General features: G+C 46.2%; 2 protein-coding genes and 1 pseudogene across 2 annotated transcripts; 2 read left to right on the forward strand and 1 right to left on the reverse strand.

Annotated features, from left to right (window-relative positions):
* Positions 1–4,665: 4,665 nt before the first annotated feature.
* Positions 4,666–11,329, reverse strand: LOC102523956 (60S ribosomal protein L13). The gene is given in 5 exon segments (XM_014563732.2): positions 4,666–5,172; positions 5,174–5,392; positions 5,773–5,777; positions 6,827–6,850; positions 11,311–11,329. Coding segments are annotated over 5 exon segments (753 nt in total). The 3' UTR covers positions 4,666–4,686.
* Positions 11,330–14,391: 3,062 nt separating this feature from the next.
* On the forward strand, positions 14,392–63,065 carry LOC102524209 (annotated as a pseudogene).
* Positions 63,066–79,156: 16,091 nt separating this feature from the next.
* LOC106730849 (phosphatidylinositol 3,4,5-trisphosphate-dependent Rac exchanger 1 protein) lies at positions 79,157–96,998 on the forward strand. The gene is made up of 11 exons (XM_032469915.1): positions 79,157–79,331; positions 86,020–86,156; positions 86,833–86,944; positions 89,439–89,638; positions 89,909–90,069; positions 90,813–90,853; positions 91,354–91,455; positions 91,503–91,620; positions 93,793–93,999; positions 95,333–95,416; positions 96,442–96,998. Exons 1-11 carry the CDS (start codon positions 79,157–79,159, stop codon positions 96,500–96,502), a joined length of 1,398 nt encoding a protein of 465 aa, XP_032325806.1. The 3' UTR covers positions 96,503–96,998.
* Positions 96,999–112,176: the final 15,178 nt, after the last annotated feature.

Genomic DNA, 112,176 nt, shown 5'->3' on the forward strand with positions numbered 1-112,176 from the left:
AGAAGAAAAATTCCAATCACATTTAAAAGGAATCAGTTTTACTAATCCATATTGTTTCATTTACTGTAAAGGCATCCCCACTCCCAGCCCATGGTGTTGAGTCCTAGGAAGGAGAATAAGTTAAAAAAGTAATTGTGTTTAAATGATCAAATGTCTTCCTGATGCTTCCTTTCTTTTTCTCTTGGGACTGTCTCAGGAATGAAGCATTCTTTGACAAGTGATCAGGGAAGAAGCAAAGTCAAATAGAAATGGCCCTAATCCCACCATTTACTCTGCCATAGATTTAAAATCAAAATACAAATAATAATAATAATAAAATCAAATCAAAATACCCAATGCCAGCCAAAATACTACATTTCTAAGGCTCTGCTTCTCTTTAATAGAGGTATGATTAGATAGAAGATAAGGAAATGCAGGGGACTAAAAAGAGGTGTCCTTTTTGGGGCCCTGGGAGGGCTTTACATCCTGGAGCAATCACTAAAGTTATTTTGGATTGGGTGAGAGGGACATTTTTCCTTTGTCAAGCTGTTGGGAAGCTGGGTAACAATGGAAGTAAAGGATCTGGAAAATAATTCCTTTGGGACCATCCAAGGTCATATAATCTCTGGAAAGGCTTTTTGTACCCCAGGGGTACCGCAGTCTCCAGTTTGAAGACTTGGCCATGAGAAGGGCCCATTGGAGGCAGAAATTTCCATGCCCCTGGGAATCTCCATCTCCATTTGCTTGGGGCCACAGAGAGATTGACCCTTATTTAAAAAATGTAACAAACCAGTGCTGAGAGGAGTTTGGACTTGCCTAAGGTCACAAGTTGCTAATAACAGAGCCAGCATTTGGGATTCCCTTGATAAAGGCAGGAAAGTATAAGCAGTTTCAACAATGAAGGGTAAAGTGGGAGGCTGGGAGTGGGAAAAACTTAAAAATCAAGAATTAGGCAGGGGATTTATAAACTGAAGTCCAGAGTAGGAGGTCATTGAAGAATTTTAAACAATGACTCTGGATTGGTGTGTTAGATTGTTCCGATGGTCCCTGGACAGTGGCGCTGAGGTGGGTGTAAGGCTGGAAGTGGGGGGAACATTTGGAAGGAGGGTGGGGGTGGTGGGCAGGTCATATTTGTGTTATTCTGACAAGGGCCATCTTTGCCTGAAGCAGTCATGCACTGAGCTTTGTACCTGGAAGAGTAACTCGTAGCTGTTGATTTAAAACCTAATTACCTGTCTCAGCATCACCAGTCTATGAAGAGCTTTTCTATTTCTTCTTCAAAGTTGAAAGATCTTTGTGCAGTCTGCAGAATATGGAGGAAGGACCTAGGCTTTAGAAATCCACTTTTGAGTCGCAGAGGGTGGCAAAGCTTCCTTGGGTATCTACAGAAGTCATAGGCTTAATAGGAGTCACAGTTTCTTAAGAAAGAAACATGGAGCATGCTTCTGTGTCTGGTTTTTTGCTGGCAATTCAAATACATCTTTACCATTAATCTTATATTCCTTTTTAAAAAACTACTACTCTCTCATTCTTAAAATCATACAGTATACCTTATGCTTAAACAATGTTATCTGTCAATTGTATTTCAATAAAGCTGGATGGGAGGAAGAAAGGACAGTGCCACTGGTAATTTTATATTGCTTACAGTTTGCAATGATAATATTTTTGATATTAGATTATAAAAAACATACTATCAAAATTAATTTGGCTAGCTAATATAATTAATTTTTAATTTTTTTCAATGTGGCTACTAGAAAACTGAAAATGTTTCTTTTGAATAGTGCTGGTCTAGGATATTGGGATCTTTTCCTTAATGTTGGAGAACTCCATTCTGAGTCTGGGTTTGGGGAAGAGGAGTTTCTTGTTCCATTTTTTGTGATTTTCCTTCGGAGAAGGACTGACTGAATCATTGTTATCACCATCATATTCTTTTTTCTGGCCATGAGCAACACTTACCCAGTATCCTGAATAATGGAGGCCCTGTGTTCTTAATGCGAAGTCCCCAAATAGTGCCAACAAATAGTGCTGTTGCAGCAAGTGAAGTTATGACTGGAGAGCGTGTATAGTCTTCATAGGACTATTATTGTATTACCGTCTTCCAACCTGGTTGGTATTAAAAAGTGAGATTAGGTTTAAAAAAAAAAAAGGATGGTTAAAAAAAAAAAAACAAAACAGCAGTAAAATTGCCTCCTTAGTTTGCCCTTGCACAGTTTAGCATCAGTGCCTTATTGATCAGAATTAGGAAGTTAATAAGGTTGGGGCTAATTAATCAGAAGGGTAGGGACTGGAACTGCACTGCAAGGCTTAATCAAGTCATCAAAGCTCTCAAGCCATGAAGAAGGTAATTAAAGGAAAAGGATGCCTGTTAGACAGTAACAGGAGGCCAGGAGAGAGCAGGAGCAAGATAGAGAACCTCCATTTTCTTTTGTACACTTTTCTGATATAAATCAGACCCAACGGCCAGAGCACCACTGCTCGGCTTCCTATCAGAGAGTTAAGGTGAATGAATTTATAAATCACCTCACTGGGTAATTTACTTGCCCTAGCACAAATGTCAATGAAACTGTTCTTATTTATAACAAACTTCGTCTTTGCTGCTGAATTCTGCAGAAATGAATTCCTTGGGATAACCTGCTGTGGTCATTCATGGCTATGGCAATTTTGGTTGATAATATAATAATTCAGTAGTTGGTTATTCAACAGATAACTGAGTACCTCTGCTTCTGAACATTGCACCAAACACTGTAGTGTGGACCTTGCAGACTGCAGAGAGCGGTGTGTTCAGGTAGATTATGTTGTATGGCAAACGTTGAGATTCTAACTCATGATCCTCCCTTGTTCTGCCCCTGCACACCTCCCCCCACCCCAACACTTCACTGTACCATCTGAAACTCAAGTGGGAAAGGAACAGGGGCCGTGTAGGGAGGAGACTGAGAGGAGGAAGATGCAAAGGAGAGGAGGGTGCACGAAAGTAAAGGCAGAGGTCCTTGTGTGTGATCTACACATCACTGCGTGTGGATTGGACTCTCTCAGCCTGGGGAGGTGGACGCAACTCAAAAGGAGCTGAGGTTTGCAGCCATTTAAACTGGGTCTGATCTTACAGCTTAAGGAGGGTGTCAGCAAAGCACTGCTGCATTTTGGGGGCTTTCTCAGGACCCTAAGGGAAGAGTCCTTTGTATTTAGGAACCAGAAACCTAGTGTCCTTGTCACGAGCATCACGGGGGAGTGGGGCGAGCAGAAGCTGGATCACAGTGGGGGGGAGTGTAAATCGTCTTTTTCTCATCCCCCCATTTCTTCTCTAGAAACTCCCTCTTCCCTCTCCTCTCTTTCAGGACCTCTAGCATCTGGGTGGGCTCATTGAGCTAATTAACATCTGAATGTTCTTTTTTTTTCCTGCCCCCTCGAATCTCTGATTCCTTGAGTTCCTCTAGTACTTACTGTCTCATTGAAGTGTGAATGTGAAGTGTCTCTAAATTAATTCATCTACACAGTGTAATGGAATTTCCCCAGGTTAGCTGGGAAACTTTGAAAATAAATAAATAAAAGGAATGAAGGAGTCCTATCCTTTTTCTTTTTTTTACATTACTTTTTTTGTGGGGGTAAGTAATTAGGTTTATTTAATTTATTTCTTAGTGGAGGCACTGGGGATTGAACCCAGGACCTCGTGCATGCTAAGCATGCGCTCTGCCACTGAGCTGTACCCATCCCCCAGGAGTCTTATCCTAAACAGATATCAAAATGTTTTATAAAACTACAGTAAGGGTGACAGTTTCTTTAGTATTGACACATGAATATGTAGATCAGCAGAGCAGAACAGAGAGTACAGAAAAAGAGCAAAACTCTCTTGAGAACTTAGTACAGTATAGGAGAAATGGTGACTTTTTTGGTTTAATTGAACATTGAGGTAAAATACAATTTAGTCATTAAATAATGTCAAGGTCACTAGGATTCTCAACCCCATTTCAATCCCAGATGGAGACAAGGATACATACGAGGGTAATCATTACTACTTTATTTGTAATTGAAAAAGATTGGGGGGGTATAGCTCAAGTGGGAGAGTGCGTGTTTGCATGCAAGAGGTCCTGGGTTCAATCCCCAGGTACCTCCTCTAAAAATAAATAAATAAACCTAATTATCCCTCCCCCCCACAAAAAAAAACCTAAAAAAAAAAAAAAAAAAAAAGAAAGAAAAAGAAAAAGATGGGAAACAACCTAAAATCTGTTGTAGGGTTAAATCATTTGTAGCACCTGAGGAATACTAGGCTGTCTGAAAGGAAAAAGTTGTGCTCTATCGAATATTTCCAAGAGATATTGCTGCATTTGAAAAGGAGGGTGCAGAGGTGTCCAGCACATCTTTTGTCACTATGTATACACACACACAGACATATGTCTAGTGTGCAAGGAAATATGCTAGCAGGATATTTTAAAAACTTAACAGTGCTGGAGTGAGATATACTTCTTACATGCACCCACTTTTACAGTTTGAACTTTTTAAATAAAAACTAGTTTAAAATATATGAAAGTGGTTTAATTATTTCTAATGACTTCTGGAGCAATTTTTGAATAATTTGATGAGATTTGAGGATGAGAGTAGGACCAGAGTTTGAATCCAGGCTAAATCTTTGACAAGCTAGGTGGCTTATGGGCAAATATCTTTTCTCAGTACAATTATTATTATTTTTTTTAATCACAATCTACCAACAGCACTTTATTTTTTCTTTTCAACATCCTGTTCTGCAGCTTCCTTGGCCCTTTTTGCCCGGATGCCAAAGAGCTGGGCGTTGGCACGGGCCATGCGGAGGCTGGCAAACGCCTTGAAATTCTCCTCCTCTGTGATGACTCTGGCCTTCTCCTTCTTGTAGACACTCCGTATGGGCATGACTGGTCCTGTCAGCTGGGCGGCCAGCTTGAGCTCCTCAGCAGAGCTGTCTCCCTTCTTGGGGGCTGAGGGCTTCCTGGGGAAGAGGATGAGCTTGGAGCGGTACTCCTTCAGCCGCTGCACGTTGGTCTGCAGGGACTCCGTGCACTTGTTCCGCCGCCTCGGGTCCACCGAGATCCCGATGGTCCGGGCCACCTTCTTGTGGATGCCGGCCACCCTCAGCTCCTCCAGGCTGAAGCCCTGGCCGGCGCGCACCTTCGTGTGGTACCTCACCGTGGGGCATCTCACCACCGGCCGGAGCGGGCCGGGCGCGGGGCACGGGGCGCGGGGCGATGCGGCGGGCGGCGATTCGGCGCGGCTTGGCCTCCCGGGCCTTGCGTCTGCGGATCTTGCGAGCCGGCTGGTTTAACCACGTGGCCACGCGCCGCTGCCGGTCCTTGTGGAAGTGGGGCTTCAAGATCATGCCATTCCGGCTGGGCGCCGTGGCTGCGGCTGACCGGCCTCCTTCGAGGGCGTACAGCCGGGGAAAGCAGTACAATTATTTATTTGTTTGTTTGTTTATTAATGGAGGTACTGGGGATTGAACCCAGGATCTCGTGCATGCTAAATGTGTGCTCTACCACTGAGCTATACCCCCACAATTTTTCTTTAATAGGAATAATAACCGCTAACTTTCAAATTTTTTTTGAAGGTCAAATACCTTCCTGTGTATGCGTGTACAAATCATAGCATAATGCCTGGCATTTAATATGTGCTGATTAAGTGCAAATTCCCTCCATTTTAAATAACTCAGGGATCTATCTTCTTGTTGACCTCATTTCAAAGATTTCGTCCTGATAGGCTTTGAACTTTATCCTCTGAAATCAGAAAATAAATCTAGACCCTCCCCCAGTTGCTCTTTCTCAATCTCTCATCTCTTGCTTGTCTTTGCTTCTTTCCTGGCCTGGCTTGGATTTCATGGGAACTCTCTAACCATGCTCCTGCCAAGTCCCTTTACCCTGTGTCCTTTTGTCACATTGTCCCCAGGCAAAACCCAAACACTGGATCCTTCTGGTTCTGCCTTCTACAGTCCTCTCCCGGGCTGCTGGAGAGAAGGTACCCGAAGGCTACTTAGTGTTTGCTGTCGCCAGCCACAGGTGAATCCTCAGCGTTGCCTGGCAACTCCTTCTTTGCCCTGGTGGGATTTCCCACTCATCACCGTGATTATTTCAAGCCTCCACTTTCCTAAAACTTCTGAGGCTTCTCATGGTGTCAGCAAATTTGCCTGATCTCCAATTTCACAGAGAAAGTGGAAGCCATCAGAAGAGAATGCCTTCAAGTTCTGGCCCACTCCATGCTCAAGTGACATTCTGCACTCATTCTGTCTGTCCTCCTGACCTTAAGGAAAAAGGGAAGATGTGCCCTTTATTCTGTCAAAAATGCTTCGCTTAGACTTCTGTGTGGGTTCCTCCCTCCTTAGAATCAATGGCTTCTCCCTCCCTCCTTCACTTAAGAAATTCTCTAATTCCCCTATCTCAAATGACAAAGAGGACAATAAAATTATCAGCATTATTATCAATAGCCTCCTCACCATCAACAAATCCAAACCCTCCCTCCAAACCACAACAAAACAACAGACTCAAAGCTCTCCCAAGACTCTCTTCCTTCTCCATCTGTCACCACTCCCTTCCCTTTCAGGACCACATGTTTCAAAGAAGTTTGCACACTTATCATCCACTTCCACACCTCCCACCTCTCCCCCTGCCGCCTGGTTTCTGCTCCCTCCACTCCACTCGAAAGGCTTGACAAAAAGACTTGAGGTTTTTCTGGTTGTTAAAGCCAATGGACTCTTCCCTCATCCATCCAAATGGTTGTTTCAGCAGCGGTGGCTTCTCTGGATGCAACATTTTCGTCATCTTCCCTTGATTGCAGAAACCATCCTATGGTTTTCTTTCCATCACCCCGACAGGGCTTCTTCAGTCTCCTTTACAAGCCTCACTTCCTCGGTCCTTCCCTTGAAGGTGGCATCCTGCAGAACTGTGTCCTGCCTGCTACCCCCCTTCCTCTACTGCACAACCCTCTCAAGGACAGTGTCTCCAGCTCAATGGCTTCTAACACTATTTGCTAAGTGAGTCTCTCATTTATACCTGAAGCCTAAGTCTCTCTCTGGAACTTCAGAACCATGTGCATCTGACCGCTCATTGATGAAACAACATTGATGGGTTAAGTGCTTGGGAGCATAAGAGGCAAATGAGGTTTAACTCCACTGTTCCTTCTTTAAAGTAAACGTTCAAAATCTTAACCCTATTTCCCTTTAGATATCATCTTTTTGGGGGAGCTCTATTGTGCCCACCATTGGGCACAAACTATTTAGTCAAATATATCCAAGCCAAAGTCTAAATCTATGTGTGAATCTTCCATCCATCTCCTTCCTAAGCTAGTCAGTCACCAAGATCTTTTTAACCACTTGAATTTTCTCTTTCTCTTTAAAATAGCTCTTGAATTGTGCAACTTTCCACTTCTTTATATTTCAGCGTCACTTCCATAATATGGGCCACGTCACCTCTAACTATTCACCCACCTCTAGGTTTGTGCCTTTCCAATGCATTCATGCCTCTCTCTGAACAATCTTTATAAAATGTAAGTATGTTCATGCCCCCTTTTGTGCTTTAATCATCAGTGGCTCCCTGTTGCTCAGCATAAAGTCTGCACTCTCAATCAGGACGTGACTTAGAAGCTCTCGCAAGGTCTGGGAGCTACTTCTCTCTCCAGCCTCATGCTTTCCCACTCCCGCAGTTCCTGGATGGATGCACCACACTTTCTCTTGGCTCCACCTCACACACGTATTCCTTCTACATGTAACACTTCTGTATGCCCCTCTCTGCTCCATTCCTGGTCTGGTAACTACTACTCAGCCTTTATGTCTCAGCATGGACACTGTTTCCTCTGGAAAATCTTCCCTAATCCTTTGTGTCTGAGTTTGGGTACTTAAAGGTGGCAGAATGGCATGGTTAGGAACATGAACTCCAGTTCTGACTTCCTGGGCTAGAGTCTTGGCTTGGTTGCCTCCTTTGTGACCTTAATCAAGTGACTTAACCTCTTTGTGGCTCAGTTCCTCATGGGCAAAGTGGTACCTTCCTCACAGGGTTATTAATGAGGATTAAGTGAATTAAGAATCTGTAAAGCCCATCACAGAGTAAATACAACATGAATATTAGCTGCCATTTTCCTATATGTCCCCACTGTGGCAATTAAAACATGTTGTTGTCACTCCTGCTTTGTAAGTTTGTATTCCATGCTGTGATATCATAGGACAACCTGGGACCATGTCTATCGTGTTCACTGTTGCCATCTCCAGTACTGAGCTCAGTGCGTAGCATTAGCTGAGCAGGTTTCTAAGCACTGCACACATAATGCATCTATCTTGTAAGGTAGCCACTCTTACTGTCCCATTTTACAGATGAGGAAACCATACCACAGGAAGTGAAGTAATTTGCTCATGTTGACTACAGAGTTAGTAAGGCAGGGCCAGGATCTTACCCCATTCTGTGTGTTTCCCAAGCCCATGTTCTCAACTATAACACTCTGCCACATAGAAGGTAACACAAATCAATATTATTGAGTAAGTGGCTGGCTGAATTTCTGAGGGAGTTTTCTTAGCAAGCTTCTTGTATCTCACTGGCCGCAACTTAGGCTACTCTTCTAGGAGAAGAACAAAAAGTAATCAAGGGGAGGGTATAGCTCAAGTGGTAGAGTGAGAGGTCCTGGGTTCAATCCCCAGTAACTTCTCTAAGAATAAATAAGCCTAATTACTACTCCCCACCCTGCCAAAATAAAATTAAATAATACAATAATAAATAACAAAATAATAATAATCAGCACTGTAGCCTCCATTTCATGGCTGTCTTCTCCTCAGTTCTCTGCCCAACTGAGCTGGTCAGGCTGGTGCAGCCAAGCATTCAATGAGGAGTCTATGATTGGGAAAACTCTTATGTAGGAGAAAATGGCTTTGTTGGAAGTTGGGTCATAAATATTAAATACAAGTCTTTCTTTTATATCTCATATCTGCCTCATGGAGAGCTTTCATAATTTCTAATTCTCAGTGATACAGTAAAGTTTCCATTTAGATTCAGTCCAATTTGCTTTGAATTAAGAATCAAAAACCCAAAATTATATGCCAGTTATTTTAAACTTTTTTGCAATCATTTCAAACTTGGTGAAAAATTTTGAGAAAAGTGCAGAGAACTCCCCTGTACCCTTGACCAAGGAGAGTCACCAATTTGTAAAAAAAAAAAAAAGTTTATTAATCACCTAAATTTTTTTCCATGCATTTTTATTAGAAGTGCCTGCAAGCTAGTATATGACATGCAGTAATATCTAATTTAGCACAAAGTATATATATTTTTACATTACCTTTTTTATGTCAGTTTTTCGTGGTTGTTCATAATAAGAACCTCTATTTCCAGGTGTTATAGCATATGAAAAATTTTGAGAAGTACTGCCCCTAATTTAAGGTGTCCCCTGTTGAAAATGCCCCAGGAATTATTAAAATGAGGAGTATATTTTCCTGAACCTTCATCTCAGTGGGACTTGAAAGTGTTGTTCTAGCTCTAGTCTATGAAAATTTAAGTGCTGTTTCAAAAATTCCCCTTTGCTGTAGTTAACTGGCCACTCTCTTACTATTCTTCCTCTATTGATATACTGTTGGCCCTCCATATCTGTGGATTCCTCATCTGCAGATTCAACCAACCACAGATCCAAAAAAAAAAAAAAAAAAAAAAAGAAAAATTCCAGAAAGTTCCAAAAAGCAAAACTTGAATTTGTCACTTACTGTCAACTGTTTCCATATCACTTACAAGGTATTAGGTATTGTCAGTCATCTAGATGATTTAAAGTATATGGGAGCATCTGTGTATATGCAAATATTATATTATTTTACATAAGGTACTTGAGCATCTGTGGATTTTGTTATGGGAGCCGGGGTGGTTCCTGGAACCAATGTCCCCCCACCCCCGCAGATATGAGGGAAGACTGTAATGGTAAGTGCATGAGTTTGGAAGTCAGACAAACTTGGAACTGAATTATGACTGTTGCTTACTAGAGGTAGAACTTGTTCTTCAAGGCTTGCTTGGAGTCCTTACTTGTAAAGTAGCTGACCACACTGGGTTACTACAAGAATGAAAGGAGATCATCTAAGCAAAGTGCCTGGAACATCATAGGTTTTTGATAAAACTCAGTGCTTAAATGATCTGTAGATTGTTATGAAACTAACATTGGAGGGATCATAAGGAGCTGAGCCTTGAAGAATGTCTTTGATTCCATCACCTTGGTTGTTTTTCCATTCCCCTACCTCCTCCCTTCTTCTCCCATGTGCTATGCTAATCATGGTGTAGCAATCATTAGCATCGTATTAGCTACTATTAAACTGAGTTTTTGTTAACTTTTTTCTAAGTGCTTTACATATTCTAATTCTAACAATCCTACATGGTATATACTTTTATTATCTTCATTTTACAGATGAGGAGACTGAGGGCTTTGGAGATTTTGTAACTTGCAGGGGATTACACAGTTTATCAACTAATCACACCACTGTACTGATCACACATGTATTTATGCTGAAGACCCTGAAGAAAAGGGCTCAACAATGCTCAATATATTTTCTTAAAAGAATAGGCAAGTGGCTAGTACATTTTTAGAATGAGGTATAATTTACATACTATAAAATTTACTACAGTAAGTGCACAGTTAAATGATTTGTAATAAATTTATATTGTGCTACCAATCCCACAATCCAGTTTTAGACTATTCCTATCACCCCAAAAAGTTCCCACCTGCTCTTTTGCATCCAGCCCCTACTCTTACCGTCAGACACAGCTGACCACTGATCCACTTTCTTTCTCTATAGGTAATTTTCCGCTTTTCAAAATTTCATAAAAGTAGGTAGTATATACATCATACAATATGTCTCTGGCTTCTTTTCCTTACTGTCATGTATTTGAGGTGCATCTATGTCATTTCAAGTATCAACAGTTTGTTCCTTTTCATGCTGAAGAATACTCCACTGTATGGATATACAGCCAGTTAAGTTTTTGGCTATTATGAACAATGCTGATAGGAAGGTTCACATTCAAGCCTTTGTGCAAAGGAAGTACTTTAAAAACCCTGAAATTTTAGGAAATTCAATGATCACTAGGTTTTTAGATCCAAACTAATAAGATTTAAGCTGGCTGCTTCTGGGAGTTGAGGGGCTGTGAGAAAAAGAGTACAAGTGAACAAGAGTGAGGCAGGGAAGGCTCAGAGGAGGGGGAATCTCTCATCTAACACCCTCCTGCTGGCCCTTACAATCCTCTCAGATCTGTTTTCTCCTGGCTTCACTTAAAAAAAAAAATCCCATCTGTATCCCTTATCCTGCCAGACTTATCAGCTTTCTTACATCTTCAGACTGCACTGAGGCCTAAGTGAGTGTATCCACACTGCTGCTGTAGGCCTGCATGCTCGCTACAGAGTATGGCTGTGGTGCTCCTGGAAGACCTGCCCTGCCTCACCTGGCCGTTGGAGTGTCCCAGCTCCTCCAGCTTCCCTGACCACCTTTCTCCCACAGGAGAGTCAGAGGCCCTTCTGGTCTCTCAAATGCATCTCCACACAGCACTTGTCCTCAGCTGTCAATCATCTATCCACCTATCAGATGCAGTGTCTCTATCCCTAACCCTGTCCCTACTCTCACCTCCATTTCTTCTGTTGACATACCTAACTTCCCTCATTAGATGTGAGCTCATTGGCAGCAGAGGACTTTTGGTCTCCATCATCATGTTTTCTCAGCATGTGACACCGTAAATAACTCATTAAATGTTTGTGGAGAGAATAAAAGAACAGCAAATGAGTAAACAAACAGTGAATGAATATTCTGGGGAGAAAGGGGAAGGTGGCCTCCCTGCAGAACCATCAAGGCAAGGGGAGTCAGAGTACGCACACTCATGTGTCAAAGGAAGTTGGAAGGTAATTCACAAATGTTGTTTTCAATAACGTATCAAGTTTACAAATACACCCAAGTTGGTTTGCTTAAAAAAGAAAATCAGAGCAGATGTGCGATTACTCATACGATAATCTCTCTCTTACTCACGTGCTTTCCAGTATACTTTCCTGAGTGATGGTCGGGGGTGGGTTGGGGGAAAGGGTAGCATTATAAATGACCAACCCAGATCGGTGCCTTACCCTGGGGATGCTTGGACATGGTCTGTGAAGGTGGACGGCATCTGTTTGGAGTCAAGGAGGGAAAAAAGACAAAACTTCCAGGCTAGAAAATCATAATGAAGGATTCTGTGAGATGTTGATTCTGGGGGCTCCTTCCCTGACTGTAAATGAACAGAGGCACCCATGTCAGCAGAGTGAATATAGCATTCATTTTTTTTAAACACTTTTTATTGATTTATAATCATTTTACAATGTTGTGTCAAATTCCAGTGTTCAGCACAATTTTTCAGTCATTCATGGACATATACACACTCATTGTCACATTTTTTTCTGAGTTATCATAACATTTTGTGTATATTTCCCTGTGCTATATACAGTATAATCTTGTTTAACTATTCTACAATTTTGAAATCCCAGTCTATCCCTTCCCACCCTCCACCGCCCTGGCAACCACAAGTCTGTATTCTCTGTCTATGAGTCTATTTCTGTCCTGAATTTATGCTTTGTTTATGTTTGTTTGTTTGTTTTTGTTTTTGCTTTTTAGATTCCACATATGAGCGATCTCATATGGTATTTTTCTTTCTCTTTCTGGCTTACTTCACTTAGAATGACATTCTCCAGGAGCATCCATGTTGCTGCAAATGGCGTCATGCTGTCGGTTTTTATGGCTGAGTAGTATTCCATTGTATAAATATACCACCTCTTCTTTATCCAGTCACCTGTTGATGGACATTTAGGCTGTCTCCATGTTTTGGCTGTTGTGAATAGTGCTGCGGTGAACACTAGGGTGCAGGTGTCATCCTGCATTCATGTTCTTTTTTCCCTGTAAGTTTAAAGTGCTGAGCTGACCCGTAGCCTGTATTTTTTCAGGATATGAAATGAGATTTCCTAAAAGAAAGACCTGGAAACCATTGTTATGAGGTTCACACACTTAGGAAGATTCCTACCTATAATGATTGGAAGTGTTGATGGAAGCTTCTATGACCTAGAAAATTCATTTGTGTACTTCCTTATAGCTTGAGTACAAAGACCGATGGTCCACCCATTCCTCTTAACATTCAATTATTAGAAAATTGATCACATGTCAAAAAGTGACAGATTCATTGCCCCAGAAATCCAAATGTGTTAAGAAAGAGGCTGGCATCTGCAGACCAAATGGTGCTTGCACGTTTGGCTCAAGGTGAACTGACCAGGCTCATACACTGTATATCCTTTGGCTGTTTAATAACTAATATGTGTTGTTGCTGATGTGGATTTGGTGGGCAATACAGTGTGATATGGAAGTGGCAGCCAGTAGGGAGGGTATAGCTCAGTGGTAGAGCACATGCCTAACATGTATGAGGTCCTGGGTTGGATCCCCAGTATGTCTATTAAATGAAAAATAACAATACAATAAAATAAATAAATAAGTAAATAAATAAATACATAAATAAATAAATACATAAATAAATAAATAAAACTAATTACCCCCCCAAAGCAAACAAAAAAACCAAAACCAAACAAAAGTGGCAGCCAAAGATCATTTGTTTTATTTACTTATATGAACTTTAATGGAAAATCTTGCAAAGTCTATGTGCAATTTCTTTCCAAGATTTAATTATAAATTAATATTGTTAAGAAGGGCCATTTGTGTTATCATTTTAATTATGAAAAATAGATAGGTGCTATAAAATAATGATAACAGCTAATACAGTTGCATACCCCTTCTCTCTCGCAAGTGTCCTGGTTTCTGTATGATCTGATCATCCTAATCACCGAACACTTGCTTTGTGCTCAGTGCTCTTCTTAGTGCTTTACACGGACTCATTTATTTATATGTAGCCTCAGTCCCATGTATCATAAGACCATGCCTTCAGACTTTGAAGACAATTAACCGTTCGGCGTTAGCTAGAATGATCTTGTGCCTGCTCTTAATAGACTCTTCTTAGCATTTTCATTAGTCAGGAGTGTAATGGTGCTGCAAAAATCTAATAATAAAGGTGAGCCATGGTAATTGGCTGTTATGGATTAATCAAAGGGTATATAAAGCAGAGCATATAAATTTTGGATCTAATCATCACTGTTTGAAAGTGTTCTGTGTCCTTTCAGGGAAGATGAATGAACATTGAGAGAAAACTGACTTTTTTTTTCCTCCTTAATGGCCCTTCTTTTCATTAAAGATGAGTTTATCACTGGTGATTACCTCCTTTCCTTTAAGTGGGCTTGTATAGAATAACCCGCCGACAGAAAAAAAATACTAAAAATCTTAACCATGATCAAGTGGAAATGATGAGGTCTTTCACAGTTGCTCTTCTGTATAACAGGTTAAATTTTAGGTCCTGACAACTCTGTGAATATACTAAAAACCACTGAATTGTACGCGTTATGGGTGAATTGCATGGTATGTGAATTATATCACAAAAAAGCTGTAATAAAAACTTTAGGCTCCTTTCCCACTGTAGTTTATAATCTCAAGTGTATTTATGTAGATATCACATGAAAAAATATATGTAAGGATGTCAATATCCACTTGGTGCAGTCTGTACATTATTGCGTGGTACAAGGTACAGGAGGCTAAGAAGATGCTACAAAAGATGAGTCATGGAAAGAGATTTTGCCAAAGATTCTTTAATTAACTTTTGGTTATCATGGCTTGCTCCAGTTTTCGTTAACCTACAGGATTTGGCCTTCTAACAAGTAACCATGAAAGAAATACCCAGAAAATCCAAGTCACTGTGTGAGCAAGGCATTTGCCCTAGTGTCTCCTCAATGCCTCCTGTAATAGGGTAGCTGCTGTTTTTGTGCTCTGACTTGTCATCACTTTATTGAGAGGATGAGATAATTAATATTCAAAGGAGTAAATATTCAGACTCAGTAGTTGTAGTGGGGTGAATGGTGGCCCCCCCAAAAGATATGCCCTGTCCTAACTTCCAGAATCTGTGATTGTGACCTTATTTGGAAAAAGGGTCTTTGCAGGTGTAAATCAGTTAAGGACCTCATGATGAGACCATCCTGGATTATCCAGGTGGGGCCTAACTCCAATGACAAATGTCTTCTAAGAGACAGGAGAGGACATAGAAGAAGGTGTGAAGAAGATGCAGAGATGGAGTGATGCCTGTAGCCACCAGATGCTGGAAGAGGCTAGGATTCTCCCCCAGAGCTTTAGGAAGGAGTGCAGCCCCTGCTGACACCTTGATTTGGGACTTCTAGCCCCCAGCTTTGTGAAGGAATGTATTTCTGTTGTTTTAGGCTTCCCTGTTTGTGGGACTTTGTTACAGCATCTCTGAGAAGCTAACACAGTCGCCTCCCAGAGCGTGCCAAAGCTGAGTTTCAATGTTCAGAAGTTCTTGTTAAGAAGATTTATTTACCTTGTTATTTATGAAAATGACTTCAATTGCTTCTTCCCAAACTGTCCAGTGGCTCCTTGATCTTGCCACCAACATTATCTAACCCCCACAAGCTTCTGCCCCCACTTTCCATTTTCCTTCTGAATCACTGGTCTGAGTGGGGCATGCACAGGTAATACCCAAGGTGGCTTGTTAGTGAGACAGCTACCCAATTTAGTATTTCAGAATCTGAAAACATAAATCTAATGAAAGGAGAATTTTTGCCCAAATGAACATCAGGAAGGTAATTATCATGGTGATTTGGGGGTGAAGTACCGCACATTGTTTCCTCAAGGTATTGCTTCTCTCTATTAACCGAGCACCACGCAGGCTTGGAACACCTTGTTAGGAAAGAAAATACATTTTCTCCTAAAGCTGCAAGCCATAGTTTTCTTTGATTTAAAAAAAAAAGTTTACTACTTAAGTGATTAAATTCTCTATTTTTTAAAAAAGAATCTTTGAGAACCACAAATCTTTAAGGCAAAGCACTAATTTCCCTTAATGGTATTTTTCCTTCAGACAGTGCTCTGCTTTGAGTAAGGTGGCGTCTCTGTTGTTGGAATCCTGGAGGCAGCTCCTCAGGTCTCTTACAGGACATTTCTCTTTCTGACTGCATCTCATTCTCCTCATGTTACCTTTATCTAACAAGACAATTTCTCCTTGGATTGAAAAGAAACTGTTTTTGAGCAATTCCAAGGAACAGCCCAGATCATCTATTCTAATTGGTTTATTAAGACAATTTACTCTCTAGTAAGTTACAGATACAACTTTATCTTTAGTTTGCAGTCCTCATTTACTTCTCAAGGAGAAGGGAAGGCAATTTGAAATCAAAAGCAATTTACCCTATTGATACTTTTTAGAAGAATTTTAAAATCCTCTCATTGCAGTTTTTTCCCCATTCAATTTATAAATTAATGTGGATTATTGGGAAATGCTACATAATCCCACTAAAAATGGATTTGAAGCTTAGAGCCTGGAATCACCTCACCATGGTGGGTGTTTTCAGCTAAATGACATTTCATGACAGTACCAGAAAATAAAGAACCTTTTATGGATTTAAAAAAAAAAAAACTGTAACTTTCAGTTACATTCTAAACAATGCAGCTAGAAGCATGAATAGTAGCTTTTAAAATACCTTACATTTCATATGACAGTAATTCTGAAATCTACCTTTATGTTAAAGAATTCATCCTCTAAATTGTTAACAAGTAAGATTACCTAAATTTATTTTCTTTTAAAGAAATGGTCCTGTCTTTTCTATTTAATTCTTAATTCTTTAATTTGCCAATATTTTCTACTTTAATTTTCAGTTGCACATGTGTAAATGTCAACCTTTGTTACAAGCATTAGTGGGAAAGACGTTATTTTTGACCCCAGTATTTTAAAATAAGTGATCAACACTCAAACTTTGCAGCCAGCCCACCTAGGTTAGAAATCTGCTCTGCCATTCCATTAGTCACGTGATCCTGAGCAAGGCATTTAACCTCTCTGTGCCTCAGTGTCCTCCTCTATAAAAAGGGGGTGGTAATAACAGTACCTATGTGATAGGATTGTTACGAGAATTAAATAAGATAATGTATATATAAAGTGCTTAGCACCTGGTGAGCTGTATCCCCAGGGATCAGGATTTTCTTGCCCTGTGGGGAAAAGTTGTAATAGGTTAAATGTATAGAAATAGGGATGTGGTTAAACAAATCATGTTGCATTTGTGACAATTTTTTTAAATGATGTATTTGTGTATGAGTATTCTAAGGACGCTACAAAAGAGTGCTGCAAACTGAGTGGCTTAAAACAACAAAAATGTATTCCTTCACAGCTCCGGAGGCTAGAAGTCCACAATCAAGGTGCTGGCAGAACCAGGCTTTCTCTAAGGATCTCTGGGAAAAATCTGTTCCATCACTTCCATACCTTCTGGTGTTGCCAGCAGTCCTTGGTGTTCTTTGCTTTGCAGCTGTATAATTCCAGTTTTCTGTTGTCAAACAGCGTCTTACCTCTGTGCTGGTTTTTCTTTTCTTCTTATAAGGACACCAATCATATTAGGTCAAAAGCCCACCCTACTCCGATATTGCCTGATCTTAACTAATTACAGCTGCAGTGACCCTATTTCCAAGTAAATTCACTCTGAGGCACCAGGGGTTAGGACTTCAAGAAAGCTATTTTGAGGGGACACAGTTCAACCCATAGCAGTTTGTATGTTACTAAGCCATTTAAAAATCAAACTTCCAAAGAATATTTTAATTCTTCTAGGTGTCGCCCTTAAACACTCATGACTGTGTACAAAGAGGGTATTTATGGTAAGGCATTGGAAAAAGCCATATCCAACAGAAAGGTGTTGGACAAATAAGCTGATTGGTCCATCCCAAGGCATAATGCGGCAGCTAGAAAGAACGAGGTAGATCTGTGTTTACTGATGAAAAAACAACAATGAGTATTCAGTTTTTGGACTTACTCTCTTCTGGTCTGTAGTTCTGAGAAATATCTTTATGTGGACAGATCTTATATTTCTATCTTCAGCTTGGACCTCTTCCCCAAGCCTAGACCCTACCCAGCAGCTCCACTGGAAGGTCAGACAGCTCAAACTGAAGTTATGCTGAAACAAACTGGCTGTCTTCCTCCCAGACTCGTTCCTGCCTCAGTTAACACCACCCCAACCTTCAGTTACTCAGACAAAAACCATCAACCAAGCAAGCAGACAAAAAGCTTGGTATCATCCTTCACCCTGTCTCTTACCCTGCATTGAATCTGTCAGCAAGTCCTGTTTTCTCTACCTCACACAAAAGTCTGCCATCTGAGTGTTCCTCACCAGCGCTACTTCATAGGCCCACACCTCTGACATTTCTCAAGGACAGAGCATCACCTGCTAAGGGGACTTCTCTGCCCTTGCTCTCTGCTCCCCCAAGTACTGTCTGTTCTCAACACAATGATCCTTTTAAAACCTAAAGCAGATCATGTATGTCATCCTTGTGTTCAGAACCTTCTGTGGAATAAACAAAGGCCAACCAAATCAGAAAAGCAAAGGCCGTTGATTCAGAGCTTGCTTCACCAGGGAGTCAGCCACCATCCCTTGCACGTGGGCAGTGACTCAAAAGCAGCAGAGCATTGGAAAAGCTCTAGTGAAATAAGGGGTGGGTGCAGGTCTGCCCTGGTTGGATGGGGAAGTGGGGAGAAGGGTTAACCAGAAGAGAGCATCCTGTCTGGTTGGTTGGGGGAGCATATTTGGCTTTCTTTGGTTGATCCTAAGTTGAAAGTGCAGACAAAATCAAGAAAGCTTGTAGTTATCAATCAAGTCATGACCATTTGGGGCCAATTGTTAGGGAAGTTATTGTTTAGCTTCCTGGGTTGTTACTCGAGATAGCAGCCCAGCTTCTCACAAGTCCGGCTTAGATCAGGCTGGCTTCCTGGCCTGGTTGTTACAGGAGAGGAGTGGGTTTCCTGGGTGTGTTGCTGCAGGTTGTAGGTCAGAGTTCTATTTGTACATACGATCTGGCCATTGTCCATCAGTGTGGTCAGTCTTTACTAAAAAACCAATAGGTGAACAATGAAATCAAAGAGGAAGTTAAAAAATACTTTGAGACAAATGACAATGAAAACACAAAATCTATGGGGTGTGGCAAAAGCAGTCCTAAGAGGGAAGTTCATAGTAATACAGGCCATCCTCAAAAAAAACCCAAGAAAAATCTCAAATAAATAACCCAATCTACTGCCTAAAAGAATTTAAAAAAAGAACAAACAAAACCTAAAGTCCTCCCAGTAGCTTGCTTATGTGATTTGCCCCCAGGTGCCCCTCTGTCCCCTGTTCTCACTGTTTTCCACCTGGTCACTCAGCTCCAGCTACACGCCAGGAAGGCTCTGCTGCCAGCCTTTGCACCAACTGCTCCCTGAGATCTCTGCCCAGCTCACTCCTCACTTCCTCCTAGTAATTGCCTGATTGTTGTGTCTTCTGTGTGGCTCATTCTGATCCTCCTTATTTGGCCAGCTTTTCCCCCATAGCACATATCATCCTCTACGCAGCTGTAACATTATAGTCATTGTCATTTCTTCCCATCATGATGTCAGCTCCATGAGGGCAGTGTGTTTTTTTTTTGTCCACTAAGTGTCCCCAGTACCTAGAGTAGAGCCTAGCACCTACCCACTGTGTATTTGTGGACTAGAGGAACATGTGACACATTATACCCTCTTGTTTTTCATTATCATTTTAGATGGATTATGTCATAAATGACTCTTTTTCCCTCCATTTTAACACCTTTTAATGGAAGCTGTGTAGGATGACTCTATTCCTGCATCATCTCAATCTTTCTTCCTACGAGTTGCTCTCTCCTTCCTACTGGGTGAGATTTGGCTTTTTGTTCAAGGATCTTTTTGCCGCCTTTACCCAGATTTAGTGGAGTGATAACCACCTTGCTGGGTGACAGCCCACGTGGACAGCTGTGCCTGTTCGCTTCTGCTGCCCACGTTCAGTGTAGATGACATAGTTCTTCCTGTAAACCTGCCCTCCTCTGCCAGTTCACCCTTTGTAGCATCTGCACACGACCAGAACTTCATCCTTTCCGACGGGCATGGCTTGAACGCTGTATTTCTTTCTGTCTCAGCTCTTTGAAAAGAGGGGAAGACAGTGTTCTGTCAAATGTGGGAAGGTGCATTGAAGTGCTTTTGGTGGTTCTTGCTTCGGTCAGAGTCACCAAGGTATTCAACTTCCTTTTGGCCAGGGGTAGCTTCAGCGATGGCTACAAAAGGAAAGAGTCAAGAAGGCTTTTTAGTGACTTTCCAGTATTGTAATAATTATTACAGCTTTTCCCATTGTCTGTATATAAATTGTTCTTTGTTTTGCTATTTTTAGAAAACCTGCCCCTCCCCCTCTGACCTCACCCCTGCACCCTCTGACCTCACCCCTACGCCCTCTGACCTTTCTCCTGCCGCTTTCTCCCTTGCTCACTGTGAATCACATTGGTTCTCTGCTATCAAGCCATCAGGCAGCTCCTCCCCAAGCCTGCACACACTGCTCTGACCTCCACCTGAATGCCCTCCCTCCAGGCATCCCCAAGAATATTTGCATAAAAGTGAAATAATCAGATTCTTAGAGCTCCTTCTTAGAACATCCCTCAACATGGGCAGGTGGCAGAACACTGGCTAATAGACCCAAGAGGGTGTGGTCTCCATTCACCAGTCTCTGAAACTCTGACAGATGGATGAAATGGGGACTCTCACAGCAGGATTGGAGGTCTCCACATACTTCAGAAAATTCTCTAATAGGTCCCATTTTTCTGAATCAGTCTTTGACTAAGTGTCAACTGCATTGAGTCAGAGGTTGGGTCCCTAACAAGTGCCAGCAGAGTTGGCCACATGGTATATCGCATTAGCAGCAGACCCATTGGGTTTAGAGCCACTGGAGCAGTTAAGGGGACTCCCATCCTGTCACTGGTTGCAGATACAGACCCAACCTGGAGGGAGGATCCCTCCCTCCCCCAAGAGGATGCAGAAAAAGCCTGCAGGCAAGGCTGCATTTTCCTCATGAAAAAAATTCTGTATCTGCCATGGCAAGCGGAAGAATAAAGCACCGATTCTATGACATAAAGAAAGGCCAAATAATTTTAGCCTGGCAAATTCTAAGCTGGATGTTTAAATACCTCCTGTGCCTATTCCAGAAAATGCAGAAAAATAATCATCGAACATCTGGCTCAGGCATTGCACCTACTGGGCAGAGCCCTCCCAGGTTAACTAATGCCAAAGTGTAACCCTAGGTTAGTGATTTCCAGTTTTTGGAATTATATACCCTTATCAGTAAAACTTTTCAACAAGCACCATCAAAATGTTTATATTTTTACTTTAGAAATTATATTTAGTTAGTCCATAATAATTTCTTGTGTACAGCAGGGTGGGAGGAGAGGGCATTGGATGAAGGCAATCCAAAGGTACAAACTTCCAGCTGTAAGATAAATAAGTAGTAGAGATGTAATGTACACCATGATAAATATAATGAACACTGCTGTATATTATATGTGGAAGTTGTTAAGAGAGTAAATCCTAAGAGTTCTCATCACAAGGGAAAATTATTTTTCTCCTTTTATTTTGTATCTACATGACATGATGGATGTTCACTAAACTCACTGTGGTAATCATTTCATGGTGCCTGTGAGTCAAATCATTCTGCACACCTCAGACTTACATGGTACCTTATGTCAATTTTATCTCAATAAACCTGGGAGAAAAAAATGTTCAGTTTTTTTGGAGAAAACTATTTTGACCTATAGTAAAGGAACTACCAATCCAACACTGGTAATCTTTCATAGAAGGGACTCACCTTCCTGCTTCCCTATGACTCAATCAGCATGAAGCAAATAAGCTCTTGAATCTCATCAAGATTATACACTTTTGGTTTTATTTTGATTTAGAAATTTTAAAATTATTTTATTTTGTTTACTTTCTATTGAAGTATAGTTGATTTACAAGATTGTGTTAATTTCAGGTATACAGCGTAGTGATTCAGTGATTTTTGCAGATTATACTCTGTTATAGGTTATTGCAAGATAATGGGTCTAATTTCCTGTGCTGTACATTATATCCTTGTTGCTTATCTATTTTACATACCGTGGTCTTTATATGTTAATCCAATACTCCTAATTTGTTCCTTCCCCCTTCCCTCTCCCCTAGAAGAAATTTTTTTCAATGAAAGAAATACCAGTAGGAACATCAGTGAGATACATTTATGTAGTGCCTCCTGTCAAGAGAGATTCTTTACCCACTGGGATTGAGGCTTATTAACCTTGGCCTAATTGTGGTCTTGAGCTGTCATTCATTTATTATTTATCTTCATACCCTCTAATCTGGTTCCCTATCCAATTTAAACAAACAAGACAGCCTTAGGGCTCTCTTAAAGCACCTAAAATACAGACATTCTTCGACTTGGACATTGGTCCTAGGTCCTATCCATGCCCAAAGTGGCTGTTCTATGCAGGACCAGGAGCAGAATTCTTGAAATAAGTAAGACTTAATTCTTGTATATCGAAGAGATCCAAGACTAAAAAGCTACTGACAGAAATTTGAGGGGTGTGTTGGTCAGCAGAGGCCTGGGGGCCTCCAGGGCTGGCTTTCTTCCCCTGCTTTCTTTGGCACCATTCCCAGAGTCCACGTGGAAAGCAGTCTAGTGGGGACCCACAGAGTGAATGTACAACTGAAATTACAACACTGTGTGCCCCCAGCCCTAAATTACAGACCCTGATTCAAGAATCTCCTTCTGAGGCAACTGGTCAGCTACACACTGCTTTCCTTACCTCCTTCTTGCCTGGAGGACGTCTCATGCAGTAGCCAGAGTCTAACTTAAGTCTGTCTCCCCTGTTCCCTTGTCCTCCACACACAGGGGCATTCGCCCAGGTGGACTCTCTCTCCCTGGCAAGTGTCTCCTCACTGATGTGAGCACCATCTCTTTCCCTCCCTGAGCCTTCCTCACCCTCCAGTTCAGACTCTAATCCTCACCCTCTTCTCCTCAACCTCACTTTTTTTTCCTCCACCCTCTATTACTGTGATGATAACACTTAATGGGGGCGGGGCAGGAGGAGGGTACAGCTCAAGGGATAGAGCACATGCTTAGCATGCTTGGGGCCCTGGGTTCAATCCCTGGCACCTCCTCTAAAAATAAATAAGAAAACTTAATTACCTCCCCCCACCAAAAAACAATAAACAAAACCAAAAACAAAAGAAGAACACTTAACAGATCTACCCTCTCAGCAAAGATTTAAGTAAACAATATGGCCCTAGTTATTAGCTGCAGGCCCTGTGCCTTGCAGATGTCTAGAACTCACCCATCTTGTGTAATGAAAACTTTGTACCTTTGACCATTCAACCTCACTTCTGTTCTCCGTCCCTATTTCAAAATACTGCACTACTCAAGCAACAAAGAAATAGCCAGACCTAGAAAGCAGCCGTAAAGACAGAGCTCAGCCCACCACTTCCCAAACTTGGCCAGGGGAGGTCCCCTGGCTGCTGTTGAAAATACACTCTTGGGCCCCAGAGGAGAACGGATCTTCAAGGGATGGTTCAGGAAATCTTCAGTTTAAATCAGGGCACCTGGATTAATAGTAGTAGCAGTATTTTTATCACCAGGATAGTTTGGGAAACAGCCAGCCAAGCCAGTGCTTCTCAAACAGGAGCCTGCCTGGAGCTCCCTGGGAGGGTTTGTTAAAGCACAGATGGGCCGCCCCCCCCCCCCCCTGCCCCGGAGTTCCGATTTTAGAAAGGCTGGGGTGGGGCCCGATCTTTGCATTTCTGGCCACAGAAGCTGCTGCGGCTGGTCCGGCACCCCCACCCTGACAACCCCTGATTCTAGTGGCTTCTCTTGAAACTGCGTGAACTGCAGGTGAAGAGATTATTTGTCATGATTGATATGCTAAGGGTACGGCCAGGTCTGCGTCACGTATGGAGGAGAACCAGGCTTCTCAACTGAACGTCCTAACTAGAGGTCACGTCCTACAGAGCAAACAGCACCTGCCCTCACACCTCCTGGCCGAGTCCACAGAAGTCTCTATTTCTGCATTTCTCAAGCAGTGGAATTACCAAAAAATAAACCAATTTCTTAGTCTTTGTTTTCAAAGCTCTGTTTAATTTCATTCTTGCTTTCAGTTCTTTTTTATCATCAAGTATCAGAATGACTTAGGAAGTTTTTGTGCCCAAGCCAGAGAACCTCACAACTCTTGCAGCTTAGTGTCTATGGGGAAACAAAACAAAACAAAAGAAAAACTATCCGAAGTCCAGACAAATGAGCTTTGCACACACTTGGGGAACAGGTCTCGCTGATTCCTGTGCAGCGCGGCGTGTACTTCCGTCGGTTCGTGACGGGCGGTGGAGATGGTATAAGAACTGAGCTAGTGACTGGAAGCAGATGCAGCAGCGGCGTTTTGCTGATCAATGAGGCATCGATGCGCTCGCTCCTGTAAGTAGGTCTTCGGGGAGTGACTAAAAAGGGATCCGATACTTTGATGCTGCGCTACTTTGCAGACATTATGAGAGTTAATAAAACTCATTACCTCTTAGCTTCCTTCTGGCAAGGGACAAAATGCTGATTTATTCCAGCATTGTTCAGTGTGTGTGTATGCATTTAAAATAACTTTCATGGAGAGAATTGCAGAGTGAAAAAAAAAAACCGAAGTGTTTACTCACGATTATCCATAATTTATTTCTGGAATCCTACAGTTTCAGTGTATTGTTATGATGATGTTACTTTGTATGTCTGGCTTCTTGGAATATAAACATCGGCAAGAGAGGGGGTGGGAACCTAGTATGCATTTATAGATAAACATTTCTGTTGGTTGCTGCAGACTCGGGGAAAGGTTGGAAGGTACAACTCAGGTTGTTGGGCAGGAGAAGGGAAGGCACATTTGTGAGAATATTCATTATCCTTTCACAGTATAAAATGTGTAGATGTAATGTGAAGAAAACAGTTGAACAAAAAGGAAAGGACAGATGTTCTTTTCAGGATCTTATCTTTAGACAGAAAAGTTCAGATTCATTACAGAGGGGGGAAATATGTATTGGAGATTCCTCGTAATTGATGCCACACGTTGAGTGATGTTTTCAGTACTTTCTAGAGCCTTTGTGTAAATATTGTGTAAATCTAATGAATGTTAAGGAAATTAGATGTACATGAAACTTACAAGAAACTAGGCAAAGGCAATCAGAATTGAAGAAAAAAGAATGTAACCAATCAAAGTTGGGTTTTCAAAACTACTTCTTTATGTCTTCTTTCATGATTTATAGACTTCGTTTTTATCCATTGAGGAGAGATGAGAATCTGAGATTCAGCTTCATACCTTGTGCAGGAAAATAACTCAAACAGGATGTTTCTGTCCAGCACAACATTTTGGAGGAGCATGGGGTTGAGATCTGGGACAACTGAAAAATCAGATACCAGAAGGTGTACTTCAGAGAAATTTTGTAGGGGGCAAATAGTAACTACAAATTTCATAGAATAGATGCATTGAAAGGTAGCCTGTGTCCTGCATACATTCATTTTTTTCTTGAAAAAAAAAATGGTGAAGGTCAATGGTTTGTCCAAAAAATTTTTAATTAAAAAAATTCGTTTTGTGTAATTACAAAAGTACTGTGCGCACATCATACAAAACTCAAATATTACAGAGATACGTGTGAAATATTTTACTTCCCTGCCCCAATATTGTTTTAATCAGCTAAGCACTAGCATTCCCATTTTAATCAGAAAACTAGGGTAGATTATGAATAAAATTTCCGTGAGTTTCCTAGAGAATTAATGGGAAATCATAACCACTGACTCTTGAGTTTGTGGCCCGCTTTCTCAGACTTTCTGTCTGTGGATTTATACAAATGTTTATTTTATAACTACCTTCCTAAGCTGCATCAGTTTTAAGAATAAAATTTGATTTTGGCCTTCAATAGACTCTGTCAGTTAATCATTCTTTTAGAGGATAAATTATTGCGCACAAGTGCTTCACTTTTCCTTTGTGGTCCTATTAATCCATTCATTGATGAATGTCTCATGAAAAAATAAAAAGGTCGGAGTGGATGTTATGGAATATAGACCCTCTCTGTTAATAATCTACAGATTGGACTGTGTGCTTCTTTAGCAAAGACCTGGCTGAAACCCAGGAGCTAAGAAACCTAATTAGTATGTGTTAAAATAATTGTAGTGGCTGCAATGCAGTGAGCAAAGAGTGACACTGATTTTTTTTTTGGGGGGGGAGGCAAGTTTTAAATGCCCTTTGGAGTTTTCAGAGTTTTTCATTTAATTGTGTAAAGGTGTTGCAGGGACCCATGGCTGACTTTGGTTCTTTGTCCTAGTGGGGTCTCTATTTAGGTTGAAAAGAAGCACTTAACCCATCTTTTAAACAATCAAAGGCAGTCATGCTCTAATACCTTAACCCTGCGGAGCTGTTGTCTGCTTGCAAGTATATTCTATAGGCTTTGCATTCAGGATTGATCTATGCAAATAAGAAAGTCTTTTGTTAAGTAAATTTAGGAATGCAAATAAATATGCAAGAAAAAGAAGCAATTAAAAAATCTTTAAGCTATATTACTAGTCATTCAAGCAGTAAAGCAGTTGAGGAAAAAAAATAGAAATTATGTGGGGTTGTAAATGTTTATTTATTAAGAATTACAATAGTCATCTGTTACTTACCAATGTATGTTTTATAAATCAAGTATTGAAAAAAAAATTAAGAATTGCAATATATTCTTTAGTGGAAGTAGCACCATGAAACAAACTAGTGAATATGACAAAAGAGAAGCAGATTCACAGACAGAACAAACTAGTGGTTGGTTACCACTGGGGAGAGGGAAGAAGGGAGGGGCAAAATAGGGGTAGGGGAATAAGAGATATAAACCACTTTGTAGAAAATAAATAAGCTGCAAGGATATATTGTACAGTAGAGGGAATATAACCAATATTTTAAAATGACTATAAGTGGAGTATAATCTTTAAAAATTGTGGATCACTATGTTGTACACTCGAAGCTTATGTGATATTGTACATCAACTAAAAAACCCCATCAATTTGAAAGAAAAATGAAGATAAATCTAAGCTTAAAAAAATAGCACCCTGAAACACAGAATTGTACCATTTGTAAATCTGACTGGGAGCCAATAAACTGAGTTAAGTGAAACATTTGGATATTTTTTTCTTCTTATAATGTTAATACATAGTAGTCATTTTTTGTCTCTTGAATGTAATTATGGTGTACCAGGTATAGTCTAATCATTTACAATTTTATCTTTCTTGTTACTTTATATAAAGAGGCAAGATAAATATCAAATAATGTCAAATTTACAAGAGAAAATTTCAAGAAGTCTTTCTACTTATGTCACTTTTGACAATCATTTGTCCTCATGGCCAGGACTGTGGGATGGGGGGTTTTAGCTACTACTTCTAGATTGGGCAAATCTCAATGACATTTTACTTGTATAGAAATTTTCTAGTGGGCATGGGTGGTGTGGAGATGGGGAACACGGAAAGCAGGCTTTGTCCTTCTTTTCATAGCTTTTTGCTGGGCCACCACCTTCTTCCTTCATCCCCTCCCCCTTCACACCTACAATGAATGTATGACCTTTAACAGGGCAGCTAACCTCTCAATGCCTCCGTTTTTTCATCTGTAAAATGGGAGTCGTAAACATCATATTGTATGAGAGAAATGCTCCGCAAATTGAAGAGACTAATGTAAAATGCCCGGCACTGTCTTTGAAATCTAGCAAGTGCTTAATAGAAGTGAGCTGCTTATGATGGTGATGTCATTAGTTTTTAGTCATACTCTGGAGGTCTTGAACCTACTCAATAAATATTTCTCAAATAAGGTTCTTTTAATTAGTTTATTGCTTTTAAAAATACTGAGGATTGAATACAGGACTGTGTACATGCTAAGCATGTGCTCTACCACTGAGCTATACCCTCATTCCTTAAAATAAGGTCTTGAATTAATCAAAGTTGTAAGTCATAGGAAGGGAAGAAGTAAAAGAGAGAGCCATCTATATGGCTTTTGGCTCTTGTAGCTCAAGTTATGTCTTTACACAAGAGTATTGGCTAAGATTCTTTTGATGACAAATGCAGAAACTGGCTCAAGGTAGAATTTATTATAAGGACCCAGGTAAGCGTCAGGGAAGCCAAGGTCCCCAAACTAGAGCCAGAGACCTGAGTACACTCAAGCTGTTTTCTCTTTCTGTGGTACCTGTCTTTCTTTTCAGATCTCTGCTTGATTCATTTTCCTCTCTCTGCAGCCTCTGTCCACACAGCAGGGATCAGCATGTCTCTCTTGGCTTCTGAATTTCATTAGTACAAATCCAGCTCCCTGGTGAGGTTAAGTCTCCTGGGTCCCAAGCATGGATTGAGGAGGAAAGGATTAAAAAAAAAACAAAAAACAAACCCAAGTTAATCTTTTATTTTAAATCTTAATTTAATTAAAATTTCTTCTTTTAGTTTTATTGAGGTATGATTGACATTTAGCACTGTAGCATAAGTTTAATGACCTGACTTACATATATTGTGAAATGGTTACCATAATAAGTTTAGTTATCCATCATCTCATATAGATACAAAAAAAAGAAAAAGTTTTTTTCCTTGTGGTGAGAATTTTTAGGGTCTTTTCTTTTAGCGACTTTCAAACATACCTACGTCCGTGTTAACTCTAGTCATCATGTTGTACATTGTATCCCCAGTACTTATTTATTTATCTTCTAACTGGAAGTTTGTACCTTTTGAGCACCTTCATTGGATTCCTCCCCTCCCCATCCCCTGCCTCTGGTAACCACAAATCAGGTCCCTTTTTCTATGAGATTTTTTTGTTTTGTTTTTTATTTTTAGATTCTGCATGTAAGGGAGATCATACAGCATTTGTCTTCTCTGTCTGACTTATCTCACTTAGTATAATGTTGTCAAGGTCCAACCATGTTGTCACAAATGTTAGGACTTTTTTTTATGGCTGAATAGTATTCCATTATATGTATGACATTTTCTTTATCCATTCATCTGTTGGTGGCCCTTTAGGTTGTTGTCCTGTCTTGGCTATTGTAAATAATGCTGCAGTGAACATGGGGGTTCAGACATCTCTTTGATATAGTGATTTTGTTTCCTTTGGATATATGCCCAGTAGTGGAATTGCTGAATCAGTCAGTGTTTTGTTTTTAATTTTTGAGGAAACTCCATTCTATTTTTTATAGTGGCTGTACCAATTTACAGTCCCACCAACAGTGCACAAGGGTTCCCAAGGAGAAAAGGACTGACTGCCACAATTTGAGCCAGGTTCCCAGTGGGACTAATCAGCCATGACCAGCTCAAGTTTAGGTCACTTCATAAAGTTGGAGGGAGCCATTCCTAAAACCAAGAGTTTAGACAGAGGGTACTCACCTCACCCTCATTAAAAAAAAAAAATGAGTCACTTGGCAGATGATTTGAGAAGGGTCCACTGTGCAACATTATAGCGTGTTTATCAAGAATGCTTAAAAGTTATTGGCCAACATCTAAACTGTCTGCCTTGGCTCACTTCTCAAATTTTTCCCCAATATTCATCCAAAAGGAAATTAATATTACTCAGACAGCACTTAACAGTTAAGAACTTTCTTGCAGTTCTGTGCTGTGCACCCTCCTTTTCATGAGCTCCTCGATTATTCACTTGGACTATTGACTAACCCTCTCTTCCTGTACGCCTAAGAGTTTTCTTTGAAATATGGTAGGATCATGACCAGTCAAAACTCTTGTTAACATTTTTTTCTTACTAATATCTTAATTTTAAGATTATTAGAATAAAAATTTAAATAACAGGAAATAACATCCAACAACCCTTAGGTCTATAAATGGAATAAGGAAGCAGAAATTTCCCCATGTCATGCAAATCCCAATTTCCGGATGCTTTTTTACTGATTAAGGATGCCCGGGCACGGGGAAGCACCTGCACCTGGCTCTTGCCCTAACTCTTGATGCACCTGATTGTTGTCCCTTCTCTGCCACTTCATTTGTGAACACAGCTTCTCGTTCCACCAGAACCCTCAGACAGCCGTGTCCTCTCCCATTGTGCATGTGTTTGCTTGACCCTTTGGAACAATATGAAACCTCCTATTCACACCACGCGGTATGAATGAGAGGAAAGCAAGACCTTCAGTTCCTGTTTTGGCAAATGCCAGTACGTTTTCTTTTTTAGGACCTTGCCCCCTTCAGTGCCACTTTGATTGTCATAGCATGTCACCATTTCTCCTTCTCTCTGGGATTCCCCCCACCCCACCCCCTAGGACAGATGTTCCTTTGATCTCTTACCTAGAAATCTGCCAACCTTTCTCTTAAAATACTTTCTGGGTCATACCAGAACTTCAGTTGGTGACAAACCAAGGCTAGACTGACACCATGTGAGCACTCGTGACAGCCACTAAATGGAGGAAATATTTTTTTCCATGGTAGTCCTTTTTAAAGAGTTTTACTTTTTTAGACACAACATTGTAAAATGACTATAACACAATAAAAAATGTTAAAAAATAAAGTTTTATTTTTTTAAAGAAAAAAATTACTTTTAAAATACATAAATATGTATGAACTTAATTTCAAAATAGAAGAGTATGTATAAAAGAAGCATTTTGAGAAGTCTCGCTCTCTTCTCTAGTCTCATGAATCTTGTTCTCCATTCCATATGCCTTTTGTACAGGTAACCACTTTTCTTCAGGCTTGGGTTCCCTTCCATTGTTTCTTTATGGAAAAAAATCAGAAAATGTAATTATATATTATTTTCCCCTTTATTACACACAAAATAGCCTGTTTTAAACACCTTAGTTAACTACTGCTTCATAACAAATTAACCGCCTCCCCTCTCCATCCCCTGCTGCCCCCCAAACACAGCATTTTGAAAAAAAGCAAACATCTCATCTCACACAGTTTCTGAGTCCTCAGTCTAGGATTGACTTGGCTAGGTGGTTCTGGCTCAAGGTCTCACGTGGGATTTCTGTCAAACTGTTGGCCTGGGCTATAGTCATCTGAAAGCGTGACTGTGGAGAGAGGGTCTACTTCCAAGCAGATGGCTCGCTCACATGGCTGTTGGCAGAAGGTTTCATGGAATCAAGCAGATTGCCCTCATGACATAGCAGCTGGGCTCCCCTGAGTGCATGATTAAGGAGAAAGAGCCAGGAGGAAGCCAGAGTGCCTTGTATCACCCAGTCTTTGCGGCCACACACCATCACTTCTGCTCTTATTTGTGTCATGAGAAATACCTGACTTAGCTCAGCCCACACTCAAGGGAAGGGGCTTTGGCTCCACCTCTTGAAGGAAAAGTATCAACGATGTATGCATTTAATACCACCATATTTTCATTGTTTTGGACCTTTTTTAAAAAAGTAATGATAACGACATGGAGATTTTTCTACACCTGTATGTACAACGATTTCCCATTCTTTTCTTCATCATATGAATTTTAAAATTTCCAGTGGATGAACGCTTGGGTGGTTCTCACCTTTTGCTATGGCAAATAATGCCAATATAAATAATCTTGTCTATTTAGAATGTATGTAGGCATATTTTAGGGTAAATGCCCCAAAGTGGGTTTGCCAGGTCCAGGGGTAAGTGCATTTGTTATTTGAATAAATATTGCCAAGTTGACCTCCAAAGGGGGTGTACTCGCTCTGCATTCTCACCGCAGAGCATGGTGTCATCACTGTGAACTCTTGCCTGTCTGATAGATAAGAAGTGGTATCTCCACGGAGGTTTAACATCATACCACTTTCTCATGTCACGACTGTAGTTGACCTTCCTTTCCTGCGTTTTAGCCCTCTTATGCTTCCTTTTCTGTGAACCATTTCTTCACGGCCATTCTTTGTTAATGTCACAGTTACACATGGCGCCTTTTCTCTCTTCGTGTTGTGTGTGTGGCACATGTGTGTAAAGACTTGTGAAGTTCTCTGGTGCTGTACTTCTCTGCCTTCTCCACTCTGACTTGTATGACTTTACACGCCCATCCTAGGTTTCTTCTCAGCCACCACATGGAATCCAGAGATTCTTAGTCAATTAATTTTAGTGACCTCCCCCCGCCAGCAGTGAACTCATCAGATCTGTCAACTTCGGTATGTGCTTCCTGCTTTTCGCACTCGCTCTTTGTAGTTTCTTCATGCAGTCAAAGGGGCAGATGACACTTGAGAGCTACTTTCCACGTGGGAGCTGCAGATCCCCACCCCATTTCCTTTCAAGGAGCTGATAAGGCAATGGGCGGGTTCTCAAACCCTCCCTGAGGACTGGAGGGGATGGCTGCAGAACCTTAATGACATTTCAGGACGCACAGGGGAACTCGGGAAGCCCAATGAGCTTCGAAAACCACCTGTGTGACATCCTCCAGCAAAGTTCTCTCTTCAAAGAAAAGAAAAGTAAGCGTGAAATCCAGTCTCTTTCCTCTGATCATGCTAAATCCCTCCTGACTTTGTACGAGTCTGACTCTGCACAAAATAGGGCTTATAATTTTCCTATGAAACTGTAGGGATTAGAAATGTCTGTGTACCCAAAAGGCAGTCTTCCAGCCAGAGACAATTTCATTAATTAAGATTATGATTTTAAAATCCGCAAACACTTTGGGAAATCTGAAATTATGACAGGAGGTCATTTCCTCAAAAAAACCCTCTGAATTCAGCAACTCTCATAGTCAATATGGAAACAGCAGTGATGCGAACATGTTCTGCAGGGGGTGGTTTCTAGGCGTTGGGTTCTGTGTTAGTTTTCTAGGGCTGCTAGAACCAAAGCCGACAATCTGGGTGGCTTAAAACAACAGAAACATCCTCTCACAGTTCTGGAGGCTACAGGTCTGAAGTTGAGATATTAGGCGGGACATGCTCTCTCTGAAACCTCTAGGGGAGGGCACTTCCTTGTCTCTTCCTACTTCTGGTGGTCCCAGGCATCCTGTGGTGTGACTTCCATCTCTGCGTCTGTCTTCACATGACGGTCTCCCCTCCTGCTGAATTAGAGCCCATTCTAATGACCTCATCTTCATTTAATTACATCTGCAAGGACTATTTCCAAATAGGGTTCATAGGGAAGGGAAGGTTAGTACTTTGCAGTGTCTTTTTGGAGGACACAAACCCTTCTCAGGCCCCAAGCCTCTCCCTTTTCTAATGGGTTTTATCCTCAGTCTCTACCCCTGGGTTTAAAATTCCTAAGAGAAAACATAGATCAGTTGAAGCAAGTGTAAATTCTTAAAATCTGGCTGGGGCTTTTGCCCTGGGTATCGAATCTTAAAGAACCACCTTTAATCCTCATTCTTTGCTCAGAGATAGGAACTTTCCCCAGGATCCCGCCCGGGCTCGGGTGAGAAGAGCTCCCCTCCTTGGTGGGAAGGGAAGAGTCTTGGCTAGTTCAGGTCCTGCATTGTCTCATCCCCTCTTCCAGGAAGGCTCCCCACTCCCCCGGCTTTGTTCTGGGGAGCTCCAGTCAGGGCTTTGTATCAGCGCCCTTGCCAACATCTCGAAGGAGATGAAGTCGGGTGGAGGAAATACATGTCCCGCAGGCTTTCTGTGGCAACCTAAAGGGCTCCTCTTCCTTCTTCTGAGCTTCTGTAACAGGAGATCTAAGTGTCTCTTCACCCAAGCCAGCAATGTGCTGATGGCTGATCACCCTCTCGGGGGGAAAATTTCACAGAGGTCTATCTACAGGGTTGTTGCTTATCTCTGTGTCCCTGAAATCTAACATGACAGGAAACAAGGTGGAACTGCAAAATGGTGATATTTTGAGCCAAAGATGTTGGTGATAACATGGACGCAAAGGCGTCAAGAGGATGTTATTGCTGGTGGGAATGTAAAATGGTACGGCCGCTGTGGAAAACAGTGTGGTGGCTCCTCAAAAAATTAAACATAGATTTACTGTATGATCCAGTAATTCCACTTCTGGGTGTACATCCAAAAGAAGTGAAAATAGGGACTCAGATTTTTGTAAACCCATGTTCATCGCACCTTATTCACAATAGCCAAAGGCAGAAACAACCCAAGTGTCCATGGACGAATGAGTGAGTAAACAAAATGCAGTCTATACATACAATGGAATATATTCACCTTAAAAAGGAAGGCAGTCCTGACAGGAGCTACAACATAGATGAACCCTGGAGATAACCTTTCTAAGCAGTGTAAGCCAGTCAGTCATGCAAGGAAAAGTACTGTGCTTCCTCTCTTCCTAGAGTAGACAGATTCTTAGAGACACAAGTAGAATGTTGGCCATCAGCGGCTGGGGGAAGGGAGAAAGGGGAGCTAGTGTTTAACAGGTACAGAGTTTGAGTTTGGGAAGATGGCAGAGTTCTGGAGATGCACGGTGGTGATGGTTGTACAACCTGAATGCACTTAGAGCCACTGAAATGAACACTTAAAGATGGTTAACTTGGAAAATTTTATGTTGTGTGTATTTTACCATGATTGAAAAAAAAGGCTATGCTGATTCCCCTGTGATGGAAGAAACTGACCATGTCAGTGGTGGTGGAATCCCTCTGCCCTCAGTGACTCCTTTGAGGCAGTGAAGCAGGGTCTTGTCAGACTATTAGAGGTAAATGTGGGGGGAGATGGGGGGACGGTAAGGGAAGGGGTACTGGAAGGTGATTCGATGTGGAGCTGTATTTATTGTAAGGACTCAGCATTTTGATTGAAACTCCTTTTTCTTTCTTTCTTTCTTTTTTTTTTTTTCTGTTTGACATCTTTACAAAGGAGAGTCACTACCACTCCTCTGATTCTGGTGATCTAATCACTGCAGAGCTGTTTTCTCATAGACCCGAGTTCTTCTCTGATCCTGGCTGTCCAAGCAGTCCAGTGCTTCTGGTACCTCTGATTAAAACAATGGTGACAGTCTATGGTACAAAGGGTGGGTATCTGGGATGAGATCTTTGGCTTTTCATCTGGTGACTTCTTGAATCTCAAAGAGCAAAACATACCATCTGGTTTTCTAAAACCAAAGCCAGAAGACTTTTGATATTCAAAATTTCCAATTAAAACAAAGATTCAGATAGTGAAGAAATTGAAAGTCATCTTACTCACCTCATGTGTAAGTATAAAATAAGAGATAAAATGTGCAGCTTTCTGATTCCAGCCAGATCTGTGCTCTGCATAAAAGCTCGGTGTCACCTCTCTCTGTATGGCTCTCTTGTGATCACAGGTATTTGTCAAGTTGAAAATGGTAAATGACCCTTCAGCCTCTGCTGAGAAACATTATCTATTCAATTAATGGCCCATAAAATGATTTAGGTAAAAGACAAGACTGCAATTACTTCTTCCAAAGGAGAAAGACGATATTGTCTAATTTACAAAACTTCAAGCTTTTAAAAGGTTTTAGGAAATGTAAAATATCACTTGCATAGGATTATAGGAGCCACTAGAGGAAACCAGAGGCAGAGAGGTAAAGAAAGACTGCAGGTGCATTTTGAAGAGGAAAAACCTCACCAGTTCTTTTCTGTATATGGGAACATTTATGCCTTGTCTCTCTGCAGACTGATTCCTCATCTGATTAGAGCAAATGTTGTTCTGGAAGGAGGTGAAACAGTCATTCTGTGCACTTAAAAATTAAATGTGGAAAAAAGTGAATCTGGCCTCATGGAATATACACAGAGTTCTTGCTTTATCACAAACACTGTAAGTCAGTAAATTGCTTAATAAAAGTAATCTGACCTAGGAAGGAAAGTGTGTGGAGCACATTATAACCCCAGATGGTATTAGGACACCATTCTGTAGAAGGTGCTATACTCTGGACATTAGATTTGATAGAAATTTTCACCCCATTAGAACCGTTAATTTTATCAATACCCGAAGAGGTTCTTTAATTCAGGACCTCAGAATAACATCAAAAAGTTTAACTGAGAATGGCTGGACCACATGATTGAGTGAGACCTCTGATTTCTGAAACCATGAGCTTAAACAGGAGTCTCTCTACCACAAAGACCTTGCAGCAGGGAGCTGGCATTAACCTCCAATTCCACAGAGGAAGCTGGTGGGACCCTCACTGCCATGTCTCTGCTGGTTGAGCCTCCTTCCCCTTGGCTGCTGGGGTCCTTTTCTGGCTCCCTCTCTGTCTTCTCATGATCTGCTCTGACCCCAGCTATGGAAACAGTCTCTCTTGCTCTGTGTTCTGAAGAGTTGAGGTTTGCCAGCTTTTGGAAGCCCCCTGCCCAGTTCCTGGTAGGGTCTCCCCACTGCACTGTCCCACAGCTCTCTTGTCTCTGAGGGTCCCTCTGAGCCACAGGGTAGGAGTGCAGGTAGTGAGGAAAATGTTCAACTCTAAAATGAGCAGAGCAGCTTCCTACTTGAATTGCACCTGAAAAATCTTCCCCTGCAAAAGCAGGAGTTATAGACTCTGGGCTTCATCCAATTATCCATCCATCCATCTTTTTTTCTCACAGTAGCTAAAGCAATCAAAAACATAAGTTTGATCATGTAATTTTCCTATTTAAAATCGCCCCAAAGTCCCATTGCCCTTAGAACAAACCCCATCTTTTTCTTGGCCAACATGTCATTCCTTCATCCACCCAGTACTTACCATGGGTTCCATGCACCATGCAAAGGGCCAGTTGTAGATAGATGCTTGGGATGGATCCATGAAGCAAATAGATGAGATCCCTGTGCTGTGGGGGCTTGCGTTCTGGCCAGGGGACATAGTGAAAAATAAATATGCTATGTAAGTAATATATAGCTTGTTAGAAGCTGATGAGCACTATGAAAAAAGAAGAAGGAGCACACAGTGGAGGTGTGTGGTGGTGAGTTGCCTCTTTACTCAACCCCCTAACTGCCTGCCTCCTGCCCACAAGCCTCCCCATGCACTGAATACCAAGGCTGCGCCTCAGGACCTTTGCACGTGCTGCTCTTCCATTTGTCCAGTTGTCTCCTCCCTTCAGTCAGTTCTCTGCTCAGGTGCCATCTCCTCTGAGAAGACCTTCTAGCCCATGACATCCAAAGTCCCACCCCAGCACCCTCTATCCCCTTACCTTGCTTTGTGTTTCTTCATGATGCTTACTCCAGTGTATCCGATTTGTGCTGGTTTATTGATTTGTCAGCTCTCCCCCTGCACTAGAACAAAAACATCAGGAGCTCAGGGATTTCGTACAAATTTGCCACTTTTTCTCGCCACCACCTAGTATTTACTCCTTTCAGGTTCTGAGCTGTTGCTGCTGCAGTTGGAGATGGAGGTAGAAACTGATGTGAATAATAATAATCTGACTTTCCCCAGAAGCTCCCTCCTTTATGAGACAGTCTCTCTGGGGGCTGCCCTGGGGAGTTTTTATCTACTGTTGACCTATCTGAGGCTCCATGTGGGTATTTATAATATGAATTAAGGGCCCTGATTCTGCCAGATCAGTGTGTTCTAACTCGGCTTGAAAAGCCTGGTTATAATCACAACGGCTGTTGTTTATGGAGCTCTTATTCTGCACTCACTCCCTGTAATCTCGTTCTTGGCTTCAACACTTTCCATTCTTAGCCCTCCGAGGTGGGTGCCATCCTTATCCTCATCTTACAGGGGAGGAACTGAGGCTCCAAGGTCACACAGTTGGTCCGAGGCTGAGCCAAGATGGAAACCCAGCTCACCTGACTCCGGGATTCTGCTTCCAGAATGCCCTGCATTTGGGGAGATGGGTTTCCCCAGGCTGACAGTACAAGTCCCTTCCCAGCTCCTACTCAGATGCTTGGTTCCAGGGGAAGAGGCCCATGCAGGCAAATATATGTATATTCCTCCTACAAGTTTGTCCCAAATCCCTATCAGGTCTCTCCTGTTGATAAGCTGAGGAGGATAGTAGGGGAACCTCCGAATTTCTTTCTTCCTCCCGTCCTAAGGCTGAAGGAAAGAGGCAGCTGGAGTCTCCCTGCTCTGGGCTTGCTTCTTGTAACCCGGGGCCTGCTGGACCCCACAAGCTGGACAGGGCCCTGCGTCCCTTTTACCTGTGCTTGGTGGTGGATGCCAGGCCTTTTGAGCTCCGTTTTTCCTCCCACAAAAAGTTCCAGTAATGTTTCTAGATCACACACCCTGGGGACGCTGTTTCATCCTTTATCAGAGCTCCTTTGGCGAGGTGGGAGTGCAGGGTGGGAGGGAGGCCTTGACCTCTCCCCCTAAACGTTAGAGAGTCTGACCCAACACGGAGCAACATGCATGTGGACTTAGTTTTCATTTCCAGAAAGAGGAGATGATTTTCCAAAGTGACATATAATCATTAACTTGCTAGTTGGATTGAAAAATGAATCTCTCTCTGCAGCTTCTGTGCTTAAACCATTTCATCACACTGTAGTCTTTGGGTAAGTTCAATCAGAATATAGACTGCCTAGCAGAGGAGCACGTCCGTGATAATACAGTGGCTGGCTAAAGGACAGGGAGAGGGGAAGGAGTTCTGTGAATCATATTCATTTTCCTAGAATATCTGGTTTACAGGCCTGTGGGTGAGCAAGGCTGGTCAATGATTCAACACCTGCTTAAAGTATTCTGACAAGTGGATAGAGAGTTCTGTAATTGGGGTGAAGATAGGTGTGTAAAAATCTGCACCCTTAGCCACAAGGACATCATTTGACTGCAGTACTGCTTCAGGGACCCGAGGCTTGTTCCTTGCCAGGGATCTGAGATACAGCTGCCCTGGAGATCTGGTTTGTTCCTAAGAACCTTCGATTACTGGACATTGAGCCTCAATTGCCAGTTTTGTGGGAACCAGAAGATTCTGGTTATGATTCCTCATCTGCCTCTGCTGAGTGTGTGTGTTGCACGTAGTACAAAAGTTCAAAACCAGAACATTCCATCCGCATACTCTTCCAGCTGCAGGGTCCCTGGGGAAAACTAAAGCTTGGTACCAGTTTATGCTCCTAAAGGATTCAGGTCTTCTGCCCTGGCCCTAAGGGCTTCTATGACAATGGCAATAACTCAGGAAAGTGTTAGTTGAGGATCACGGAGCCTGCTGCTCCTGGGAAGAAATTATTGTGATGAATTAAGGCTCAGGCTAGTTTAAGAGTGAAGCCTGCCTGTTTTCTGGAACATATTGATGACTACTGCTTGTAGCCCATAGATTCTCAATAAAAACTTATAATTGAAATGGACATAAAAAGCAGTGCCACATGAATTTTAAAAAGCAGCTGATTTTATATGAAATGGAAATACTTTTTTAAAGGTGACAACATAAAAGTCCATTCAATAAATACATTGGATAATAAAGTAGATAATTTCCAGTAACCATTAGGGAGCAATACTAAATGAAAAATAGGACAAAGGGAAATATTTGGATGGAGTCATCAATGTTCTGCTAAGCTCTATGTTATGCAGATGATGAAACTGGACTTGATGAGCCAAATCTAATATCAATAAATTCGTTGAAGGATAAATGTAAAGGCCTTTGACTTGCCAGATAAAAATCAGCTGCAGAGGTACAGGGTGGGGGAGATTTAACTTGGCCCTTGGGTGTCAAATAGGCCACACCGGTGTGTCAACTCTCAGTGGCTGACCAGAGATTGTGTTGGGCAGGAACCTGAGGACACTCCTCAATTCCATGGAACCATGTCCCACATGATTACCATTAGATGCATGAGGGCACACGTGCAGTGGATAGCATCGCAGAAAATCATCTGTGCATTTGAGTGCATTGCAAGTTCCGAATGTGTCAGTCATAGAATGTGAGTATCTCAAATCATTAGTCTGTGTTAGAGGAAATGGCCTCAGGAGGAAGGGAGGGAGGTGATACCCCATAGAGCTGCTGTGCTCAGTGCTGGGTACTGTGCTTAGTGCTGGGTGCTGTGCTCAGTGCGGGGTACTGTGCTCTTTATGAGGGATGTTGATGAGTGCACTAGAGTGTGTTGGAGGAGGGTACCTGGGATGGTAAAGTGATTCGAAAGCATGTCAAAGAAGAATGACTGAAGTACTAGGGATACGGTCGTCTGGAAATGAAAAGAACTGAGGGTCACTTAACTGCCTTCATACAGATATAACTATACCCGCCATGTTGGAGAAGCACTGGGTTTATTCAGAAGGCAGAAGTAAGACCTGTGGGTTGAAGTTGTAAAGAGTCAGACTGTCACTTAATTTAAGGAAGGATTCCTTGACAATTCAAGTGTTTTGCAAATGGAATGTTTCCTAATGAAAGAGCACCGAGGCCCCTGCTGGTGGAGATGTTTTAGCAGTGACTGGACGGTTTAAATTGCCAATTTTGTAGGGATGTAGAACAGACCAGAAGTTTGAATGAAAGGATGTCTAAGAGTCCTCTAAAAGTCCCTGACCCCAAGTAAGGGAGACAATGGGGCATGAGAGCGAGAGGGAAAGGCTGGCTCGTCCTGAACCTCCACCTGGAAAGCAAGCTCATTGAACGGTCTTAACTCCATCGCTCAGGCCCCAGAGAGCCGGCGCCTCTTGCCTGGATTGGTACTGCCTGCGCTCTGGAGCTGCTGCCTCATTTATCTCAGCTGCTGTGCTGTGGGGGTTAGTCTCCTTAGATGCCTCCCCACCAGCCCCAGGCCTACACTGACCCTGACCTCGCTGATTGCCCCAAGCTTTCTGTCCAGCAGCTCTTTGGCAGGAGATAGGCAGATGAGGTATCTGATGGAAGATTGAAAAGTACTGTCTTTATCCTATTACATTAAGTGAGTTATTATTTAGCTAAAAAAAAAAAGCACATCCAAGGTAATGCTTAATTAATGTGTTGTTTTTAACATGAGAAGTGATTTCTTATAATGCCTTCAGCCTTGACTTTGTCAATATTTTAACTGAAGACTTGGATGACTATAAACTAAGTTTACTTATCAAATTGGTGGGAAGCATGAAGTTGAAGGGGACTACAAATATATGGGATCAAAACTCCTAAAGACCATATTGCCTGGCTAGAATAATAAATCAGATCTTAGAAATAGAAATGTAAAAAGGATTAATAGAAGGTTTGATATTGGAATCTGAAACCCAACTGGACAAATTTGCACGGGCAGATATTTGCAGCTACTTGCAGCTACTCTGAATAATTTGGAGGAGTATGGTCTAATAGAACAATTATAAGCCACATATGTAACTTTACATTTTCTAGTAGGTCCATTAATAAAAGTAAAAGGAAACAGATACAATTCATTTTTATAATATATTTTATTGAACCCAATTTATCCAAAAATCATCATTTTGATAAGTAACATAAAATTGTGAAGATATTTACATTTGTATATAAAGTCTTTGAAATCCTGTGTGCATTTTACATTTAGAGCACATTGCAATCCAGAAGCTAAATTTTCACTGGAAATACTTTTTTTAAAAAATGGAAATATAGTCAATTTACACTGTTGTGTTAATTTCTGGTGTACAGTATAGTGATTCATTTATAATACACACACACACACACACACACACACACACACACACACTCCTTTTCATATCTTTTTCATTGTAGGCTATGATAAGGTATTGAATATAGGACCTTGTTGTTTATCTATTTTATATATAGTAGTTAGTATCTGCAAATCCTGAACTCCCAATTTGTGTCTCCCTACCCTCTTCCCCTCCTGGTAACCATAAGTTTGTTCTCTATGTCTGTGAGTCAGTCTCTGTTTTGTAAATAAGTTCATTTGTGTCCCCCCCCCCCTTTTTTTGTTTAAGATTTCACATAGAAGTGATACCACATGATATTTTTCTTTCTCTTTCTGGCTTACTTTACTTAGTATGACAATCTCTAGGTCCATCCATGTTCCGGCAAATGGCATTATTTTTTATGGCTGAGTAGTATTCCATTTTATGCACACGCGCGCACACACACACAGAGCAGCTTCTTTATCCTTCACTGGAAGTACTTAATCATATTTAGATTTCATAAGATTTACAGTTGAAGAAGTAGATTCACACATCCAATTTGTTTCAAACATTTAAAAGCTTTCTACTGACAAAACTGAGTATCTGTTTTTCAGTTTAAATTAATTTAAAATTACATAAATTAAAATAATCTGGCTCCTCAGTCGCATGGGCCATATGTCAAGGGCTCAGTGACCACAGGTGGCTGGGTGGCCACTGTATTGGGCCGTGTTGACCGGAGTTGTTTAGGCGTCTCTAGTGCAATGTGGCTACTAATACTGTGAAATAATAAAGGTGCAGTGTTTGGAAGAAGGAACTTGACAGTTTTGTTCGACTCCACTTTGGTTAGACTTAGAGCGTTTCATTGACTTCTAGATACCAGGATTAAAAGGGATACAGACAGGCTGGGGGTGTGTGCATGCGTGTGTGTGTGCGTGCATGTGTGGGAAGTAGGGGCCATGGTCACTGTTTCTTGACAGAGGGAGGGCTGCCCACGGGGTTAGACTGACCCGAGAACGTAGGATTAGGGCCAGCGTGGGAACTCAGTGATAGGAACTTCCCAGTGGTCATGCCGGCTGTCCTGTGAGTTAGTGAACTGATGAGTCCTGGATGGTGGTAACCTTTTGGGGGAATTGTGGCAGAGGGTTTCCAATGAATGACTTTTTGAGCTAGATCACCCTCATTGTCCTTTTAAAGTTTGATTTTATAAATTCCCTTTTTTTCCCCTTAGGGACTATTCAGGATTCTTTGGGTGGGGTTGGGGGAGTAACAAAATAAAATGTATGAGTTAGAAGGGATGTTAGAGGCTGTCTAGAACACCCTTCTTGTTTTCTTATAGGTTGGGTGTCTGCTCCAGGTCACATGGCCGGTCAGGCTTAGAGGTATCTGGAGGCTGGCACTTCTCTGTTATATCCTCTTCAGGTGGGAGAATTTTTAGGTGAGGTTACAGAGAGCAAGGCTATACTTACTTCTTTCTTTTTCACTTTGAGTGAAAGGAGTCTGGTGAATGCTCTATGCCTGTTAGGATTCCTGAAAGGTCAGCGCTGTGGTCCTTCTGCTGAAGCCAGTGCATGGGTGCCACCTACAGGACTTGTGGAAAAGAGTCGCACAGCATTTTCCACTTGGCTTTCAGGCACAAAAGCCCTAGTAGGCACTTCAGGTCATCTGAAAATTACTGTTGTTAGCATTCAAAGATGGCTGCTAACTAGCGGTTTTGCCGAGGGAAATGGTGGACCTAGGAATAATGGAGATGGCTGTATGCCTCTGGGATATGTTGTCAGAACCACCTGAACAAAAGTCTTTCCCTCCTTCCTCAAAGGCCCACTGTTTGCCAAACCTTTTCTTCTTTGGCTCTTATGTACTTATCCCTTCAAAACATTGTCTTTTAGTAAAATGCAGTTACTAAGAGTGTTACTCTTGAGAGAGGCAGAATGGAGTAATGAGAACCACAACACAGTTTTCTGACTTCAACAGACTCAGGTTCAGATCCTGGCCGTGAGGACATTTAACGGGTGACCCCTGCACTCAGTGTCTTCATCTGGGGATAATAAAATAGATAGGCTGGACCTACTGTATAGCCTAGGGGATTATATTCAATTTTTTGTAATGAGCCAAAATGGAAAAGAAACTGAAAATATTTATAGGTATATGTATAACCGAATCACTTTGCTGGACACCTGAAACTAAACTTGTAAATCGATTACACTTCAATAAAAAACAAGAATAAAAAAAGTATAGTGAGAATAATAATAATACCTTGTCTGAATATCATGAGGATAAAAGATACACAAAGTCTAGTATCAAGTCTGGAAGTTCTCCAAGGCAAACAGCAATGATTTTTATCAGTTCTTGCCTCAGAGGGCATTTTGATGTCCACAGTAGCAGGACCTTTGTAAAGACCTGGAGACTGCCCAGAATAATGCTCAGTAAGCAAGGAGTGGTCTGGTGAGCCCCCATCTGCAAATGGTCTCCTCATTATTCTTCTCAGCCCCCCATGAGCTTTTCTACTGTCACCCACCCACTGTGCCTCCCTGATGGAGTTAGCCATATTCTGACTGGTAGAATGTGGTAACCTGTCTATTTGTCTCATCTTCCCTTTTAAAATAGATTCTTTACAGACAGAGACTGGATTCACACATTTCAAGTCTCCACAGCATGTGGCATCTTGCTTGCCCATAAAAGGCACTGAAAATGGGCTTATAAAGTGAATGTCCAAAGTACAGATAGGACATACTGGGGGAAGTTATTAATAAAAGTTAAAGTTATTAATTGCTAGAGATATTTTACTTATTTTTGGCGACCATTCTAAGGGTGGCTGAAGCCCCAAGGATTTCTAGGGGCAGATCCCCCCTACATCTCCCCCTTCTGTGTAAACACTTTGTAACCCCTCCCGGCTTACACCCAGAATGTTACCCCAAGTGCCTTCTCTAGAGAAACTTCTCAGCTGGGTGGGCAACCAGTATGGGCTTCTCCGGATTTTCCCTAAGAGGCAGAGCACATTGCTGTCCTTTGTATTGATATCTGAGCACCCTCTGCTGGAAATACCCAGAAGCCAGTCTCAAAACTGCTGGAATTGGCACTTCTCCCTCATTTGCTGGGAAAGATGACCCCTTTTTTCCTTTCATTTGGGAGAAAGATGTGTATTTCCATTTCTTCTTGTGTGTGTGTGTGTGTGTGTGTGTGTGTGTGTGTGTGTGTGTGTAATGGGGGAGGAGGCAATTAGGTTTATTTACTTATTTATTTTAATGGAGGTACTGGGGATTGAACCCAGGACCTCATACATGCTAAGCATGCGCTATACCCTCCCCTACCTTCCATTTCTTTTTAAATTTGTTCTCATCCCTTTCCTCAGCCAGGATGGAGCTTTTTCCTGGAAGTGAGCACTTCTGTTTGTGGAGTGGCCCTGAGCTCTGTTCTGCTCTGTTCTGTCCTGTTGCAGAGTCCAACTTAGGGTTCCCCCACAGCTGAGCTCTCTGACCGCCATTCATGGTGAAATGTCACCTTGCAGTCCACTGAGTCCTTCAGAAGGGCACCTGGAAAGTCCGAGCTTACTGAGCCCAGCACTGATGCAGTGAATTCTAATTCACTTTAGAAGGCTCTGAGTTCTCTAGCAGTCCCCAGGAGGAGGAAAGTGTGGTGGGACAGGACAGTGTGTGAAGAAAGATGCAGGTCAGCCGACAACCCAGCTGTGCTGGCATGTGCATGCTGGGGTGTCAGACCCAGTTCTCAGCATGTCATGCCACATGCGGCACTGCTGTGGCTGTGAGTTAAACTTGAGGTCCCTAGGACTTGTCTCTTCTGAGCTGTTGAAAACACAACAATCAAATCTGCAAATGTCCACTGGTCTACTGTTTATGGTTTGTATCTAAAACTAAACTGGCAGCTGAGGGAAAAGTACAGGCATTCCTGGAGCTAAAACAAAGATAAATTTCTACTGGTAGGCAGAGGACTTCATATTATGTACTGAACAGTATGCTCACCCACATTCTTACATTAAGTGTGAGTGTCATATGGTTATTTCTGTTAACATTGCCTCATTGTAAGCTGAGGGTTGGCTACCAAAGCACAATTCATTAGAAATAATTTAAGGATGGGTTCGGTCCTGGGTTTGGTGTGTGAGAAGTCAGTCCCAAACACACATCAGGAAGAAGAATATTCTGGCAAAGTGGCAAGTCACTGGCATTTGCCTGAGTACATTTCCTTCCATAGAACACTTTCCAAGCTGGTTGTGGACACTATTTTCAGCAGTGGATTATCCTCTGTCCTAGTTGTTAAATGATCATTATTATTTCCTAATACTCAGCAAAAATCTCACCTCACCACAATTAATGAACATGGGAACTTTCTGACCTTGGGCAGAACATTAGATGATTTAAAATGAAATATAGAAGGTGGGGAGAATTCGTGATCTTGCAGTGTAATGCAGAAGACTCATTGGGCGGTGATTTGATAACTCCCAGCTCTTGTGTGGGCATCACTTCCTGTCAGTTTTCATCACTTGATCAATTACACATCATACAATGGTGGGTAAAACACATGGAAGGTCATATTGATTTAGTCCAGACAAGATCATTTGTCCAGGCTCATCTTTTCAAAAATTATCAATGATAGTTCTTTCTTCTCTAAAAGTGGTAGAAAAAAATAGGTGATCAATACCTTTGATTTAATTTATGTATTTGTTTGTATGGAGCTTCTGAATGTCAGAACTGGGGCTGGGTTTTAAGTGGACCATTCTGCATCTGCTGCAGCTGCACAGCGGTGGTATTCAGATGAACCATGTCAAGATGTGGGTATCAAAGGTTACTCAAGACATGCCCATCAGAGGCTTTTCTGGTTAACACAGACCAAGCATTCTCAAGGAGGGAGGCTTGGCAGGATGGTGGGGGCAATTTCACTCTAAGGGGATGATAACTGATTCTTGGGGATGGGGGAAGTGGAGACAAAAATATCTGTGCTATATCAATAGATAGTACCTTGATTTGTGAAATCAAGGGGAGAAAGTCCATAAATAGCACATTTATAGTATTAAAATGTCATGGTGGGGCATGATTAGGAAAAAATGTCTACTGGTGTAGAAAGGTGTATTTATATCTGGTGCAGCTCTTCTGGTGTGACAGATCATCATGTGATGATGAAAGAGGGTTACAAATGCTTTTTTAAAAAAAAACTCTAAAGGTTGGTCTTTCTTTCTTTCTTCTTCCTTTCTTCCTTCCTTCCTTTCATTTCTAAAGGAGGCACTGAGGATTGAACCCAGGACCTCATGCATGCTATGTACACACTCTGCCACTGAGCTGTACCCACCCCCTAGATTACTCTTAACTTATTTAATATTATTTTATTATGATAAGAACACAATGTGAGATCTCCCCTCTTAAGAAATCTTGAAATGTAGAGTACACTGTTGTTGACTGTGGGTACAGTAATTATAGGTAAGTGTTCTTCAAATCAAGACTTTCAGTGGCAGTTTCAAAGATAATAGCTTTTATGGCAAGTAAGTTATATAGCATTCTAGAAATCATTTCTATAGGCCTAGAGCTTGCTCATATTTACTTAACTTTTATGTGTACTCAATTTCCTGTATTAAATAGCTTTGACTGTTTAATTCTAAATTTGGAAGTCACTGCTGCAACTTCCTCTCCATACTAACAAACTGGCTGGGTCTAGAGATGTGATATAGGAAAATTTCATGTTTCCACAACCTTACTTGCTAGTTAAAACCAACCTAAAACTGTCAGGATGATGGGTTGAATTGCCAAAAAAGATAGATTGAAGTCCTAACCCCGGGGACATAATGTGAGCTTGTTTGGAAGTACAGGCTTTACAGATGTAGTGAAATTTAGGTGAGGTCATTATTAGGGTGGGTCCTAGTCCAACAAAACTGTTGTCTTTATCAAAAGAGAATATTTAGACACACACAGGGACATACACAGAAGGAAGACAATGGTAAATCCACAGGGAAGTTCCCATGCAAAGATGGAGGCAGAGTTTGGAGTAATGCTGCCATAAATCAAAGGACACTTAGAATGACAGTCACCACCAGAAAGCAGGAAGAGTCAAGAGAGAGTTCTTCTCTGTAGACTTTGGAAGGTGCCTGGTCCTGCTGATACCTTGATTTTGGGCTGAGAGATGACACATTTTTGTTATTTCAAGGTATTCAGCTTTTGGTACTGTTACAGCAGTCCTAGGAAACTAGTACTATGGCCTATACCTGTCTTCTGCTTTAATATCTCAAAATGGCATTTAATCTATGGAACCTTATTTGCATCCAGAATCCTAGCTGCAGTGATGGCTGTGAAATGGAACGTTCAGCAGCCCACCCTTGGCAGTAGAGTAAGACATTCTAGAACGAGGCTAGAAAGGAAGCTGATGTAGTTTATACTGTACACCTTGGCCCATTTTTTGTGTGTGTGCAAAATTATCAGCAAATGAAAATGTGGAACAGTAAAATGTTTCAATAGTCCTAATTTCATCATGCAATTTCCCCATTATTTAGTTTTGTTTATTTTTTGTAACAGAATTAGAATATCCTTGATAGAATCAGTATAAGGAAGAATCAGGGGCAGGAGTGTGATAAAAATAGATTTTGATGGTATCTTCCCCAAATTTTATTTTTCAAATATAAGCAATGAATGTACAGTAATAATTCAGACATGTTTGCAGCCTGAGTAGAACTCACAGATGACTTATCAGTGAATTCAGTCTAGGAAATGTGTTTCAGTTGAATTTGTGGCCAAGAGAAATCTCTTAATGAACCAAAAAAAGGGAGAAAGGTTAAGTTAGCTCATTTCAGAAAAATTAAATTTAGAAGATACATGTTATGCATTTGCACTTATGGAAAAGGGGTTAAGGAAGATAGCCTGGCCAGATCTGTAGGAGCAAATTGAGAGCAGCAGACTCAAGAGGGCACTGACTGAACCGTGACGGTGATGAGCAGCACCATGCAGTGAAAAGCAGGAAAAGCGGAGAGGTAAATGGTAATAGCCACACTGTTATTAAGAATTGAGCAAAGAATACACAGAAAAAACAAAGACCCATGCAGAACAAGAACCCAAGATGATTTATTTGAATTGGCACTGTGTGCATGTGTGTGCATGTGCGTGTGTGTATATGTGTGTGTATTGGGGGTGGGCAGATGAAGGCTTTGTCCTGGGGAATGAGACAACCAGAGATATTGTGGGTGAAGCTAGAAAGAAAGTAGATGTTAGAGGTCTTCTATTTATTCCCCACTTCCAGTACCCCGATATAAGCTGTGCCTACCTCCCAAACCTATGATGACCCAGAGCTCTGGAACAGAAGATCTCAGGAGTAAGATTCAATAGTTCCAGAAGCCCTGATTTTATGAAGTGCTCAGAACTGGTGAGGACAAAGTAGCTAAAAGCAGCCACTTTCTTCATCCTTCCTGCTCCAACATCCACAGCCTATTAAATTACAATGCGGAAAGTGAAGTGTCTCTTCTGCTATTGCTTCTCCTTAGGGAGAAAAGATAAAGACTTTATTTGTGAAGTTGTTTGGTAGGTGAGGTGGGGCTGTGATGTTCTGCTGATTTGGTTATCTACTATCGAGCTTATCCATTTCCCACTCCACAGTCCCTGGGGTATTGGAGATAAATAATATGCATTGTCAGAACTATCGCTATTTCCAGTGAAGTGGAGCATACAGATGAAAATAACAAGACATTTAAGAATTTTTAAAGACAATACATTGGAATAAGCAATTTGACAGAATTAGAAATATTAGAACAGATGCACCAAAATTTTAAAATTACCTAATAGAATTCAACAGTCAGAAAGGGAAGATATTAAATATGTATAATAAAAAAAAAAGAAAAGAAAATGGTGAAAATATTAACTATTAAAAATAATGCTTAAAATAAAGAACTATTCTAAATAAGACTTTATTCAATGGGAAGGGTATATAGGTCAAGTGGTAGAGCACATGCTTAGCATGTACAAGGTCCTGGGTTCAATCCCCAGTGCCTCCACTAAAAAACCGAATAAATAAGTAAACATAACTACCTACCACCCTGCAAAAAAAAAAGTCTATAAAAAAAGATTTTACATGGTTTCTTGTACAACTTTCAAAGATTATTCTAAAAGTTATATTGAAAAGAATTCCCTGGGTACATCTGTGATGTTTGGACAAGAGACACTTGTCAGATCTGATACTATCAAGCTGTTGTAATTAGCACAGTGTGGTCAGTGTTCGTGCAGGGATATGTCAGCTGACCAATGGAACAAAGTGCAAAGAAACAAAATCACAAATGTGTGGTGTTTGGCATATGACAGAGGTTGCATGTGAGATAAGTGCAAAAAGGAATATACTTCAATGGGAAGTAGGATAAGGTTTATACATGAAAAGAGAAAATTGTATATTCTCTTCAATAATCAACTCCAGTTGCATTAGAGACTTAAATATGAAACATAATGTTAAAAATAGAAAATATTTCTATTTTCTAAAAGAAAACAAGCATTGGCTATAAAATAAAAGATGAATGAATTTGAATATACAAAATTTAAAAAAAAAAAGAAAATGAGAACAAAAAGTGGCTTATTTTGTTGCCACCTACCTTTGCTATTGCATCCTTCAGACTCTTGCAGCCGACTTCCAGCTCCTGCATTATGCAGTTATTAATTTAGGAATTCCATATGCAGATGGTTGAATGACACCAGATAACAAAATCCACACCCCTCCTGTGCCTAGTAACAGGCAAAATTGAAAATATTCTAAGCCAAACACTCACCAGTATCAAACAAACAAGAAAAGAATTTTAACTTCATGTTCCTAAAGGCCTCACCTCAGCCTCAGAATCTACTCTCTGAGTAAACACAATCCCGTGATTTCTACTTCGATCATCACATTTGTAAGTAATGAAGCATAAAGCCATTTTCCCCTTCTTTGTTTCAAGAGAATTAGTGAAGGTGGAGGGACATGAGATGGTGGAGTAAAAATACAAATAGCTGCCACAGGGGGTCTGGCCAAGGGTGGGCAAGGGTGCCTGATGCCCATGGACAGAAAGAGAGCCTCTAGGCTCTGTTGGAAAATTAGGGGATCCATGGGAATACATGCTTCTCCTTATGATATGTGGCCACATCCTCTACCTGGTCACACACAGCCTCGCACAGGACAGTTAGAACGATTCAGGAAAGGCCACAGATATACTTGTAATTTCTACTGGACTCTGTTTATCTGGACAAAACTGTTTAAGTTCAACACAAATAAGATGTAAAGAAGAAAGATGGTGGCTGCTGCATAAAACTACTAAAGTAAGAAGGAATTAAATTAAAATAAAGAATATAACTTGTAAACAAAAGCTGAAGTGCTGATTTAAGGGAAGAAACTCAAAGATGACAATTTCTCCTGAACATTTTATTTTTTAGAAAACTTAATAAAACAAGGGCTTAAATACCAATGATAAAATAGCATAACAAGGTAATTCCATGGTTTGATTCTGTCCCCAAATTTCAGATTAATAAAGTCAATAGTCAAACTTGCCTCTCTAGGGGGATGCACAGTAAACATTTCAAAGTAAACACAATCAGAGCTGAATTCTTCAGTCCTGAGTGTGCTCCTTCTTTAGTCTTCCTTACTATAATAAAGACAGCACAAGTACATGTTTGCTTCTTTATTCTTCCTTTCCATCATCCCTCATGGCCAATTCATTATCAAATCTTACTCAGACTTATTAACCCCCCAAAAAATCAAAGAATGAGATTCAACAAACATCAACTATGAAAAGATTTCCTGAAACACAACTACAAAGCAGAGGAAACTGTATGACCACACTCCACACTGAATAGATTTGTACAAGCTTTAGTCAGCAAGAGAACCATGCTGAATGAGCAACTCAAAAGCAAGAAGCAGAAGTAAATAAGAAAAAACTGAAAGAAAGAGTTGCTAGAGGTCAGAAAAGAAATATATGTAAAAGAAAAAAATGTCAGAAAAAAATGAAGTGCAAAGTGCACAGGAAGAGACTAAATTTAAATGATAATTTAATAAGGAAATCAATGATACCTCAATAAAAATGAATAACGAATCATTGAAACAAGAAATTTTAAAAAATGAGACTACTCATGTTGACTTGTAGATAAATACATCTGAAAAATTACTTGAAGTGTATAATTTTCTATGGAAACACAGGTTGATACCATCATCTAGAGAAAGCTTAAACAGATCAATTTGTTAGAAGAAACATAGAAAATAATTAAGTAATTGCACTCCTTTCCTTTTAAAGAGTAACTGGTCCAGATATTTCTAAAGGAAAATTCTACTAAACCTTTGAAGATTAGGTAGATTTAATGCTTCATGAATGGTTCCAAAATGTGTTGATAAAGTCTACTCCTCAACTCTTTTATGAATCAAGTATAACTAAACCTAATAAATACAAAACATATTTGTCAATATTAACACAAAAATACTAGGTGAAATATTAGAAATCTGAATGCAACTGCATGCTAAGAAAATAATGTAATTGACCAGGTAGAATTTATTCCAGGGATAAAAATTTGGTTGAATGTTAGGAAATCATTTAATATCATAAACCATGATAATAGATCAAACAAAAAATTATATATTTCCATAAATGTGAAAACTCTGACAAAATTCAATACTTCTTCCTGATTAAAAAAAATGAAAATCTCAAGAAAATAGGCAATGTCTTAGTTCTAAGGCCAGTATCTAATGAAATGTGTAGTCAGTGAAGGGCATTTTACTGATAGGGAAGAAAGCCATGATGCCCACTACTTCCAGTGTATGTTTGCTGAGGAGATTACACAGGATAAATGGTTAGAGGCAAAATACTCTGTAAACAGTGAGGCTCTTTATTTATAGGTGATATGATAGTGAACTTTGGAAACCTGAGAGAATCATTGATAAAACTAATAATTAAGTACTAATAATGCATAATAAAAACAATGACAATGCTGGGATTTTAAAATGCAGAACAGATAAAATTATACGGTACAGCACAGGGAAAAATACACAAGATCTTATGGTAGCTCATAGCAAAAAAAAAAATGTAACAATGAATATATATATGTTCATGTATGACTGAAAAATTGTGCTCTACACTAGAATTTGACACAACATTGTAAAATAACTATTACTTAATTAAAAAAAGACAATAAAATAATTCAGTAAGGTAGCAAACTACAAACACACATACATAAATCAATAGCCTTCATCTATGTAAAGAATAAACAGATACTATAATATTAGAGAAAACTCATTTATAATAGTAACAAAGATTAAACACTTTTAAAAAATTGAAGAATTATGCAAAACCTATATCAGGAAAACTTTAAAGCACCCCTCAAAAGTACTAAAGTAGACTTTGAAAAAGTAAGACGTCACATGTTCTTGTAAGGATGACTCAACATCAGAGTCATGTCATTTCTCCCTAAGGCAATGTAAAAAGTCAATGCAATTTCAATAAACATACTAGCAAGCTTTTAAATAAACTTAGACAAGTTGGTACTAATGTTCATATGGTAAAACTAAGCATGCAAGAATGGCCAGGAAACACTAAAAAGAGAAAAAAAAGTATGTGGGTACTAGTCCTACTAGATTTTTGAGGCATATTTTAAAGCACTGAATTACAACAGTGTTGTACTGGCACATGATAAACAGGACAGTGGAACAGAATAGAAAGTCCAGAGGTGTACCCAAATGTACATGGAAATTTTGTGTATGATAAAGGTGGCATCTCAAATCATTAGAACAAAAGTGAAGAGGAATAAAGAATGCTGTGACAATGACAGCCACTGGGGATTAGATGACATTAGAGGTGTACTTTGCACCTTACACAAGAATACACTCCAAATGGATAATGATGTAAATGTTGAACAATACAAATATTAGAAGAAAACATTTTAACCTTTGTGTAGGAAAAGCATGTATACACTGAAATGGATAAACATGAGTAAAGTGAATTGCAAAAGGCCACCTGTACTATGGTCTTTTTCATGTAGGAAAGAAGGAGGGAGGAGAAAAAATACGTATCTATGGAAAAATAAACACTAGAATGATAAACCAGAAACAGATGAGTTTATTTACTGTCTAGGTTAGAGATTGGCTGGGAATAAGGTGAAAAGAATACAGGAATAAGGCCAGGACAAAAGGAATAAGATGAAATAGCACCTCTATGAGTACAATATACACACATCTGTGTACATATTATATATATCTAATATATATACGCACATTTATAGACATGTCTGTATACACACGTGTATGCACATATATCCAAATAGAGATGTGTGTGTATTCATATATACATACAAGTAGTTTTTAGGTTTGCATGCTTACTGGGAAATGTCACTTCAGTAGCAATGAGTTCACACCTGAATTTTGGTGTCTAAATAAGATTTTTCACTAAAAGTTATCCCAGGTTCTTTGAAGAAACTGTTGATGCTGGAGTTGTGGTAGGGAAAATACGAGATGACTCCAGAGCGTCTTGTGGTGCTAGAGAGAAGGAAAAGATAAAGGAAGTATGTCAAAAAGAATCAGTTTTGTATTTATGTTTTTTTTTATGTTTATGTAAAACAAAAATTGTGCTCTACACTGGAATTTGACAACATTGTAAAATGACTATAACTCACTAAAAAAGTGTTTAAAAAAAAAAAGAATGAGGAGCTTCCTTAAAGGAGTGCCCAGTGTCAACTCTGGGAGAATTTGAGCTGTTAAATAAATAATGATAGTAACATACTGTAACCCATGTAATTAAATAATTTATCCATGCATTCATATTCATATAAGTAAATAAACAAATTAATAAATAAATAGGAGAGACTGACAGCTCTTCCTCACACACAAAAATTTAATAATAAATGTATAAAAGATTGTGGGAATAATAAATAAACATTTGGGAAATGGCACAGTAAATTATTCAAACAAGAATCACTACTAGATGCTGAAATTCATAGACGTGTATTTGTATAATCTCAACATATTGTGATTATACAAATAAATGCCACCAGGTACTTATTAATAACAGAGAAAAAATAGTTACTTTATAGTGAAGAAACTGGCAGACAAAACCTCTTCCTATTACGTCTGTGCTCCAGACCTGCCATCCATCAGCTGCCCCGGGATGCTAAGCTGGGTGCCCTGTGCATCCTTCCTCGGCCACCTGGCAGCATGTTGAGCCTGCTCTTCCTGATTCTGCTTCCTTTGTTGAGTCCCTGAATCAGCGCATGGCTCCTGCAGCCTGCAGAGGCCAGCGTTGTCTCTGCTTCCTCACTTGGTCTCTCCATAAGTGCCACTGGCCTAGCATCCCCCTGCACAGGGTCCCAAACCCTCTCAGTGGCTCTGCTCTTCAGCAGGCTCTACCATGTGGCACCTCCATGGGCAGCTTCCCCTGAAACCCCGAAAGGTATGTCTCCAGAGAGTTCCATCAGAGCAGACCTCAGTAAAGCCACAAACACATCTTCTCCAAATAGGTCTCTGTCTCAGCCCTGGAGAGGGTCCTTTCCAGACCTGCACCTCCCTTGAGGGCTTTGAATCAGCACTAGCCCTGAGCACTTCATAAGTACCAAGAGTGTGGCTGCCCCTGTGTCTGTTATTTCTGTATTCTTTAGCATTCTCTGTCTTACTAGCAATCTCCCAATTACTCCAATTGGCCTTTGGGTAATAATTTTATATCATTAATTTTCCCTGGTCAGATTATTATCTGTTTTGTCTCTTGGTGGGATTAGGTTGAGGCACCAGGTAAAAAGGTAATCAAAGCTGACATCACCAGCATTAAGATACAACAACCTCATGTACTTTCCATTTGTTGCCTTTCTCTTCTTGGAATCATACCCCTTTGTACTGTTCTTGCCAAAAATGAATAACTTGAATTTAATCATGAGGAAACATCAAATAAGCCCAAATCAACAGACTTCTTCAAAATAACTGATCAATATACTTAAATGTCCACCAACAGAGGACTGGATAAAGAAGTTGTGGTATGTGTATACAAGGGAATACTACTCAGCCATAAAAAAGAATAAAATAATGCCATTTGCAGCAACATGAGTGGACCTGGAGATTGTCATTCTAAGTGAAGTAAGCCAGAAAGACAAAGAAAAATACCATATGATATCACTTGTATGTGGAATCTAAAAAAAGAAAAAAGAGGACACTAATGAACTCATCTACAAAACAGAAACAGACTCTCAGACATAGTAAACAATCTGATGGTTTTTGGGAGGAAGGGAGTGGGAAAAGATAAATTTGGGATTTTGAGATTTGCAAATATTAACAACTGTATATAAAAATAGATAAAAAGCAAATTTCTTCTGTATAGCACAGGGAACTTCATTCAATATCATAATAATCTTTAATGAAAAAGAATATAGAAACAAATATATGTGTATATATATGCATAATTTGGACATTGTGCTGTACACCAGCAATTAACACACTGTGACTATACTTCAATTTAAAAATTTCCTCAAAAGTGTGAAAGTAAGAAAGACAAATATTTAAAGAAGAAAAGAATAATAAGCCTTCCAATGGTTTCATAACGCACTGGTCCAAGCCCCCAACACTAATCCTAATTTACAGAGTTCTGGGTGACCTGGCCTCTCTCTAAATCTCTGACCTGATCTCAGATCACTCTTCCTCCTTCAGTGTGAACCAAAACTACCTGACCATATATCACTTATGCGCACTGTCTACCCCATCACCCTTTATCCCTTTATCCCTGTGGTCACACCCTCTGTGCTCAATAAATCCACAATCAAATGCAATCTGCCTCAACTAAGCTCTTGTAAGTAGCCACCCCTCTAGACTGAAATTCTAGGAAGTTGAGCCCATGTCTTCCTGGCTCTTTGTCCATCTCTGGCTAGTACACTACCTGGTACACTCTAAATGCTAAATATTTTATGACATTGATTGTTTAGCTCTCATATCCTCAACTGGGAAAATCAATTTTTTTACCCTCTGTTATACTGTGGCCTTTGACTCTGTCAGTCACTCTTTCCTTCCCCAAGTTCTGCTCTGCCACACTCTTCCTTACTCTTCTTGCCTCTCATCTTCCTTTCTGTTATCCATAGTTTGACCTCCCCTGCTGTCCATTTAAATGTTTTCTGTTTTCTGCAGAGATCAGTTGGGCTAGAATGGCAGATCATAAGGGCAGGTGCCAAAATTTGGGAGTATAATACGTGGCTAAAACCCACACACCTTCCAATGTGACAGGTTCAATCTTATTTAAGAACCCTACCTGCTTTTGTGTCTGTGATGTAGGAATTTTCACCATCTTTTCTATTATTAAGGTAACAGTTGTTGTAACAAACATCCCCTGACAACATTAACTGCATAAGAGTGTATTTCTTGTTTATAGTTCAGGAGACTTGTTTACACAACTCTTTTCCTGCTGGGGCTCTGACATCCTCTAGGAACTTGGAATCAGTTAGGTACAGCTAGTGGATGGAGGAAGAGCATGAATGGAGATCACACACACAAGGAAGCTATTTGGGCCAGGCCTGGAAGCATGTTGCATCATGTCTGAGCATGCGGCACTCAGCCACAAAGCCAAACTCAACTGCAAGGAGTCTGGGAAACACAGCCTCGTGGTGGGCTCAGGAAGGCGAGGACACAGGCTTTGTTAACAGACAATAGTCTCTGTCATACTCTACATGGAAAGATAGTGGAAGTTTACAAGGCAAATGTGATACCATTTGCTTGTGAGCCTGATATAAGAGGATGCAGTAGACATACATTTCATGAGCATGTTTAGGGTTCTCTTTACTAGGACAGGAATGACCTTGATGGACATAGTTGGGTTCTTTGTTTACAGTGTTGCCTAGTCAGTCATGAACTGACACCTGACTTGGGGATTTCAGAGCTACATTTGTGGAGATTGTTAGTCCCTCCCCTCCCATGGCCCCTTGGTTCAGAAATGATAGCATTGGTTTTCCCAAGTTTAGACTGCTTGCCTGACTCTTATTCTCAGCTTTCAAAGGAGCTGTGGTCCAGGGCCCAGGACTAAGAGATTAATCTTAGCAGAGTTTCTTTGGTTCCCTTATTTATCTGTGCTCTGTTCATTGGCCAGGTCACAAACAGGCCTGCTTTCAAATGTTCTCTGTGCTCTCATGACATGCAAAATAATATCTCGATTTTCTTGAGTTTTATAATACTATTTACAACTGCTTTCTGAATATTCTAACTTAGATGTTGTGTTTGTAGTTAAAGATGGGAGCTCTGGATCCCTGACCTCTCACTTAACAGCATTTAATAATCTTAGAGCATTTACCTTACCCCTCAAAGCTTGAGGTATGTGACTCAAAAAAAGATGCAGATGTGAGAGAACCTGTTGTTGTTGTTAACATCATCCAATCATAATACAATTTGTAGGTGATACTTCCTTCCTGTATTTCTTGTTCTAATTAAAAAATGTAAGTACCCACCAAATTGTCCAAGTAAGAATCTGTGAACTTGAATACTTTTCCTGTCTCACTTCTCCACATCTAATTAGTTGCCAAGATCTATTAATTTTACCCTTGTGACAGAGACTGCTGTCTGACAAAGAAAATGGGTTCCTCTTCTTTCTGGGGTTGAGCTAGACTACATTTTCCAGACCCTCTTGTGGTTAGGGTGGTCCTATGACTGATCCCCAAATAGGGAAATGTGGGTGGTGATGGTACAGATTCAATTCACCATACTCTTTCTTTTCTGCCTGCTAGGTTTGGACCCGCCAGAGTGAACTTTATGTCATGTGTTTGAGACTTGACCTTACATCACTATGGGTTTGTGAAGGACTGTGGAGCAAAGCACTGTCCCATTTCAATTTTCCCAACCCCAGTTAATTTAGATCTTCCTTGGAGGAATTGCACTTTTCAACTGGGTGAGAAATATACTTGTGTTTGAACTGTCCAATATTGGGGGATCTATTTGTTATAGTGGTTAAAATACTTCTGAAATCCTTTGAAATCTCTCAGTCTATTGACGGTCCACAAGGCCTTTCAAGTTATCACATTTTCTGTTCCTTTGCACTCTGCTCCCACCACCCCCACCGTGCACATCATGCTGTATTTCCTGTACTAAACCATCTCACTGATATCACAATGAAGCACATGTTATTTTCCCTTTGTAGGCTATTCCCTGTCCCTAAAATGTCCCTGACTCCTTTATCTACATAGAGGGTTCCTAGTAATACACAAGTGCTCAGAAGCCACCAAAACCCTACTCATCAATGAATTTGGTAAAGCCGCAAGACACAAAATTAATATGCACAAATCTATTGCATTTCTATACACTAAAAACAAACTATCAGAAAGAGAAATTAAGAAAACAATCCCATTTACAATGTCATCAAAAATAATAAAATACCTAGGAATAAACCTACCTAAGGAGGTAAAAGATCTGTACTCAGAAAGCTATGACACTGATGAAAAAATTTGAAGATGATACAGATGGAAAGGTATACTGTGTTCATGGACTGGAAGAATCAATCTTGTTAAAATGATTATATTATTTAAGGCAATCTACAGACTCAGTTCAATCCCTTATCAAAATGCCAATGGCATTTTTCAGAGAACTGAAAAAAAAAAAAAGAATTCTAAAATTTGTATTGAAACACAGAAGTTTCTGACTAGCCAAAACAATCTTAAGAAAGAAGAACACATCAGGAGGTATCATGCACCCTGATTTTGAACTATATTACAAAGCTACAGTAATCAAAACAGTATGGTACTGGCACAAAATAGACACACAGGTCAATGGAACAGAATAGAGAGCTCAGAAATGGATCTATGCACAAATTGTCCATTAATCTACAATGAAGGAGGCAAGAATATACAGTGGAAGAAATACAGCCTCTTTAATAAATGGTGTTAGGAAAGCTGGACATCTACATGAAAAAGAATCAAACTGGACCACTTTCTCACACCATGTACATAAAAGTACATACTTATAAAATATAAGACCTGAAACCATAAAACTCCTAGAAGAAAACATAGACAGTAGCCCTTTGACATTGGCCTTAGCAAACTTTTTTGGATCTGTCTCCTCAGGCAAGGGAGACAAAAGCAAAAATAAACAAATGGGACTTAAACCAAACTAAAAAGGTTTTTTTGCACAAGGAAAGAAACTATCAACGAAATGAAAAAGTAACCCACTGAATGGGAGAAGATATTTGCAAACAATGTATCTGATAAAGAGTAATATTCAAAATATACAAAGAATTCATACAACTCAATATCAAAACAAAAACAAAAACAACCTGATTAAAAAATGGGCAGAGGATCTGAACAGACATTTTTCCAAAGAAGACACACAGATGGCACGTGGTACCAAAGAGGTGTGAGTGCGTTAAGAGTCAAAGAAGAGAAAAAAGGAAGGAAAGGAGTAAAGGAATGACAGAGGGAAGCAGTAAGAAATGTACTTACAGTCATTTTGTTTTTCCTCCAAGGGAAATGGTGACTAAATGAGTTGCACGTTCACACAGCATCTTGGTTGCTTGGCCATTTCATGAGGAAAGGGTTGCACATTTCAGGCCTTGTGCTGAGTGGGTCAGGTTGAGGGGATGGGAAACAGCAGCAGCAAAGAGCTAGTTTCACGGTCTTGCCTGCAGTTTTATGTCTTTCAGAATGCAATTCTTTGTATGATTGTATCATGCCAATGAATTCTCTTAGTTTGTAGATTAAACAGACTCAGATATGAATGTGTCCTTCTCCTGGGGTGTTCTCCAGAATTTTAGTGAGAAATCAGAGCTACATTTCAAGAAGGTCTTATTTCATACTTAGATAACGTTACCACCTCCAATCCTGCTTTTAGCTACAGGAGTTGAATGAGTCAGTCTAGTCTTTTGGAGATACTGTTGAGAAACTCTTTACTTTGTGAAGGTCCATGGTTTCATGGGTCATTAGCGAGGCATGCAGCTACTATGCCAAAGCTGCCTGGGTAGGAACTTTTCTAAACAGGTTTCTGGAACAGCCCCATTGGCTTTGGTCCTTTATGGCAGTGCTGTTTCATTAGCTCCTGAACATATGGCCTGGAAGCCTACATTCTGACTATGAAAGACATCAAGCTTCTGTGCACAGGGACACTCCTGTCAGTTATTTTTCTTCACCTACATGGTCTTAACATATTAGGTAAAGTTTTTGTGTTATTCATGTTTTTATTCTCTAGGACATAAAGCCTAAACATGATAGGTCTTCCTTAAATGTGGAAATGAGTGTACCTGTAATTGTGTGGAAACCGAAGCCCACAGACCGTTTTTTGCTCAGCAATCTCATAGTAGATTTAACAAGCATGGATTTTCTAGTTAACCCAAGCTCTGACAAATATACACACACACCTTTTCTAGTTTTAATCATTTTGTATTATACATTTTGCTTCATACAAATATTTATATGTAAATTATGAAGCAAAGCTCTGTTTTCCTCCCTAATAATAAAATCACTTTCCCAGCACCACTTAATGATGTCAATATCAATAACCTGATTAAAGTAAAGAGAAAAGAACTTAGAAAAAAATGTCTAGTAAGTAAAATGAAAACATAACCAACAGGAAAATACGTATCTCAAAGGAGAACTGATTAGATAAATGCAAAAAGGAAAAAATGCAAATGTCTAAGGCATATAAAATATTTAATCTCACTGATGATATATAGTTGATAGACATGTAAGTTTATATACTTCTAAGAGTAAAAAATTTGGCAATGTATACAAAAAGTTTTCAAAATTATACTGTCCTGTGAGTGAGTCATTAATTTCTAAGGATGGGTTTAAAAGAAACAGATGGCTAGAAATTTACTTTCAGTAAGAGCCCACTTCTGGCCAGAATGAGAAAGAAAAATGCCATATGACATCATTTATATGAGGAACCTAAAAATAATAACAATAATAATAAGGACACAAATGAACTAATCATTTGTAAGTGATGATTGATTTCTTGAATGTGTATAAGAACATGTGACTGTCCTTTATGATTGGATTGCCACATTCTGTTGATTCTTGTCTGTAGTTGGCTTTTTTTTTTGATAATTATGTAAGTTTAAAAAGCTAAAGGTCTAATCTGTTCTTAGAAACAATGATCAGTACATATATGTAAACTAAAAATATATGCAGTATACTGTATTTATGTGTTTATATGCAATGTAGCGTGTATGTGCAGACAAACTGTAATATTTCTACCTAATAAAACTGAAAAGGGGGGGAAAATTTTCAGAAAAAAAAAAAAAAACTCTCCAGAGATTCCTTGTGAAAAGTAGTCTTGCCTTCAGGAGGGAGACAGAAAAATGTGGTCACCTCCTTTCTCTGGTCATTAGCCTACATGGATAGGAGACCCAGAGTGCAACCATCTAGCTACTAGTCCAGGGATGAAGTCAACATGCAGAGGACAGAACCAAGAGCATCACGGTCAGTGAAGAGGATTACAAGCCACCTTGAAGCCCACTCCGCCTGGAGACTTCAAGTAGTAGGTATCAGTAAATTTCCTTATTATTTTAAGGTTTAAAAAAAGCCCACTTTCATGTTAAAAGAAACTAGGAAAAAGATCTTACAACCCCAAAGGCCAGAATGTTTGCAAACCCTCTAAAATTTTATACAACAGCTAAAATCATTTTTTACAGGATATTGACTAATACTAGAAAAGACTCATGACAAAATAATTGAGAAATGCAGGATATAAAATGGCTTGCATGATAAGGTTTTCAATGTTATTCTAAAATTGTGTACATTCTGTGTAGATACATAGATATACTATACATGTATACACATATATGTATTTACATACATATGTATATACACGTATGTATTAAGTTTACAGCTTACAAAAATACACACTTGTACAAATGTTTGTTGTTATGGAGTGAATTCCCCCCCTCATTGATGTGTTGAAGCCCTAACCCTCGAACTCCCAATGTGACTGTATTTGGAGGCAGGGCTTTTAAGGAAGTAATTAGGCTAAATGACGTCATACGGTTGGGGCCTTAATCCAATGGGGCTGACATCTTCCTAAGAAGAGGAAGGGAACCCAGAGCTCTCTCTCAAAGTGTTCTCAGAAGAAAGGCCACTGAGGGCACAAGGAGAAGGCATCTGTCTGCAAGCCAGGAAGAGAGCTCTCACGAGAAACCAACCCTGCCAGCACCTTGATCTTGGATTTCAAGGCTTCAGGATTGTGAAAAAGTAAAATTCTGTTGTTTAAGTTACCAGTCCTGTGGAATTCTGTTATGGCAGCCTGCATAGATTAATTCATCTGTCTACAAGGGTTTTTCTGAATTGTTTTTAATAGTGAAAAACTGGCCTGTAAATGGGACTCCGAGTCTGAGTCCAGGCATTTCTGGCCCTGGTGCGGCTCCAAGAAGGTATCCGCATTTGCTATCACCAGCGGTGGTGGCAAAGCCAGGCGGGTCCTCACCACCCAGCACCCTGGCCCCCTGCAGCCCAGTGAATGCACCACAGGCCGGGTGGCCAAGCTGGCGCATCCCAGCTGTGGCTTCTCCACTTGCTCCGCAGATAAGGGAGGAGGAGCGAGTGGAGCTAGAAGTCCAGCCAGCCCTTGGCTTCCAAGCAGGAAAAGGATGGCCCTGAGGAGCAAGCCAAGGGCCTCAAGTGAGTCCTGGCAGTGCTGGTAGGGAGTCAAAAGGAGCCCAGCGAAATGCCAACACCCAAGAGATCTTGGGGCCACCAAAGGGCAGCAAAAACAAGGCTGCTGCCAAGATCCAGAAAACCACCACAGCTCCAGGGAGGGAACCAAGGGGCTGACCCCAAACACTGGAGAAGGAGGAAGAAGCGAGCATCAGGCAGGAATCCTCAGAGGAGCAGTAGTGACCGTGCCACTCTGCCACCGGCTCCCTCGCCAAGGACCAGTTTTCTTGGTGGACTGCACAGCTTTGCTCCCTCCCACTGCCGCCCACCCCTTCCCCCAGGCCCACGCATCACTGCCAGCCACCTGAGTCCTCACCACCACACTACATGCACACCAGCTGCTGCAGGGCCCCTGGGCCAGTGGGAAGCAGTTTTCCTTTGATTTCAGTTCCCAGCGACCCCTCTCACCCACGTGCCACACCTGTCCCCTGGACAGAGCTGACTTCCCACTTCGCTCCTCCATGAGCTGCTGTGTCCCCACTCCTTCAGTGGTAGGGACACTGCTGGCTGGGCTCTTGGTCTGGGGGTCCCTTTTGATTCCTGACTCTTCCCTCTGGCTTCCCATTAAGGGGCCTGGGAGGGCTCCCCCGGCCTTAAAAGGAGCCCAAGACCCATCGCCTCTGACACGGCCCTCTCCCACTGTACCAGCAGCAGCATGTGTCGCTCACATCCATTTTTCTCCCCAGCTTGCCTCATCCCTGCACTAGGTTGGGCAGCCCCCTTGAGGGCACAGGAAGGAAGGCAGGAGGGTCTAACCTCCTACCCCCCTCTAAGCAGGCTCTAGCCCACATTGCCATCACCCTGGAATCTACTGCAGTGATGGAGATGCAGTCACCTTTATCCAAGGGAGGCCCAGGGACCTGGGTTCCCTGTGGCAGCCACTCAAGGTGGACTTGAGCCACTCCCCATCCCCATCTGTTTCCACTCTCAGCCTCAGTTTCCCCTTCCCTCACATGGGGCACTAATAACAAGGAGCTAACCCCCCCCCACACTTCTGCTCCTCCCTACCCCCCAAGGTTCTGGTTCCATCTTTCCTCTGGTCACAAACTACCTCTGGACAGTTATGCTGTCTTTTGTTCAGTGTGTCATTCTTAGACATCCATCATTGCTGCTGCTGCCAGCAACAAATATTCATCCTCATGGCTTCCTGTTCTGCCCACATTCCCCTCCTCCAAGATGCTCTTAGGTGAAGGGGCCTGGAGCAAAGCAGGCTGGATTATGGACTACCCCAGTCTCAGGGAAGGTGGGGCCCTGCCCCTGGGTTGCTGCAGCAGAGTAAAGAGGGGAGGCCTGTTTTGACTGGCAGGTGTAGGGGCCACCTCCCCATGTTCTGTCAGGGAGAAGGTATTTGTCCCAGCCTAAGATCTCCTTCTGGTTTCCCATGTGACAGGCCAATGAATCAGGAGACAAGGTGTTGGGGCAAGGAATAGCGACTTTATCTGGAAAGCTGGTAGACCAAGATGGCAGACTGATGTACTGGAAACCCATCTTCCCCAAGTCAGAATTCAGGCTCTTTTTCAACTAAAAAGGGGAGGGAATGTGCTTGCTTGTTGCAAACTTCTTGGTGTAGGAATTCTTTGTTATTGGAATCCTTTGCTTTTTGCAGCTGTCCACATGGGTCAGATTATGGTTTCCCTGTAAACCTCCAACAAAACAAATGTTAGTTTCTATTCTGCAACTTGTTATCTTTCTACGAACAGAAAAGTGTAAATATCCTTAAAGGTCAGAGCCTGAGAATAGGCTCTCCTGTACATTTCAGGCTCTAGGCAACATTGTTTTACAAAAGGTGCAAAACCAGGAAGACTAAACCTAGGAAACAGCACAGGGTTAAAGTCAAAGGAACAGATTTAGTATGAAGTCAGATTTGTCCTTTTCTTTTACACTCCTATCATTAGGACAACCCACAGTGTCCCTGTGAGTAAAGGATGGAGTGAGGTGTGGAACCCATGGAGATTTTCACCTCAGGATTGTTACATGGCTTTATGAATGCACAGAGAGGGGCACTGCAATAAAAGCCCTTAGTGTTATTAACACTCTTCTTTGTTCCTTTCAAAGTAAACTGGTCGAGGAGAACTCATTCTGTCCACTCCAAGCTTGAGTCCAGACAGATCTTGAAAACTTTTTTTCATTAAAAGTCAGTGACATTAAGATCGATCCGACGGTCTTATTACTTTTCTTGCTGTGTCTCTAGGATGAGAAATGTGCTAGAGGTATTTTTCTCACGCATAAAAGTCTCCTGCAAATATCACCTAGGCACTGACTTGTTTTCTATGAATGATTTTACTTTGTTTCCCTTTTGCTTTTATTTTTTTCTGCTTTTGCTTTGGCTTTCTCTAGTAAACTGGGAATGGAAACCCAGGGCAAAGTGCAATTACTTGCCAAAGAATGGAGTGAAGTGAAAATCCTGGCTTAACCTACATCGTTGGGAGGAAAACATTAGAAATTAAATAAGAAAAAAAGGGAAAGCAATGAGTAGTGTGAACAGGGCTTCTCTGCTGCATTAAGCAGTTTACAGCTTTCACATGTCCCTTTCTGCTTCTCTTTTTATACTGACTTTAGGCTGTTTTGACAACGTAATTTATGGAATATGTTTTGGATGCACTCTTCCTCTGTATTAGATCTCTCTTCTTGGCTCAGAACAGGTTGTTACCAACATTTAAAGTATTTATTTGTTCTTCACATTATTTCAGAAGCAATCTAAGATACCAGAGTTACTGTATGATTATGTGGGAAAGATTTTTTTACCACTAGATTTGAGAAGACAGTATTTATATATCTTATTGGGACAAGCTATACATATATATGGAGATATATATGTCTCAGTAGTTTAAAAACTAACAGCTTTATGGTAACTCTACTTATGATACATGTAGAAATTTTAACAACTTAGGTGATTTAATTGGAATTGAGAAAATAGTTAAGACTATAACATCATCATCCTAAAACCAAATCTGAAAGATTTTCTAAGCATAATCAAATGTTATGATTTAAAAAAAAAACTTACAGGCAGATAGGTCTAGGGATCCACATATTTGGGCAAAAATAAACACCTTACCATTTTGCTGATTGAAATTCACAACCCCAAGAACAAGGTTTATCTTCTAAAAAACTTGTTCTACATACAGTTCATCTGCACTTAAGCGAGACCAAGAACAATGAATTCCAGCAGCAACAGCAGGGGGGATGATGCCACATGGGAGACACTGGATTTGCTACCATCTCCAATGGGACCTGGCCTCTGCCGCCCCAGGTTGCAGAAGCACGTTTCAGTCAGCCTGATCCTGGGAAGCGGCCCGGTGGGGTCAGGTGACCCCGGTGGTTGCAGCGGCAGTGGATGTGGGGGGAGGTAGGTGCTGCCCTTTGGGAGCCAGTAGATTTGCTCCCATCTTCCCCCTCCTCAGCCTGGCATAGGGGAGACCTCTGCTGGCTCAGGTTCCCTGGAATCATCTATGCCTGTCAACCCGCTGCGGAGAGGTGGACTAGTGCCATCAGGTGGCCACGGCGGGGGTATGGGTGTTGCCATACGGGAACCCATTGATTTGCTCTCATCTCCCCCGTGGCCTGTCCTGGGGCCGCAACTACTGCCTCAGGTTCCCTGGACGCAACTCTCCAGGTTAGTGGGCTCCCAAGAGGCAGGCGCGGTGTGAACGGGAGGGAGGTGGGGTGGGGTAGAGGGAGGCTACCCATAGACTTTGCCTATTTGCTCCCATCTCCTCAGTCTTCCCGCAGCTAGCCTGGGGGCAGCCTCTGCTGCCCCACGCAGGTGTCCGGGTAAGCTTGCTCCCAGGAGGTGCGTGCGGTGTACTCCCGAGGGCAGGGGCGTTGGCGGCACTGGAGGCGGACGTGGTTGGTGGCGGCGGATGCGAGGGTAGCGGGGCTGCCTGTGGGAGCGGATCCACTTGCTCCCGTCTGTCCCGCGGCCTGTCCTGTGGGCAGCGGCTGCTGCCCCCATGTCCGCAGGACGCTCGGCTCCCTTAGTTGGCTCCTAGGGAGCGGGCGCCCTGCGATCCAGGGGAGGAGGTGATGGCGGCCGGGGTGAAGCTGCCCGTGGGAGCCCGTCCATCGGCTCCCATCTCCCTCGCGGCCTGGCCTGTGGGATCCCTCGGCTGCCCCAGGTTTGTGGACAGAGTTCTCCGCGTCAGTCCACTCTGTGGCGGCCCGGTGATCTCCAGTGGCGTTGGCGGTGGCGGCGACCGCGGCGAAGCGGGCAGCGGGCAGCGGTCAGCGGCAGCGGGCAGCGGCAGCGGGCAGAGGGCAGCGGCAGTGGAGCGGGGCTGCCACGTGGGAGCCCATCGGTCTGCTCCCATCGCCGCCATGGATTATCCTGGGGCGCCCTTTGCCGCCTCACGTTCCCCGGACGCACCTCTGCAGGTCAGTCAGTGGGCTCGCGGGAGGCTGCGCGGTGAGGTTAGGGGCGGCGTTGGCGGCGGATGGGATGGGGGCTACTCTGCGGGAGCCCGTCGACTTGCTCCCGTCTCCCCGTTCTCTCCCGCGCCTGGCCTGGGGGCCGCCTCTGCTGCCCCCCGTTTGCCCCACGCCGGTGTCCGGGTCAGGTTGCTCCCAGGAGGTGCGTGCGGTGTAGTCGGGAGGGCAGGGGCGTTGGTGGCACCGGAGGCGGACGTGGTGGCGGCGGATGCGAGGGTAGCGGGGCTGCCTGTGGGAGCGGATCCACTTGCTCCCGTCTGTCCCGCGGCCTGTCCTGTGGGCAGCGGCTTCTGCCCCCATGTCCGCAGGACGCTCGGCTCCCTTAGTTGGCTCCTAGGGAGCGGGCGCCCTGCGATCCAGGGGAGGCGATGATGGCGGCCGGGGTGAAGCTGCCCGTGGGAGCCCGTCCATCGGCTCCCATCTCCCTCGCGGCCTGGCCTGTGGGATCCCTCGGCTGCCCCAGGTTTGCGGACAGAGTTCTCCGCGTCAGTCCACTCTGTGGCGGCCCGGTGATCTCCAGTGGCGTTGGCGATGGCGGCGACCGCGGACGAAGCGGGCAGCGGGCAGCGGGCAGCGGGCAGCGGGCAGCGGGCAGAGGGCAGCGGCAGTGGAGCGGGGCTGCCACGTGGGAGCCCATCGGTCTGCTCCCATCGCCGCCATGGATTATCCTGGGGCGCCCTTTGCCGCCTCAGGTTCCCCGGACGCACCTCTGCAGGTCAGTCAGTGGGCTCGCGGGACGGCTGCGCGGTGAGGTTAGGGGCGGCGTTGGCGGCGGGATGGGAGAGGGGCTACTCTGCGGGAGCCCGTCGACTTGCTCCCGTCTCCACGTTCTCTCCCGCGCCTGGCCTTTGGGGCCGCCTCTGCTGCCCCCCGTTTGCCCCACGCCGGTGTCCGGGTCAGGTTGCTCCCAGGAGGTGCGTGCGGTGTAGTCGGGAGGGCAGGGGCGTTGGCGGCACCGGAGGCGGACGTGGTGGCGGCGGATGCGATGGGTAGCGGGGCTGCCTGTGGGAGCGGATCCACTTGCTCCCGTCTGTCCCGCGGCCTGTCCTGTGGGCAGCGGCTGCTGCCCCCATGTCCGCAGGACGCTCGGCTCTCTTAGTTGGCTCCTAGGGAGCGGGCGCCCTGCGATCCAGGGGAGGCGGTGATGGCGGCCGGGGTGAAGCTGCCCGTGGGAGCCCGTCCATCGGCTCCCATCTCCCTCGCGGCCTGGCCTGTGGGATCCCTCGGCTGCCCCAGGTTTGCGGACAGAGTTCTCCGCGTCAGTCCACTCTGTGGCGGCCCGGTGATCTCCAGTGGCGTTGGCGGTGGCGGCGACCGCGGCGAAGCGTGCAGCGGGCAGCGGGCAGCGGGCAGCGGGCAGAGGGCAGCGGCAGTGGAGCGGGGCTGCCACGTGGGAGCCCATCGGTCTGCTCCCATCGCCGCCATGAATTATCCTGGGGCGCCCTTTGCCGCCTCAGGTTCCCCGGACGCACCTCTGCAGGTCAGTCAGTGGGCTCGCGGGAGGCTGCGCGGTGAGGTTAGGGGCGGCGTTGGCGCCGTGTGGGATGGGGGCTACTCTGCGGGAGCCCGTCGACTTGCTCCCGTCTCCCCGTTCTCTCCCGCGCCTGGCCTGGGGCCGCCTCTGCTGCCCCCCGTTTGCCCCACGCCGGTGTCCGGGTCAGTTTGCTCCCAGGAGGTGCGTGCGGTGTAGTCGGGAGGGCAGGGGTGTTGGCGGCACCGGAGGCGGACGTGGTGGCGGCGGATGCGAGGGTAGCGGGGCTGCCTGTGGAGCGGATCCACTTGCTCCCGTCTGTCCCGCGGCCTGTCCTGTGGGCAGCGGCTGCTGCCCCCATGTCCGCAGGACGCTCGGCTCCCTTAGTTGGCTCCTAGGGAGCGGGCGCCCTGCGATCCAGGGGAGGCGGTGATGGCGGCCGGGGTGAAGCTGCCCGTGGGAGCCCGTCCATCGGCTCCCATCTCCCTCGCGGCCTGGCCTGTGGGATCCCTCGGCTGCCCCAGGTTTGCGGACAGAGTTCTCCGCGTCAGTCCACTCTGTGGCGGCCCGGTGATCTCCAGTGGCGTTGGCGGTGGCGGCGACCGCGGCGAAGCGGGCAGCGGGCAGCGGGCAGCGTGCAGCGGGCAGAGGGCAGCGGCAGTGGAGCGGGGCTGCCACGTGGGAGCCCATCGGTCTGCTCCCATCGCCGCCATGGATTATCCTGGGGCGCCCTTTGCCGCCTCAGGTTCCCCGGACGCACCTCTGCAGGTCAGTCAGTGGGCTCGCGGGACGCTGCGCGGTGAGGTTAGTGGCGGCGTTGGCGGCGGGTGGGATGGGGGCTACTCTGCGGGAGCCCGTCGACTTGCTCCCGTCTCCCCGTTCTCTCCCGCGCCTGGCCTGGGTGCCGCCTCTGCTGCCCCCCGTTTGCCCCACGCCGGTTTCCGGGTCACGTTGCTCCCAGGAGGTGCGTGCGGTGTAGTCGGGAGGGCAGGGGCGTTGGCGGCAACGGAGGCGGACGTGGTGGCGGCGGATGCGAGGGTAGCCGGGGCTGCCTGTGGGAGCGGATCCACTTGCTCCCGTCTGTCCCGCGGCCTGTCCTGTGGGCAGCGGCTGCTGCCCCCATGTCCGCAGGACGCTCGGCTCCCTTAGTTGGCTCCTAGGGAGCGGGCGCCCTGCGATCCAGGGGAGGCGGTGATGGCGGCCGGGGTGAAGCTGCCCGTGGGAGCCCGTCCATCGGCTCCCATCTCCCTCGCGGCCTGGCCTGTGGGATCCCTCGGCTGCCCCAGGTTTGCGGACAGAGTTCTCCGCGTCAGTCCACTCTGTGGCGGCCCGGTGATCTCCAGTGGCGTTGGCGGTGGCGGCGACCGCGGCGAAGCGGGCAGCGGGCCGCGGGCAGCGGGCAGCGGCAGCGGGCAGCGTGCAGCGGGCAGCGGGCAGCGGGCAGAGGGCAGCGGCAGTGGAGCGGTGCTGCCACGTGGGAGCCCATCGGTCTGCTCCCATCGCCTCCATGGATTATCCTGTGGCGCCCTTTGCCGCCTCAGGTTCCCGGACGCACCTCTGCAGGTCAGTCAGTGGGCTCGCGGGAGGCTGCGCGGTGAGGTTAGGGGCGGCGTTGGCGGCGGGTGGGATGGGGGCTACTCTGCGGGAGCCCGTCGACTTGCTCCCGTCTCCCCGTTCTCTCCCGCGCCTGGCCTGGGGGCCGCCTCTGCTGCCCCCCGTTTGCCCCACGCCGGTTTCCGTGTCAGGTTGCTCCCAGGAGGTGCGTGCGGTGTAGTCGGGAGGGCAGGGGCGTTGGCGGCACCGGAGGCGGACGTTGTGGCGGCGGATGCGAGGGTAGCGGGGCTGCCTGTGGGAGCGGATCCACTTGCTCCCGTCTGTCCCGCGGCCTGTCCTGAGTGCAGCGGCTGCTGCCCCCATGTCCGCAGGACGCTCGGCTCCCTTAGTTGGCTCCTAGGGAGCGGGCGCCCTGCGATCCAGGGGAGGCGGTGATGGCGGCCGGGGTGAAGCTGCCCGTGGGAGCCCGTCCATCGGCTCCCATCTCCCTCGCGGCCTGGCCTGTGGGATCCCTCGGCTGCCCCAGGTTTGCGGACAGAGTTCTCCGCGTCAGTGCACTCTGTGGCGGCCCTGTGATCTCCAGTGGCGTTGGCGGTGGCGGCGACCGCGGCGAAGCGGGCAGCGGGCAGCGGGCAGAGGGCAGCGGCAGTGGAGCGGGGCTGCCACGTGGGAGCCCATCGGTCTGCTCCCATCGCCGCCATGGATTATCCTGGGGCGCCCTTTGCCGCCTCAGGTTCCCCGGACGCACCTCTGCAGGTCAGTCAGTGGGCTCGCGGGAGGCTGCGCGGTGAGGTTAGTGGCGGCGTTGGCGGCGGGTGGGATGGGGGCTACTCTGCGGGAGCCCGTCGACTTGCTCCCGTCTCCCCGTTCTCTCCCGCGCCTGGCCTGGGGGCCGCCTCTGCTGCCCCCCGTTTGCCCCACGCCGGTGTCCGGGTCAGGTTGCTCCCAGGAGGTGCGTGCGGTGTAGTCGGGAGGGCAGGGGCGTTGGCGGCAACGGAGGCGGACGTGGTGGCGGCGGATGCGAGGGTAGCGGGGCTGCCTGTGGGAGCGGATCCACTTGCTCCCGTCTGTCCCGCGGCCTGTCCTGTGTGCAGCGGCTGCTGCCCCCATGTCCGCAGGACGCTCGGCTCCCTTAGTTGGCTCCTAGGGAGCGGGCGCCCTGCGATCCAGGGGAGGCGGTGATGGCGGCCGGGGTGAAGCTGCCCGTGGGAGCCCGTCCATCGGCTCCCATCTCCCTCGCGGCCTGGCCTGTGGGATCCCTCGGCTGCCCCAAGTTTGCGGACAGAGTTCTATGCGTCAGTCCACTCTGTGGCGGCCCGGTGATCTCCAGTGGCGTTGGCGGTGGCGGCGACCGCGGCGAAGCGGGCAGCGGGCAGCGGGCAGCGGGCAGAGGGCAGCGGCAGTGGAGCGGGGCTGCCACGTGGGAGCCCATCGGTCTGCTCCCATCGCCGCCATGGATTATCCTGGGGCGCCCTTTGCCGCCTCAGGTTCCCGGACGCACCTCTGCAGGTCAGTGAGTGGGCTCGCGGGAGGCTGCGCGGTGAGGTTAGGGGCGGCGTTGGCGGCGGGTGGGATGGGGGCTACTCTGCGGGAGCCCGTCGACTTGCTCCCGTCTCCCCGTTCTCTCCCGCGCCTGGCCTGGGGGCCGCCTCTGCTGCCCCCCGTTTGCCCCACGCCGGTGTCCGGGTCAGGTTGCTCCCAGGAGGTGCGTGCGGTGTAGTCGGGAGGGCAGGGGCGTTGGCGGCAGCGGAGGCGGACGTGGTGGCGGCGGATGCGAGGGTAGCGGGGCTGCCTGTGGGAGCGGATCCACTTGCTCCCGTCTGTCCCGCGGCCTGTCCTGTGGGCAGCGGCTGCTGCCCCCATGTCCGCAGGACGCTCGGCTCCCTTAGTTGGCTCCTAGGGAGCGGGCGCCCTGCGATCCAGGGGAGGCGGTGATGGCGGCCGGGGTGAAGCTGCCCGTGGGAGCCCGTCCATCGGCTCCCATCTCCCTCGCGGCCTGGCCTGTGGGATCCCTCGGCTGCCCCAGGTTTGCGGACAGAGTTCTCCGCGTCAGTCCACTCTGTGGCGGCCCGGTGATCTCCAGTGGCGTTGGCGGTGGCGGCGACCGCGGCGAAGCGGGCAGCGGGCAGCGGGCAGCGGGCAGCGGGCAGCGGGCAGCGGGCAGCGGGCAGAGGGCAGCGGCAGTGGAGCGGGGCTGCCACGTGGGAGCCCATCGGTCTGCTCCCATCGCCGCCATGGATTATCCTGGGGCGCCCTTTGCCGCCTCAGTTTCCCCGGACGCACCTCTGCAGGTCAGTCAGTGGGCTCGCGGGAGGCTGCGCGGTGAGGTTAGTGGCGGCGTTGGCGGCGGGTGGGATGGGGGCTACTCTGCGGGAGCCCGTCGACTTGCTCCCGTCTCCCCGTTCTCTCCCGCGCCTGGCCTGGGGGCCGCCTCTGCTGCCCCCCGTTTGCCCCACGCCTGTTTCCGGGTCACGTTGCTCCCAGGAGGTGCGTGCGGTGTAGTCGGGAGGGCAGGGGCGTTGGCGGCACCGGAGGCGGACGTGGTGGCGGCGGATGCGAGGGTACCGGGGCTGCCTGTGGGAGCGGATCCACTTGCTCCCGTCTGTCCCGCGGCCTGTCCTGTGGGCAGCGGCTGCTGCCCCCATGTCCGCAGGACGCTCGGCTCCCTTAGTTGGCTCCTAGGGAGCGGGCGCCCTGCGATCCAGGGGAGGCGGTGATGGCGGCCGGGGTGAAGCTGCCCGTGGGAGCCCGTCCATCGGCTCCCATCTCCCTCGCGGCCTGGCCTGTGGGATCCCTCGACTGCCCCAGGTTTGCGGACAGAGTTCTCCGCGTCAGTCCACTCTGTGGCGGCCCGGTGATCTCCAGTGGCGTTGGCGGTGGCGGCGACCGCGGCGAAGCGGGCAGCGGGCAGCGGGCAGCGGCAGCGGCAGCGGGCAGAGGGCAGCGGCAGTGGAGCGGGGCTGCCACGTGGGAGCCCATCGGTCTGCTCCCATCGCCGCCATGGATTATCCTGGGGCGCCCTTTGCCGCCTCAGGTTCCCCGGACGCACCTCTGCAGGTCAGTCAGTGGGCTCGCGGGAGGCTGCGCGGTGAGGTTAGGGGCGGCGTTGGCGGCGGGTGGGATGGGGTCTACTCTGCGGGAGCCCGTCGTCTTGCTCCCGTCTCCCCGTTCTCTCCCGCGCCTGGCCTGGGGGCCGCCTCTGCTGCCCCCCGTTTGCCCCACGCCGTTGTCCGGGTCAGGTTGCTCCCAGGAGGTGCGTGCGGTGTAGTCGGGAGGGCAGGGGCGTTGGCGGCACCGGAGGCGGACGTGGTGGCGGCGGATGCGAGGGTAGCGGGGCTGCCTGTGGGAGCGGATCCACTTGCTCCCGTCTGTCCCGCGGCCTGTCCTGTGGGCAGCGGCTGCTGCCCCCATGTCCGCAGGACGCTCGGCTCCCTTAGTTGGCTCCTAGGGAGCGGGCGCCCTGCGACCCAGGGGAGGCGGTGATGGCGGCCGGGGTGAAGCTTGCCCGTGGGAGCCCGTCCATCGGCTCCCATCTCCCTCGCGGCCTGGCCTGTGGGATCCCTCGGCTGCCCCAAGTTTGCGGACAGAGTTCTCCGCGTCAGTCCACTCTGTGGCGGCCCGGTGATCTCCAGTGGCGTTGGCGGTGGCGGCGACCGCGGCGAAGCGGGCAGCGGGCAGCGGGCAGCGGGCAGCGGCAGCGGGCAGCGGGCAGCGGGCAGAGGGCAGCGGCAGTGGAATGGGGCTGCCACGTGGGAGCCCATCGGTCTGCTCCCATCGCCGCCATGGATTATCCTGGGGCGCCCTTTGCCGCCTCAGGTTCCCCGGACGCACCTCTGCAGGTCAGTCAGTGGGCTCGCGGGAGGCTGCGCGGTGAGGTTAGGGGCGGCGTTGGCGGCGGGATGGGATGGGGGCTACTCTGCGGGAGCCCGTCGACTTGCTCCCGTCTCCCCGTTCTCTCCCGCGCCTGGCCTGGGGGCCGCCTCTGCTGCCCCCCGTTTGCCCCACGCCGGTGTCCGGGTCAGGTTGCTCCCAGGAGGTGCGTGCGGTGTAGTCGGGAGGGCAGGGGCGTTGGCGGCACCGGAGGCGGACGTGGTGGCGGCGGATGCGAGGGTAGCGGGGCTGCCTGTGGGAGCGGATCCACTTGCTCCCGTCTGTCCCGCGGCCTGTCCTGTGTGCAGCGGCTGCTGCCCCCATGTCCGCAGGACGCTCGGCTCCCTTAGTTGGCTCCTAGGGAGCGGGCGCCCTGCGATCCAGGGGAGGCGGTGATGGCGGCCGGGGTGAAGCTGCCCGTGGGAGCCCGTCCATCGGCTCCCATCTCCCTCGCGGCCTGGCCTGTGGGATCCCTCGGCTGCCCCAGGTTTGCGGACAGAGTTCTCCGCGTCAGTCCACTCTGTGGCGGCCCGGTGATCTCCAGTGGCGTTGGCGGTGGCGGCGACCGCGGCGAAGCGGGCAGCGGGCAGCGGGCAGCGGGCAGAGGGCAGCGGCAGTGGAGGCGGGGCTGCCACGTGGGAGCCCATCGGTCTGTCCCATCGCCGCCATGGATTATCCTGGGGCGCCCTTTGCCGCCTCAGGTTCCCCGGCACGCACCTCTGCAGGTCAGTGAGTGGGCTCGCGGGAGGCTGCGCGGTGAGGTTAGGGGCGGCGTTGGCGGCGGTGGGATGGGGGCTACTCTGCGGGAGCCCGTCGACTTGCTCCCGTCTCCCCGTTCTCTCCCGCGCCTGGCCTGGGGCCGCCTCTGCTGCCCCCCGTTTGCCCCACGCCGGTGTCCGGGTCAGGTTGCTCCCAGGAGGTGCGTGCGGTGTAGTCGGGAGGGCAGGGGCGTTGGCGGCAGCGGAGGCGGACGTGGTGGCGGCGGAATGCGAGGGTAGCGGGGCTGCTTGTGGGAGCGGATCCACTTGCTCCCGTCTGTCCCGCGGCCTGTCCTGTGGGCAGCGGCTGCTGCCCCCATGTCCGCAGGACGCTCGGCTCCCTTAGTTGGCTCCTAGGGAGCGGGCGCCCTGCGATCCAGGGGAGGCGGTGATGGCGGCCGGGGTGAAGCTGCCCGTGGGAGCCCGTCCATCGGCTCCCATCTCCCTCGCGGCCTGGCCTGTGGGATCCCTCGGCTGCCCCAGGTTTGCGGACAGAGTTCTCCGCGTCAGTCCACTCTGTGGCGGCCCGGTGATCTCCAGTGGCGTTGGCGGTGGCGGCGACCGCGGCGAAGCGTGCAGCGGGCAGCGGGCAGCGGCAGCGTGCAGCGGGCAGCGGGCAGAGGGCAGCGGCAGTGGAGCGGGGCTGCCACGTGGGAGCCCATCGGTCTGCTCCCATCGCCGCCATGGATTATCCTGGGGCGCCCTTTGCCGCCTCAGGTTCCCCGGACGCACCTCTGCAGGTCAGTCAGTGGGCTCGCGGGAGGCTGCGCGGTGAGGTTAGGGGCGGCGTTGGCGGCGGGTGGGATGGGGTCTACTCTGCGGGAGCCCGTCGACTTGCTCCCGTCTCCCCGTTCTCTCCTCGCGCCTGGCCTGGGGGCCGCCTCTGCTGCCCCCCGTTTGCCCCACGCCGGTTGTCCGGGTCAGGTTGCTCCCAGGAGGTGCGTGCGGTGTAGTCGGGAGGGCAGGGGCGTTGGCGGCACCGGAGGCGGACGTGGTGGCGGCGGATGCGAGGGTAGCGGGGCTGCCTGTGGGAGCGGATCCACTTGCTCCCGTCTGTCCCGCGGCCTGTCCTGTGGGCAGCGGCTGCTGCCCCCATGTCCGCAGGACGCTCGGCTCCCTTAGTTGGCTCCTAGGGAGCGGGCGCCCTGCGATCCAGGGGAGGCGGTGATGGCGGCCGGGGTGAAGCTGCCCGTGGGAGCCCGTCCATCGGCTCCCATCTCCCTCGCGGCCTGGCCTGTGGGATCCCTCGGCTGCCCCAGGTTTGCGGACAGAGTTCTCCGCGTCAGTCCACTCTGTGGCGGCCCGGTGATCTCCAGTGGCGTTGGCGGTGGCGGCGACCGCGGCGAAGCGGGCAGCGGGCAGCGGGCAGCGGCAGCGGGCAGCGGGCAGAGGGCAGCGGCAGTGGAGCGGGGCTGCCACGTGGGAGCCCATCGGTCTGCTCCCATCGCCGCCATGGATTATCCTGGGGCGCCCTTTGCCGCCTCAGGTTCCCCGCACGCACCTCTGCAGGTCAGTCAGTGGGCTCGCGGGAGGCTGCGCGGTGAGGTTAGGGGCGGCGTTGGCGGCGTGTGGGATGGGGGCTACTCTGCGGGAGCCCGTCGACTTGCTCCCGTCTCCCCGTTCTCTCCCGCGCCTGGCCTGGGGGCCGCCTCTGCTGCCCCCCGTTTGCCCCACGCCGGTGTCCGGGTCAGGTTGCTCCCAGGAGGTGCGTGCGGTGTAGTCGGGAGGGCAGGGGCGTTGGCGGCACCGGAGGCGGACGTGGTGGCGGCGGATGCGAGGGTAGCGGGGCTGCCTGTGGGAGCGGATCCACTTGCTCCCGTCTGTCCCGCGGCCTGTCCTGTGGGCAGCGGCTGCTGCCCCCATGTCCGCAGGACGCTCGGCTCCCTTAGTTGGCTCCTAGGGAGCGGGCGCCCTGCGATCCAGGGGAGGCGGTGATGGCGGCCGGGGTGAAGCTGCCCGTGGGAGCCCGTCCATCGGCTCCCATCTCCCTCGCGGCCTGGCCTGTGGGATCCCTCGGCTGCCCCAGGTTTGCGGACAGAGTTCTCCGCGTCAGTCCACTCTGTGGCGGCCCGGTGATCTCCAGTGGCGTTGGCGGTGGCGGCGACCGCGGCGAAGCGGGCAGCGGGCAGCGGGCAGGGCAGCGGGCAGCGGGCAGAGGGCAGCGGCAGTGGAGCGGGGCTGCCACGTGGGAGCCCATCGGTCTGCTCCCATCGCCGCCATGGATTATCCTGGGGCGCCCTTTGCCGCCTCAGGTTCCCCGGACGCACCTCTGCAGGTCAGTCAGTGGGCTCGCGGGAGGCTGCGCGGTGAGGTTAGGGGCGGCGTTGGCGGCGGGTGGGATGGGGGCTACTCTGCGGGAGCCCGTCGACTTGCTCCCGTCTCCCCGTTCTCTCCCGCGCCTGGCCTGGGGGCCGCCTCTGCTGCCCCCCGTTTGCCCCACGCCGGTGTCCGGGTCAGGTTGCTCCCAGGAGGTGCGTGCGGTGTAGTCGGGAGGGCAGGGGCGTTGGCGGCACCGGAGGCGGACGTGGTGGCGGCGAATGCGAGGGTAGCGGGGCTGCCTGTGGGAGCGGATCCACTTGCTCCCGTCTGTCCCGCGGCCTGTCCTGTGGGCAGCGGCTGCTGCCCCCATGTCCGCAGGACGCTCGGCTCCCTTAGTTGGCTCCTAGGGAGCGGGCGCCCTGCGATCCAGGGGAGGCGGTGATGGCGGCCGGGGTGAAGCTGCCCGTGGGAGCCCGTCCATCGGCTCCCATCTCCCTCGCGGCCTGGCCTGTGGGATCCCCTCGGCTGCCCCAGGTTTGCGGACAGAGTTCTCCGCGTCAGTCCACTCTGTGGCGGCCCGGTGATCTCCAGTGGCGTTGGCGGTGGCGGCGACCGCGGCGAAGGCGGGCAGCGGGCAGCGGCAGCGGCAGCGGGCAGCGGGCAGCGGGCAGAGGGCAGCGGCAGTGGAGCGGGGCTGCCACGTGGGAGCCCATCGTTCTGCTCCCATCGCCGCCATGGATTATCCTGGGGCGACCCTTTGCCGCCTCAGGTTCCCCGGACGCACCTCTGCAGGTCAGTCAGTGGGCTCGCGGGAGGCTGCGCGGTGAGGTTAGGGGCGGCGTTGGCGGCGTGTGGATGGGGGCTACTCTGCGGGAGCCCGTCGACTTGCTCCCGTCTCCCCGTTCTCTCCCGCGCCTGGCCTGGGGGCCGCCTCTGCTGCCCCCCGTTTGCCCCACGCCGGTGTCCGGGTCAGGTTGCTCCCAGGAGGTGCGTGCGGTGTAGTCGGGAGGGCAGGGGCGTTGGCGGCACCGGAGGCGGACGTGGTGGCGGCGAATGCGAGGGTAGCGGGGCTGCCTGTGGGAGCGGATCCACTTGCTCCCGTCTGTCCCGCGGCCTGTCCTGTGGGCAGCGGCTGCTGCCCCCATGTCCGCAGGACGCTCGGCTCCCTTAGTTGGCTCCTAGGGAGCGGGCGCCCTTCGATCCAGGGGAGGCGTTGATTGCGGCCGTGGTGAAGCTGCCCGTGGGAGCCCGTCCATCGGCTCCCATCTCCCTCGCGGCCTGGCCTGTGGGATCCCTCGGCTGCCCCAGGTTTGCGGACAGAGTTCTCCGCGTCAGTCCACTCTGTGGCGGCCCGGTGATCTCCAGTGGCGTTGGCGGTGGCGGCGACCGCGGCGAAGCGGGCAGCGGGCAGCGGGCAGCGGGCAGAGGGCAGCGGCAGTGGAGCGGGGCTGCCACGTGGGAGCCCATCGGTCTGCTCCCATCGCCGCCATGGATTATCCTGGGGCGCCCTTTGCCGCCTCAAGTTCCCCGGACGCACCTCTGCAGGTCAGTCAGTGGGCTCGCGGGAGGCTGCGCGGTGAGGTTAGGGGCGGCGTTGGCGGCGGATGGGATGGGGGCTACTCTGCGGGAGCCCGTCGACTTGCTCCCGTCTCCCCGTTCTCTCCCGCGCCTGGCCTTGGGGCCGCCTCTGCTGCCCCCCGTTTGCCCCACGGCGGTGTCCGGGTCAGGTTGCTCCCAGGAGGTGCGTGCGGTTGTAGTCGGGAGGGCAGGGGCGTTGGCGTCACAGGAGGCGGACGTGGTGGCGGCGTAATGCGAGGGTAGCGGGGCTGCCTGTGGGAGCGGATCCACTTGCTCCCGTCTGTCCCGCGGCCTGTCCTGTGGGCAGCGGCTTCTGCCCCTCATGTCCGCAGGACGCTCGGCTCCCTTAGTAGGCTCCTAGGGAGCGGGCGCCCTGCGATCCAGGGGATGGCGGGGTGTTGATGGCGGCCTGGGTGTGAAGCTGCCCGTGGGAGCCCGTCCATCGGCTCCCATCTCCCTCGCGGCCTGGCCTGTGGGATCCCTCGGCTGCCCCAGGTTTGCGGACAGAGTTCTCCGCGTCAGTCCACTCTGTGGCGCCCCGGTGATCTCCAGTGGCGTTGGCGATGGCGGCGACCGCGACGAAGCGGCAGCGGGCAGCGGGCAGCGGGCAGCGGGCAGAGGGCAGCGGCAGTGGATCGGGGCTGCCACGTGGGAGCCCATCGGTCTGCTCCCATCGCCGCCATGGATTATCCTGGGGCGCCCTTTGCCGCCTCAGGTTCCCCGGACGCACCTCTGCAGGTCAGTCAGTGGGCTCGCGGGAGGCTGCGCGGTGAGGTTAGGGGCGGCGTTGGCGGCGGGTGGTATGGGGGCTACTCTGCGGGAGCCCGTCGACTTGCTCCCGTCTCCCCGTTCTCTCCCGCGCCTGGCCTGGGGGCCGCCTCTGCTGCCCCCCGTTTGCCCCACGCCGGTGTCCGGGTCAGGTTGCTCCCAGGAGGTGCGTGCGGTGTAGTCGGGAGGGCAGGGGCGTTGGCATCACCGGAGGCGGACGTTGTGGCGGCGGATGCGAGGGTAGCGGGGCTGCCTGTGGGAGCGGATCCACTTGCTCCCGTCTGTCCCGCGGCCTGTCCTGTGGGCAGCGGCTGCTGCCCCCATGTCCGCAGGACGCTCGGCTCCCTTAGTTGGCTCCTAGGGAGCGGGCGCCCTGCGATCCAGGGGAGGCGGTGATGGCGGCCGGGGTGAAGCTGCCCGTGGGAGCCCGTCCATCGGCTCCCATCTCCCTCGCGGCCTGGCCTGTGGGATCCCTCGGCTGCCCCAAGTTTGCGGACAGAGTTCTCCGCGTCAGTCCACTCTGTGGCGGCCCGGTGATCTCCTGTGGCGTTGGCGGTGGCGGCGACCGCGGCGATGCGGGCAGCGGGCAGCGGGCAGCGGCAGCGGGCAGCGGGCAGCGGGCAGCGGGCAGAGGGCAGCGGCAGTGGAGCGGGGCTGCCACGTGGGAGCCCATCGGTCTGCTCCCATCGCCACCATGGATTATCCTGGGGCGCCTTCTGGTGCCCCTTGTTCCCCTGTTGCATGCTCTCCAGGTTATTCTGTGGTCTCTCAGGAGGCTGCTCGTTGAGATTAGTGGGTGGCGACGGAAGTGGGATGGAGGGGTGCTGCCCTCATGGTAGTCTATTTGGTCTCTTCCGTCTCCCTAGTCTCCACTCCTCCTGTTCTGTGGTTGACCTCTGTTGCTCAGAATCTTGAGCGCAGCCTGCTGTCTAGAGTCAGGTGTGCTTGGTTAGAGGCATTGGCTGCGTTTCCGACGTCGGTGGCTGCTGTGTGTGGGGGATCCCTTCAGGGACCTCCATTTCTTTTCATCTCCCCCCGCGGCCTTTCCTGGTGGTGGCCTCTTTTTCTCTTTTGCATGTTTCCCCTGATGCTCGTGTTCATAGCCGACTCTTGGGAAGCAGGCACAGTGCGATCAAGGGGTGGTGGCATCGTAGGCTGGTGTCAGGTGGCCTCGTGGATTGGTTCCCGTCTCCCTCCTGGCCTTGCCTGTGGGCGCCCTCTGCTACCCCAAGTTGGCCACGCATCTCTCTAGGGCAGTAAACTCGGGTAGGCAGGTTGGTTTGGTTCATGATATGTTCACCACAGCGATGCATGGAGGTCGGCTATTCTGTGGGACACCATTGACTTGCTCCTGGCTGCCCCGTCTACCTCGCGCCTTGCCTATGGACGGCCTCTGCTGCTGCAGGTTCTCATGAAGCATGTATCCTAGTCAGTAGGTGTTCGCGAGGCATCCAGGTGCTTTCAGGCCATGGCATGGTGTGGTGGTGGTGCCTGCATGTGGAAGCGTGTTGATTTGCTCCCATGTCCCCCATGGCCTGGCCTGCGGGCAGCCTCTGCTGCCCCAATTTTGGGACACAGATGTCTCAGTCACCCTACTCCTGGAATGCGGACTCTGGGCTTTCAGGGAATAGCACTGGCGGTGGCAGCGGTGGCTGGGGAGGGCAGATGTCTGGGGCTAGCTGGTCCACTTGCTTCCATCTCACCTGGGTCCTGGCCTGGGGACTGCGTTTGTTTTCCCAGGTCCTCCTGATGCCTGTCTCCAGGTCAGCTTGCTCCCTGGAGGCGGACACCGTGCGTTCAGAGGGTAGGGTTCATAGGGTAGGGGCGATGCAGGCGGCATTGGCAGGAGGGGTTGCCCGGGGAAAGCTGGTCTATTTGCTCCCATCTCCCCTGTGGCCTGGCCTGGGGGCAGTCTCTGCTGCCCAAATCTCAGGACACAGATGTCTCAGTCAGCCTGCTCCCGGAAAGCGGACTTCGTGCGTTTAGGGGATATCACTGGCGGTGGCAGCAGTGGCAGGGTGAAGGGAGATGCCCAGATTGAGCTGGTCCCCTTGCTACTATCTCACCCAGGGCGTGGCCTGTGGACTGCGTTTGTTTTCCCAGGCCCTCCTGACGCCCATCTACAGGTCAGCTTGCTCCCAGGATATGGGCAGCGTGTGTTCAGAACATAGTTGCAATGCAGGCAGCATTGGTGGGAGGGGGTTGCCCCAAGCAAGCCATTCCATTTGCTCCCATCTCCCCTGCCACCTGGCATAGGGTTGCCCTAGATTTTCCAGACGCTGGTGTGCAAGTCAGCTTGCTTCCAGGAGGAGAGTATGGTCCAGATCACCATGTGCGCCATCACCCACCCAAGGCCCACTGGTGAGCAGCCTGCAGCCTGGGACCACCCTGGCCCTCTGGCTCAGAGGAGGCCATGGGCACGGGGCTGGGGCACAGGCCTGCACCCAGGCAGGAATTGGAACGGCCTCCAGCCCTGGCCATCAAGCTGTGGAGGAGCCTTGGATGCTGGGCTGTGTGTCCACTGTCTGGTGGCTTTTTATTATGATGAGCTGAGCGCAGACGGCCCCACCCCTGGTGGGGTGAGGGTTGAGGGGGTCAGCTCAGGTAGGGGTGTGCTCAGAGCGAGGGGGGGATCCTGTGGTGAGAGGGAACAGGTTGAAGAGTGGGGGCATTATCGACTGGAAGTAACCTGGCTGAGGCGTGAGGTGGCCGGCCCGGGTGAGGGGCGCTCGGAGTAGGGGGACCCAGCTGAGGGGTGGGGGACAATCCCAGGGTGAAGGGCTAAGGGATCATCTCAGGATGGTGGGGGACCTGGGGTGATGCATGAGAGGCAGCTTGTTTGGGGGGGGCTATAGGTTAGAAGCTAGTGGGGCAGAAACTGGAGTATAAGGAGAAGGAGCCTTGTCTTGGGGGTCCAGTCGGGGATCAGGCCTGGCCAGGTTGTGCGGGGGCCGTGACAGGGCTGGGGGGTTTGTGTGGCGGCGAGCATGGGGAGTGGGACTGTGGGGTGTGTGGCCTGGCCCTTGGTGGGTAGTGGTTCTAAACGGGTGCCGGGACCCTGTTGGGGTTGGGGACAAGGCCAGCCAGTCCCAGGCCATGGGGTGGGCCAGCCCCACCACCCCACCGCCGAGCCCCACATGGCCTGGCTCGGCCCCACTCATAGCATCCCACACCGCAGGAGCCCCAGCCCCAGCGTCTGCACTACCCGCAGGAGGAGCTGAGGGCACTGTGCCCACGGATGCACACTTGTGGATGGACGCAGGAGCCCGCCCAGAGCGTGTGGAAGCTGGGCCGGAGCCGGGTGCTCCTGGGCCGGCTCTCCGAGGGGGAATCTCGCCTGGGATGTAGCTAGCCTTGTGCCTTTGCCTCCACTGTCGTCTCCTGGCAGGTAAGGGGCGCTGGTGGGGGCGCGCAGGTCTGGGAGCCAGAGGGTGAGGCCTGGGATGCTTCGGGGAGGAGCACAGGTAGGGGTGTGTAGGTGAGGTCCGGGCCGTGCAGCCCGTTGGGACCCGGAGGTGGGTCCAGGACCGCCACCATGGTTCGTGGTCGCCCCGCCTCAGCGTTGGTAGTCACTGAACTCCGCGTCTTCATCGCCACTCACACATGGTTTTGGGCAAGCTAGTGCAGCCCAGGGAGGTGGGAGGGCGCCACCGGGCCCTGGAGCACCTCCGACTGGCTCTCAGGCCGTGGCCTGCCTGCAGAGGTGGACCTGCCTGGCGAGTGGAGGATGCACTGGACCCTCTGGGTAGGAATTATGGAATAACAGGCGAGGAGGCCCAGGCCTTTGGCAAAAGCTTGTGGGCCTGCCCCCGAGATCAAAAGCTTTTGGCAAGTCTCGTTTTAGTCTTTAGAGGACCCTCAAGCTTTTCCACAGTGGCTACCCCAAACTACATATTCCCACGGGCAGCGTAGGAGGGTTCCCTTTTCTACACAGCCTCTCCAGTGTTTGTCCTTTGTGGACTTTCATTGAATGATGGCCTTTCTGACCAGTTGAGGTGATACCTCATTGTCGTTTTGGATTTGCATGTCTCTGATCATGAGAGATCCTGAGCTTTGTTTCACGTGCTTGTTGGCCATTTGTACGTCTTCACTGGAGAAATGCGTTTTTAGGTCTCCTGCCCATTTTTGCTTTAGGTTGTTAGATTCTTGCTTAGGAAGTTGTACGAGCTGTTTCTATATTCTGGAGATCGAGCCTTTGTCAGTTTCATCTTTTTCAAATACTTCCTCCCACTCCGTAGATTGTCCTTTTCTTTTGCTGATGGTTTCCTTTGCTGTGCAAAAGCTTGAAAGTCCAGTCAGGTCCCATTTGTTTGTTACTTGGTGCTTTTATTTCCATTGCTTGGGTACACTGCCCCAGGAGAACATTGCTGAGGTGTATGTCCAGTGTTTTGCCTGTGTTTTCTTCGAAGAGGTTTATCGATTCCAGTCTTCTGTTTAAGTATTTAAGGCATTTTGAATTAATTTTTGTGTACGGTGTGGGGGAGTAGTCTAACCTCATTGATTAACAGGCAGCTGTCCAGTGTTCCCTACACCATTTGCGGAAGAGACTGTCGTCCCTCCATTTGTACGTTCTGGCCTCCTTTTTCAACGCTCAATTGACCAAACGTTCGTGCGTTTATTCTTGGGCTCTCTGTTCTGTTCCGTTGATCTGTATGTCTGTTTCTGTACCAATCATGCTGTTTTGATTGTAGCTCTGCAGTGTTGTCTAAAGTCTGGGAGGGTTATTCCTCCAGCTTTGTTCTTTTTCTTCCAGGAGTGCTTTGGAAATTCTGGGTCTCTGTGATTCCATGTAAATTATGGTATGAGTTGTTCCAGGTGTGTGAAAAATGTCCTGGGTGAATTGATAGGGATTGCGTTCAATCTGCCAATTGCTCTGGGCAGCGTGGCCGTTTCAGCCATATTAATTCTTCTAGTGCAGAGACATGGGCTTTCTTTTTGTTTCTCTAAGTCCTCCTTAATTTCCTTAGTGTTTCATCGGTCTCCGCGTGTAAGACTTTCGTGTCCTTGGTTAGAGTTACTCCTAAGTATTGTCTTGTTTGGATGCAATTTTAAAAGAGATTATTCCACTCGAGGAAGGAAATGCCACTGATTTCTGTAGGTCGATGTTGTATCCTGCTGCCTTGCCAAGTACTTTGATTAGTTCTGGTCATTTTTGCGTGGAGCCTCTAAGATGTTTTAATGTATCGTGTCATCTGCATACAGTGACGGTTTTACCCCTTCTCTTCCAATTTGGATCTTTTCTGTGTCTTTTCGTTGTCTAGTTGCTATGGCCAGGACCTCCAATACTAGATTGAAGAGAAGTGGTGCGAGTGGGCATCTTTGTCTTGCTCCAGAGTTTAGTGGAAAATCTTCCAGCCTTTCTTGGTAGAGTGTCTCGGTGTCTGTAGGTTTGTCACAAATGTGTTTTTCTCATGTTGAGACAGTTTCTGTGTATGCCCACCCTGGTAAGACCACGGGCTCAGTGAGGTCAGGCTGTGGCTGGGAGGATGGCAACGCGGTGGCGGCGAGGGGAGCCAGTTGTCTTCTCCCGTCTCCCCCGCGGCCTGGCCTGGGGGTGGCAGCAGTCCATGGGACACAGGTTACAGATCAGCCTGCTCCTGGGAGGCGGGCATGGTGCAGTCAGTGTGTGGGGGCGGCGGCAGGGACAGTGGGATATGGGAGCAAATGACCGGTGGTCACACAGGGCAGCCCCAATCCCGCAGTCGCCACCACTGCCACCCCGTGACCAGCCCCCGCCCGCCTCCAAGGAGCAGGCTGACCGGGAGAAGTGCTTTCGTGAAGCTAGGGCAGAAGGGGCCTCCTGCAGGCCAGGCAGTGGGGTAGATGGGAGCAGAGCAAGTTGACTGGCTCTCCCAGGGCAGCGCTCCTCCCCCACCACTGGTGCCACTGCCTGCCGTCCGTGCCCAGGGCCTCCCACCCTCGGTGTCCAGATCACCATGCGTGCCATCACCCACCCGAGGCCCACTGGCGAGCAGCCTGCAGCCTGGGACCACCCTGACCCCCGGCTCAGAGGAGGCCCTGGGCACGGGGCTGGGGTGCAGGCCTGTGCCCAGGTGGGAATTGGGACGGCCTCCAGCCCTGGCCATCATGCCGTGGAGGAGCCTTGGATGCTGGGCTGTGCGTCCGCTGTCTGGTGGCTTTTCACTATGGTGAGCTGAGCGCAGACGGCCCCACCCCTGGTGGGGTGAGGGATGAGGGGTGAGGGGGTCAGCTGAAAGAACACGCATTTGGGGTCTGGGAAACCTGTGTTTGAAACCTGGCCTGTCCTAGGTGCCTGAGCTTGAGAGTCCCTTTGCCTCTCTGAGACTCTGTTGCCCTGTTTGCAAAATGGGGTTGATGCTGACTCCAGGATGACAGGTGGATGTGGGACTTTAATGGAGAGAAAGCCCTAGAGTGAGATGTTCCTGGGTTCAAGTCCCGCCTTCCTGGCTGTGTGACCTGGAGCAAGCTGCTTCTTCTCTGAGCCTCAGATTCTTCTGCAAAGTGGGAAGAGCAGTCCGTGTCCGTGCCCACTGGAGTAGGGTGGAGAATGGCTCCAGGGTGGTGTTTGGGGAGTTGTGGTGGTGGGGCGGTTGGGAGACAGCGTTCACGTGGTTACTGGCCCTTGCCTGGTGCTGCCTCAGGCTCTCTTCGCCTCAAGCACTCCCATCCCCTTCAGGCTCCCAGGCTGCGGCCTCAGGCCTCTGTCCTGACCAGTGCATCCTGAAGGCCAACGGCAACAATGTGATGAGTGACGGTGCGCCAGAGGTCCCGGAACACCTCCAGGCATTCCGGAGCCACTGGGAAGAGGCCCTGGTGAGCTACCCAGAGGCCAAGGGGATCAGGGAAGCCCTGTTTGTTGGGGAGGGGTAGTGAGGGCCACCGAGCTTTCTCAGGGGAAAAGATGGAAGGTGCCACAATATGTTGGGTGGGGTGGGGCTGCCTGCCTACCTGGCAGGGCTGAGCTGGGCTTGGGTTCTATGATCCCTTTGCCTCCCTAAACCTCTTGGCTTCAGTTTTCACAGCTGTGAAATGGGTGTAATATGACATTCTTTTCTTACCACGCAGGCACGTTGGGCAAATAGTCATGTGAATGGTAAAATTTGATGTTATACTTGGGTTGGGGCCAGGGTTCTATGTGGCATGCTCCATCACTGGTTCGCTTAATAAGTGATTATGGAGCACCTACTGTATGCCTGGCACACTTCTCGGCCCTGGGGCCCTAGGGGAGACAAGGTTTCTCCTCCTGTGGATCTAATTTACATTTTCAAATGCTCCTCACTTCCCTCACTTCTGTGTAGAGTGTAGATTATAGAGGGTAAGCACTGACTGTGACTGGAAGTCCCTCAGGAACGCTCCAGAGCAAAGTCTGGGAGGGCGTACAAAGTTGGTGTCGCCGACAGGCTAAAAGCCTGAGTTTTGGAATCGGGGAACAGTGTGCACCTGGGCTCCTGGCATGTTGGCTGCCCCTCTTACTCTGCTCCCCTCACAGGGACCGTACCAGTGGGCCTACCAGACACACAAGGATGTGCAGGAGGCCTGGGAGGCCCACCGTGAGGACCCCAATGACGAGGGTGCCGGAGAGGAAGACCAGCCAAACTCAGGTAAGTGGACAGAAGAACCTTTGTGTTTACACTGAGTTCACCTGGATAATCATGGCTACTCTCCTCATTGTAAAGTCGTCTGATTAACAACTTTATTTCCAGCTGCAGCCATACTTCCTCCTAGCCTGGGAATGCCACGTACTCACAGGGTCTTGATAGGATGGGGGCATCGCTCAGGGATTGTTATTCTGCCCACCAGGGGCTCCCACATCTCTCCAGCCCAGCCACAGCCCCGGACCCCAGTCCTGTCTTTCTCCCCGACACCCCTTGGATGTCTAACAGGCATCACAGACTTAGTGTGGCCAGAATTGAACTCCTCACCTTCCTCTGAGACTTGTTCCTCCCCTCAGTGTCCGGTCTCCATCCTTCCAGATTCTCAGGCCCCAAACTCAGAGTCCTTCTTGGCTGTTCTCTTTCTCCTCTGTCCCACCACCTCAGCTCCAGCAGCACACCTCGTTAGCTGTGCCATCCCCACGTGACCTGAATCTGACCACTTCCCATCACCTCCATTGTGCCTGGTCCAAGCCACCACCATTTCTCACCAGGACTATTGCAGTAGCATGCTCACTCATCTCCTTGTCCTGCCTTATGTCCTCCTCTGTGGGGTATTCTCAAAAAATAGAACAGAACCTTGGAATGGCTTCCACCCTATGTAGGGCATAGACCAAGCCCTCCCCATAGTCTTCCAGGCCAGACCAGGCTCCCCAGCCTCTCCTCTCATCACTCCCACTTGCCCTCTCTGTTCCATCCACTCTAGCCTCTTATTCTTAAATACCAAATGGACGCGTGCCCCAGGGCCTTTGCACTTGCAGCTCCCTCTGCCTGGACTGCTCTCCCCCAAGTACTTCTCACCTTGTATCCCTCACCTCACTCAGCTCTCTGCTCAGATGTTACCTAGAGAGACCACCTGGAGTGCTGTGGTTAAGCCCTTTTTGTCCCTCGGTGACTCCTTATCCTGTTTTATTTTCTTTCACCACGTGTATGAATTAGTATACATCATTCAGTTGTTTATTGCTTATCTTTATTTTCCCTTCTAGAGCATAAGCTTCCTGAGGGCAGAGGTTTTGTTTATTTCTTGCTGTAGCCACTGATCCTAGAACTGTGTGAGGCATATAGTAGGCACTCAGTGAATACCTGTAGTCTGAAAAATAGCCTCTGTTCTGCAGTCGCTTGTCTGGACTCTGTGCTGTACTTCTGCTGGGCTGGGCTGGGCTGGGGACAGAGGCTGTAGAAAGACCAGAGGCCTTGGATGATTCTGTGTCCACTAGCTCTGGGCTCCTTGCTGGTAACTTTGGGGTTAGCAAAGAACAGGGGTGTACAGGGGTGGCTGGAGAACCGTCCCCCACTGCTGGAACACACACAGCCTGGCAGAGGGATCCTAAGCGGACAGGTTGATGGGGACAGGGGAGAGACTAGCTGGCAGCTCTGAGCTCAGCTTATGCCCCTCTGACAGGAAAGGCTCTGGGCTTCCTTCCCCGGCACATCGGTGACCCCTGATGATGGTGGTAAACCACGCTAAGAGGAGCTGGTGGTTTCTGTCCTTCTGTTCCACAAGTAGAAGCATTTGCTATGTGCCGGGTCCTGTTCTGGGAGCTGAGGAGACACCAGTGAGCAAGGGGAACGTGGTTCCTGCCCTCAGGGCACTGACGTGAGGGGAACCAGACAGTGAACAAAAGAAGAAAAACTTGACAAGTGGTGACATAGCGTGAGGGTGAGGGGAGGAAGAGTGATGGTGTGTGGGTTTAGAGGTTCTCTTTGGAGCAGGTTGGGGGAAAGCATTTCACTCCAAGAAGGTGCCTGCTTGCTTCCTAGATATGTCACTACCTAGCTATGTGGCCACTAAGGAGCCACAGTCTCTCTGGGCTTATGGTAATTAGACTTAACTTCAGCTACATAGAAACATTGGCTCAGCAAACTGAAAAGTATGAGTAGGGTCAACAAGCTTCAGGTCTGGCTCAATCCAGCACCTCATATAGTGAGGAAGCTCTTTGTTTTTCTCCAGTTCTCAGCTCTGCTCCCGCTGTGTCGCTTTCCTCCTCACATGCAGTTTTCTGCACCTGGTGTCTCTGGTAACTGGGAATGTAGTTGAGAAAGAGAATGTCTCCTCTCTGTAGATCCTGCCAAAGCCCCAGAACTGACTCTCATTGGTCAAGCTTGGGTCACATGCTCATTCCTGAACCAACAGGGGAACTGAATAGGGCAAATCTAATATCCTCCTTGGCCAGGCCTTCACCTCTAGGGGAAGGTGTGGGTGGGGGTCCGCTTTTGTGAGCCACATAGACTGGGAATGGGGCTCAAGGGTTGGTTCTTAGAAGGGAAATCTTCTAGAACAAAGAATGAGTGATAGTGGGCTGGCAAAAGTGAACAGAGCTACAGCACAGGCTTCGGTCTTGCCATCTATCCAACATGAGCCGTCCTCGGTGCTGGGTCGGAGGGCTGGCCTGGTGTGGGGTGGTGCCCCGTCCTCAGGGTTGCCCGTCCCTTTGGCTTCCAGTCTTCCCCCTGCTGTCCCTGGGTCTCCAGCTGAGCCCACATGAGGACAGCCCTGCGGTGAGCCTGACCGAGGACAGCGTGCACCTGGAGCAGGGCATGGTGCGTGAGTGCATGAGCACAGCAGGTGTCCAGTGCCTCGTGCTGGAGAAGGTCTTGGAGCCATGCGGATCTTCGGCCTCACCACCAAGGTCTCGCTGGGCGGTGTCCTCCCCAGAGGGGTGTAGCAGACTTCTCCCCACATCCTGAGTTAACCTGGAGCCCTTCTAGTCCCTGCCCCACCACTTGGTAGCTGTGGGACTTAGGAGAGTGACTTCCTATCTCTCAGGCTCAGTTTGCTCATTTGCTAAGTGGGCCAGTAAGACACCTGACCTCACGGGGTACTACTAGGCGTACAGTAGTCACCGCACACCAGCCCCTGAACACCCGCTCTGGGGCACAGTGAGTGCTCAGTAGCTGTTAATGTCTCTGTAGATCCCTGAGGCCTGTCCCGCTTACGACAGAGTCTTCGTGCAGGACTGTGGACGGCTGACAGCCCTGAGCAGCGTCGTGAAGACCACATTCCACTACGAGTTCTGCCACCTGCGACACCGAGCTGGAGAGCACTGGACCAGAGGACCGCCTGCAGCCAGGAGGTGCCCGCATCCTGCAGGGTCTCCGCGGGGGTTACTGTGGTTGTAAGTGTCAGCACCCAACCCACTGAGCTTAAACAGACAGGAGAAGTTACTGGTTTGTATTACTGAAAAGTCCAGAGGTAAACTTCAGGCATGGCAGTATCCAGGCACTCAAACAGATCTCACACTAGCACAAGAATAGGGTCTCCCTCCTTCTCTTGACTGTGTTCTTCTGTGTTGGCTTTGCTCTCAGGCACTCTTTTCATGTAGTGACAGAATGACCCCCGGGAGCTCTAGTGTTAGCAACCCCAGTAGAAAGGGGACTTGATGAGAACTCTTGGTGGCTTGGCTTGGGTCCCTTGCCCAGCACTGTACCAGTGTCTGCAGGGAAGGGGGGGCAGTCTTACCTGACTGAACCCCATGCACTGTGAGTCAGAGAGAGCTGGTTCCTGAAGGACAGCCCAGATGCAGCAAAAGTGGGGAAATGAATGTGGAGAGGTAGCCAGAGGCCTCAGATTTCTCCAGGTCTTCCCTGAAATCTGTGTGCAGGGAAAGGCAGTGCAGGGGAATTCACTCTTCCATTTGGAACTCTTGGCATTTTGTCCAATTCTGGAATGTCTGGCCTAGGCCAGGATAAAGCGGGTACTCGGGGTGGGCGAGAATTCCCAGAGCCCTGCATCATGACCTCATGTCCCCCACCTTTCTCAGTAGCTGTTAATCCACTGTGTGGCCTGGACTTTTTGACCCACGAATTGCCACATCAGCCTCCTGGAAGTGTGCTACCCCAAGACCATGCCCTTGGTTGGTAGGTGCTTCAGCGTCCACTTTGGTCACAAACCCTCCCTAGTCGACCTTGACCCAGAGCAAGGTGGCTGTGTCTGTTAGAAATTGTGGTCAGATCTCACGCTACAGATACTCAAACAGAAGCATATATGAAGGCTAGCGGCCCAAGACTGGAATGCTGTCCCCATAGTCATCAGGGATGAAGCCTCCTTCTTTTTATGACACCATCTCTAGAGGTTGCTTTTATCCTGAAGGATGCCTCATGGTATAGAATGGCTGCTGGATTACCAGCCATCATTTCTACATTCTAGGCTGGAAAAAGATCACAGGAGTTAAAAGCATATTAGCGCCAAATGGAAACTTTTTTCTAATTGAAGTAATTTAATGTATTGAAAGAGTGTTTAAAAGGGAAACTTTCCTCATTCATTGGGACCCTTAAAATGGGTTTGTATAGCTCGGTCGAAGGGGCTTGTGAGTATCTGGGGGCTGTTTGTAAGTGAGCTCTCTCTCCCTCCACTGCAGGTCACCTACACCCCATGTCCTACACCCAGCACTGCATCAGCACCATGCCTGCCGCCTCCTGGAAGTGCCTACCTGCTGTGGATGGGGACTCCCAAAGCCAAGGTCCCAATGACAGCATCTTTGAGCCAGCCAGTGGAGTCCTCAGCCAGGAGGACCGGGGCCTGAGCTCAAGCAGGACCATGAGATCCAGGACGCCTACCTGCAGCTCTTCACCAAACTGGATGTGTCTGTGAAGGAGATGAAGCAATATGTCACTCAGATCGACAGGTGAGCCCTGGGCCAGGAGGGAATGGCAGGGCGTCTCAGAGTCAGGATTTCTCAACCTCGGCAATGTCAGTATTTTGGGTAGGGTCACTGTTTGGAGTGTATCCTGCACACGATAGGCTGTTAGTGGTATCCCTGGTCTGTACCCACTAGATGCCAGCAGCACACCCTCCCCAGGTTGTGACAATGAAAAATGTCTCAAAGCGTTGTCACATGCCCTGTCAGTGGGCAAAATCACTCACAGTTGAGAACTGCTGCTCTGATGTAAGGATGGATGTAGGCAGCATCCTCAGCAGAGGGTAGAACTGTTTGGTGAAAGGTTTTGGGGGAACTTTATCATTCAAACATTGCAGAAAGAGATGGCTGGACGTGATGTGCCTTTTGGTACCTTGTGTCTGGACACACATACAGCATCCCCTACAAAGTGTTTTTACCAACAGAAGTTGCACCGTTCTCTGCTCAAAGTTTAGGTCTCACTACTGGGCTGGAGGATGTGGGGTGTAGGGAAAGTGAAGTGGCACCTCAGGGACACCATGGGCCAAATCCAGAGGGTGGGCAATCCTGGATGACAAGTGACCCAGTTTCTTTAACAAATAAATGACAAGGGAGAAGCAGGTTCAGGGAGGAGGAGGAACTGGTAGAGAAGGGACTTGAGAGGCGTATCAACCAAACGCAGCGAGTAGGCCTGGTTTGGGTTCGGTTTCTAAGATACCGTCTGTGCGAAGGCACCTTTGTGACCATCAGGGGCATTTGAATGTGGACCGGGGACTAGAGGGTCTGATGGGATGATTAATTTTCTGAGGTTTGATAATAGCAGACTGGTTATGTTTACAACAGTGTTTCTCAGCCTCGACACCATGGACATTTGGGGCTGGACAGTTCTTTGCTGTGGGGTATTTAGTGGCACTCCAGTCTCTGCTCCTTGGATGCCAGTAGTTTCTCCCCACAACCCCCACCCTGCTTCGGCTGTGACAGCTAAAAATGTCTCTGGACGGTGCTGTTTGCCCGTCAGGAGACTCACTAAACTGCTAAATGTTTCCTGGTGGGGGTGGGGGGGATGGGACGGGTTGAGAATCACTGCTTTAAAAAAAAATGTCTTTTTGTGCTAGAGAGACATATGAAAGTGTTTCTCAGGGGAATTATATGGTATCTCAGGTTTGTTTTAAATACTACTCTGGAAGGAGAAGAAGGTATAGAAAAGATTGAGGGAAGAAATGTGGATTCTGAGTTGCCATTGTTGAAGCTGGCAGCTGGGTACGTGAGGTTTGTCATGTTGTCCCCTCTTCTTCTGTATATGACAGAAATTCTTCACGATAAATGAAAAAATAATGTGAGGTCCCGCGCCAGGTTGCTGTCCCTGCCGCTTATTAGCTGTGTGACCTTGGACAAGTCACTCAGCCTCTCTGAACTTTAGTGTTCTCATCTGCTGAAGTGGGGCTAGTCATAATACTGACCTCATTGAGATGTAGTTGGATTGTGCCAGCTAGGGTTTACTGATCACTTAGGAGGCACCAGACAGTCTTCTGGGCACTTAACACATTTTAAGTCCCTTAATCTGTGTGGCATTTAGGACATAGTGATCGTACTCCAGTGTATGGATGAGGAAATGGAGTCTCAAGAGTGGTTTAATAATTAGCCCTAGGTCTCTAAACTAGGAAACGGTAGCATTGGGATTTGAATCTGGGGTCTGTCTGTGTTCAAAACCCATGCTTCTAACTGCTACACTCTATGCCAGGGTTGACACTAAGGCCTGTGGGCCAAATCCAGCCCATGGCTTTTTTTTTTTTTTTGAATAAAGTTTTACTGGGACATAGCCATGCCCAGTCCTTTACTCACTTCCTCGTGCTGTCACAGCACAGCGGCAGAGCTGAGTCGTGGGCAACCAGGACCGTGTGCAGCCCTGAGAGACCACGCTCCCCAGTCGCCTTCTACCCTCCCGAGCCTGGTGTCACTTGGCCATGAGCTTAGACCCTTGCATCTGACAACCCCTGCAGGAGGGCCGGTGTATGCGCATCTGCAGAATTGGTGGCAGGATTTTCAGGGTAGAGACAGAGAGCCTTTGGGTCTGCTTAGGGTCAGAGGTGTGGCCTGAGGTCAGGGCCTTGCCCGGGGCCTCCTGGGAGTGAGTGAAGCCACGCGCTTGTGCCTTTAAGTTCAAAGTCTTCCCCCCCACAGGCTGCCGTCCACCATCACGGAGACCACCTCAGGTGGGTCCTGCGATCCCCGCTTGGCCGAGGAGTCCTCGTCGCCCCCGCTCGTCAGTGAAGAAAGTGAGATGGACAGAACCGACCACGGGGGCATGAAGAAAGTGTGCGTCAAGCTGTCTGAGGAGGATCGGGAGGACTCAGGTCACGACACCATGAGCTACCGCGACTCCTACAGGTGGGGCTCGGTGTGGATGGTCAGGGGCACAGCTGAGGTCCCAACTCAGATGTCCAGAATCAGGACATTTCCCAGGAGGCGGTGGGATGGGGTGCTGTTACTAAGCCATTTGGTTCTGGCAGGGGGGTTCTGAGCCCCACAGCACATCCTGGATGTCCCCTTTGGGCCCCCAAGCCCAGGCTAATGTTTCAGGGCCTGTCCCCTGGTTGACACCATCCATCCGTTCTGCTTTCGTTCCGTTCCGCGCACACTGATGGATTGTGGTCATAGAAAAAGTCATGATGTGCAGTTGTGTTTTAAACTCAACTTAAGACCTGTGGTTTCTGCAACAAACACCGTGTAGTTTTACTTGACTCCAGGAGGCTGAGAGGTGTTTTTCCCTCCTACCTCAGAGTATCTGAATTGTTTTCTCCTGGTTAACTTAATGATAACAATGTCAGTGAAGTCCTAATTAGTGGGTGAAATGGACTGAATATTGAATTTCCTGTGATAAACCATATCGTGGGTGAGTGGAATTCCTTACACACAAACCAGCCCCGTGACCTCCCATGAAAGGTGGTAGAACATCCGGCCATGGTGTTTGTGGTAGGGTCTTGGGGGGCACTTTGGTAGGTTGTGGGCAAAACACAGAGCTGATAGAATTTGGGAAGAAGTGCCTTTGGCCCTGTCCTCCAGCTTTTTTTCATTCTTTCAGTCTTTGAGGGCCCTGCCTGGTCAGTGTCTCTTGGTGACTGTGTGATGAGATGTCGTGGCTTCCTGGGCGCTGTGTGTCCTTGGAGCGTTGTGTCCAATGAGCCAGGTTTCTCCATCTTGTTGGGTTTCCATTCTTACTTTTTTGGGTTGTCTGATGTTTCCTCTGATTGTCTGAAAGGTGAAGAATTTCAGGATTGTGGGTTTTGATTCCTGATACCGCCTGAGTTCCTGGGACACAAGCTAAGCAAATACAGTCCTTGTTCTTAGGAGGTCTCTGCCTGGCTGGGCTGACAGAACACAGAGCCATGGGGTTGAGTGTAGCGTTTGCAGGTGTGTGCAGGGACAAGGCCATCCCACGAGGGGAGTGACAAGAGTTACCCCTGAATGAAAATGATTCACCATTCACCTACAGTTTCTGTTTCTGATTTGAGGTCTGGAAACATTTCCCCCAGTCAGCCCTAGAAAACCCTCCAGGACGACCTTCCCCATCTCTGACACTGATGGTCGGCCCACAGTGCTCTCTCTGGGCCAGTTGTTTACCGAGAGTTTTGTGTGCACTTCAGAAAAGTGGGTTCCGGTGCTGGGACCAGAGGCCGTGCACGGGATGCTGACTGATCCTTTCCTCTCTGCCGCTTTGCAGCGAGTGTGACAGTAACCAGCACTCTGTCCTGTCCTACACCAGCGTGAGAAGTGACGGCTCCTACCTGCGCAGCCACGAGATGAGGTCTGTTGAGTGCAGAGGCTCATGTTGGGGGAGAGGGGCCTCCAGTGAGATTTCATTTTGCTTAGTTTTACTTTGTTGTGCTTTACTCCATGAGATATTACTTGCTGTTACTTTGCATAGAGTGGGAGTGGTTTTGCTTTCATTCACTCATTCAGCACGTGTTGATTGAGCACCTATCATGTGCTGGGACCACAGCAGGAGTAAAAAGACAGAGATCCTGGTCCTCGTGGAGCTAACCTGCTGCGTTAGTGTCTCTTGGTGTTAACGCAGACCAAACAAAGACACACGAGACGCGGTTACAGGGTGTGATGAGGGCTGTGACGTCGCTAAAATAGGGTGACCTGAAGGTGTCCATAAATGACACATGTTCAAACCAAAAATTCAGATGACACAGAAACATTCAAAAGAAGTAAATGAGGATAAGCCAGAATCTCAGCCTTTCCCCCAGCAGTGACCACATTTGGAGATCACTGGTGAACATGTATTTCTGCACAGATGGGGAGAAATGTGGACGGATGCTTGGATGGTCAGACAGACATAAGTCAGATTTTACAAATTAGATTATATGGTACTTGCAATGTGTACTGAAAGACTGAAATTTGCTTTTACTTTGATTTGAGCCTTTACAAATTACAAGTTTTGTTTTGTGATTAGGACATACATCCACGTGGTTCATAAGTCAAAAGGCGTGAGAGGGTGGCTGGTGACTTTTTGTCAGTTACCAAAATAGCTTGAACAAGATTTAGGAGTAAGTTCTTTTTAAGGGAATATATTCTTTATCTGCAAAATAAAATTCAGCTGCAACCTAGAGAGAAGAACTAAACTCTCCAACACCATAATTAAAAGGAAAGATTTGTTAATACAATTTTGGAAAATCATTCTATAACATTTATTGTGTTGAGGGGAGAGGAGATTCTATTTAGAGCTATTATGCCCATGATAGACAATAGAAAATATGAAAAATATTAAGGAAAAAGTCATCCATAATTTTTGAGTGTTTGGAATCTTTCTACTGCATATGACAGGAAAACCCAATTCAAATTGCTTAAGCAAAGACCTGAAACCCTCATGGGTTCAGTGTGCTGACTGACTTGGGGAACCAGAGGTGAAGCCTGCCTCCCAGAACACAACGATGGCAAGGATTGGAGCTTGATACCATAATGAGAACTGGGGCTGATGCTTGAAGCAGAAAGAATGATGATGAGAGACAAATCACAAACGTCTGCTACCATAATACCATCGTGGAAGGATAACAACCATCAACATTTTGTCTTATGCGCGTGTATACACACACGTGTAAGAAATTAGAGCATTTAAAAACTGATTTATTGAAACCAACACAAAACTTAAAATTCTATTTTATTCTATTTATATGAAATTCTTAACAAATGAATCTAAAAGCATATTAGAGGGTGCCCGGGGCTGGCAGTGGGAAAATGATGGAAATGTCCTGTCTTGATGATGACATGCTTACACCATTTGTCAAAACTCATAAATCTGTACTCTCAAAATGGGTGAATTTTATTGAATCTGCATTATACCTAAGTTGAAAATAAAACAAAACTGAACTAAAAAATAAAAACTGATTTATAGTCTACTTTTTTCATTTTTTAATGTACAATAAGCATTGTTGCATGAGGAGAAACTATCATCAATTTGAAAATTAGCACATAGTCCCCCAAATCATAGAATTAGCAGAGCTAAGTAAAAATTTCTCTTCCAACTGGGGGCCTGTATTAAATTAAACATCGTAGGCGACCAACTTAATTGTTTTACTGGTTTATCATTCCTGTGCCACCCTTTGCAAAGATTGGTGTGTATATGCACATAAAATTTCCCCTTCTTCCTTAGAGCAGCATATCACATATGCTCTATACATGTACTTCTGCTCTTTTGCACTTTGGTGTTCTTATGTAGCAATATATCCAGGAAACCATTCTGTATCATTTCATAGAGATCACCCCATTCTTGTTCCAGATGCATAGTCCTCCATTGTGTTTATTCAACCTATCTCCTATATTTGGAAATTCAGATTGTTTCCAATGTTTGCTGGAATTTGGTTTAGTTATCCACTTACATGTAATTTGACAGTCATGATATTCTCTGTTCCTGAGTAAAGTGGAAAGTGAGAGATTTACTTATATTATTGATTTTATGTCATTTGGGTAGAGTGTGGGAAGATTTGAAATCAAGTGATCGTCATTAACCTCCAGATTACCAACTGTATTTTTAAATTTCAAAAATTCTTTCTTTGCTTCTCTTTCATGGCAACCAATTTCTGTTTTGTGGATTCATGTTTTTTCGAATCTCTTGAAAGATGTTAATAAGACTTTTAAAGAATCTCTCTTCTGAATCCTGAGTTGTCTGTTTTCTCCAGGGTCAATCGTTCTTTTCCTTTTGGGCCTTTGTATCATTGAAAACATGATTGTTGATTGCCCGTTTCATTCAAAGATAAAGAGCTGAGTTGCTACTGTAAGTATATGGCATAGATGTCCTCTGAACGTGCACAGTCTAATTTCCCTACTAAGTCCCTCAACTGAATGGGATGGCTGACTGCAGTCTCCATGTAAATGGGTGCTGTCTTGTCATTTGGCAAGGCAGAACCCCCTCACTAACATCTTCACCAACACCAAAAAAACAGCTTTCTTTTGGAATGCTCATGTCCATACTCCAGTCTTTAGGGTTCTTCACACAGATCAGCTGACATTTTTAGAGCTCACTGTTACAGTTTCATCCTGAAAACAATCACCACAATGCACTGATGATGGCAAGGGATAGGGGTGAGAGTCCAAGCTCAAAACGAATCCAGAGACAACACATCTCTAGGTGACTCTAGTTAGTCACCCACCAATTCTTCTCTTCTCTCAGCTTGTAGACTTTCCATGGCTTCTACCTCAACTGTAGATACTTTCCTGATAATCCTTTAAAACAGTAGCTCCTGCTCTAGTTTATCTTTCAATGTTATCCCTTTGGCTTTCCATCTTCGAGAAATCGGTTTCAATCTCTGATCCTCCATTGTTCTCATCTCAGGGCGATCATGAATTAATTCTGTTTTAAATTTCCTTTTAATACTGTCAGTGGATTGTGTGGAGGGATGAGAGGTCAATGTGAATATTCACTGAGACAGGCCTGTACAATTTCCTTTATTAGAGCACAGGTAGCACTGTGACTCTGCGTGGGTGACACCGCGCTGCTTACAGCAAGTGTTAAGCACATGAGGGTTTGCACCCTGGGTAGGAACTGCGGCTCACAGGAGCTGCGTTGTGAGTTCTGCTGCACATCCAAGTCACTGAAGGTGGAAGAGCTAATGGAGTGAAAAAAGTGCTAGACTGGTTGTCCTGGTCAGTCCAGAGGTTCCCAGCGGAAAGTACTGCCTTCCAGCAGGCCCCCCCCCCGATGTATGCCACAATCATTCAATCCCATCACCCTAGACTATAGAGGAGTCATATATGATGACAGAACCATATGCAGATACCAGGCATTCAGTCTCCTAGTCTTTCCACTTTCTGACACTTTCATACACAAAGTCACTCTTTACCTAAAAACTCTCTCTCTCTACGCTAATGACATCCATCCTCCGTACCTGATAATTTCAGATAGGAAGTAAAATTCCCTGAACTGAATGAGCCTCAGGATTCAGAGACCGTGAATAACTAGGCTGCTTCTTGTGTTTGTATGTTACTTCTGCACACTGTCATTTTACAACAGTAGCAGTAATATTTCATGTTTAAACATCTTTATTAGATTAAGGAGAAGGTTGAGTATTTCTCAAAAAGCATTCATGGTAATGGCATTCTGCTTTTTGAACTCAACTTTAAGGCCTTCATGCAGAATCACTTCAATTTTTTTGGCATTAGCCGTGAAAATGGAAAGGTCTTAGAAAATGAACGTTATTTTTCTTCACAGGCACAGAGAGAGAAGGAACTTTAACATTTGATAATGACCAAAACTCATTTAATTGCTGAATTAACCTGCATTCATTGTACAAAAAGAACTGGACAGACAAGCCCTCGTCAGGCTCTCCTGCAGGGCTTCCAACTCTGCAGGCTGCATTATGCCTGGTACCGGAATTAGCTACCGATATTGTCCATTCTCTAGCTCATATTTCCTTTCTTTTTCAAAATCCCTGTACGAAGTTTCTAAATATTCATTTCTTCATTTTCTCCTTTCTTCCCAAGGCTGGCCTTCTACTCCCTCGCAAATTGTTTCTTAATGATCACCATAAAAAGTTTGCTGCAGAGAATCCCAAGCTCAGATTAAGAAGGACTTTTTTTCCTCAGGAATCTGAGCCACGTTGCCCTTATTCAGAGTCTTTTTTATTTTGATCTGTAACGTGTCATATGTTCACTTGGATTCATATTCATAGAAAAAGACTTGTCATAATCATACTTTCAAAAATATGCTAAGGAGAGGGTCTCAACCATGAGCTGCTAATGCCATCTACAATTCTGTTTGATTTATTATCTCTCTTTTCTTTCCTGCCTATTCATCTGTCACTTAGAATGCTTTAAGGGTGAGTGTCTCAAAAAGACCAAAAGAACAGATATGGTATAAAGTTGACAGGAGCTTACCAAACTCCAGCAAAGCCTTTGATAGAGAGTTAAAAAAAAAGTGGATTTAGAATTCTCGACTTCAAAGTCTTATCACTACATCCCTTTACTCAAAGATTAAAAGTGCAATAAATAGCCTTCTGGCTCGAGACTATGAAGGTTTTATAAAGACTCCTTTATTGAGTCTAGAGAAGCCCACCCATTCTGTTTGCACTCAACTTCACAGAATAGAGGTTGAAGACATGGGTTTTATAATCAGAGAGACCAAGTTTCAGATGCATTTCTAACTTTTATCACTTAGATGATTTGGAGTATTTCTGTTAATTTTTAAATTTTTCTAAGGTATAAAATGGGGAAATAATAATACTATAATATCTACTTGATGGAGTTGTGAGGATTCAATGAGATAATGTATGCAAGGGCTTAGCAGAGAGCTTGATACATGAGAAGCAGAGGAAAATATTAACACAAAGAAATAGCATTTAAATCGTATTTCTCTTCTATTGCAAAAGGTAATTTGTGAAATTGCTATGCTTGTTTTCTGGTGTTTCAATAACTTTATTTTATGAATAGAATTTTCACCCTTTCCATGTAGATTCTGAAAATGCTTAGTAAAATACATGCTTAAAATTCTTTAGCAAAATTGAATAAGCCTGTGAGAAAATGAGGGTAAAAAAACATGGAGAAGAGGAGGAAAGCAGAGAGTGAGTCCTGAGTCTGGGGGATTTTTAGGAATCAGGGCCACCTGAAGCCCAAGCTGCAGCACACGAGGGGCTGGGACTTTGTAGGAAAGGGAGCTGGATCAAAGGCCATCCACTCAGATCAGGATCCTGGGGGAAATACACTCCTAGGAACGGAACAAACTGGTTAAGAAACAACCTTTCCACAAAAGCAGCTGTCAAGAAAGTTTTCTGTCTTGGCCTTGGTTCCAGGTAAAGGTGAAAAAAAAAGTCTTCTTTAAAATTCCTGATCACTGTCCAGACCTCATATGGGTTTGGGACCTGATTTACAGTCTTTTCATAGCCCCAAAAACTGCAAACCAAAAATTGTTGTTTAAAGTGTTTGCAAGTTTATCATGTCCCAGGCGATGGTAGGAGCAAACATAAATGCTGCCTAAAGGAACACATGCTCATGCTCAGACTGAAAGAATTCTCAGAAATATTTCCAAAAAATATGTTCACAACAATAAAAAAAAAAAAAACCGCACATAGAAGGTAAGTCACCATGAGTGAGAATCAGAAAAAACAACCAATGACAGAATCAGACCTGCCAAAAAACAAGGCACTAGGATTTTCAATGCAGAATACAAAATGTATCAAATGTGTGGGTTTTTTAATTTTAAAAAATTTTCATTGAAATATAGTCAGTTTACAATGTTGTGTCAATTTCTGGTGTACAGCATAATGTCTGAGTCGTCATGTACACACATTTATTCCTTTTCATATTCTTTTTCATTTTAGGTTACTACAAGATATTGAGCATAGTTCCTTGTGCTAAATGTATTTAAAGAAAAAAAAATGAAACAAGAGCAAGATAACTATTTTAAAAAATGAATAGGTAGATTTTTTTAAAGAACCAAAGTGAAGTTCTAGAAATGAACAATGCAATAATTTAATTTTAGAACGTTCTAGAAGGGTTAAATTGCACACCTGAGATAAGGATTAGCAAACATGGAGGTATTAGACAAAACTACACAGATTGCAGAGACCACAGACAACAGAGATGAAAAAATATTGAAAGCAGATTCATGGGAACTGAAGGTGTAGCATTTATGTCATTGCACTTCCCTTTCCAATGCCCCTCCAGCCCTCACAATGGAAGCAACTTCTTGCTATTGTTCGGCTCTGAATTACTGCCCTCTCTATAGCTTCTTTGCATTCTCATTACCCCTATTGCTAATTCCCTGTATTAAATTCTCTCTAATGAAAGATTTAGAGTGGTTTCCCTTTTCCTGGCTGGACCCAAAATGATAAAAATACTGATTAAATTTTAATTTTCTAAGTTTAATATGCACGTTATGAGTTTAGAGTAATCACAGGGGGAAAGGGGGAAGGAAGAAAAGAGCTCTCCGTCAACCAAAAGAGTAGGCAAGAAATGAAGGGGGGAAAAAAGAAACAGACAAAATAAATAAATAAAAAGCACAAAATAAAAATGACAAGGAAAAATACACATATATTAGCATTTATACTAAATTTGAATGGATTAATGGAAATAGTTGAACTCTTCAGTTAAATGGCAGAAATTTTCATGTAGGGAGTCAGAATTCAGCTACATGCAAAAAAGAAGAGACACATAAAGGGAAATAAAGGTTGAAAATAAGATGAAAATAGTTACATGAGACAAACACCAACCAATAGAAAATATGGGTATACCTACTGTATACCCTATATATGTACTAACATCAGACAAAATGGAAATTAGGACACAATACGTTTGCTGTGTTATGATAAAAGTTTCACCTCACCAGAAGGATTAAACAATTCCAAATTCACTTGTACCTAACAACACGACCTCAAAATACAAGGCAAAAAATGATAGGAAAAGTTGGCGAATTCACCATCACAGAGATTTTTGACTCATCTCTCATAATGGATAGATCAAGCAGAATTTAAAGCTAAGTAAAAAGAATCACGAATGTTGTGATTAACACCCTTGATCTAACAGACGTATGCTGAACCTTTCATCAACAGTTGGAGGATACCCATTTTCTTCACATGTGGAACATTTCTGAAAATTTCTACATCTTGAATTATTACACTGCAGCAGAAACATGGCTCTGGTAGGATTCTCTGGTTTCTATCCACTTGCCAAACTACTTCTGCTACTTTGCAGATTGAAATGCCAGGTGGCCACCCTGGAGCAGTCTAACCATTAAGCCTAACTTTTCCAAACTGTTGTGCATAATATCTAATCTCCCTGGGTCTCTAATGTTCCCACAGGTGCTAAGCAAAGTCTTCCTCTGCCCTTGCTTCCACAAAGCCCCTCTTCAGGAAAGCTAAAACTGCCCATTGTAGGTAGATGTCCAGGAAGTCCTGGCCAGCGTTCACCTCTCAATCATAGCAGATGCTTCTAGAACATGTCTACTTGTCCTCCAAATCACTTAAATTCCCCACCCTGCAAGTTCAATGGTAACTAATTTAAAAGATGGTTTTCTGTTTAGTAATTTCCATTTCATGCTCTCTAAAAATTTATATAAGCATGAAACACATTTTTTTAATCTTCAGATACCTAAATTAATGTAGTGCATAAAAAAATAATTTTGAATGATACAAAATTTCCATATAGTGCCTGGTGTTAGAAGGCATAGGAAGCCCTCCCAAGCATTACACCATCTGCCTTGTGTCTCGGGTTCCCATGGTCAAAGAGGTGATGAAGAAAAGAGCTTATTATAAAATGACAGTGTTGGACTCCATCTGAGCCCTGGGGTTCTGGAAAGCAGCGACATCTGAGAAACGTCCCTACCCTTTTCTCTTTTATGTTTGAGAAATGGCAAAATGGCAAAGCAGCTAAGAGGCTGACTACAATGGACCACCACATGCCCACCTTACTCTTCCTCCATGACTCTCTGGTTTTTAAAACTCCAAGTTTTCTCCCACTTTTTTGAGACATTTATCACTAACGACTTCCCTCTGTTGTCATAGCCCGAGTTAAGTCCTCTTTTTAAGTGCCTGGTGCATTTGTCTCTCAGGATTTGATGCTGTGGTCTTTGACTTAGGATCCCGCTGTCTCCCACCAGATGATGAGGCCTCTCGGAGGCTTTTGTGCAGCTCTGTTCCTGAGCCTGTGTTCTGGACATTTGTCCATCCATAACATGATGAAGATTCTATTTGATTCCTGTTGAGTACTTGTTTCACATCTGTTGCTCGTTTCTTTTGGCTTCATGACCTGAACGTGATTTCTGTAAATTAATGGTTTATAGAGACCTTGTTTCTCTCGGTTGAAAGACAACAGAGAATCCGGTATGTTAGTCTTTTATGTTTATCTTTTTGTCTATTTTGAGCTCAAATAAATTAAGAATTTGTACCAACTGGTTATAAAACTCTCTTTGATTTAGACCGAGGAGATTTGTAGTTCTGTGTTGATGGTTGACCCATGTCTGAAATTTTTAAAAAATAAAGCTATAAGCTCTCTATTTGTGTCTCGTTGTTATGTTCTTTGTGTAAGTATATACTATTTAACATTTTCCAGCCTTTTGTGGTATTAATAAATTAGATTATAAAATCTCTTAAAGAAGCTCTAGTCCAATTGGCTTAGTGATAGAAAGCACTTATAAACTATATATTCCTAAAATTTCCAGGTATTAAGGAACTTGAAAATCCTCAAATGTAAAAAAAAAGAACAGAAAAGAAAAGAAAAAGAAAAAAAAGAAAAAGGTATCCTCATAGAAATGAAGTCAGAAATGTTTTAAGAATTCAAGTTCACATAATGTAGATATATCCTTGGCAAAGAAGACGAGTTTAATCATCTTGATTTAATTAAAAACAGCTATGTATTTTCTATTGGATTAGTGTTAGGTATAATTTACAAGTAGACTTTTATTCTTCTTGGGTATGTTTTTCCTACGCATATACAGGCTTGCTGACTGACTACGAAGCATTACTTCTACTACATGTTTAAGATTATGAAAAATGTAAATATGTTTACCCAAAATTGAATCATGCTTCTGACAAACTTGATTTCAGCAGTGTTTTGGACCTGATGTGGTTCAGGCTGGAAGCTGATGAGGTCACACAAACACCAAGAGGAAGGAAAGGTTTGTTACTCACAGAAGAAACCTTTGTCGACAAAGCAGGGCAGACCTCTCAAATAGGTCCAAAATGGCTTGAAAAAGAAAAGGAGACTTGCATGCAGTTTTCATGGTGGTGATGGGCGGGGCTGGCGCGCGTTCCTCATGTGCAGGCAGTGAGCAGCCTGATTTGAACACTCCACCCTGAAAGCCTGGCCCCTGCACCAAAGAGGAAGCACCTGGGCTTCTTATCAACCTGCCCAATTGTGGGCCCAAGGGTAAGAGGGGAAAGGGAGGCTTAAAGGCTGTCAGCACTCAACTTAGGCAGATTCTTAGTTAGAAACAGTAGTGTGTCAACTTGAAGATCATTTCCAACTATTTTAGGCAACTGAAAACCTTGCACTGGTACTAACAGGTTAATTAAGAGTCATGGGATGCCTAGATAATTTCTAGGATAGAGTACTGAAACCTTAGTTACTAAGCATAATCTTAAAGTTGATATATTTTGCCTCATTTTTGTGATATACAAATACAAAGGGTATGCACTCGGGTCTCTTAAAGAGCATGTTCATTTTTGCTACATTGAGAAGCTGTACTACAACGGGTATGTTTGTGTCAAGGAACTGAGAGAAGTTTTGTCCTAAGGTGGAATAAATGTTCCAGAATGAGAAGAGAAAACTGGGGCACAACCTGGGTGAATATAGAAAGGTGTGGAAGTTTTGCTGAAAGGGCTTTTTTTTTTTTTTTTTTTGTCGTGGTCAAAGCTACCTAAAATTTGATGGGTGTATTAGTTTCCCATCACAGCTGTAACAAATTACCACAAATTTTGCAGCCTAAAACAACCCAAATTTATTATCTTATGGTTCAGAAGTTCAAAATGGGTCTCACTTGGCAAAAATCAAAATATTAACAGGGCTGAATTCTTTTTGGTGGCTCTAGAAGAGACTCCATTTTCTTTTCTTTCTTTCTTTCTTTTTTGTTTTGTTTCCTTTTCAAGCTGGTAGAGGCCGCCTGGAATCCTTGATCTGTGGTCCCCTTTGCATCTGCAAAGTTAGCAATAACTGGTGAGTCTTCCTCACTTTGCATTGCTCCTGACACTGACTCTGCTGCTTCCCTCTTCTACATTTAAATGATCGGTGTGATCACATTGTGACCACCAGGTAATCCAGGATAATCTTGTTATTTTAAGGTCAAATGATTGGCAACCTTAATTCCGTCTGCAGCCATAATAACCCCTTGTCATGTAACATAACAGATTCACAGGTCCCAGGGATTAGAAAGGGGACATCTTTGGGAGGGGCTGTTATTCTGCCTACTATGATGAATTTATTTATATGATTTTCAAATGGAGATTTCATATCAAATAGCATATGGGTATTAAAATAGAATTTGGGCTTCTCTCTGTGAAAATGGAATATTTTTCTTGGATTACTGGCCTGCTCTAAGGAGAGGTTGTAAAAGGTGTTTTTATCATCTGTGTAATTGGCTTAGCTAACTGCCCAGATCCCTACCGGGACGCTAGGTTGCCTGGCAGTCCACCCTTTCCCCCATAATATGAAGAAGCCCCTCAAACAGAGACCCAAGGACTTGATACAAACCTCAAAGGACCCCAGTCAACCACATAGGGGCCAGATTTCCTCCTGGATGCTAAGGAGGAGTCGTGGCTGGGCTGCTAAGGAAGTCCCATGAAATACTTGTGTCATGCACATACATACAAGAGAGGTCACTGCGACTGTGGACAACATCATTAAAAGCAGTGACTTTCCAGCTCCAGAGCTTCGATCGACTCAACCAGTAGTCCTGGATGCCAAGAAGAGTTTATTCACCAACGTTTTGAAATCCACTGATCTGATTCCTCTCAGCGTTCAACACCTGGCTTTTTATTTTAATACAACTTTTAATATTAACATATTTCTTTTTCATTTGAGGCATCCCTCTCTCATGATACCTGATCCAGCACTCCAAAACAGCCCACCTTTGCCAGCACCTCCCAACAGATGGTTCAAATGATTTTGCAGGAACAATGCCAACAAGTATCCTCTTGAGATTACTTCCTGGCTCCTGCTTTTTCCCATTTGGGAAGTTTATGATGGCCTCTCGGTTAGTCAGCAAGGAATGACATTCTGTGTGTTGAACAAAAGTGGGAATTGATGTTGTGAGCTTTGTTGAGCCCTGTACTCCTGGAAAGTAGCAACAGGGTCAAGAAACCCATTCACCATTTTGTCACTTTTGTGAGTTCCAAGAAATGGCCAACTAGCTAACGGCAAAGGATTCTGCCCTTGCTGACTGGGAGATGTGACATACCTCCACCTTTCCTCAGTGACTCCCTTGTTTTATAAAAGTCTAAGTTCTCTCCTGTGAGGCATTCCTTAATGTGTATCTTCCCTACTGCAGTAGCCTGAATAAGACATTAACTTAATTGTCAAGTACATTTTCTCTTTCACAAAAGCAAAAAGCCATCCTCAAATTAGCTATTTTCTAAGCTGACTTTTGCCTCACTTGGCACCCCTGCTCTAGAGGAGAAATGTACCTTAGTTAGCTGTTCAGAGCATGTGGTCTGGAGTAAGTCAAAACCTGGCTCTGCCGCTCATATGTGGTGACCTTGTGCAAGAGACTTGATCTTCCTCTGCTTCAAGGAATTCCTGAGCATCTGTAGTTGGGGACGGTGATGATGTTGACAGTGATGATGGACCATACCTCACAGGGCTGCTATGTAAAGAGCTCATAACAAGTGCCTGGTTCGGAGAGTTGTACATGCACATGTTACCATTATTCGAGGAAGCTCTAAAGTTCACCAAGGCCTGATATTCTGAGAAAAGTTTATTTCCTATTCAATACTTCTGAACTGAAATATCATGCTCACTCTTTAAAACCAGGGCTGTCTAGCACATAAGTATTGAATAAATTAATGGAATGTGGGTGAAAGGATGGATGAATGGAAGAAGGAAGGAGCTATGGGTGAGGTGGCGAGCATCTTTATAAGCAAAAAAAATGACTTTTTAGTCAAATAGAGTATTTCTTTACAGTCAAATGAACAAATTGAATTCTAAGCTGTATCTCACAGATGTGTCACTAATGCTCAGAAATTGAACTAAATACATTTCGTTGTTGAGGGAGTGGGTCCTACACCGGCAGCTGGCATGATCCAGAACGATGCACTCAATATTCTGGGGTGAAGGCATGTGAGGCAGTGTGACCTAACTTCAATTAATGCCAGCTGTCTCAGGAAACCTGATTTCTTCCCTAGGGAAATAGAGTACAAAATCCAGACAAATTGAAATACACCACTGTTCAACAGAGTGCAGAAACTTGAAGTCACACTTTTGTGATTTATCGGTAAGACAGAGATCCTTTCAACATATAATCAGCCCCATCATTCTTCACACCAACTTGAAATACACAGGCTTATTCAGGCACTAAATGTGGGAAATCTTTTTAAACTTTAAAGCAGACGGTAGAATTGTATGTCATTTAAAAAAAAAATTAAGCCATAATGTGATATTCAGTTTATGTTCCAAAACAAATCAATATTCCAGGCAACAAGTCATAACTCTTACTATATACTGCCCTCCAGTGGATTCCTGTCAGATGTAACCTCTGCAAATTTTGAATTACCTCTACATAAGCTTTCTTTTAGAAGTGATGTTCTATCTTGGACATAAACTGGTTTTTTTTTTTCATTGAAGTATAGTCGATTTACAATGTGTCAATTTCTGGTGTTCACAGCAGCATTATATACAACAGCCAAGACATGGAAACAACCTAATGTCCATTGACATACACTTTTCAAATGTTCTTACAAGTACTAAACAATCGTCTTTAAAACTTGTTTTTAAAGGCCTTGTATTTAAATTACCTGATGTCAAGGTAAAGTACCTGCTTTTTTTCCCCCAGAGCTTCACTCTTGCTCCATAGCCAGCCATAGTGTTAGTTTATTTCTGTTTTGGTCCATCTCATTAGTGGGTCCTGAGCCTACTACTACTATGTAAAAAAATGAGTAACACAGAAACCTGAGTTCAATAGCATCAGGAGACCAGAAGGGGAAGCTGTCACACCCTGCAGACTTAGCAGAGCCCAATAGGAGGAAAAAAGACACCTCTTCTCTCCTGGCAAGGATTCAGCAATGAAAAGTCATGGACTCTGTTTACTACAGTCTTTCCCCCTCAGTAAGTGTTCTCCTTCCCTTGCCGTGGGAGAACTTGCCTGTGGCTCCCACGGTTGCAGACCCGGAATTGCAGTTCTCTGCTCATCCCAAATAAACCCATTTTTGCTGGAGAAATATATGGCAGTCTATTTCAGGTCAACAACCATTTCTATCTAAATTCACTGTGGGTAAAAGAGGAATGACTTTGTCCTCGTCAGAAGAAACTGAGATGACTTCTTCAAATGCTGCCTTGACAGTCATGGGGATGTCATTTACAGCATGGCGACTACATTTAATAATACTGTATTGCATATTTGAAAGTTGCTATGAGGGTAAATCTTAAAAGTTCTCATCATAAGAAAAAAATCTGTAACTATGGTGTGGTAACTATGTGTTAACTAGACTTATGGTGAGCATTTCACCATATATACAAATATCGAATCATTATATTGTATATCTGAAACTAATACAATGCTGTGTATCAATTATATCTCAGTTTTTTTAAAAATGGTTCCTTAGGCAAAATATGTTGTAAAAGTGAATTTCTAATCAGAAATATGACCACATATTATTAATATAAGCAGTTGTTACTTATATTTGCTCATTTTTTCCTTTTTGTAGGGTATCATTCTATAACCCTGTTTGTATCTGCTCATATCTCTAATTTGTCAAATCTATAATCAGATATGAATCTTGTCTTCTCAAGTACATCCCATCCCTTCCTAGATTATTTTAGTCATTTCAAAGCATTACTCATGAGCCAAAAGAAATCTCTGAAATAAAAATTAGTGGAAGGAATAAATTGATAGAAAAAATAAGTGACAAAAGACAATGACAGACATTCAGGATAATACATGGGCACTTCCACAATGACTGAAGACTTTCTAGAACACAGTGCACTCATCCTTAATTAGACAGAGCTCATCTGAGAGTCATTTGTAAAAGCACTTCAGTCCTGAGCCAAAAATGAAGCTAAAACAAGCCCAATTTTAATACTTAAATGAAATTGTATTGGAGAAAAAAAATTAAAAGCCAAGCTCTTTCTACTCCATACGACAGGTGGACTAAATTTTAGTAGGGCGGGTGCCTAGTTGATGGGAAAAAGGCCAAACCCGTGACCCGGGGCACTTGGGCTTGTGTTACAGACTGGTGAACAAGGTGCTCTTTTCAGAGCCTTCGGGGTACCAAGAGCTGGTGGCTGAGCGTCCCTGGACACATTACTTAGCCTGTCTAGCACAATTTCATAATGTTGACACTCTGGGCCAGACCGTTCTTAGTTGTGGGGGACAATCTGGAACCTAACCCCAGAGTAAGTTTAGCCAGGTGATTCTGAGCATGTTTCCTCTAGAGGAAGGGGAAACCCCCGCCCACCTCCGTTCAGCCTTGTTTCCCCGGGTGACCACTCACACACACATCTCCACATTATAGTCACCACGCACCCGGGGCGAGTTCTTTGCAAAGAGCAGTATTTCCCAAAGAATTAAAAGCCTACAAGAATACCATTCCAGCTAAAACAAAAGGAATCTATACTACAAAGAAAACCTCTAGGTTTTTACTCTTAAATGTCTTCATTCAAGTCATTTTACAATTTCGTTAAGAATAGTAGAGTGGATTGTTATTTTTTTTTTTAACTATAGAGTCCATAAATGTCCACAGAAGCAAAAGCAAATTCCAAATTCAAGTTTTGCTCTTTTGCTAGGCAGTCACCATTGGCAGGCAAGTTTGAAGACAGAGTTGGCTTCAACAGAATGTATGTTCCTTTGGTTCATTGATTTTAGGAACTGAGTTTTGGTCTGAACATCTTGCTACAAATGTGAATTTTACCTTTTAGGGTGTATTTTTTTAATTTGAACTATTAATTTTGGCTTCTTTTTAAGTCTTGCAAGCTACAAAAACCACATTTGATTGCCAATGTAAGAAAACTCCAAGCTCCACTGTTAGAGGATTTCTTTTGCTTCTTTTAGTCACATGTTCTGACTTTTGCCTAATTTGAAAATGTCTTGAGCTTTTCTTTTACTGGCACATCTTCTCTATTATTACTTGCTCTGGAAGAGTAGTGAGAGAATTACTTATCAAGAAAACATGGAGATTTTTGTGGTTTTTAATATTTATTAGCCCTCTTGGTTTCTAAAATGGATTTTCAAATAAAGTATATGGAATTTAAAGGAAAGAAATAAAATGACTATGTGGCTAAAGATGCAGTTGAGAGATTCCAAAATTCCTCCCAAAATGTCACCTGCTGTCAGCTGCTAGTCCTTAAGGTAACAGCTTCAAGTGTTGGCGAGAACCCACTTAAAGGGGGCTAAGCCACATAGGAAGCTGGGGGAGGTATTTAAATATCTTCTTTTGTGACATGCACCATTTCTCTAGCAGGAGCCACTTTGGACAGCTCAATGTGGTGTAATCAACTACATAAATAGAAAATTCTCAGAGAGCTACAGATATTCATCTTTCTGCCCTCACCAAGAATAACAGTATCAAAAATTGTAATCCAAAGTCCACTCCAAACTTTATGAAATATTTTGATAGTCTCAGGAAGCAGGACAAATGACCCTTGCCTAGTTATGGATCCTCATAACCCTGTACAGATTTTGCCAAAAATAGAAATGCTTTGTTGCCAGCAAATCTAACCAGTGCCTACCTCTGCACATGGAGACTCAGTTGCCCAAATGGTATGAGTTTATAGGTACAAATAAGAGTCTCCTCACCCAGATACTTCTGGTACCCTTCTTCCTGGACTCTGAGCATCATGCAGCCACCGTACTAAGGCTGAACTGCATAGCAGGACTTTTGCATTACAGAGAAATAATGTTTCATCTTATTTAAGAGACTATTATTTTTGGATCTGTCATTAGCACGAAGCCAACTTCCTAAGAAGCCACTCCATCTTCAGAACAATCCTAAAAGGGAAATGTTATTATCTCCATCTTACAAATGAGGAAATTTTAAAAAAACCTACCAAGTTTCCAGAACCAGTAAAGTCATGACATCTTACAGGTGGCCAGAAAATAGCTCCTTCTACTGCTAACCCCTCTGCCACTAAGCTGCTTCACATCAGAAAGCTGATGATTTGAAGGTAAAGTGTACCCAGAGCCTCAGTTGCAAAGGAATTTGGGAAATGTAGTTTTTAATCCTTCCAGCTCCTTACCTCCTTACAGGGGCAAGCATAGAAGGAGATAGAGATGAATGCACAGAAAGCATTAGAAGAGATGATCTCTAAGAATCCTGACCCCACTTCTTACTTGTTGTGTGTCCTTGGATAAGTTACTTAACCTATCCGTGCCTCAATTTTGTCTAAAAATAAGAAGAATAATGGTGCCTACTACTTAGGGTTGTTGTG

This window comes from Camelus ferus, chromosome 29 (assembly GCF_009834535.1).
Source record: "Camelus ferus isolate YT-003-E chromosome 29, BCGSAC_Cfer_1.0, whole genome shotgun sequence".
Taxonomy (NCBI): domain Eukaryota; kingdom Metazoa; phylum Chordata; class Mammalia; order Artiodactyla; family Camelidae; genus Camelus; species Camelus ferus.

Coding starts and splice junctions, on each gene's coding strand:
- LOC106730849 (XM_032469915.1), top strand. CDS start 79,157: ATGGCGGCGACCGCGACGAAGCGGCAGCGGGCAGCGGGCAGCGGGCAG. Junction 89,639..89,908: donor CACCAAGGTCTCGCTGGGCG/GTGTCCTCCCCA, acceptor ATGTCTCTGTAG/ATCCCTGAGGCCTGTCCCGC. Junction 91,456..91,502: donor TGGGGACTCCCAAAGCCAAG/GTCCCAATGACA, acceptor GTCCTCAGCCAG/GAGGACCGGGGCCTGAGCTC.